The sequence below is a fragment of the Eucyclogobius newberryi genome, unplaced genomic scaffold (genome assembly GCF_026437365.1).
Source record: "Eucyclogobius newberryi isolate DKJ021-1_F unplaced genomic scaffold, fEucNew1.0.hap1 SCAF_8, whole genome shotgun sequence".
Taxonomy (NCBI): Eukaryota; Metazoa; Chordata; class Actinopteri; order Gobiiformes; family Gobiidae; genus Eucyclogobius; species Eucyclogobius newberryi.
In genome coordinates, this window is record NW_027316500.1 from 24,382,285 (window position 1) to 24,525,041 (window position 142,757).

A 142,757-nucleotide genomic window follows, 5' to 3' on the forward strand; every position below is an offset into this window, starting at 1 on the left:
TTTTCAGTAGGAAATGCTGTTGATTTCATGTGTGATAAATTATAAAACATCCGACTGTTGCAGTCTTCATTGTTTACACAGACCAGAGGACATGCCAAAGGTGCCTTCTGTTGACTGACATTTTGTGGTGAATGTCGTCGTTATAAATAGGTTTGTAGTGATCTGGTGGGAAATAGAGGCAGGTAATTGATTGCAATGTGTGACAGCCCAAATGCCAAAAAGAACTGGAGAAGGTGAAGAACTTATTACATTGGCAAGTTGGTGGGAAACAGATGTCAGAGAAAGAGAAAAAAAAAGTATTGGAACCAATGGGGACATTTTGATTATGGTAATGGATATTTCAAAGGGGCTGTTGAGAATCTGGTTCCCATTGCTGTAAAAGTGGCTGTTCTAAATTCTGATTGGCTTGTAAGAGACTAAACTTTTGACTGCTTGTATCAAAGCTCCAACATGTAACGTTTTAGCTAAACTTGAGGCTAAAATAAAAGCATGTTTTTTTCTTCTTTCATTTTGGATGTTTTTATGGCTCTGCTCATCTCATGGAAATGTTGTTCCTTTGGCAAAACACACAACGTTGCTTTAAAATATGTTTCATAAACAAATCTTCAACTTTATTTCAGATATAAACCAGACTTAGAACAGTACTATGAAAGTGGTATGGAGAGGTATTGTGTCGTCTTTTTTTTTTTCACTATTTGCCCCATTTGATGGATTGAGAATAATTAATCTTGTCATTTAAATAAGGTAAACATTTCAATTTCAGACAATAGGTAAGAGATGACTGTTACCTTGACATATTTTGATGGTAACTTCTGCCCAGCAGAGGATTTACTTCCTGCAGCAGCTGAGGAAAGCCAAGCTGCCAGCGGAGATGAAGGTGCAGTTCTACACGGCCATCATTGAGTCCATCCTCACCTCCTCCATCACCTCCTCCATCACCGTGTGGTACGCTGGAGCCACAGCCAGGGACAAACAGAGACTACAGCACATTGTGCGCTCTGCTGAGAAGGTGATCGGCTGCAGACTTCCATCTCTGCAGGACCTGTACGTCTCCAGGACTTTGGGACGAGCAGGTCGAATCACAGCCGACCTTTCTCACTGGACATGGACAAATGGAGCCACTCCCCTCAGGCAGGAGGCTACAGTCCATCCGGACCAGAACCTCCCGCCACAAAAACAGTTTCTTTCCATCTGCCGTTGGACTCATGAACACTTCTTAACACCCGTCACTTTAACAATATTTTGTTATAATTTGCGCTGTTCACTTTCTGCACTACATCTGTAAATGTAACAATTTTGCGTACATAGTAATCCTATTTTTATCCTGTAGCAGATTTCAATTGTTTTGCTTTAATGCATGCTTAATGCATGCCCTTTTTGATTTTATATAAGTTGTTTTATCATTGTTCATTGTTTTATGTTGCACCAAATCACCAAAGCAAGTTCATATGGTTGTATATCATGTTCATTGGCAATGGAAATAAACCTTTTCTGAGTCTGATTCCACATTTGATATTTAGTGACACCCAGTGGTGAGGACAGCAAAAAGATTTTATTGGCATTTTCTCATGTTAGACTCTATTGTCCCTGTTGGTTAATTTGTCCTCTGCATTTGACCCATCCTTCAATGCCCTTTCAAAAGTGGGGGCAGGGACCCATCTCCAGATTATGAGCTCGGCTTGGTCAAGACTACTGTAGCTGTAGGTTTTTAACTACGGTGCATTTTGAATTGATGTGGAAAACCGGAGCCCAAAGGAAACCCGCCCAGACACAAGGTGAAACATGCAAACTCCACACAGAAAGGTGCAAGCCACTCCGCCACCATGCTGCCCACACTGCTGCTGTACCATATACACATAGTGACAGGGTAAAATATTGTAGTTAGCTGGAATGGATACAGTAAGAGTGAAATTTCAATCCAATGCTGTATATATATTTTTAAATCTTCAGTATTTTATGAACCAAATTTAATGTACCATTATATTCTACATTATTTTGGCATTGGATGTGTGCTGTTTATTCATGGGTTCCAGAGTAATTAAAAAGCATATTTGCCTGCCTCAGCCATTTACAATTTACATCCTCAAGTCCTCAAAATTGCTCCTATAGACAGAAACCTATGAACATATACACATGTACTAAAAATACCTGACTTTAGGGTTAAAGGTTTGAGGCTTTAAAAGAAAGACTTGTCACTTGTTTAATCTGAGCTCCTCCTTATACCTTTAGAGCTACATCTATCAAACAGCTTCCACAAATGTTTTCTATCCCCCTTGTAGGCTGTAATTTTAATATTATTGCCTTTCAGCACAAATGTTATTAATGTCCTTATCTATCAATGTGGTAAATTACAGACCCCAAGGTTTGAATAAATATAATACTTAGAAAAGCAGTTATAAATCAGGCTGTTTGTGTGTGTATGTGACAACATTACATTAAAAAGGTGTTATTGCACTAGTAGCGATAATGTTCTTGTCTTCCTGCTTCATGGCTCCACTTTAAAATTACTTTTTTATTTTATTTTAGAAAGAAGGAAAACAACTTTTATTATATACTTTATTTTGTGAACAGTAATCAAGGATAAGATATTACAGATCTGTGCAACTTGGTGTATTCATCTAAATAGGCACATCCTTTAGTCTTTTCATATAGGATATAGTCGTCGCCTAATGGCAGAAGAAATCCATATCCTAGAAAAAGGCATTCTATAAAAAGCAGTTTGATATATATTTTAGAAGCCTTTAGTCATAATGAAATACTCACAGTTGTGGGTAGCTTAACATTGTCTTCTCGAAACGTCTGTGTCTCATTCACCATTGTTGCTGGAAAATAACCAACGATTCCCATCTGGTCCACATATCGCACACCATAAATCTGACAACATGAAATAGAGCACACGTTTTTATATAATTGGCACAATTTCCTACATTCACACTCATTAAATGTTTGAGCAAGGCAGAGAACAAAAGCACATACACTTCCAGACCAGAAGACTCCAGCGTCCTCCTCTGGCACAAGCTTAGAATACACATAGACCATTTGTTCCTTTTTAATGTTGATAAATCTGCAATCAGGAGCTATGAAGTCATCCAAAGCTGTGGCCATAGACAGGGCATCTAATGTTGCACAAAAGTAAGAATCCAAATTATTCTGTCCTAATAGATTCAAGATAGATCAAATTGCCATGCCCTTTACTTACAGGAACATTCTGGATCTCCACAAGTCTTGTAGTCTCCCAATTTATCCATCTGAACAGCCCCAGACTGATGAAGTAGTCCAAAAACAAGACAAAACACAAGGAAGTTTATCATTGTTGATGCTAATACAGTATTATAAAATGCAAGTTGCAGATGCAAGTTTGGACTGTGGAAAGAACACCAAAATTGTAAAAATCTCAAAGCAACGTCAAAGCCAAGGGAGTAATGGGTTGAGCCCCCTGAACCGTCCAATCACCGCTCGCTCTAACTCTCCCTCTAAATATTCATTTCCCACAAGGAATTTGGCCGACACACAAGAACACAGCACACATTATTCCAAGTTTGAATTTGTGAAACACAACACAATAAAGTGTTCTTGCTTAAACAAAGCAATTCATCAACCATTGTGATCTATTGATATATATTCTATAGGGTAAGGGCTTGTTTGTGTTTACCATGTAGTGTCCCTGGGAAGAATACATTGAAATGTGTTTAGTTACAGATTACTGAATACCTGCATTAAAAGGTCTTTTTTAATGTGTTCTGTTTCATGGTCTAGTCAGAGCGCTGTATAATAAGGCTGGGAATATTATTGTTAGATCTGTACTTTGTTGTTTTAGACTTTTCTGAGTTTCAGCATTCTTGACATGTTTTTATACTTCAAGGGTTGATAAATGTGATATCGCTAAAACTCAGAAAAGTCTATCGCATTTAGGTCATGTATCTATCAGATCATTATTTAAACTTTGTTTGGCACCATTTTAAAGAAAGCAATATTTAATGTATGCCCCATAATTGCACCAACAATACTAATAATACTACTACTAATAATAATAATTATTATTATTATTATATTAATAATAATAATAATACACTGCCTATCCAAAAAAGTCACCAATTGGATTAAACTAAATAAATCCAGTAAGTGGCGCCTCCTACTGGATAACTGCTGCATGGGTGATGATCTTTCAGTTGCAATACAGTATTAAAATTAATGTCATGGAATGTCATGGAAATGATGTCAGTGTGTTTGAGAAGGGTCAAATCATTGGCATCGAGCAGAGAAAACCTCTAAGCATAAACTAATCTACTCTCAGTGAGAGTGTTTGCGACGAGCTGGAGAAGGATTTGTGCAGTGGTCACTCTCTCAGCATCAATACAAGATTATTGGGTGTAAAATAATGCCACACTGGATGGAAATAAATCTTATAATATTGAAGAAGCTAAAGAAGTATTACAACCTTAATGGGCACACACCACTCAATATCAATTTGATAGAACTTCCACTCCTTTCACAAAAAAGACTGTTTCTCTCATTGGTTTGATAAATGTTTGTCTGAAACTTCATAATTATAAAACACAATAATAATTTCAGCTGTATAACTGTAAACTACGTATGTTCATGGCTCTATGATAATCATTATAATAGATGCTAATCTGGTAGATGAATGGTCCAACATGTAGCACCAGAAGAGCCTGACACCAGAGGTGTTATAATGCAGGGATTCCCAAACATTTCAAGCCGAAACCCCCAAGATAACCATACAACCAACTCAGGACGACCACATTCAAATTATATTAAAATGAAATTAATGCCTGTAATAATTTTAAGTTGTAAGTCTTTTAAAATGAGGTTTATTTGTATAAATTTCAGTTGTTTATTGTGTTATCCCACCCAATTTCACTGAAACATACAGTTATCTATTTAAAAAAATCTATGTAATACATTATGGAATCATCTTGCAACCCCCAGCTCATGCTTGGCGACAACCCGGGGGTCCCGACCCCCACTTTGGTAACCGCTGTTCTATTGGATTTGGGTCAGGGGAGCATCCTCCTGGAAATGCATTCATATTTTCATGATGGGCATTGTGGTGCACCAGGAGCACTATGAGTTCATTCTGATGCGTTTGGACCTTTAAGGAGGGCATTGTCCAGCCTACAGAGGTCTGTGCAACCATTCTTGGATCAACCTCTCCAGACCATCTTTAGCACCATACTGCTTACACTGAATGATGTCACAGCAACAATATTCTCCACGACCCTCACATGCCTGCCACATGTGCTCAGGGTGAACCTGCTCTCATCTGTGATGACTGTATGATAAACAACCCCGATGTAGGATATTTAACTACTTTTAGCATTGCCTGAAACCAAAAAATATCCTTATAACCGTTAACAGGAATTTCACTATAAGGCTCACGACTAGAGAAGTTTAAAGGCAAGCGTTGTACAATTAATGTTGTTTAAGATAAGCCTGGTGGTAGTTTGACCCTCAATTTAATCAACATTTATAAAGGCCGAGTATTACTTTACCACATGAACATTCTTGTACTGGGGCGTTTGCAATATATGCCATTGAACTTTTTCAGTAAAAGAATGACATAATTGATTGTCAAAATCTTCAATAGTCTTGCATCAGTTTTACATTTCCTTTGTTTTGTTTATATCTAACGTCGCTTCTTCTGGCTGACGCAAAACACTGTCAATCGCTGTGTTTGATTGAAAGAACATGGTAGCTGGGTGGGCGGAGTACAGAGAACACACAGAACACACGCAGACGAAAATCTATCCGCCCAGTTTGCGCGCGCGCGCGGTACAAAACAAACGCACCTGTTGACATTTACGACTGTGACGTACGTCCACCGTAAACTCAAAACAGCCTCTCGCTCGGACGGGACTGTTATTGTTCGGCTGGAAGTGCGGGGGGTCGTGGTGGGCGCTTTGTTTTTAGCTTTGGGGGGCGTAGGATACCGACATCAGGCTAACTCAACAACACAGCTGTCCCGCGCCATCTGAATTATTATTGTCATTTCATTCATTTTCGCGGTAAAAGTTGAAGTTAGGACGTTGAAGAAGTAGTTCGCTGCTGCGGATGGATGCGCGGGTATTCGACTTATTTGGCTCAGGAAATGAACCCAGCTCTCGACCTCAACTTGGTGCTGGTAATGGAAAATTTGGACTCGGGCTAGCCTCCAAAAAAGCTAATGCAAAAGCCAACAAGAAAGCAAGGGCGCGATTCTCCCGCAACAACTACAGACCGAGTAAAAACACACCGTATTTGCCCCCAGAGGTAAGCTGAAATACAAACTCACCTTGTTCACTAGCTACACAAATCCGCAAACGACGTACTAACATTATTCATTGTTAGTGTGCCCTATTCAAATCTATGCTAAATCGAGTTAAACCTCCTTTTATTTCCGGTTTCCAGTGCTTCTCTTCTGAAGCTGCGATAGTGCCTGATAGAAGTGACACGTAGCAAGTTAAAATGACTGTCAATAAAAACATGGACTTTTGTGCGCCAAAACTGTCCCCAAAGATGAGCAGAAAGTGGCTGCGCAAAGCTGTTGAGTGAGTGGTATAATTTTGAAATTCCACCTACAATACAATGCAGGCCAAGTTTTACGATTAAAATGTACCTCAAAACGTTTCTGTCCGTCAGCGCATGCGTAAAAGAATGGTTGTTATGGTGTTATAAATGGTCTGGGGCTAGTTTATCTGGGGCTGTTGTTTGGGGGCGTGTCTTTTGCCTAATTTTTTTAAAAATGGGCAAAAGTTCGTCTTTGATGTTTTTCTGTCGATCCTACATCTCTAACGTGCTGGCTCTGATTTCATAGCGTGGATTTAGACAATAGCGGTTTATATCACTTAATCAACTGTTTTACCTGCATGTTACTGCCAGTGATGCACGTACAATAAACTGTTTGTCTTGTGCCCGTTTAGTCTTTCCTTTGCATCAAGTACAATCCCAGGCAGTGTTTATCCTGTACAATTTACTTCACACATAATAACTATCAAGCTCATGTATCACTAAAATTGTAACACAAGTCACACTGTAGCTTTATACCAAAATGATCGCCATTTAGCCCATTGAAAGGGAGCGTTTGTGTTTAGTGAACACTGTTACTGTATTGCTTATTTTGTAATACATTTGCTTAAGTTATTTGAGTTGCAAATAGATTTACTACCACTATTCATTTCACATCACTTTATTTAGTTCACAGGAAAGTCCAGACATACATGTACATAAGACATGAAGACGCATCCGTGCTGCATGGGCTGTAGCTTCATGATAAAGCTGGAATCAGATATTTCTTACCGGCACAAACTCAAATCCATGCTAAATGCCTATTGACTCACCAACACAGTAAAAGTTTGTTCTTCTGAGCTTTTTGATTCGAAAGAGGTGACAATCAATCCACTTGTACCAAATTGACATTAACACATCCCAAGGAAAGGATGTCCATCCATCCATCCATTTTCTACCGCTTGTTCCCTTTCGGGGTCGCGGGTGACTGGAGCCTATCCCAGTGACTTCGGGCCTTAGGCGGAAAGGATGTACGACTATTAATACGGGCCGTGTGGAAAGGCACACAACCTGTATTAACAAACCTTGCTTTTATTGTCTTTCCTGGGGGTTGAAGAACAAGAATACCCTTTTAGGGAAGATGAAAAATGTACTTGGTCAGATGCATGTCCTGCAAATAAACGTGATCCTTTTGGCTGGATTGAGGAAAGATGAGGGACAACATAGACAGGATCAAGTGGAATTGCAAAGTAATTTCATTACTTACACCATTAAGGGGAAAAAGAACAACAGCACATACACACACAAGAGGAGGCTAAAACAGACAAAAAGTCAGACTAAAAGGTGGCCAACCAAATTAGTAAAACAAAACAACAGCAAATCTGACAATGAATTGCTTCTAAAATATTTTTGGACAACAAAACTAACTATTTGATTTGAGAATATGAAATATAAAACAACTTATTCGGTCTCATCAAATGTGAAAGACATGACATGATTCTGAAACCGTAACCAGGCATCAGAATGCTTTCAGTACTTCTTTTGTAAAGTCTATTCTGAAGACAAGTTTGAACATATCCCATGTGTGGTGCTGTTACATAATAGTTCGTTAGAGGACGTTCTCATACATGGATGATTCTGTACATTTACAAACTAAACTGATATTATATTATTATACTGAACCATTACAAAGTTAACAATGCTGATGTTATTGCTGTATGTGCACTTTAGTAGAGCAATGACCTGCTGCTGTGTCACTTCTATACAAACTGGTTTTGTTTCAGTTTTTGTTTGTTTGACCTTTTCACAGTCTCTTCATTCTCTTCCTCTCTTAGGCTGAAGAGGGAAACATAGAATACAAGGTAAGTAAAGTGAAATGTGATGGCTAAGGAAAAAAATAAAAAATTAAGAGAATTAATTTTGATAATTCCTTATCAAAACATTACTGACTGTAGTTGAAGCTGGTAAATCCAACTCAATACCGCTTTGAGCACCTGGCAACGCAAATGAAATGGCGTCTCCAGGAGGGGAAAGGCGAGGCTGTCTATCAGATTGGTGTTGAGGACAACGGCATGCTTGTGGGACTAACGGATGAAGATATGAAGGCGTCATTAAAGACTCTCCATCTGATGGCGCAAAAGTAATCTAATGAACACACAAATCAGATTTTAACATGGGTTTATTTTATTTATTCATTTGTTTTCCAGAGTTGGAGCTGACATCACTGTCCTCAGACAAAGTGAGGTCAATGAGGACTCCGATATCCCTCGTAGGATTGCCGAGGTTCTCATTCGTAAGGTGCCAGACGACCAACAGGTAAGAACCAACCAATGCAGCTTCTCTACTAATAATCACAATGGTTATACTTGGAGAAGTGCCATGTATTAAGCCCTTTGTGCCTGTTGTTTCCCACAGTTCTTGGACTTACGAGTAGCTGTGCTGGGCAATGTGGACTCTGGAAAGTCCACGTTACTGGGCGTCTTAACCCAGGGGGAGCTGGACAATGGACGTGGCCGAGCAAGGCTCAACCTCTTCAGACATCTCCATGAAATCCAGACTGGGCGGACATCAAGTATCAGCTTCGAGGTCCTTGGATTCAACAGCAAAGGAGAGGTAACAGAGCATTAAAACATATTTGGCTTAAAGAAAATAAAAATAATCTTTCTTGTGTTGATTACCCTTCATTTTTGTCTTTTTAGGTTGTAAATTACAGTGAGTCTCGAACAGCAGAGGAGATTTGTGAGAGCGCCTCTAAAATGATCACATTTATTGACTTGGCGGGTCACCACAAGTATCTGAAAACTACCATCTTTGGCCTCACCAGCTATTGTCCTGATTTTGCGATGTTGGTCGTCAGTGCGAATACAGGCATTGGTAAGAACTTGTCTTTATTTATGTATTCCAGCAGTACAGTTTGTTTGTTTGTTTGTGTGTGTACACTCTTACTTAATTGGATCAGCTGTAGCTTGGCACTTGTAATATTTGACCTTATGTAACAGACTGCCCTTGCTCTTGCCTGCCATTACTAGTCCCAGAATATCTTACATTCTGTTCATTCATGTCACAGTCCATCTGACTCACTAGACACCACGAGACACAGCGGCCCTGTAAACCTGACACTTGCCAAGAGCAGTAACCCAATGCTGTCCTTATTACCAGTGCTGACCGTGTGCAAAGAGCAAAACATGTCTTTGCCTCGGTGTCCCAAATATCGGACCTGTTTTACTGATTGCATCTCTACATCTATCACTTTATTCTATAAATATTAAGACAAAATTAGACGTGATGAAGTATAAGCTACTCGTGTCAGAGTAATACGCATGGAATAAGCTAATACTTTCCACTTTAATTGTTTTAAAAGCTACCTGCAATTTACAGGTGCCCTGTGTGACTGAGACACTTTTGATATTTTAGTTGGAATGCACTACTGTTGCACCACTGTTGCACTACTGTTGCACTACTGTTGCACCACTGTTGCACCACTGTTGCACCACTGTTGCACCACTGTTGCACCACTGTTGCACCGCTGACAAGTGGTGCTTTATAGGACTTGAGTCCTGCTGTTGTAACATAAACAACTTGGGAACCTTTTCCCAAAGAGTACCACTGCTGTTAATAGGTAGGTAGGTTTCAAACACACTCTCTTAAGTTGGGCCTCTGTGAAAGAAAGTCCAATAGTCCTCTCGAGAACAAGCACTGATCACTCTGTGTCGGAGAAAAACTGCAGAACAAACTTGAATTTCCACTGAGATTGAACAGCGTGTGCTCGGAGAGGAAAATAAAGTTTGCATGTCAATCCATGCAACCAACAATACTAATGCAATACCTATGGATCCCGAGTTACTGGCAGTGGTGGTTTACTTTTGCTTACTACATTTGACATAGACAAACAATGTGTGCGAGTCTTTTTGTGACCTTTTATTTACACCAGCACAGTATAATCCAAGAAGCTCTTACACTGGTTTCCCAGATTTGTAATAATTCCTATGCCTAAATTGCTTTCACTTTGCAGGTTTTTTCCATATGCTTGTATTTCACTTGTACAGTTTCTCATTTCAAGCTGCAGATACAGTCCTACCACCCTCTTGTGTAATGTGCATCACACCATGCCTGTCGAACTGAGCTAAAGATATTATGGACTGGATATTATTCCTTCTATCTTTTACAGTCAGAACCGACCGCTCATTTCAAGGTCCTCGCTCATACATTTGAAGCACACTATATAGCACACTATACAGCACACTATTTGCACAAGTATGGGCCAACTGGAAAATCAACATCACCACTCAAGTGTCAGTGTTGCAAGCCAGCTGCAGCTAGTACATCTGACACGTCACACTGCCTTATCTAATCTGGGAAACTTTCCACTGGTATACATGTCAGGATGGCCGAGCGGTCTAAGGCGCTGCGTTCAGGTCGCAGTCTCCTCTGGAGGCGTGGGTTCGAATCCCACTTCTGACAAATACTTTGTTTTGTAATCGTTTAGTGTAATAATATTGATTAATTGCAATTCCGAGCCACTTAAGATGAAGAAATTGGGCCGTTTAAAAAAAAGAAACTTGAATTCATGTGGGCTTGTGCCACGTAAGGGTGGGCAATAATGTCACACCCTAAGTTATTTTTTTTAATTTCCCGCATTTTTTATTTAATAAGCAATACCAACAATAATATGCCAAAAAAATTACATTTAGCTTTTTTTTCTATCACCCCAAACAAGGCCTTCAATACTGAATTTTCTCCAGAGATTGAAAACAATGTGCATGTTTTTTGTGGTGTTAAATCACGTGGGTGTACCCCAAGGGTCAGCAATTGGTCCGCTATTATTTATTTTATACTATTTCCTTGATGTTTTTTTTCTGTGGCATCAATCATACCCCTCGCCTGCATGCTGTATGTTCTCTTCTAAATTTGTATTTATAATTTTTATGAAGGGGGAAAGAAACAAAGAAAAAAAAGTGTGGATAACGTACACGTTACTGGAGAGACCAAACAGGGCCGGGGACGTATTTTATATTGTTTTGCAGTACAATAATATATAAGCTGCAGACGATCGAACAATTGAAGTGCACAGGTTTCATTAAAACATAGTTGACTCATCATTGTATTTTATAAATCTTATGTTTTTCAGTTCCCTGTGATATATATATATATTTTTCTCATAAGCAGCCAAATTTGTTTTGTCTTGTTTTAGAACTTAACATGCTCTGAAGCAGTTGATGAGTTCAGGGAATGGGATCTAGCTTGATTGAAAGTGAGCCTGCAAACCCCAACTCTTCTTTGTAGTAACAAACCAGGGTTAACACTGAAGTTACCTCGCTAACCCTCTAATCCAGCTTCATAGTACTGCCCTCTGGTACAAGGCTATTGCAAATGCCAGAATGTCCCAATTAATGTATTTTCTAATGACAATCTTATCATTAGTTTCCCTATTCTCTCCTACAGCGGGTACAACGCGGGAGCATCTTGGGTTGGCCATGGCCCTGAAAGTGCCCATCTTCATTGTCATCAGTAAGGTGGATTTATGCACTCGAGCTACAGTGGAGCGCACAGTACGGCAGCTAGAGCGCGTCTTGAAACAGCCTGGATGTAATAAGGTTCCAATGGTTGTAGCAGATAAAGACGACGCCGTTACCGCGGCACAGCAGTTTGCCCAGTCTCCCAAGTACGTCCAAACTGTTTTGAGACAAAGTTTGTTACGTACATCAAATGAAATTGCAACATATTTGTTTCCTTCTAGTATCACACCGATCTTCACATTATCCAGTGTGTCTGGAGAGAGCTTAGACCTGCTGAAGGTTTTCTTCAACATTATCCCTCCACTGAGCAACAGAAAAGACCAGGAGGAACTAATGCAACAGTTAACAGAGTTTCAGGTTGGTTTAAAAGAAGAGTAAATTAAGTCATTTCATATTCATTTAATGAGAAAAGAAAGTGATAAATCTATTAATGCAGGTGGATGAGATCTACTCTGTTCCTGAGGTGGGAACAGTTGTGGGAGGAACTCTGTACAGGTAATGCCCATTTATCTACAATATCTTGTGTACAATATCAGTTCAAATGTTGTATGTAATCATTATATTTCTGTTTACTAGTGGCATTTGTCGCGAAGGCGACGACCTTGTGGTAGGGCCTACAGACGCTGGACAATTTCACAAACTGACAGTCGGCAGCATCCAGAGGAATCGGTCAGCATGCAGGGTTTTAAAGGCTGGTCAGGCTGCTACACTCGCTCTTGGAGAATTCGACCGCTCACTATTAAGAAAGGTCAGGCCAAAGACAATATTATATTTTATCTCTGCTTACATTATTTAGAATTCCACATAAAACATTAACATCTGCTTTAACAGGGCATGGTGATGGTAAGTCCGGAGATGGATCCGACCATCTGCTGGACATTTGAGGCGGAGGTTGTGCTACTTTTCCACGCCAAGACCTTTCACAAAGGTTTCCAGGTTACTGTGCACATTAGCAATGTGAGACAAACTGCCATTGTGGAGGAATTGTATGGAAAGGTCAGTCCCGAGTTTATTTCCTCTTCATCTTTTTGATACTAAAACAATGTCTAATATTTGTCTGTATTTTGTCTTTCATATTTATACTCCAGGAAGCACTAAGGACAGGTGAAAAAGCAGAGGTCCGTTTTAGATTCATCAAACACCCAGAATACCTAAAAGTGGGAGCAAAAATGCTCTTCAGAGAGGGTGTTACCAAAGGCATTGGACATGTCACAAAGTTACAACCTGTCACCCAGTACAAACCATCCCAAAGAGAGGAGGATGGGGCCTAGAGGCTACTACAACACGAGCCTGTCGCGAGACCTCGTTTAACCTCACCTATGGACAGTAAAACTTTCAGATCAGTTCTTTTGTCACAACCCCTTTTTCTTTTAGTCTTTTAAAAACCTCTGTCTTCTATACTTCACTCTGGTGTTCTACGGTTTTTAATATGAGGCACTGATTGACAATACCACCATCACCTTTTCTACGGAGTAGAATGTAAACTCAAGTGGACCTTTTTGTGGCAAAGTTACACAAGTGCACTGTAAACATCGGATTGGAATATTAAGCACACATTGATGCAAATATTGCCACTTGCACTGAAGCTTGGATGTCTCTTTTTAACACAGAATTAACACTCACTGCTACTTAGGCCTAAATACCAAAAGGTGTTGTCACCTTCTAGATGTTTTTGTTACCAGCCGAGTGCCTCAGACACATGCCGTAGACATAAGTCTGTTTTAATACACATTTTAATTCTTTTCTAGAATGTGTTTAATATTGACCTCAGCTTTCAGACCACTTGTGTGTTCAGATTTATATTTGTATTTGCTATCGAGCCGCTCAATCAGCTGAGATCAATCTTATATTTATTGACTCCTTTAAAGTGCTTTTAGTTCCTCAGGTTTGTATAGATGACTGCCACTTTGATAGAGCCTTTCCAGTGGTGTTGTTGCTAGTAGACCGATAATGCAAGTTGGGTTGTATGTATTGTTGCCTTCATCTTTCAGTTTGTGTCACCTGAACTAGCCACCTATTGTTACTGATGTCACATCCTACACAGGGCTTTACACAGTGCCTACTTATTTAAATGATCTACCAATTTGTAAAAGAAGTGTACTACTTGAGTTGGTGCTACTTATGTTTTCTTTTAAAAATGTGTAAAAAAAAGTGTAAGTGCGCTATGGGCTGGTTGTGGCCTTTTTGTGCATGTTGATCTCCCATGGATACCGTATGATTGGGAGGACAAGCAAACTGTTTTGTTCCATGTGTTCCACTGATGAGGCATTTAGTTCTAAAGCATTACAACCAAAGGTTTTGTAGTTTTTGTGTCAGATGTCATCTGGGAGGTATTTTATAGTATATTTTAATTATCTTGTTTTTTACCAACAATAATCTTTTCATTTATTTAAACGTGTCTGCTGTTTTTGAAAAGAGAATGGAATACCATATAGTCATTTGGGTGAAATGCAATATTTATGTACAGATTGTACAGATCCAATTACGGTGTTAGAATAAATAAAATACATTTACATATATATTGTCATGTTGTATGAACAGCTGAATACAAACGATTCACACACATGAAAGCAGTATTTAGTATAATAAAATTAAAATGATAAAAACTACTTTGAAATGATATTGGTATGGTCAAAATTATTTATGTAATCTTTATTACTCAAGTTGTCCATACATAAAATAGAGTTCCAGACAAATTGCCTTAAATGCATAATAAATATATGCCAACATTGAAGTAAATAAAAAGACCAGAGTCCCTGAGCTTCCACCAGACCGAGGTCGTTTGGCTTGTGGTCCAGTTTGACTTGCTTTTTGTTTTCCCAGCTGCTGACCCTAATGTCTGGGATGTTTGAGTAACTGACACAGAGGAGGCTGAAGGAGATCTCATGGAGGCTGAAAACGAGCTCTGGAGCTCCATTGCAAAGTGAAAGTCCATGTGTTCAGGCATTTCCCAAACCAAAACTCTCTGTCCTCTTTGGCAACCTTAACTGGGACACTGGATTGAATGTCAAACTTACTCATGTCCATTTGGCTTTTAAAATCATCCTAAGACACTGGAACTGTGGAGGTACTTTTATGAACCGCGATGCGAGAGGCGGGGCCGCCATGCGAGAGGCGGGGCCGCGATGCGAGAGGCGGGGCCGCGATGCGAGAGGCGGGGCCGCGGGCGAAATCTAAATGAGCTTTTTGCATGTCCTGCCCTCTCTTATTTCCCATTTCTCACTTTCCTCTCTTGCCTATTAAAGCCTACGGGCCAAAAAATCTTTAAAATAAAAAGAAATATGTAGCTTTTGATTTCAGTAAATATGACATGCTAATGCTTCTAGTTTAACCAATTTCCTTTTTCTATTCTTTACTACAATAACATGGTTTGAAACTGTTGTGCATAATCATTTGGAACAGTGCATTTTACGTTTTAATTTTTTTGGGGAAAATATTGTTATCGTTGTTCAGTAACATTCGAAATGTACTCTAAATGTTGATGAATTGAAAACTATAATTACTGTCATTTATATTGATTATTAAAAATATAATTTGCATCATAATTTCGAACACAGTATAAACTGCAAGACAGAAGATATACTACTTTTGGGGTTCGCTCTAATGGAACTACAACTTCTTTCTCTTCTCCCTCTTCTGCCTGTGGTGACAGTTGAGGTTTATGTTTCTCAGCAGCTTTTTGAAACAAGGACTGAATACTTCCTGGTCTCTTGTCTTGAGCGCTGTGTCATTTCTCACTTCAGAGAACGCTTGAGTTGAGGGTTGAGTGAATGCGAAAAGGTCCTGTGTAATTAATATTCTTAATTTTATTCAACTTACCAGGTTTCTTGTTGGTTTCCAGCTATGTTAAGGCTCTTAATAATTGAAAAACTCACTTGAAGGTTTGCTTGCTTCGTAGCGGGTGAAAGCACAACATCGAGAAAAACCTTTTGTCCCCAAGCTGACATACTCCAACAGTTAGAGGTTTTGCCATCCTACCATTATGAATAAAAATGTATTGTTGTTGTTGTTGTTATTTTATGGCGGTTGGCATCCAAGTGTTGCATTACCGCCAAACTTTATTCTTTCGACTTCATTTTTCAGAGTCCAACCTGCTTCATTCCAGGGCTGACTCTTCTTCATCTTCCTCTCCTTCTTTGACGTCCGGTGCGTCTGCCGTACAGCTTTGTTGTTGTTGTTGTTTTATGGCGGTTGGCATCCGAGTGTTGCATTACCGCCAGACTTTAATCCTCAGACGTTTCGTAGTCCTCAGACTCTGTCGTAGTCCGTAAAAGTACTCCTCCCATTGCTTTGGCGTACAAAGCCCATGAGGTCATGATGTGTTTTTGTGACTAGAATAGTTGTTGTGTCAGAGACCAACCGGCTTTATTCCAGGGAGACTCTTCTTCACCTTCCTCGCCCTCTTTGACGTTCGGTTAGAAGTCCTTCTTCCATCACTTTGGCGTTTCTAGGCCCACGAAGTCCAAGCGCGTTAGAACATCCTCTTGCTCCTCATCCTCGGCTCAGTCTCCAACACCCCCCACCTCTATAAACGTTTACCCAGCCCTGTGCTACATAAGTAAGCAACCACAGCCTGACACAAACCCTGTGACTGGATCGCCAGAACGTTCCGCAGATTGAACTCCCGCCCATTATTCCGAAACCACAAGGCCAACCCGGTCCTTTCCCTATCATAAGCCTCACAGCAAATCAGCACATGCTCGACAGTCTCTGGCACCCGACAGTGACCACACAGACCGGTCGGATGTTTGCCTATCCTACTCAGTGACCAATTGAGTCCAGTATGGCCAATCCTCATGCGGGCGAAGGCCCTTTCCTCCCACGCGTTCCTGCCCATAGACCCGCAAGGACCCACACTACCCTGTATGTGATAGAGATGCCGTCCAGTAACACAGTGGCTCCAAAATTCCTGCCAAAGGCCGACCACATGACTCTTGATAACGGGCTTGATTTCAGACTTGCCCAACTCAACCGCTACATCAATTGATGGCCGCCGAAGGGAACGTTTAGCCAGTGCATCAGCCATTTCGTTACCATCCACCCCCACATGCGCAGGGACCCAAATGAAGGAAACCCTCACATCCTTCCTGGACAGGGAGAGCATCAGACAGAAGATGCCATTCAACACATCCTGTCTGCAATCCGATTTCCCAGATTTAATGCTTTGCAATGCAGAAAGGCTGGCAGAGGCCACCACAATGCCGCAGCACTGCAAAGCAGATTCCGCCCATTCCAACGCCAACCGTATCGCTATAAGTTCCGACGTGAAAACAGAAAGGCGATCTGTCAACCTCTTCTTGACCGCTAGCCCCAGGTCAGGCACAAAATAAGCGGCGCCAGTACGCCCACTCTCAGGATCCCTAGACCCGTCGGTATAAATAAACACATCACCTGAGTGCTTATCGATGATCGCTTGAACGGCAAACTGCGGTGCCCTCCCAGCGACTCCTCTAAGCTTGCCATGCAAGCTAACATCAACAGGAGCCGGGACAAACTTCCACGGAGCTATAGCAGACAAAGCCACCGACGGGCTCACACGCAGATCATCAACCCCCGCAAGCCGCGCCTTCGCATTTCCTACCTGGCTGAAAACCATACCGCCAGCCTCACTCTGCCCCCCATCAACCCTGAGAAAGTCCCTCACCGGGTGAGAGCTCGTATGACCTTGCACATTCACCCAGTAAGCTAACAGAAGTTCTAGCCTCCGGAGCCGTAACGGCAATTCCCCCAACTCAACCTGCAGCGCCGAGACAGGGGAGGTCCTAAAAGCCCTACAGCAGATGCGCAAGGCCTGGGCTTGCTCCACATCAAGCTTCTTTAAGTTAGTCTCAGCCGCAGACATGTAGGCTATACAGCCATAATCAATAGCCGCCCTCATGACGGCCCGATAAATACCCAGGAGCGACCTTCTGCTGGCCCCCCAGTCCTGGCCGGATAGACAACGAAGCAAGTTATTCACCCTTTTGCATTTACCACTGACCTCATCAATGTGCTGACGCCAACTAAGCCTCTCGTCAAAGGTGACCCCCAAGAACCTCACCTCCCTGACCTGTTCAAGCACCTGCCCATGCAGTCGAAGGGAGACGTCCCTATGCCCATTGAAGAAACAGATCACTTGAGACTTCCGTACGGACAGTTTAAACCCCCACTTCAGGGTCCACTGCTCCACCTGCTGTATTGCCCTTTGCAGTTTCGCCTCGTAAAACCGGAGATTCCTCCCTCTCACCCATAGAGCACCATCATCAGCATAAAGGCTCCCCCCAACAGACCCATCCACGTCGTCAAAGATGTCCTTAATCATGACATTGAACAAGATAGGGCTACACACACTCCCCTGCGGGATCCCATTCTCTACCTCATAGACCCCAGAGTAAGCAGCGCCCACTCTGGTTTGAATACGCCGGCCAGACAGAAAGCTCCGGACCCAGTTAAACAGTTTACCCTTCACACCACACTTCCGCAGCTTAATGAGGAGCCCATCCTTCCAAACCATATCGTACGCCTTCTCCACATCAAAGAGCACCGCAATAACCTTTTCTTTCTGAGCCCTGGCCAGCTGGATATCAGATTCCAAACACAACACGGAATCCATGGTGTTCCTGCCCCTACGGAAACCACTCTGGTGCGCAGGAAGCAAACCCCGACTCTCCAAGAAGTAATCCAACCGCTCGGTAACCATGCGCTCCATCGTTTTCCCGAGCTGCGACGTCAAGGCAATTGGCCTATAACTTGAAGGGTCAGACGCTGGCCTACCCGGCTTCAGAACCGGCACCACCGTAGACTGTTTCCACGCAGATGGAACACAACCTGAATCCCAAACACGGTTGAAAAGACCCAGGACTAGCCCAAGCGTGTCATCAGTCAAATGAGAGAGCATGTCATAGCACACCTCATCTCTACCCGGGGCTGTCTGTTTCGCCTTAGAAAGTGCTCTCCTTAGCTCAAACAAACTAAACGGAAGGTCAAGGTCATCTTGAGTCGAAGGCTGGTGCCCAATCAGCTCAGAATTCTGGGCCAAAGTACTCTCCCTGTAGTGCCTTTCCGCAGGTGAGAGATTGTCAGAGCTGTGCACCGACACAAAGGTGCTGGCCAACAGTTCAGCTTTGTCAACGTCGCTGACTGCTTCAACACCATTCAGTATTAGGACCGGGGTCCCATGACGGCGCTCAACCCCATGCATCCGCTTAATCATCCCCCAAACATCCCCGAGACGCGTTTCTCTCCCAATTTTGGAACAATACCGCCTCCAATAGGCACTCTTGGCCGTTCTCACAGTTTTCCGCACAACAGCGCGGGCCCTCTTGTAGTCAATGAGGGCACCCTCAGTGTGGGCAACCCTTAGCCGGCGAAACGCCGCATTTCTCGCCCTAACAGCATGACCACATGCTTCAGTCCACCACGGCACCCGCTTCCTATGTCCACTACCACCACTCTTAGGAATCGTGCCTACCGCTGACTGCGTGATGAGCGAGACAATTGCACTATTGAGATCATCCACCTGAGTCAATCCTCCTTCCTGCAGAACCCTAGAACCATCATCAGCTTTCCTCAGGAAAGCCCCCCAGTTCGCCCTTGCCAACTGCCACCTCTGGATCCTCGTCCCCCTGACCACACAGCTCCCAAAGCCAATCACGGTGCGGACTAGATAGTGATCGCTACCAAAAGAAAGATTACCAAGAACCTCCCAACTACAAACACCAGCTAACTCCTTGGACACAAGTGTAAGATCTATTGCACTTTCCGCACCGGTCCCCATATCATAGCGGGTCCCACCCCCATCATTCAGACAAACCAACTCCCTTTGATTGATAAAACCCTCTACCACCTGCCCATACCTATCGGTACCACTACCGCCCCACAAAGCGCTATGCGCATTAAAATCCCCACACCACACGGCCTTTCCCCGAACATCCTTACCGATACTATGCAAGGACTCTAACGTTAACTCACCACACGGATTATAAAGGTTAACCACAGTAACAGCTTCACCACCCAGCCAGACCCTCACCGCCAGGGCCTCCGGCGCTTTACTCACACTGACAACAACGTAATTTAGGTCATCTCGGACAAACACAGCCACACCTCCGCCTCTACCCTGCTCCCTATCATTCCTAACACACATACCCTTGTATCCCAAAACCCCACCTAGGTTGTAACCAAGTCTCCTGCACGCACATAACGTGAGGCTTGTTCAACAAGGTAGAGACAAAATGCTTAAATTCCTGGCCATTAGCACGAAGACTACGCGCATTCCATTGCAAGACAACCACCGCCATTATGAGCCCCCGGAACCTGACGGCGCATCGGGAGCCCCCCCCACTCCCACTGCCAGAATGGGGCAGGGCGCCCTCCCGCAGCGCATCCTCTATCTCCGTCCACTCGGGGCCCCCAGCTCCAAAGTACTTCCCTGCAGCCTTAGCGATGATCTTAGTCTTTTCGGATCTCTTCTTGGTTTGCCCAGTACAGTTAATCACTTCCACTATAAAGAGGAAGAAATCTTTCCTCTTCACAACCAGTACATCCTCCGCACCCACAGGGCCTCTGCCCGTGGAAGCCACACTCACAGGCATCCCAGTGAGGACCTCCCCCTGGCCGCGGGCAACGCTGCCCCCTCCCCTGTCGCCTAGGACACCAGCAGCACTGGCAGCCCCCACTGCATCCACCGTCACCTGACTACCAGACACCTTCTTGACCGCATCCGCATAGGATATGCCTTGAGAGGCCCTAACTTTTTGCACCTCAGCAGCCCTCTTGCTGAACACGCATCCCCCGTAGGCAGAGCTATGCTCTCCCCCACAGTTACAGCACTTGAGTTTTGCTCCGTCGTCACACTTCCCATACTCGTGGTCTCCTGCACATTTACCACACTTCTGCTTCCCTCTACAGACCGCTGCAATATGCCCAAAGCGCTGGCACTTGAAGCAACGCAGGGGCGGCAGAACATATGGGCGTACGCCATAGCGCATGTACCCAACGCACACCACACGAGGCAGGATCCCACCTTCAAATCTAATCATTATCGACAGGCTGTCACACCTTACCCCATCCCGGGTCATCTTCAACCGCCTAGCATCCACCACCTTAGCTCCAGTCAAATTCTCCTTTATGTCATCCACAGATGTCGTCGTAGGGACGCCTACTATAACTCCCCTAACCGTGCCTCTTACAGCATCAGACACAAGAATGTCCTTCCCACCCAGACACTTAGCTTCAATCGCCTTCCTTTGCTGAGCCACGTCCTTGCACACAACCAGCAGCGAGCCATCCCTAAGGACACTCGCATGCTTGACCACTCCCACAGCTACAGTCAGGCTCCTTGTCAACGCCATCGGATCCCACCCCTTAAAGGACGCATTATCCTGCGCGAGCTTTATGAACACCTTACACTCTGAACTCACATCCCCGACATCTGCAACCCCCCCGCCCTGCTCCTCACTGAGAGAGCCCTCCATAGACGAGCAAGAAGACGCCCTACGCTGCACAGGATCAGTGGCTCCAGGGGAGTCCTCCCCGCTGTTCATATCGTCACCGACCAGGTCACGCTTCCTCTTCTTCTTCCCCGTCATACGGACCGAGGCGTTCCTCTATGTTGCCGTAATATCCAAACTGTTGTCGTTGTTGTTTTTTATGGCAGTTGGCATCCAAGTGCACGTTGTTGTTTGCCGTAGTCCTCAGTTGTGTCAGAGACCAACCGGCTTTATTCCAGGGAGACTCTTCTTCATCTTCCTCTCCCTCTTTGACGTTCGGTGCTTTGGAAGTACAAAGCCCATGAGGTCATGGGACGTCTTTGTTGTTGTTGTTGTTGTTGTTTTATGGCGGTTGGCATCCGAGTGTTGCATTACCGCCAGACTTTATTCCTCAGACGTTTCGTAGTCCTCAGACTCTGTCGTAGTCCGTAAAAGTACTCCTCCCATTGCTTTGGTGTTACAAAGCCCATGAGGTCATGATATGTCTTTGTGACTAGAATAGTTGTTGTGTCAGAGACCAACCGGCCTCATTCCAGGGAGACTCCTCCTCATCTTCCTCTCCCCCTCCGACGCTCGGTGCTTTGGAAGTACAAAGCCCATGAGGTCATGGGACGTCTTTGTTGTTTTACAAAGCCCATGAGGTCATGGGACGTCTTTGTCGTTTTATCCTTTAGAAGTCCTTCTTCCATCACTTTGGTGTTTCTAGGCCCATGAAGTCAAAGCGCGTTAGAACATCCTCTTGCTCCTCATCCTCGGCTCAGTCTCCAACACCCCCCACCTCTATAAATGTTTACCCAGCCCTGTGCTACATAAGTAAGCAACCACAGCCTGACACAAACCCTGTGACTGAATCGCCAGAACGTTCCGCAGATTGAACTCCCGCCCATTATTCCGAAACCACAAGGCCAACCTGGCCCTTTCTCTATCATAAGCCTCACAGCAAATCAGCACATGCTCGACAGTCTCTGGCACCCGACAGTGACCACACAGACCGGTCGGGTGTTTGCCTATCCTACTCAGTGACCAATTGAGTCCAGTATGTTGTTGTTGTTGTTGTTGTTGTTTTATGGCGGTTGGCATCCGAGTGTTGCATTACCGCCAGACTTTATTCCTCAGACGTTTCGTAGTCCTCAGACTCTGTCGTAGTCCCTAAAAGTACTCCTCCCATTGCTTTGGCGTACAAAGCCCATGAGGTCATGATGTGTTTTTGTGACTAGAATGTTGTTGTTGTTGTTGTTGTTGTTTTATGGCGGTTGGCATCCGAGTGTTGCATTACCGCCAGACTTTATTCCTCAGACGTTTCGTAGTCCTCAGACTCTGTCGTAGTCCGTAAAAGTACTCCTCCCATCGCTTTGGCGTTGATAAGTAAGCAACCACAGCCTGACACAAACCCTGTGACTGGATCGCCAGAACGTTCCGCAGATTGAACTCCCGCCCATTATTCCGAAACCACAAGGCCAACCCGGCCCTTTCCCTATCATAAGCCTCACAGCAAATCAGCACATGCTCGACAGTCTCTGGCACCCGACAGTGACCACACAGACCGGCCGGATGTTTGCCTATCCTACTCAGTGACCAATTGAGTCCAGTATGGCCAATCCTCATGCGGGCGAAGGCCCTTTCCTCCCACGCGTTCCTGCCCATAGACCCGCAAGGACCCACACTACCCTGTATGTGATAGAGATGCCGTCCAGTAACACAGTGGTTCCAAAATTCCTGCCAAAGGCCGACCACATGACTCTTGATAACAGGCTTGATTTCAGATTTGCTTAACTCAACCGCCACATCAATTGATGGCCGCAGAAGGGAACGTTTAGCCAGTGCATCAGCCATTTCGTTACCATCCACCCCCACATGCGCAGGGACCCAAATGAAGGAAACCCTCACATCCTTCCTGGACAGGGAGAGCATCAGACAGAAGATGCCATTCAACACATCCTGTCTGCAATCAGATTTCCCAGATTTAATGCTTTGCAATGCAGAAAGGCTGTCAGAGGCCACCACAATGCCGCAACACTGCAAAGCAGATTCTGCCCATTCCAACGCCAACCGTATCGCTATAAGTTCCGACGTGAAAACAGAAAGGCGATCTGTCAACCTCTTCTTGACCGCTAGCCCCAGGTCAGGCACAAAATAAGCGGCGCCAGTACGCCCACTCTCAGGATCCCTAGACCCGTCGGTATAAATAAACACATCACCTGAGTGCTTATCGATGAGCGCTTGAACGGCAAACTGCGGTGCCCTCCCAGCGACTCCTCTAAGCTTGCCATGCAAGCTAACATCAACAGGAGCCGGGACAAACTTCCACGGAGCTATAGCAGACAAAGCCACCGACGGGCTCACACGCAGATCACCAACCCCCGCAAGCCGCGCCTTCGCATTTCCTACCTGGCTGAAAATCATACCGCCAGCCTCACTCTGCCCCCCATCAACCCTGAGAAAGCCCCTCACCGGGTGAGAGCTCGTATGACCTTGCACATTCACCCAGTAAGCCAACAGAAGTTCTAGCCTCCGGAGCCGTAACGGCAATTCCCCCAACTCAACCTGCAGCGCCGAGACAGGGGAGGTCCTAAAAGCCCTACAGCAGATGCGCAAGGCCTGGGCTTGCTCCACATCAAGCTTCTTTAAGTTAGTCTCAGCCGCAGACATGTAGGCTATACAGCCATAATCAACAGCCGCCCTCATGACGGCCCGATAAATACCCAGGAGCGACCTTCTGCTGGCCCCCCAGTCCTGGCCGGATAGACAACGAAGCAAGTTATTCACCCTTTTGCATTTACCACTGACCTCATCAATGTGCCGACGCCAACTAAGCCTCTCGTCAAAGGTGACCCCCAAGAACCTCACCTCCCTGACCTGTTCGAGCACCTGCCCATGCAGTCGAAGGGAGACGTCCCTATGTCCATTGAAGAAACAGATCACTTGAGACTTCCGTACGGACAGTTTAAACCCCCACTTCAGGGTCCACTGCTCCACCTGCTGTATTGCCCTTTGCAGTTTCGCCTCGTAAAACCGGAGATTCCTCCCTCTCACCCATAGAGCGCCATCGTCAGCATAAAGGCTCCTCCCAACAGACCCATCCACGTCGTCAAAGATGTCCTTAATCATAACATTGAACAAGATAGGGCTACACACACTCCCCTGCGGGATCCCATTCTCCACCCCATAGACCCCAGAGTAAGCAGCGCCCACTCTGGTTTGGATACGCCGGCCAGACAGAAAGCTCCGGACCCAGTTAAACAGTTTACCCTTCACACCACACTTCCGCAGCTTAATGAGGAGCCCATCCTTCCAAACCATATCGTACGCCTTCTCCACATCAAAGAGCACCGCAATAACCTTTTCTTTCTGAGCCCTGGCCAGCTGGATATCAGATTCCAAACACAACACGGAATCCATGGTGTTCCTGCCCCTACGGAAACCACTCTGGTGCGCGGGAAGCAAACCCTGACTCTCCAAGAAGTAATCCAACCGCTCGGTAACCATGCGCTCCATCGTTTTCCCGAGCTGCGACGTCAAGGCAATCGGCCTATAACTTGAAGGGTCAGACGCTGGCCTACCCGGCTTCAGAACCGGCACCACCGTAGACTGTTTCCACGCAGATGGAACACAACCTGAATCCCAAACACGGTTGAAAAGACCCAGGACTAGCCCAAGCGTGTCATCAGTCAAATGAGAGAGCATGTCATAGCACACCTCATCTTTACCCGGGGCTGTCTGTTTCGCCTTAGAAAGTGCTCTCCTTAGCTCAAACAAACTAAACGGAAGGTCAAGGTCATCTTGAGTCGAAGGCTGGTGCCCAATCAGCTCAGAATTCTGGGCCAAAGTACTCTCCCTGTAGTGCCTATCCGCAGGTGAGAGATTGTCAGAGCTGTGCACCGACACAAAGGTGCTGGCCAACAGTTCAGCTTTGTCAACGTCGCTGACTGCTTCAACACCATTCAGTATTAGGACCGGGGTCCCATGACGGCGCTCAACCCCATGCATCCGCTTAATCATCCCCCAAACATCCCCGAGACGCGTTTCTCTCCCAATTTTGGAACAATACCGCCTCCAATAGGCACTCTTGGCCGTTCTCACAGTTTTCCGCACAACAGCGCGGGCCCTCTTGTAGTCAATGAGGGCACCCTCAGTGTGGGCAACCCTTAGCCGGCGAAACGCCGCATTTCTCGCCCTAACAGCATGACCACATGCTTCAGTCCACCACGGCACCCGCTTCCTATGTCCACTACCACCACTCTTAGGAATCGTGCCTACCGCTGACTGCGTGATGAGCGAGACAATTGCACTATTGAGATCATCCACCTGAGTCAATCCTCCTTCCTGCAGAACCCTAGAACCATCATCAGCTTTCCTCAGGAAAGCCCCCCAGTTCGCCCTTGCCAACTGCCACCTCTGGATCCTCGTCCCCCTGACCACACAGCTCCCAAAGCCAATCACGGTGCGGACTAGATAGTGATCGCTACCAAAAGAAAGATTACCAAGAACCTCCCAACTACAAACACCAGCTAACTCCTTGGACACAAGTGTAAGATCTATTGCACTTTCCGCACCGGTCCCCATATCATAGCGGGTCCCACCCCCATCATTCAGACAAACCAACTCCCTTTGATTGATAAAACCCTCTACCACCTGCCCATACCTATCGGTACCACTACCGCCCCACAAAGCGCTATGCGCATTAAAATCCCCACACCACACGGCCTTTCCCCGAACCTCCTTACCGATACTATGTAAGGACTCTAGCGTTAACTCACCACACGGATTATAAAGGTTAACCACAGTAACAGCTTCACCACCCAGCCAGACCCTCACCGCCAGGGCCTCCGGCGCTTTACTCACACTGACAACAACGTAATTTAGGTCATCTCGGACAAACACAGCCACACCTCCGCCTCTACCCTGCTCCCTATCATTCCTAACACACACATACCCTTGTATCCCAAAACCCCACCTAGGTCGTAACCAAGTCTCCTGCACGCACATAACGTGAGGCTTGTTCAACAAGGTAGAGACAAAATGCTTAAATTCCTGGCCATTAGCACGAAGACTACGCGCATTCCATTGCAAGACAACCACCGCCATTATGAGCCCCCGGAACCTGACGGCGCATCGGGAGCCCCCCCACTCCCACTGCCAGAATGGGGCAGGGCGCCCTCCCGCAGCGCATCCTCTATCTCCGTCCACTCGGGGCCCCCAGCTCCAAAGTACTTCCCTGCAGCCTTAGCGATGATCTTAGTCTTTTCGGATCTCTTCTTGGTTTGCCCAGTACAGTTAATCACTTCCACTATAAAGAGGAAGAAATCTTTCCTCTTCACAACCAGTACATCCTCCGCACCCACAGGGCCTCTGCCCGTGGAAGCCACACTCACGGGCATCCCAGTGGGGACCTCCCCCTGGCTGCGGGCAACGCTGCCCCCTCCCCTGTCGCCTAGGACACCAGCAGCACTGGCAGCCCCCACTGCATCCACCGTCACCTGACTACCAGACACCTTCTTGACCGCATCCGCGTAGGATATGCCTTGAGAGGCTCTAACTTTTTGCACCTCCGCAGCCCTCTTGCTGAACACGCATCCCCCGTAGGCAGAGCTATGCTCTCCCCCACAGTTACAGCACTTGAGTTTTGCTCCGTCGTCACACTTCCCATACTCGTGGTCTCCTGCACATTTACCACACTTCTGCTTCCCTCTACAGACCGCTGCAATATGCCCAAAGCGCTGGCACTTGAAGCAACGCAGGGGCGGCAGAACATATGGGCGTACGCCATAGCGCATGTACCCAACGCACACCACACGAGGCAGGATCCCACCTTCAAATCTAATCATTATCGACAGGCTGTCACACCTTACCCCATCCCGGGTCATCTTCAACCGCCTAGCATCCACCACCTTAGCTCCAGTCAAATTCTCCTTTATGTCATCCACAGATGTCGTCGTAGGGACGCCTACTATAACTCCCCTGACCGTGCCTCTTACAGCATCAGACACAAGAATGTCCTTCCCACCCAGACACTTAGCTTCAATCGCCTTCCTTTGCTGAGCCACGTCCTTGCACACAACCAGCAGCGAGCCATCCCTAAGGACACTCGCATGCTTGACCACTCCCACAGCTACAGTCAGGCTCCTTGTCAACGCCATCGGATCCCACCCCTTAAAGGACGCATTATCCTGCGCGAGCTTTATGAACACCTTACACTCTGAACTCACATCCCCGACATCTGCAACCCCCCCGCCCTGCTCCTCACTGAGAGAGCCCTCCATAGACGAGCAAGAAGACGCCCTACGCTGCACAGGATCAGTGGCTCCAGGGGAGTCCTCCCCGCTGTTCATATCGTCACCGACCAGGTCACGCTTCCTCTTCTTCTTCCCCGTCATACGGACCGAGGCGTTCCTCTATGTTGCCGTAATATCCAAACTGTTGTCGTTGTAGTTTTTTATGGCAGTTGGCATCCAAGTGCACGAGGTATTGTTCGTTGTTGTGTTGTTGTTGTTGTTGTTGTTTTGATCACTCCCACAGAATAGTTGTTGTGTCAGAGACCAACCGGCTTTATTCCAGGGAGACTCTTCTTCACCTTCCTCGCCCTCTTTGACGTTCGGTTAGAAGTCCTTCTTCCATCACTTTGGCGTTTCTAGGCCCACGAAGTCCAAGCGCGTTAGAACATCCTCTTGCTCCTCATCCTCGGCTCAGTCTCCAACACCCCCCACCTCTATAAACGTTTACCCAGCCCTGTGCTACATAAGTAAGCAACCACAGCCTGACACAAACCCTGTGACTGGATGGCCAGAACGTTCCGCAGATTGAACTCCCGCCCATTATTCCGAAACCACAAGGCCAACCCGGCCCTTTCCCTATCATAAGCCTCACAGCAAATCAGCACATGCTCGACAGTCTCTGGCACCCGACAGTGACCACACAGACCGGTCGGATGTTTGCCTATCCTACTCAGTGACCAATTGAGTCCAGTATGGCCAATCCTCATGCGGGCGAAGGCCCTTTCCTCCCACGCGTTCCTGCCCATAGACCCGCAAGGACCCACACTACCCTGTATGTGATAGAGATGCCGTTGTAGTTGCTTACTTATGTAGCACAGGGCTGGGTAAACGTTTATAGAGGTGGGGGGTGTTGGAGACTGAGCCGAGGATGAGGAGCAAGAGGATGTTCTAACGTGTTTTGACTTCATGGGCCTAGAAACGCGAGTGTTGCATTACCGCCAGACTTTATTCCTTAGACTTTGTCGATGGAAGAGGGACTTCTAAAGGATAAAACGACAAAGACGTCCCATGACCTCATGGGCTTTGTAAAACAACAAAGACGTCCCATGACCTCATGGGCTTTGTACTTCCAAAGCAATGGAATAAGAATTTTTAAGGACTACGACAAAGTCTGAGGGGAGGAAGAACTTCTATAGGATACAATGACAAAGGCATCTCATGACCTCTTGAGCTTTGTCAAAACACTGGAGGTCAAAGCACTGGAAGAACAACTTTTAGGACTACGACAAAGTCTGGGGAATAAAGTCTGGCGGTAATGTCGACTGCCATAAAACAATAACAACAGCAACAACAGTCTAAGGAATAAAGTCTGGCGGTAATGCAACACTCGGATGCCAACCGCCATAAAACAACAACAACAACAACATTACCGCCAGACTGTATTCTTTAGACTTTATCCTGTTGTTGTTGTTGTTGTTGTTGTTGTTGTTGTTGTTTTATGGCGGTTGACATCCGAGTGTTGCATTACCGCCAGACTTTATTCCTTAGACTTTGTCGTAGTCCTAAAAGTTCTTCTTCCAGTGCCTTGACTTCCAGTGCTTTGTCCTCAGACTCTGTCGTAGTCCGTAAAAGTACTCCTTCCATTGCTTTGGTGTTACAAAGCCCATGAGGTCATGATTTGTCTTTGTGACTAGAATAGTTGTCGTTGTTTCAGAGAGAAACGTCTGAGGAATAAAGTCTGGCGGTAATGCAACACTCGGATGCCAACCGCCATAAAACAACAACAACAACAACAACAACCGGCTTTATTCCAGGGAGACTTCTTCATCTTCCTCTCCTTCTTTGACGTTCGGTGCTTCCACCGTACAGCTTTATTCTTTAGGCTTCATTCTATAGGCTTTAATATTTCCACTGATGTCGCCGCTTGGTAGCCGTGCGTCTACGAGACTGGACGAGGACAGAAGACCACCCCCACCCCCATCTCGTCACTCTGATCACTCTGACTCCCCAAAAGCAGACCCCCATCACTCCGACTCCCATTTAGCGCCTTTAGCCTGTTTTCTATATCTGCCCAATCAAGCTCCTTTGTTCCAAGGAATCTCCCTGCAGCTTTAGCAATGATCCTGATCCTTTCAGTTCTGCTTTGAGTCTGAGCAGCACAGTTTACAACATCCACCATAAAGAGTACAAAATCCTCTCTATCCACAACCAGGGTATTCTCATTAATTCTGGAACCTGCATACTTGGGACCTCCACTCTTGAAACCTTCACACTTCTTGGGAGCCACGCTGGCCTTTCTCATTTCGCCCTGGCTGGGAGCAGCGCTGGCTCCTCTCTCTGTATTTACTCTAAACTCATTACTTGAAACTTTCTTGACTGCATCTGCATAGGATATACCTTGAGAGACCTTTATTTTATGCACCTCAGCAGCTCTTTTGCTAAACCTGCATCCCCCGTAGGCAGAGCTATGTTCTTCCCCACAGTTACAGCACTTCAGTTTTGCTCCCACGTCACACTTCCCATACTCGTGATCTCCTGCACATTTACCACATCTTTGCCTCCCTCTACAGACCGCTGCAATATGCCCAAAGCGCTGGCACTTAAAGCAACGCAGGGGCGGTGGAACATATGGCCTAACGTCATGGCACATGAACCCAATGAACACCTTACTAGGCAGGCACCTCCCTTCAAGTGTTACCATTACCGACAAGCTGTCACATCTTACCCCAGACCGGGTCACCTTCAACCGCCTAGCGTCCACCACCTTAGCTCCAGTCAAATTCTCCTTAACTTCATCCACAGACGTCGCCGTAGGGACGCCTACGATAACTCCTCTGACCATGTTTCTTTCAGCATCAGACACAAGAATGTCCTTTCCACCCAGACGTTTAGTTCCAATCGCCTTCCGTTGCTGAGCCGCGTCCTTGCACACGACCAGCAGCGAGCCATCTCTAAGGACACTCGCACTCTTGATCACTCCCACAGCTACAGTTAGGCTCTTTGACAATGCCACTGAATTCCACTCCTTAAAGGATGCACTATCCTGTGCAGGCTTTATGATCACCTTACAGTCTCTGCTCTCACCCCGGATATCAATAGCTCCAGCCTCATCCTGCTGCTCATTCCCAGAACCCTCGGACGAGCTAAGGGACTTTTTACGTTTCCAGGCACGTGCAGCCAGAAATGGCTGCTCCTCCACGCCGTCCAGAACGTCTTCGACCACCGATCCACTCTCCTCCGCCATCTCCCGTCTCTCCCAGACCGGGTCCATATAGACTCCAGCTTCAGTTCTAAAGCCCACAAGTTCAAAGCCCACAAGTTCAAAGCCCACAAGTTCAAAACACATGAGTTCCAAGCCCACGAATTCCAAGCACTTAGAACATCCTCTTCCTCCTCATCCTCGGCACGTCCTTCAACACACCCCAACTCTATAAACATCTACCCAACCCTGTGCTATGTAAGTAAGCAGGAATAAAGTCTAACGGTAATGCAACACTCGGATGCCAACCACCATAAAACAACAACAACAACAACAACAACAACAACAACAACAACATATATAAGTAAGCAACTACAGCCTCACACAAACCCTGTGACTGGAATGTAAGAATGATCCACAGATTGAATTCCTGCCTATTATTCTGAAACCACAAGGCCAACCCGGTCCTTTCTCTTTCATAGGCTGCACAGCAAATCAGCACGTGCTCGACAGTCTCTGGCTCTTGACAGTGATTACACAGACCGATCGGATGTTTGCCTATCCTACTCAGTGACCAATTGAGTCCAGTATGGTCCATCCTCATGCGAGCAAAGACCCTTTCCTCTCCCGCGTTCCTGACCATGGATCTGCATGGACCGACACTACCCTGTATTTGATGGAGATGCCGTCCAGTATAACGACGACTCCAAAATTCCCGACAAAAGCCATAGACGTGACCCTTGTTTGCGGCCAACTCTCTTTAAAAAGTTTCTCCACAACAAAAAGAAGTGGTGGTAATGTAACACTTGGATTACATCACCGCCACCTACTGTAGCTGTACGTCTAGACTTTATTTTTTTGACTTTATTCTTCGGACTTTATTCTTTGTACTTTATTCTTTGGATTTTATTCTTTGGACTTTATTCTTCAGACTTTATTCTTTAGGCTTTATTATGTTGCTGTAGTCAATTTTAATGGCGGCTGGCAGCCAACTGCAAAGGTGCATTTTTATTATGCACTTTATTATCCCCGCCTCATCTTTAGACCACCCATAAAACACCAAAGTTGTCTGCCAACCGCCATTAAAAGTGACACAACAACAACAACAACAAGATAGGGAAAAAGAGTGGCGGAATGTTGGTCAGTGGCATCATCGTCAGTGACATCGTCCTCAAAGGCGTGACATCATCATCATCACGGCAACTGAACAGGATATCAACGATGCCTGATTTCTCTAATGGGCAGCTAAGGCACAGTGTCCTACACATGAAGAACATATTAGATTAGACTATTGAACCTGGTTTAGGGGCTAATGTGAATTGTGATCTAAAAGTTGAAGCTTGGCCATTGAAGTAGTTCGCTGCTGCGGATGGATGCGCGGGTATTCGACTTATTTGGCTCAGGAAATGAACCCAGCTCTCGACCTCAACTTGGTGCAGGTAATGGAAAATTTGGACTCGGGCTAGCCTCCAAAATAACTTATGCAAAAGCCAACAAGAAAGCAAGGGCGCGATTCTCCCGCAACAACTACAGACCGAGTAAAAACACACCGTATTTGCCCCCAGAGGTAAGCTGAAATACAAACTCACCTTGTTCACTAGCTACACAAATCCGCAAACGACGTACTAACATTATTCATTGTTAGCATGTCCTATTCAAATCTATGCCAAATCGAGTTAAACCTCCTTTTATTTCCGGTTCACAATGCTTTTCTTTTGAACCTGCGATAAAGAGTAGCAAGTGACTGTCAATAAAAACATGGACTTTTATGCACCAAAACTCCCCAAAGACCAGCTGTGCAAAGCTGTTGAGTGGTATAATTTTGAAAGTCCACTTACAACGCAGGCCGTGTTGTAACATTAAAATTACCTCGACACATTTCTGGCCGTCAGCGCATGTGTAAAAGAATGGTTGTTATGGTATTGACGGTCTGTTCTTTAGGCAAGGCAAGTTTATTTGTAGAGCACTATTCATTAACAAGGCAATTCAAAGTGCTTCATACAAGAGGGAAAATGCAAAACAACTGTTATTAGCTTAGATTTGACCATTGCCAGAGTTGAGGCCTGTCTCACATCTACAGGAAGATGTTAGCTGCATAAAACTGAAACTCAGATTCCCCATGTTTAGTCCTGACTCTGGGCACCAGTAGGAGGCCGGTCCCTGAGGTCCTCAGAGTCCGAGATGAAGAGACTTGTTCACAAGCAGAGCTGCTTTAAAGTCTCTTCTCTGAGCTACAGGGGCCAGTGCAGAGACCTGAGAACAGGACTAATGTGATGGTACTTCCTGGTTCTAGTCTGGACCCGAGCAGCAGCGTTCTGGATGTACTGCAACGTTTTTTAGATTTTGGTAAAAGGCTGCTGATGTTGTTGATTTGATGTGGCTATTAAAGTTCAAGTCTGAGTCCATTATTACCCCCAGATTTTTAACTTGGTTTGTAGGTTTTAGAGCCAGACTGGAGGTGACCGCTATCACTTTCTCTTTTTTTCTGTGGGGCAAAGACAATGATTTCAGTCTTGTCTGAGTTCAGCTGGAGAAAGTTGTTTTGCATCCACAAACTGATCTGTTGGATGCAGTGACAGAGTGAATCCACTGGTCCATATTCACCTGCCGACAGTGACACATGGATCTGTGTGTCATCTGCATAATTGGACACATTTTTGCTGCTTATCAACTGACCTAATGGCCGCATGTAGAAGTTGAATAGAAAGGGGTCCCAGGATTCACCGCGGCGTCAAATTCGCGCCCGACGCAGAAGTTGGATGCCTGTACATTTTGAGGCAGACGAGGACGCGTGTCCGAAAAATACACTCACCAGCAGACGTGCGTCCGAGGCGTCAGCGCACATGTGCAGAGGAGTTGTTCGGTGTTGCTTTTCTCGTGGTGTTATTGAGTTTAATGGCGGACCATGGCTTTGGTTTATTAACTTTGTAAAGTCCAAAAACAGAGGTGATGGGCTCCGGGGCTTGTCTGGGACCCTTCAGAGGTGAGCAGAATTTAATCAATATCATTATTTGCTCCAAGAGCTGCGTCTTAAGGATGCTTTTTTTTATCACTTCGGGGTTTGTTTTGGGTCTTCGTCCGGGTCGTGCGAGTCACGTCACCGCAGCGCTATCTCTGATTGGCAAGTTGAGCTTTGTCCAACTTTTCTGCGTCCGACGCGCAAACTCTCCTGACGCTCGGCGCTCAAAATGCAGAAATCGCGCCGCAAAAACGCAGGAATTGCGGCGCAGAAAACGCAGAACGCCCAAGACGCGCGTTTAGACTGAATGTAAACTGGACGCGTTTGACGCCGCGGTCTGAACGGGCCGGGCTGTCAGTGTTCAGGCAAATGTCATTTGTCACCTTGACAAGAGCAGTCTCAGTGCTGTGATGGACTGAAAAACATAAAATTAGTTGTTTATTAAGAGGAAATCTGTGAGCTGTTAGTAAACAACCATCTCGACGACTTTGGCCCAAAATGGCAGATTAGAGATGGGCCGGTACTACTCAGTACTGCAGCATCAAGAGTGCTCTTCTTTTGGGCAAGCTTTATGACCGCAGTTTTCTCGAGTGAGTGGTGCTAACAAACTGTTCAGCACAGACTTCAGAAATCTGGTGGGTAACACATGGAGGCAGTATGTAGATTAACTCAGACTGGTGATGATCTCATGGACAGTTTTGTCAGTTACAGGTGCAAAGTGAGTCAGCTCTAAGTGTCTAGATGGTTTTAGGGTTATTTTTTGCATTGTGGAAATTATAGCATTTTGAATGCCCTGAACTTTGTCATTAAAGAATAATGCAAACTCATTACACTTAGATGTAGAAATTAGTTCTAACGGCGAGAGAGTATATTAAAATAGAAAACAACTTATTGTGTCAAGTTTCAAATGTGAAAGACATGACATGATTCTGAAACCGTAACCAGGCATTAGAATGCTTTCAGTACTTCCTTTGTAAAGTCTATTCTGAAGACAAGTTTGAACATATCCCATGTGTGGTGCTGTTACATAATAGTTCGTTAGAAGACGTTCTCATACATGGATGATTCTGTACATTTATAAACTAAACTGATATTATATTATTATACTGAACCATTACAAAGTTAACAATGCTGATGTTATTGCTGTATGTGCACTTTAGTAGAGCAATGACCTGCTGCTGTGTCACTTCTATACAAACTGGTTTTGTTTCAGTTTTTGTTTGTTTGACCCTTTCACATTCTCTTCATTCCCTTCCTCTCTTAGGCTGAAGAGGGAAACATAGAATACAAGGTAAGAAACTGTGGTACCTTAGGAAAAAAACTAATTAACATTAATTTGAATAATTCCTTATCAAAACATTACTGACTATAGTTGACGCTGGTAAATCCAACTCAATACCGCTTTGAGCACCTGGCAACGCAAATGAAATGGCGTCTCCAGGAGGGGAAAGGCGAGGCTGTCTATCAGATTGGTGTTGAGGACAACGGCATGCTTGTGGGACTAACGGATGAAGATATGAAGGCGTCATTAAAGACTCTCCATCTGATGGCGCAAAAGTAATCTAATGAACACACAAATCAGATTTTAACATGGGTTTATTTTATTTATTCATTTGTTTTCCAGAGTTGGAGCTGACATCACTGTCCTCAGACAAAGTGAGGTCAATGAGGACTCCGATATCCCTCGTAGGATTGCCGAGGTTCTCATTCGTAAGGTGCCAGACGACCAACAGGTAAGAACCAACCAATGCAGCTTCTCTACTAATAATCACAATGGTTATACTTGGAGAAGTGCCATGTATTAAGCCCTTTGTGCCTGTTGTTTCCCACAGTTCTTGGACTTACGAGTAGCTGTGCTGGGCAATGTGGACTCTGGAAAGTCCACGTTACTGGGCGTCTTAACCCAGGGGGAGCTGGACAATGGACGTGGCCGAGCAAGGCTCAACCTCTTCAGACATCTCCATGAAATCCAGACTGGGCGGACATCAAGTATCAGCTTCGAGGTCCTTGGATTCAACAGCAAAGGAGAGGTAACAGAGCATTAAAACATATTTGGCTTAAAGAAAATAAAAATAATCTTTCTTGTGTTGATTACCCTTCATTTTTGTCTTTTTAGGTTGTAAATTACAGTGAGTCTCGAACAGCAGAGGAGATTTGTGAGAGCGCCTCTAAAATGATCACATTTATTGACTTGGCGGGTCACCACAAGTATCTGAAAACTACCATCTTTGGCCTCACCAGCTATTGTCCTGATTTTGCAATGTTGGTCGTCAGTGCGAATACAGGCATTGGTAAGAACTTGTCTTTATTTATTTATTCCAGCAGTACAGTTTGTTTGTTTTTGGTGTACACATTTGCATTTAAATGGATCAGCTGTAGATGTTTTATTTTTATTTCTTTATTCAGTTAGCATGATTTTTGCTTCAGTCAGATAGTCTTTGATTGATTCAGGTCAATACCTGCTATACATTTTCTGTTATATATATGCTATATTGCAGCATGTAACCTCAGTTTTAATAGTTTTAAAAACGACCGGCAATTTACAGGTGCCCCGTGTGACTGAGACTATTTAGTATTTTAGTTGAAAAGCACTATTGTTACACTACTGTTGCACCAATGTTGCACTACTGTTGCACTACTGTTGCACCGCTGTTGCACTGCTGTTGCACTACTATTGCACCACTGTTGCACTACTGTTGCACCACTGTTGCACTGCTGTTGCACTACTATTGCACCACTGTTGCACCGCTGTTGCACCGCTGTTGCACTGCTGTTGCACTACTATTGCACCACTGTTGCACTACTGTTGCACCACTGTTGCACCACTGTTGCACTACTGTTGCACCACTGTTGCACTGCTGTTGCACTACTGTTGCACTGCTATTGCACTACTGTTGCACCACTGTTGCACTACTGTTGCACCAATGTTGCACTACTGTTGCACCAATGTTGCACTACTGTTGCACCAATGTTGCACTACTGTTGCACCACTGCTGCACCAATGTTGCACTACTGTTGCACCACTGTTGCACTACTGTTGCACTACTGTTGCACTACTGTTGCACCACTGTTGCACTACTGTTGCACTGCTATTGCACTACTGTTGCACCGCTGTTGCACCGCTGTTGCACTACTGTTGCGCCACTGTTGCACCACTGTTGCACCACTGTTGCACCAATGTTGCACTACTGTTGCACCGCTGTTGCACTACTGTTGTACTACTGTTGCACTACTGTCGAGTGGTGCTTTATAGGACTTGAGTCTTGCTGTCAAAATTGGTAACATAAACAACTTGGCACCTTTCCAAAAGAGTACCATTGGTGTTAATAGCATAATAGGTTTAAAACACACTTTGCAGTTTTTTTTCCATATGCTTGTATTTTACTTTTACAGTTTCTCATTTCAAGCTGCAGATACAGTCCTACCACCCTCTTGTGTAATGTGCATCACACCATGCCTGTCGAACTGAGCTAAAGATATTATGGACTGGATATTATTCCTTCTATCTTTTACAGTCAGAACCGACCGCTCATTTCAAGGTCCTCGCTCATACATTTGAAGCACACTATATAGCACACTATACAGCACACTATTTGCACAAGTATGGGCCAACTGGAAAATCAACATCACCACTCAAGTGTCAGTGTTGCAAGCCAGCTGCAGCTAGTACATCTGACACGTCACACTGCCTTATCTAATCTGGAAAACTTTCCACAGGTATACATGTCAGGATGGCCGAGCGGTCTAAGGCGCTGCGTTCAGGTCGCAGTCTCCTCTGGAGGCGTGGGTTCGAATCCCACTTCTGACAAATACTTTGTTTTGTAATCGTTTAGTGTAATAATATTGATTAGTTGCAATTCCGAGCCACTTAAGATGAAGAAATTGGGCCGTTTTTTTAAAAAAAAACTTGAATTCATGTGGGCTTGTGCCACGTAAGGGTGGGCAATAATGTCACACCCTAAGTTATTTTTTTTAATTTCCCGTATTTTTGTATTTCAATAAGTAATACCAACAATAATACAATAATATGCAAAAAAAATTACATTTAGCTTTTTTTTCTTTCACCCCAAATAAGGCCTTCAATACTGAATTTTCTCCAGAGATTGAAAACAATGTGCATGTTTTTTGTGGTGTTAAATCACGTGGGTGTACCCCAAGGGTCAGCAATTGGTCCGCTATTATTTATTTTATACTATTTGCTTGATGATGTTTTTTCTGTGGCATCAATCATACCCCTCGCCTGCATGCTGTATGTTCTCTTCTAAATTTGTATTTATAATTTTTCCCTATTCTCTCCTACAGCGGGTACATCGCGGGAGCATCTTGGGTTGGCCATGGCCCTGAAAGTGCCCATCTTCATTGTCATCAGTAAGGTGGATTTATGCACTCGAGCTACAGTGGAGCGCACAGTACGGCAGCTAGAGCGCGTCTTGAAACAGCCTGGATGTAATAAGGTTCCAATGGTTGTAGCAGATAAAGACGACGCCGTTACCGCGGCACAGCAGTTTGCCCAGTCTCCCAAGTACGTCCAAACTGTTTTGAGACAAAGTTTGTTACGTACATCAAATGAAATTGCAACATATTTGTTTCCTTCTAGTATCACACCGATCTTCACGTTGTCCAGTGTGTCTGGAGAGAGCTTAGACCTGCTGAAGGTTTTCTTCAACATTATCCCTCCACTGAGCAACAGAAAAGACCAGGAGGAACTAATGCAACAGTTAACAGAGTTTCAGGTTGGTTTAAAAGAAGAGTAAATTAAGTCATTTCATATTCATTTAATGAGAAAAGAAAGTGATAAATCTATTAATGCAGGTGGATGAGATCTATTCTGTTCCTGAGGTGGGAACAGTTGTGGGAGGAACTCTGTACAGGTAATGCCCATTTATCTACAATATCTTGTGTACAATATCAGTTCAAATGTTGTATGTAATCATTATATTTCTGTTTACTAGTGGCATTTGTCGCGAAGGCGACGACCTTGTGGTAGGGCCTACAGACGCTGGACAATTTCACAAACTGACAGTCGGCAGCATCCAGAGGAATCGGTCAGCATGCAGGGTTTTAAAGGCTGGTCAGGCTGCTACACTCGCTCTTGGAGAATTCGACCGCTCACTATTAAGAAAGGTCAGGCCAAAGACAATATTATATTTTATCTCTGCTTACATTATTTAGAATTCCACATAAAACATTAACATCTGCTTTAACAGGGCATGGTGATGGTAAGTCCGGAGATGGATCCGACCATCTGCTGGACATTTGAGGCGGAGGTTGTGCTACTTTTCCACGCCAAGACCTTTCACAAAGGTTTCCAGGTTACTGTGCACATTAGCAATGTGAGACAAACTGCCATTGTGGAGGAATTGTATGGAAAGGTCAGTCCCGAGTTTATTTCCTCTTCATCTTTTTGATACTAAAACAATGTCTAATATTTGTCTGTATTTTGTCTTTCATATTTATACTCCAGGAAGCACTAAGGACAGGTGAAAAAGCAGAGGTCCGTTTTAGATTCATCAAACACCCAGAATACCTAAAAGTGGGAGCAAAAATGCTCTTCAGAGAGGGTGTTACCAAAGGCATTGGACATGTCACAAAGTTACAACCTGTCACCCAGTACAAACCATCCCAAAGAGAGGAGGATGGGGCCTAGAGGCTACTACAACACGAGCCTGTCGCGAGACCTCGTTTAACCTCACCTATGGACAGTAAAACTTTCAGATCAGTTCTTTTGTCACAACCCCTTTTTCTTTTAGTCTTTTAAAAACCTCTGTCTTCTATACTTCACTCTGGTGTTCTACGGTTTTTAATATGAGGCACTGATTGACAATACCACCATCACCTTTTCTACGGAGTAGAATGTAAACTCAAGTGGACCTTTTTGTGGCAAAGTTACACAAGTGCACTGTAAACATCGGATTGGAATATTAAGCACACATTGATGCAAATATTGCCACTTGCACTGAAGCTTGGATGTCTCTTTTTAACACAGAATTAACACTCACTGCTACTTAGGCCTAAATACCAAAAGGTGTTGTCACCTTCTAGATGTTTTTGTTACCAGCCGAGTGCCTCAGACACATGCCGTAGACATAAGTCTGTTTTAATACACATTTTAATTCTTTTCTAGAATGTGTTTAATATTGACCTCAGCTTTCAGACCACTTGTGTGTTCAGATTTATATTTGTATTTGCTATCGAGCAGCTCAATCAGCTGAGATCAATCTTATATTTATTGACTCCTTTAAAGTGCTTTTAGTTCCTCAGGTTTGTATAGATGACTGCCACTTTGATAGAGCCTTTCCAGTGGTGTTGTTGCTAGTAGACCGATAATGCAAGTTGGGTTGTATTATATTGTTGCCTTCATCTTTCAGTTTGTGTCACCTGAACTAGCCACCTATTGTTACTGATGTCACATCCTACACAGGGCTTTACACAGTGCCTACTTATTTAAATGATCTACCAATTTGTAAAAGAAGTGTACTACTTGAGTTGGTGCTACTTATGGTATCTTTTAAAAATGTGTATTCGTCAGATGTCAGTTTGTCGATTCATCCGAGAGGTATTTTATAGTATATTGTATTTGTCTTGTTTTAACCAACAATATTTTCATTTATAACTAAACTTGTCTGCTTTTTTGAAAGGAAATGGAATACCAGGTAATAATTTGGGTGATATGCAATATTTATGTACAGATCCAATTACGGTGTTAGAATAAAGAAATACTTTACATATATATTCCTTTGTTGCCATGTATGGCAAGTCAGGGGTGTTTTAAAATCTGGGTTTTTAATCGCTGTTAAAACCCAAATCAGGAAACCAACAATGCCACCTGGGCATAAATGGGCCTAGGACCATATAGAAAAGATTAAAAGGCGCACAGATTCGTTGTTGACACAAGGCATAGACATTTTTAATACCAGATGTGATTTATTTCTAAATAACTTTTCTCTGAACAACAAATACCATAATAAAAATATTAGTCTCAGTGAAATTACACGATCATTGTCCATAAAAACAATCACACTTGGAGGTTAAGAAAAAGGCAAGGTGGCGGAGCATTCTTGTCCCATCCCCATGACCCCTGCTGGGAAACTTCTGCTGTGCACCCTTGACGGGCAGCAGACGTGGCTAGTTCAGCCGGCTACACACACACGGGACCCCAGCTTCCAGAACAACCAGTCGCCAAAGCGCAAACCAGGAGTTCCCCATAGGCACTGAGGACAGGAGAACAGGGTGTCGACACGGCCCAATCTGAGGCGGAAGTGGGAGAAGCAGAGGAAGAGGATGTGGTAGAGGGGGCTTTTATAGAGCGGAGTGACACCTGCTGGCCAATTTGATTCAAGACCATCCACACTATCACACATTATTTTATCATTTTTATTACTCAAGTTACCCATACATAAGAGATTCAGACAAATTGCCTTAATGCATCATAAATGTATGCCAACATTAAAGTAAATAAAACAACAACATAAAAATCAACATGATACACGTTCAGCTCTTTTTGAAAAAAGAATCCAGAGTCCCTGAGCTTCCACCAGATCGAGGTCGTTTGGCTTGTGGTCCAGTTTGACTTTTGCTTTTTGTTTTCCCAGCTGCTGACCCTAATTTCTGGGATGTTTGAGTAACTGACACAGAGGAGGCTGAAGGAGATCTCGTGGAGGCTGAAAACGAGCTCTGGAGCTCCATTGCAAAGTGAAAGTCCATGTGTTCAGGCATTTCCCAAACCAAAACATCCTTTCCACACTTTTCACACTGACACAAGTCTTCTTTATCAACCTTACCTGGGACACTGGATTGAATGTCAGATTTATTTATAGAAGTGGCCATCAAATCAAAATGTTCATCTTTGTCCAATTGCCTTTTAAAATCATCATAAGACACTGAATTAGCGAAACAGTTGAAGTCAGCCCTCTCATCTGTAGATTTTAACACTGGAACTGTGGAAGTACTTTTAAAAACTGGATCAACAGACCGTAAAGGCTCTGACTCATCTACACTGCAAGACATTGGTTGTGCACTTCTTTCCATTTGTTTTTTCTGGAGGAATGACGATATACTACTTTTGGGGTTTGCTCTACTGGAACTGCAACTTTTCTCTCTCGTAAAAATGTCCTGAGAAACAGAGGTCGAGGCCATTTGACTGGCAGCTCCGACGTCTTTCTCTTCTCCCTCTTCTGCCCATGGTGACAGTTGAGGTTTATGTTTCGCGGCAGCTTTTTGAAACAAGGACTGAATACTTCCTGGTCTCCTGGGCGCTGTGTCATTTCTCACTTCAGAGGATGCTTGGGTTGAGGGTTGAGTGGAGGCAAAAAGATCCTGTGTAGCAGCGACGTCGCTAGAAAGGAAGCCAGCGATGCCCCCGGAAGATGGAGCGTCGTTGAATTTGCTCGCTGACAGGTGAAGCAAGGTGAGGGGTGGAGTCCTGCAGTACAACCGTCAAACTTTACATCGGAAAATAACATTCATATTCCTAATTGTATTCTACTTGCCAGGTTTCTTGTTGGTTTCCAGCTGTGTTGAGGCTCTTGATAATTGAAAAACTGTCACTTGAAAGTTTGCTTGCTTCGTAGCGGACCAAAGCACAACATCGAGAAAAGCTTGCCTTTTTGTCTCCAAGCTGACGTACTCCAACAGTGAGAAGTTTTGCCACCCTACCATTCTGAAATTTTTTTTTTATTGAAATGCATATTATTGTATCTTTCATACTAAAAAGAACTGAACAATCTTACCACATCCCTGTCCTTAGTCAGCCTTTCCTCCAGCTCAAGGGCCAGTTGATGAAGCCAATACTGCACCTACAAAAAGGATTTCTCCCATCATGACACTACATTTTACAAACAAACTGGACATAATTGGGACAAAATAAGTCTAGTTTCTACATTATTCTAATGCTAGTAGTACTGCACCTGCTCCTTTTGCGCCAATGACGTTTTTCCTGGAAAATTCTTACTGCAACCGATGGACTTGGGAAGCTGTCTGGGCTTCACTGGTTCAAATTCGATCCCACGGCACAGGTCATAAAGCCACTGGCTGTAAAACAATGGAAATGACTATTATGGAAGAACAAGAGGACGAAAGAGGTAGAAAAGTGCTTAAATGTGAATTGTCAAAGTTGCTTGATTTGATCTCATGAGGGGAAGGGATGATAAATCTACAAATATTCAACCTAATCACTGTGTATTAATAATTGGACATCAAAATGTATGATACCGTCTATAGCACAAAACCGTATAATGTGAATTTTGTGAATTTCAGAGATTGCACCAGATTTTGTCTATTGTGAACAGATACCATGGGTTTAAACCAAATGATTCCTTCCTGATTTTAACATTTTCTGAGGCTCTTTCCCCATTCAAAAGAGATTGATTGTAAGTGCGCTATTTCTAATCTTTCAAATCAGGAAGGAATCCCATGAATAGGCTCAGTAACTACAGGATCATTAACCATAAAGCAGGTCATCAACATACTGACTCTTTAACGGGATATTCTAAAAGAGCGCTACGTCTTCCATTTTCATTGTAACGGTCTTGTCCTTTCAATTGCACTGTTTTCATACTGGGATACTGTACTCTCGCCACAAATAGGGGTCACCCTCAAAGACTTTTTCGAGATTAGATAAAGGAAAAGATTTAAATGTCATGTCAATGTCAAGTGTAGCATCTTACGCCGTCTTTTCCCCAAAGCGTTGCCCCAGCTGAGCGTGCGAGAACTGCGTGAGCTCCCCCATATTCTCTATTCCCAACTTTTCAGCAATGGAAGTGCCGAGTTTGCCTCCAAGGTTACGACTGTGTAAACATTCATACAACATACATCATTTGTATACACATTTCACTGTATATTTAATCACTGTTCCTAAAATCACTGACATTTTACTGATGGACAGCGAGTTGAACAGCTCAGGCACCGAGTCCAGAGGCAGAATTGTTTGTCGATTTGGCTTGTTAAATCCGCACGCTAACTTGGCCAGCACCTACACGTGACGAACAATTATGGCACTTTATCTTGCGTGGATCAAATAAAAAATAATGAGGCAAGACCTTATTGTGAGATATCCCGGCTGAACAGCGGAACCCTGTGTTTTTCTCTACAGCGGCTCTCATTTCTTCGACGATCATCGCTCCTAGGGTAAGCTGCAGCTCGGGCGGGCAATGGTCCGGAGACAACGTGGCAGGTAAAGACGACAGCCACTGCTCGAAACCTCTGGACCGCTGGACCTCTGCGCGCAGCGATATAAAAGAAAATCAATGAAAGCTCCGTGAAAGCTAAACAACATCTGTGAGCTTGGATACCTTTATCCAACTCCTGAGCTGATTCTGGTTCATCAGGGGCATTTTGTGGGTAACCCTGGACATAGGTGGTCTTCAGGAGGTGGGGGTCGATCTGCTTGTCAGTCATGTCCTTTAATCGCTGATGGACCACAGAGGTGAGGTCCATGTAGGCCTCGTCAATACTGGCCCGCTCGATGACAGCAAACCGGGACATGACCTCGAACACCTCCACACTTGCCTCCCTGTAACTAAAAAAAAAAACATATTAGAGAAGACTATTAAAGCGGGTTTAGTGGCTGTTCGTGTTCTGACACTTACGGCGTTAAGTCTGCCTTGCCGTGAGACTCCCGCACCCGGGCAACCTCCAGATCTGGGCACAGTTGCTTTGCGTCGTCCACCCACATGTTCTTCGTGACACCATCGGCTCTGGCCTCGTAACTTACAGCTATGATTCTGAAAACAGAATTACAACTCCGATTTGAAGGCACATTTGAAGAAGGGAATAGATCATTTTAATAATTGGCTTTTTGTTATTCATTTGTAGAAAGTATTAATGCTACCAGCAACTATTATTTTACAAATAAAATGCTGTCCAAGTCTATATGTGACTTTAAATCATGTTCTTATATATTATTAACATAACAGATGCATTTACCTACAATGCTTTACCTACAATGTTTCTGTAAAATGTTTTTTTCTAATTATGGCTTAGTTTGTTGAAAGGATAGCTCCTGTAGTAAATATTTATCATAGTTTTACTCCCGTTAAGTTGTGAAGACATTTTGAAAAATAAGAGTACAGGAAGTACATTCATTACATTCTAAAATGGAATCCCTCTGAGATGTCCTCAATATGCGACGTACCATTGAAAACAGACACATTTACGCAACTGATACACTTTTCTGACAGTTTTAAAAATCATTCAACAACAACAAAGTGTTATATTGTATTATTGTTTGTCAAATTATAACTGTTATGTCATTTATAAGATAAGATAAGATATGGATTTTGACCCTTGTTTTCAGTATGGTTGCTGGTTAGTGGTTGTGGAATTAATTCTACCCATGTCAGAATTGCTGCCCATGTACAACCAAGAAGTAACAGTAACAAAAGGCAATAGGTTTGGTAAAACCTGGAATATAATTGTCTATAAAGACTTCAAACTTATCTATCTTTGTGAAGACAAGCAGGTGACAAGTCAGATCTGTGGCGAGGCAAACCAGCTCACACAGAACGCTTGAGGATTTTTAAACAATAAAAACACAAAATACATCAATTCACTGCCATATTGTGGAACATTTGAAGCAAAGCAATAATCTTCATGCAGACCAGCAGGTGGCGTCCTCTTCACACAAAAAAGTAGCTTAGTGCATCTTTAATCTCGCACAGGAGGAAGTGGATTTTCATATCAAAGGCAAAACAAAAGTCGGTATCAGATGTAGGACAGTTGCTTTGTTGATTGCATTAAATCGATGAGTTTGGTTGTGTTTGGTCTCACCCGCCTCCCTTCCACGTCTTGTACTGCGCCACCACACACGGTTTGTTGACCAGAGCAGGGTTCAGCCTCTGCTCCACCTGCACGTAAAAGCAGTCCATGTCCACCAGGGCCACCACGCGCTCTTTCCCGTGCTCCATGGCAACCGCAACAGCGTTCAAAGCAACCGATTACTAAAGAACCCCTATTGTTTTTCCGCGTCCTTTCATAATTCGCGCAGGAGTTGAAGTTACGTAAGATCGTCATCAAACTGAGACGGAGGTGACGTCATTTTGAAGTCCCATGATGTAAAATCTGTAGTTCTGTCAGCACAGCGCACACTGCACAGCTCTGCACTACACTACACTGTTCCCAGGATCAGTTATTAAATAGTATGGGTGGGGTCAGCAGCATCCAATAGGTTAAGTTTTGTTTTTCATTTGAGATGTATTACACTGTTTTTACAAGCAGGCTGCTTAGTATTGAACTATAACATCATCATTTTTTACATTTAGTTCATTGTAAACCACAAAGTATTGATATAAAACTGTTTTGTAATAGAAATGGGGCCACTGTTCAAAACTGCAGAACTGACAGATCTATGTTTCACTGTCGGCAGGTGACTATGGACCAGTGGATTCACTCTGTCACTGCATCCAACAGATCAGTTTGTGGATGCAAAACAACTTTCTCCTGCTGAACTCAGACAAGACTGAAATCATTGTCTTTGCCCCACAGAAAAAAAGAGAGTGTTAGCGGTCACCTCCAGTCTGGCTCTAAAACCTACAAACCAAGTTAAAAATCTGGGGGTAATAATGGACTCAGACTTGAACTTTAACAGCCACATCAAATCAATAACATCAGCAGCTTTTACCATCTAAATACTTTGCCAAAATCAAAAGTATACTGTCTAAACCAGATTTGGACGAGCTGTAAAACAGCTGCAGTACATCCAGAACGCTGCTGCTCGGGTCCTGACTAGAACCAGGAAGTATGATCACATTAGTCCTGTTCTCAGGTCTCTGCACTGGCTCCTGTGGCTCAGAGAAGAGACTTTAAAGCAGCTCTGCTTGTGTACAAGTCTCTCCATGGCCTAGCACCAAAGTACATCTCAGACATGTTAGTGACTCTGAGGGACCGGCCTCCTGCTGGTGCCCAGAGTCAGGATGTGAGACAGGCCTCTACTCTGACAAAGTTCAAATCTAAGCTAAAAACAGTTATGTTTAGCTGTGCATATGATTGATATTATTTTCTTTGCACTCTTCTCTTTTATCTGTTTTGTGATTTCTGTCATGTCTTTGTGATGTTAATGTATTTTTTTCCCTGTTGTGTGCAGCACAATATTTTACATCCTTAACTTTGAAATTTGTCTAAATTTTAGTGCCCCGCACTGTCCCAGAATTTCTCTTTTCCGTTACTACTTCACAGCTTGTTATCCTCCGACCCTTTGATCTCTTCACTTTACTGAGGGACAGAAGCGCTAAAAATGACACGCTGCAAACTCTTTTGTCGGGACTTTTCCATTGTTTCACTTTGCCAGGAGCCTTTATACCACCACATTTAGTCTTTTAAAGAAGAATGCCAATGACAAAGTGTTATCTTCTTTCACTCTTTCATCTTTTGACTCTGATCATGTGGTGGATTGTCCTCAAATAACTTTTGTTTTGTAGCTTGAGCACAGTAGAACGAGACCGTGAAGTCAGGAATATGGAAACGCGGTACGGCCGGCGCCGTACCGCGTTTCCACAAAGGAGGAACTCATGAAACTGCAGAGAACAGTCGTCTTACCCGGAGATCGTCACGTTATCCCGTCGCAATACTGACCTAACCTAATACTGATGTGCAATTCTGTCATATGTGCAATTACTGTTGGAATTCATGTGCAATCTATGTGCTATCGTGACACATATTCATGTGCAATTACTGTCGGGATCACATGCAATGGTATTTATGTATTTATTTGTCTATGGGAGTTTTTATTTATTTATAGGAGATCTTCAACTGAAAGTGTTTTTCAGACTTCCTATAAGTGATCTGTTCTTCTGTATCTACCTCTGTATCTACCTGCGTTGCACCAATGAAATTTCCCCATGTGGGACAATAAAGGATTATCTTATCTTATCTTATCTTATCTTATTCCCAGTGCCCCTGTTGTGTGTGTGTTTTCCTCATGTGAGTTCCTAAACCCAAAGCAGTGCCTTTCATACACGTCATGCCCGTACTTTAAGGTTTGATCTTTTGGAGAAAAAACTGCCTTTAAAGTTAAAATGCCTTATATATAGATCTGAATGAAGTAGAATAAATGAAATAATAAAACATCTGTAGGTACAGATTGAACCATGTTGTTAAGATTGTAAACTGACCAAAAAAATATATAGTTTTCCTGTTTCCTTAATCAACTGAAAATGTGGTTCAGATGGGGGCATTGTGGCCTGCACCCTTTTTAAAGATGGCAATTGGAAACTGTACATAATGTTTTACTGTCATGTAAAATATTGGACAGAAGCTTGCAGAATTTGGGCTTACTTTCTTTTCATTTAAGACAATATTTGGGTCTGTATAAAGGCCTAACTCGATAACTTGATTCACTTTTAACAAGGGCTTTCAATATAAACCCTTCCTTTTAGAGTTTTTCTACTTCTCAGTATTTAGACAGGCCGTGGCTCACGTTCATGCCTCATTTACTAAAGTTTTTTCTGCCTCATTAATCAGATTTTGATTAATGTAAATGGCAAATGTATCTCAAAGTCTGGGGACATGAATGGTTTGAAAGTTGGCATCAAAGCAAATCTGACAGATGTGTTTCAAGTCACCATGAAAGGACTTAAGCAAGAGCACAGTGGGTGGTATTTGTGGGAAGACTGTGGCTTTCAGATGTCAGTAAACCTCACTGTGTTGGAGGAAGTAACAACTACTTTACCCAGCCACAACAACTAAAAATATGAGTAAAAGACTAATGTTAGCTTCAATATTTTTGCATATCGACTGTAACAATTTATACCATTTTAACTTTGACTTAGATGTGACAAATTGGAGCACACCTGAACCATCTGTGACCATTTGCTCAAATACAACAACTGCAAGACAACCTGTAAACTCAAGCACAACAGTGAAAGAAGAGGTCGAGCCACAACAAAACCTAATGTTAGTAGAATGTTTAGTTATAATTATTAGAAAAATAAATATTCTGGGTGACACATGTAGGGTTCAAAAATAGGATTCAAAAATAAAAACATGTAAATGACTGAATCTGCTGCTTGTTAGGGTGAAATGTCATTATGAAGAGGCGGGGCTTTTCAGTTTGGCAGTTTTGAACAGGAAGTCAATGTTTCTACATGTTTCTATTACAAAGCTGTTTTAGCTCAATGTTGTTGTAACATTGTTGTTTACATTGAACTAAATGTGAATTGATGATCTTCTTATGATGTAGTTAAATATGAACACGTAATTATGTCTCCTTTTACACATTTTTTGTTAGTTTAATATAGTTGAAATAATTACATTTTGAAATGAAGAATATAAATAATTATAACACTACATTTAATCTTTGTCCAGTCCCACTACAGTGAGAGTGATTGCCAGTAGAACAACACTGGTTCTGTTCATTTTTGTCATTGATGGTGTTGTTGCTTGGAAAATGAGAGAGAGAGAGAGAGAGAGAATGAGAGAGAGAGAGAGAATGAGAGAGAGAGAGAGAGAGAGAGGGAGAGAGAGAATGAGAGAGAGAGAGAGAGAGAGGGAGAGGGAGGGAGAGAGAGAGAGAGGGAGAGAGAATGAGAGAGAGAGAGCGAGAGAATGAGAGAGAGAGGGAGAGAGAGAGAGAGTTATTTTTAAATTAAACCTTTTTTGTACATAGCTTAGAACATCCTATAGTTCTTTCAAAATATATAAAAAAATCCTGCCACCTTGATTGATTGAATACATTTCTTTTGGTTTGTATTGAGAGAAAATTCTTAATCATTTCATATTGTTTTGTTTTTGTGTTTTTTAAACTTTTTTTTAAACACAAACTATCTCCCGGGGGCCAAATGCAGGCCTCAAATACATTTTTGCTGCCCCTGCTGATCAGGCCCAAATGACCAGAAGTAGTACTTTATAACACAATACAACAAATACATGTATCATACCATCACAACCTCTGGAATATGTATACGAGGATCCACTTTCACAACATTTAGTGTAAGCGTATAACTGTTCATGCTGGACAGAAGTAGGAATTATACACTAGTAGGGGAAAGGGAAGCAGAAATCCCCTGCTCCTCTAAGTACAGTAAATATTAGTCACTGCTGCTGACAGACTCACAGACCCCACAAAAAACTCAATTTATGCAATCCAAGCCCATATGTCTAAATATGTCTTTTGTCATCTGTTAAGAAATAGTAAACAAAAAAAAAGAAGGAAGTGAGTGGTGAACCTGCAGTTAAAAACTCTCCGTGACTTCACTTTTGTCACGATGACTGTCTGTGTCACATTTGCTTTGATCTGGGCTGGACTCACCGGTAAGTAACAGGCAAATAAAACATTGTATTTTAGTGATATATATATATATATATATATATATATATATATATGTGAGATGACTATGTTCTTTCATTTCAGGCATCCACAGTTTAAAAACTGTTGATCATGTGGTGATGGAAGTTGGAGGAACCGTTCACATCCCATGTCAATATGAGGAAAAGTATTTAAACAATGTGAAATATCTGTGCTTGGGTCAGAGTTGGAGTTCTTGCAAATCTATTTTTGATAACACAAATTCAGCCAAGTATTCTATTGACGATGACAAAAGACAACGAATTGTTACCTTTACTATTAAGAGTCTCAAGTCGAAGGATTCTGATCATTACTGGTGCGCCATAGAAAGAACTGGGGCAGATGATGGACAACTATTCCAACTGTCAGTAAAAAAAAAAAGTAAGATACTTTTATAGCCACATTTGTATACTTTGGACTCATAAAATACCTACTTGATCTCTTACATAACAACTCTTATTTTATTTTCTTAGACAAATCAACGCTGACAGTGGATTCTCAGTTCGTTACGGGATACTTTGACGGCCAAATAACCATCAACTGCAAACACGAAGGTTCTGGTCTGATAAAGTGGTGCAGCATTGGTGGTCCCTGTATAAGTTCTTCTGGAAAAATAAATGGGGCACAGGTATCTACAGACCCAAGTGTTGATGGGGTGTTTGCTGTCACCATGTCTGGACTAACGGCTCAAAACATTGGCTGGTATTGGTGCGGCTTCGGAGACCTTCAGATGCCAGTGTTTTTAGAAGTAACCGAGAGACCAACCACCAGTAAGTAACAAGGCAGTCTTTATAGTGTACATATTTTAGCAATGCATAAGTTATACATTATTTCAATGCACAAATCACAGCCACGATTGCAACTACTACCGTGTCAACAGCTACAGCTCCGGTTTTTCCGATGAACAGGCCTGAAATCACCAGGTCAGTCATTGTCAATCATACTGATATTTAAGTATAAGACTTACTATAAGAGGGTGACTTTTCTCCATATGTGTTCTTTGTAGTGTCTCTAATTACATGAATGCAGCAGCCATCGCGCTGGGTTTGCTGATAATTATTGTGATAGTGTCACTGGTCGCCTGGTTCACGCTGAAAAGAAAAGGTATACATTAGATTGTTATTATGTTTGCAGTTGATTATTACAAAACTAGTGACAATGTATAATAACTACACTTTGAATAGCCTTGGTCTCTGAACAACGATTTATTCATAATGGACAAATAGTTTAAGAATGATTCAGGCTTAGTAACAGCTAAAATAACACCCTAACCTCATAATTTGGTAGTTACAGATGAATAATTCTTTATTAACCATCAGTTCATTATGAATTAAGTTGCTGTTCATGCTTCATTATTAAGGTGTAATTATTGTACAATGGAATGCCATTTTCTTTCTTATAGTGAAGAAGACTGAATTAGACTCCTCAGCATCCTCAGAGGTAAAATGTAGCCTTTTGTATTATTTACCCATAGAAAAGGTGAAAAGTCAATTGCAAATTTGGCTTTTATGCTATTTATTTATGTCTATTTTGCTAAAATGTGAGTTTGATTGGATGCATTGTAACATGTATTGCTGATTATTGTTTTGTTTTCTTGATGTATTTGTCTGTAGGGCTCAGATAGTCCTGTGTATGGTAATGTCACTCCTTGGCCAACATCACACCAGGTATGAAAATAACAGTTGAAATATATTCCTACATATAAGTACATGTCACAGGGTCTGTAATTTGTATCAGAATGCATGTGCGCCCAAAGAAATGGAAGTATTGTATAGCAGCGTGACTTTCATGAATAATAAAGCTTCAAAAAAGGTAATTTTTATGTCAACATAGTTTCCGGAAAATTAACATGTGAAGTAACAACTTAAAATTGTGCAACTTGTTCTTTTGTGTCATAGGGCGCAGATAAAGAAGAGGACGTTTTGTACAGCACATTGGCTCAACACTAAATCTTTTGTAACGTATGCTTCGTACCCTTATCCACAAACAGATGGAAACTGTTTTATGTGGCCCACCGAGCCATACAATATAAAGAGGAACACTGTTGTGACGTTTGTATGTGGTACATTATTGTTTGCAACTATTACTTTATTAATATTATGCATATATATATATATGATGCGAGCTTTGGACAATAAATTATAATTTTATAAATAGGGTATTTATGACTCCTTGTGTGTAAGTGTGTTAAATTTAAGTATATTATTAATATATGGCATGTTTCTGTTCACCTGCTGTTCTGGAACTGTGCATTAAAACACTGAAATGTTCCAATTGTTGGATAATAAAGGTGTATCCAGAAATGTAGGCTTAAGTATTTTCCCTGTTTTTATAGTATTCTGAAAAGAAAATTCCAATGAAGCACAGGCCGCGAGCACAGGGGTTAAGTTATGGTTCTGTCTTACAGTAGGCCTTCTCTTTCTCTTAGTAGGCCTTCTCTTTCTCTTAGCCTAGTGGCTCTGATGAGATTCCAACAAGGACCTGTCTCCTTGAACCGAACCCTCTCCATGCCTCTGCCCTGGAAGGCAGCAGACATTCTGGCAATGGCACATGGTGAGGTGCCATCCTGGAGAAGTGACACTGCCTGTGCAAGAGTAAACAGAAAATGATGAATGGAAAGTGGTCTTGGCTTGATGCTGAGCTGTAATTAAAGTTGCAACATGCAACTTGTGGAGGGTTTTCAAGCTTGTGTCCAGGGATATTGTGCTGTCTGCAATGTTCTACAGCAGGGATCTCATCTATCTTGTATTCTATTTCTATTTTTTGTTTTTAATTGCCCTGAAATGTCTTTTAAAAAATATTTCTGTGAACGGGCTCGCCTCTCTTCTCTACAGATCTGACCTGTAACTTGGCCAAGTGGTATTGCCTCCATGGCAATGGACAGTAAAATGCCATACTGAGGAGCATTCCAGGCAAAACAAACAACATTTCTGTGGAGACAAGCAGATGGCAGGCCATCCACCAGAAATGTTACATGGTGCCCCTTTAAAAATGTTCTTTTAATTTATTCATCTATTTACAATTGTATGCTTCAACATTTTCAATGCCATTTGCACAATATAGTAGGCTTAAGGTCTACTGGGATCTCCATCCTGTAGCGCAGCGGCTCTTCAAAAGTGTGCTTTGTCATGCTCCCTAGTTTGTAACTCGCACAAGTCAGGATCTCAAATCCCAACACAGTGCGCGTGCTTGCGCTTGCTCAGATGTTCTTTGGGAGAAGGTGGTGCATCCCCAAGTTCTGTCTTGGTCTTCTCCAAGTGTTCAAAAAAGACGATTAGTTCCTCTGCTGACTGCTGTTGTTGTTAATAACAGAACTGCTGCTACTTATCATTTGTAAGGTGCTGTATTCCTTGTTGGACCCGCTGAGGATTTCCCTCTCTGAAATGTCCTTCAATTTGATCATTTTGAGCCTCCTTTGCAGACCTAATGCCCTGCTTTAAATTGGACTTGGGCTATGCTGTATACTAATGTATAACTAAAGCTATTCTCAACAGGATCACATGACCTGTCACTGAATGTTGGATCGAATATTTCTTTGAACATTGAAATAGATTTAGCAGATTTTGTTCTTGATTGTTCGTTACAGTTTCATTCTGTGAGGATGGCTAATCTTTAAGATTGGTTTTATTGCTGCCCATGGGCTCGTCTACACACTGCAGTGAAGCACCACCAGAGGGAGCCCTGATCCTGAAGTCAGAAGGAATCAACGCGGGCATTTTCGCAACAGGTTGTTTTTTTTTTTGTAACATTCCAGTGGAGTCTAGTTTAATCCCCCCTCCAGTCATGTCCTGAAATCAAACATGTTTTTCCAAATGCATTTACACATTTAGAACATCAAAGTATATTTGAATGAACCTCTGAAGTGAACAATGTTTCCAGCTCCAGTCTGCTGCAGTCAGGACACAAATCCACTGAGACCAGTCGAGTGGGAGGTTGTTCTGTGATTGTGTCCTGTGGATGCTCTGGTCCACAGCAGAGGAAAAGTCTTGAAACTCGTCACAAGTGAGAAGGCCTTCAGTTTGTGGAATCTGCTGTTCCTCTGAAGTTCAATCACATACTGACTTTGTTTAGGAAGGAAACCTGAAGCAGCTCTCCTGATGAAGTTCTCCAGGGGGAGAACCTTCAACAGTGGAGAGTGGTAAAATGTAGTCACAGAGCTAGCAGTCTCTTTAGAATTGTATGGTCTGTGACTGTTTTGTGTGAAAAGTGAGTTGGAAGTTAAACATCTGTTTGAACGTTAAGTTAGGGGTTATATTAGTGGGAGAGAACACATTTATGAATGTTTATATCCTCTTTTGGGTTAATTATTATTTATAACTACCTTTGTTTAGTGTCATTTAGACCATGTTTCTCCATACTTTAGTCCTGAAAAGTCTAGGCTTAAATCTGGCTAAATCTGGGGCCAAATATAATTTTTGGTGATAGTTAGTGGTCCGCTTGTCCGTCTGAGGGAGATAAGATAAGATATGCCTTTATTGTCCACACATGGGGAAATTTCGGTGTTACAACGCAAGTAGATACAGAGGAAAAGAACAGATAACTTATTGGAATTTTTTTTTTTTTTTTTTTTTTTTAAAAACACTCTTAATAGAAGAACTCTCATGAACAAAAACTTACAAAACTCCTGTAGACAGAACCTCTCATTTCTTAATTGGGAATGGAGGGAAAAAATAAAGATACAATTAAATTAAAATAGCTAGCATAAGACAAAATAATACTAATAATAATGGTAAAGTAAACACTCTTATTTACATCAGTTATATGCACATGAATGACATTATTGCGTGTGAGTACTACAGTAATTGCACATGAATATGATGGTATTGCGCATGATTAGTCGGATCTCTCCTTAACTCCTCAAGGTTTCTACTTTTTATCCTCTGTGGTAGTTTTTCCTTGCCGAGAAGGAGGGTCTAAGGACAGGGGACCTTGGGACATTTGTCTAAGGACACGGGATGCTGGGAAGCTCCTAAGTCCCTATGAACATTGTTTAATCTGCTCTCACTGTCGCCCTTCGAGGCAACACTGTTGTGATTTCGGGCGTTTTGAAAATAAATTTAATTGAGTCGGTGGGAAAAGTTCTCACTGTCAAAGCTGCAGACTGAGCCTGGGGATCCACTCAGACAAGTGTACTATGTTACTTGCTTGTTATTATGCTGTTGGTAAATATATTACAGCCATACCCTTGTTACCATAGTTACGTTATTCATCCTGAAAGATATCCAGATATGTCATATGTATATATGTATGTGCTTTGTTGTATGTGTAAAATAAATCAACTCAGATGTGCAAATCTCAATACGGCAGTGTTTGTAGTTTTTGCCATTTATTCTGATTAGTACAGGAATGCATCATCACAGCAGAACCACAACCTTTAACACAACCATGGATCTATTATATTATCATTCAGCTCACCTCCAAACACTGTTTTATTATCCTAGAAGTATCAAATATAGCTTTGTTTTCATAAAGCATTGAAATACATGTGAACTCTTGACTGGGGAGAACACTGGAGTATGAGCCACTGTCATAATGGAATCTTTAACTTATACCAGCTCAAAATGACCCTTCAAGGCTTTTTACCGATTACAAATGAATTAAGATAAGATAATCCTTTAATGTCCGCACAAGGGGAAATTTCGTTGTTACAACGCAGTAGAAACAGGAGGAAAGGATTATAGTAAATTTCAAAAACACACTCTTAATTCCAATGGGTTTAAAGACAAATAAAACATTCAAGACACTTATATTATTACAGACACAAGGGCAATGCATAATTATGGGAACAATAGTAAAGATTTTATTTTAAATAAAATGTTTATCAATGAATGAATGAATGAATATTGCATACTTCATTTCTGTCATTAGACTTTCATCAGGTATAAAGAGGACAGCCTCTTTCACTCTTATACACCCCCATAGTGGTGGGTGGCATAGGGCTGGGGCAGAGAGCTGGAGAAAAGTCTCAGTAAACTAAGAGTGAAGGAGAGAATTACATATGCAGGAGGGGTTAAACGCGCCGAGAAGAAGGAAAGCAAATCAGAGTGAACAAACAGATGAATCTCTGGATAGAAAGTGAGCACAAAAATCACACCCAGAAAAATAAGTCGATCTGACCTCCGCCAAAAGAATTTGATCAAACAAAGCTATTTATACTCATTTAACCTAAAACAAAATATTCTTTACTACCTAGCGATCATATACGTATAGTTGTAGGAAAGCAATGACTGCTTTTCACACAGAGTTAGTGGGACAAAAAAAGCTACATACAATACATTTGAACATGTTTATTGATCTCTAAATATACTCTGTGCTCTGTGTTTCAGTGGTGGAATGATCTATTATTATTAAGATAAGATAAGATAAGATATTCCTTTATTGTCCCACATGGGGCAAAGCGCACATATTTTACAACTAAATCTTTATAACAATCAGTCTAAGTCTAATTTTGCCTTAAATTCACAGTTACACACAAAAAGAGATCAGAGGAGGCCTGTCAGAATTTGTGAGGGAAACAAGCAATCAGGTCAATAAAAGTAAGCCATAATTTAATTAGTTATTTAATTTTTGATGTAATGTTTTATTTTATTTCAAATCTGTCCATAGTGTTAGTCAAATAATGATGTAACTTTCCCATCCCATATAATATCTTAAGACCTGTAGTTTAAACCCTGAACCCCAGAGCTTGTCCTGGTGCATGCATAGTAGATAAGCTCCATTCTTATATATTTTGTGTGTTGTGTGCGTGTGCGCGCGCATGCGTTTTTAATTTTTAAAAATTTAATATGGAGATAGCATTTACATTGTGTGGCATTCGGGTGGTACTATAAATGTTTTAAACTAATTTACATTAAATAAAAAAAGAAAATAAAACCAACAACGCCACCGGGCTTACACCCGGAAACTAACTAAAAGGACACACAGATTAGTTCTTGATTATACAGAGGCAGATTCCAGTTTCACATGTAATTTATTTAACAGGCTATTAAATTAATAAATACTTTAACACAGGCTTAGGTAACACAGTTTGTATCAGTTCTTTATGCGTGGATGTATAGTCTATAAGAGTCCAGTGGATCTGGACAACACAGGGCACAGATCATATCAACAGAGGGCAGGGCAAGGCAACGGCTCCAGCGCACACCGCCGCTCCAGAGAGTTTAGGTTACATCTGAAAAGAGACCTGGTTAACGCTAACCTGAACACTAGGCTCCCGGGATATCACGCTCAGGACGTACCACGTTAGCTGCCCGGGACCACGCGTTGTGGGGCTATGACAGCGAGACCACAACAATCCCGAGTCAGCAGAGATCACATTGGAGCGTTAACAAAGCGGCGCCAGGTGACGGGCCACGGCACTAAACCACAGAAACCATTTTATGAGTAAAACTACACGATCGAATCGCATTAGCAAAAGGGACACCTACTACCTGGCGAGCGGAGGAACGTGGAGCAACACCCAGACCCAGGAAGTGCGTAGGTCAGAGGATGAATGACAAAACTGAACAACATTTTATTGGCCAACGGCCCTAATGATTAGCCAATAGGAAGTGGCATGGTCTGCCCGCAGGCCATACTGCCACATATTGGACGAACCAGATGCATTGTTTTAAGTGTTATAGCAGTATATGACATGCATGCAAATTTGTCCATAGGGCCAATTTAGAGTTGCCAATTTGACCTGTGTGTGTGTGTCTGTGTGTGTTTAAAGTACAGTCAAAGGTGTAATTTTAGTGAAGAATGTCCCGTATTCATGCATTTATTAAGAACCTATCTCTTTAAAGCTATGTGCTCAGGCGCGCCGTGGCCAGCCGGGGTCCTTCAGTGGGATGTGATAGGTTTAGACAGCGGCGTAGTGCAGTCTCCTTCAGCTCGCCCTCCAACCGGTGACGCCTACCTCTGCTCTGCAGTGTGAGGAATATCTGCAAAAAAGTCACTTTAGTGCACTCCTAATTACATTTTCAACTGGTAAGACTCTCCAGTGTAGACGGTACGTCTGTGGGGTATTTTATAGTGCAGGGGCCGGTCTGTGTGCCTTACCGGACCGGCGCCATGCATTTGAGCAGGTTAGCTTAGCTAGCTTAGCTCAGCATGTATCTGTCACATGTGCAAATATCCAATAACATGACTCATGAATGTCCACATAAGTCTAAAAGCAATAGATTATCTTTAATTTGCCTTCTCTTTCGTCTGCTTGTGACCCCGCGGTCCACATGGGTGCTTCATGTATTTCTTGTAGCAGTTAGCTAGTACAATTGGATTGGTCATTAACACAGATGAGTAATGAGGGCAGACATGTGCCGTGCCACGCCTGGCTTTGCCCGCATCTCATGTGGAGAAACGGATTAATAAAACCTGGCAAAGCTTATGGAGCCGCGGCAAAATGGCCTCTGACAGAAGACGTTTTTCCTGACCGTTGAGCTGACCTCCTGGGAACACTTCACTTGAGAATGTTTTAATAACTGAAGTGGTCCGGTTGCTTTGTGGTGGCTTTTGCAGCTCTTTGATTAAAGGTCCTTTCGTTTCCGAGTGTTTGACCGGTGTCTATTCTAATCTGCACTAGTTGCTCTGTTCAGTGTCTGACCTTTTTGCCATCGTTGTGTTTCAGACACAATGGCAGTGCCTCCTACATATGCTGACCTGGGCAAAGCAGCCAAGGACATCTTCAACAAAGGCTATGGTACACTGCTGACTGACCTCTATAGAAGGCATTACACTTGGACTTTATGTAATGGGGCTGTTGTCTTTCAGGCTTTGGCTTGGTGAAACTTGATGTCAAGACAAAGTCAGCAAGTGGAGTGGTAAAGTCCATATTGTTTTGTATCAAACTTGTACCATGACTATCTGTTCCTTGACATTTAGTTTTGTGGAAATTTATATCTGTGGCTATGACAGAGTGCGCAGCTTTATCTGTCCATGTTCTTTTTGGCGATAGATTCTAATTTGTTCATTTTATTTCAAGATTTTCCTTGTCACACCTTCTAAACTCTCTTGCAGGAATTCAAAACATCTGGTTCCTCCAACACTGATACCAGCAAAGTGGCTGGCACCCTGGAAACAAAATACAAGAGATCGGAATATGGTTTGACATTCACTGAGAAATGGAACACTGACAACACTTTAGGAACAGAGATCACGATTGAAGATCAGGTTAGAGCACCATTTCAATTAAATCTGGATTGCTATTATCTTAAAATGCTTCATTTTATCTGTTTGTGCTTTTTGTGACAGATCGCTAAGGGACTCAAGTTGACTTTTGACACCACTTTTGCGCCTAACACTGGGTAAGCGTTGAGTATTAAATCCTGACTATAGTATACGTATTTCTAGTTTTGGTCTAGAAACATGGCATCAGAATCTAGGCCTTCAGTCTTGTATTTCCAAATACAACTATGTAAAAATGCCTGAGAATCTCTATCCACAACGACTGTTCACTCCACGTTCACCCTAAAAGTCTGACTACACTTGCTGTCTGTGATGCATAAAACAAGATTATGAGGCAGGTTTAAAGGAAATGCCCCACCTCTTCATCAGCTGATCAATACAACCACACGAAGCACACATCCAGATAGAACTAGCCCCATTAATGACCAAAGACACCTGGAAACTCATCACTTTTTTTATTTCCCGTTTGACTGATCTTAGTTTACCTCTGCACTTGGGTCGCACTGTTGTTACACTTGGGGGGGGGGTCGCACTGTTGTTACACTTGGGGGGGGGGGGTCGCACTGTTGTTACACTTGGGGGGGGGGGTCGCACTGTTGTTACACTTGGGGGGGGGGTCGCACTGTTGTTACACTTGGGGGGGGGGGGGTCGCACTGTTCTTACACTTGGGGGGGTCGCACTGTGGTTACACTTGGGGGGGTCGCACTGTGGTTACACTTGGGGGGGTCGCACTGTGGTTACACTGGGGGGGGGCGGGTCGCACTGTTACCTTCAGCAGATGAGGGGTTTATTCCCTTATTGGACATGTCTGTATTGAGTGTAATTCAGAGTTCCTTCAGCCCATGCTCTGTCAGCTCTGTCATAAATCCTTTGGCCGGTTGATTTTAGATACACACACACACAAACTGCTCATTTGAAAATAAATACATTGAAAACAAACTAAATGGAAGCTTCAAACGCATCCATTCTCTTAATTTCTTGCTCTTAAACTTTTTTCTTCCATTTAAAAGAAATAAATAAAACAAATAAATCTTCTGTTAATAGCTCCATAAGCTGTCAAACTTTGAATGCTAAGATGGTCGTGCGTCCTCTAAAGACCCCTCCAGTTATTACAGAGTAGTACAGATGGTCCTCGCGAAGACATGAGCGGAACAAGCTACTGCACTGTCACCAAAGTGTGACCTCCAAAATGCCAAAACTGATTAGAACGTTTACTTATTTTTTCCAACATATTTTATTATTACCATAAACATGATAGTTGCTTTGCATTAATTATATCAATAACATTTATAATATACATTTTACATTTATAATATACATTTTACATTTAAATGCTGAAACGTTTCTGTGAAGGCCTTGAAGTCCCTGACTGTTCCCCTCAGCTGGTAACATGAGCTCTGTGGCACATGCTCCTGACAAGTGTGTAGTGGCCATGTGATGCTGTCCCAATATGGAACTAGTTTGTGGCCAGTCTCCTTGTAACGTCTTTGACTAATATTTGGATTTCATAGCAGTAGAATGGGTTAATTTACTCTCCCATTTCCATTCACAGCAAAAAGAGTGGCAAAGTGAAGACTGCATACAAGCGTGAGTATGTGAACCTGGGCTGTGATGTAGACTTTGACTTTGCCGGTCCCACCATTCACGGTGCAGCAGTCGTTGGCTACGAGGGCTGGTTAGCTGGTTACCAAATGACCTTCGATACCGCCAAGTCCAAAATGAGCCAGAACAACTTTGCCATTGGTTACAAGACTGGAGACTTCCAGCTGCACACCAATGTGTAAGTGTTTCTCACTAATGCAGCATCTTTTTGCATTAGATGATTTAAAGTGAAATGTGTAAGAACAAGGGTTTTTCTCCTTTGACATAGCAATGATGGAGCAGAGTTTGGTGGCTCTATCTACCAGAAAGTGAATGATACCCTGGAGACGGCAGTCAGCCTGTCATGGACCGCTGGGAGCAACAGCACACGCTTTGGCATTGCAGCTAAATACCAGTTGGACAAGGATGCCTCCATCAATGTAAGTAGATGGAGAGAATGTGTTTTGATTCCATGTTGAAGTACAAAAACTTGACTTAATTTGTTTTTATTCAGGCTAAAGTAAACAACAATAGCCTGATTGGTGTTGGCTACACTCAGTCTCTCAGAACTGGTACGTAACAATTAATTTCAAAATCAAACTCATGATCAGTAGCTTTTGCACTTTATGATAGCCTTAAAGGATCCACTGGAAATGCCAAAACTGGCTTAAACGATTATGGAGCTTGAATACAGTATGGTGGCATCAACGATCTCCTCCTTTGACAAAAATCCTTGACATTGAATTTTGCTTATTGAAGCCCTTATCTGACTGTGAGGAAAAGAAATGAAGCCCCAACACCGCCCTGGTTTTTCATTCACTTTTAATGGGGCCCATTTATGACCCAAATGGGGAGGACCTCAACACCATCAGAGTGCATCACGGACTGCATAAACTTCTGTTTTGAAAACACTTTGCCCTCCTGGACGGTGTGGTGGATTGACCGTGAACTGAAGGCTCTGCTGAAGAGAACTTTCAGGTCTGGGAACAAGGAGGAGCTGACGACTGTGCAGAAGTTAAGGAGGAAGATCAGGCAGATCAGTCATCAAGAAGTCCAGCTCCGTCCAGCTACAAGAGGAAGATGGAGGATCAGACGCCACCCCACTGCCCCTTCACCAGTGAACATCCCGGGAAGGGACATTGAGAGAGTGGACTCATACAAGTACCTGGGTGTTCATCTGAACCACAAACTGGACTGGACTCATAACACAGACGCACTGTACAGGAAGAGCCAGAGTCAGCTCTACCTCCTGAGGAGACTCGGGTCTTTTGGAGTGACAGGGCCACTCCTGAAGACCTTTTATGACTTTGTGGTGGCATCAGCTCCTGTAGGTGTGGCCTGCTGGAGCAGCAGCATTACAGAGAGGGAGAGGAAGAGGCTGGACAGAGTCATCAAGAAGTCCAGCTCCGTCCTGGGCTGTGCTCTGGACTCGGTGCAGGAGGTGGGGGACAGAAGGGTCCTGGCTAGATTCACATCTATGCTGGACATGAGTCTCACCCTCTACAGGACACTCTGTCCACTCTGGAGAGCAGCTTCAGTGAGAGACTGATCCACCCTTGTTGTGTGAAGGAGGGGTTTCGAAGGTCTTTCCTTCTGTCAGACTTTACAACGAACACTTAGCCCTGAACATGTCATTCATCTTCATATTCATGTGCAATACTGTCTTATTCATGTCCAATACTGTGATACAATGTCTATCATCCTGGTGGAATATTCTGTCCATATAACGGCTGTAAATAAGAGTGTTACTATTTATTTTTATTTAAATTTCTTTAAGATTTTTTTTCTAAAGAGGTCTGCTTTTTATTATTTACTTCTGTATCTACTGTTTTGCAACACTGTAATTTCCCCATTGTGGGACAAATAAAGGCTTATAACTTATGTAGTAGCGTTTACTGTGAAAAACATGACTGTAAATACTTGCCATTGGTGGTAATGTCCGTGTGTGTACAGGTGTGAAGCTCACTCTGTCAGCCCTGGTGGATGGCAAGAACATCAACGCTGGAGGACACAAACTGGGGTTGGGCCTGGAGCTGGAGGCCTAAACTCACATGCTGAAAAGGACTAAGGAATATCAGAATCTGGCCTTAAGTATTTCCAACTTCAACCAGCAAGAGATCCTGGAGAGAGAGGTTCAGGCTACAGCTCCTGTCATCACTACCATTTATATTTTGGTTGGTCTCTGAACCTTGCCATTTTTACTTAGATCAGTTTATGATTTATCTATGTCACCGTTTGTCCAGCACTGCCAAACTCAATACATAAGTTTTCTTGTCATCAGCGCGGCAACCTTTTTATTGGTGTTCCCAACCACTCTATTTTGTTAAACTGTATATTCATACAATGACATCTGATATTCCTCTGTCTTGTCCACAGTATTTTATCAAGTATGTTATTACTTTGCCCTTGTGTTTGTGTACACTAAAACTCTGTAGTGTTCTGTTTGAGTCAGCCACAGGGTCGCACTCTGCTCCATGCTCACTTTTCCTCACTAGTTGGTTTTGGGGTAGCTTTAAGATTACTCAGAGGGTAGGAAGAAACCTTGGCTGGCCAAGCAGAACTGTTCTTTCACACAGTGGGAATAAGTCATTGTACACAGCAATGCCAAATGTTTGTAAAGGGAGTCAAAGGCTGCTTCTAAGTTTCTGTGCTGGGCCCTGTCACACCCACAGCGGTTGTCTTGGAGGTCCTTCTGTAAAAGTTTCAATAAAGTCTTGAAACTAAACAAGTCTGAATGATACACGTGTGTGTCTGTATATATTATGACTGATTTTATGCGTAGTGGTTTAAACGATAATCTCATACTTCAATAATTTTATTTGATAACGTTTTACAACAGTCCTTGATACATGCACATGTCCTTTTTTATTTATTCACATTCAATATTGCATTTGATAAGCAGATGGCAAATGTGCAATCATTCAGGCATTGTATTGCTTTCCTCAGTCTCTTCTGCCCTGTATAGAACTCACCACCTTAAATTATTTTGCACAGTCGCTCAAGATGAGTATTGCATTAATACATGTCCAGTTTCTCCTCAATTCTGACCATAAACTGCTACAATTCTTGGTTTAACTCTAGCTTTGCTTCCAGTAGACTCCCTTTCAACTCTAAACGTACTTCATCTTACCTTACCTGATCTGAAGATGTTTTACTCACATCTGAGACATTTTCTTCCTCCTTCAAATCATCTTTTAGTTGTGCACTGACTTCTTTTAAATTATGTTCTTTTTCCACTAACTTTTCACCCAAATCATCCTGGCCGTTCGCCACAACTCCATTCGGCTCTTCTTTCCCTTGACCACCTTGTGATTCTATGTTATCCTGCTGACTGTCACGCTCCTGCTCAATACCTTCCTGTCCGCTGTCTTTACTATGGTGGCTTTCTTCTTTGCTCCCTCTTTTGCACTGTTGTCCCGGCATCACCAGTGTCTCCTCGGGGTCTTCAAATTCGGACAAGATGATCTCCCGTGTGGTCTCGGTGATGATCTCCTCCACAAACTTGTACTGAGGCTCAGGTCGGCGGTGCAGGCCTCCGGGTCGGTTGATGGAGGGCAGGGTGTAAACTGGAGACTGGTGGTAGATGTAGGGCAGAGAGACGGGGCAGTCTGTCACAGAGGAGAGGCGCGCTTCCTCCCCACACAGAAGTTTTCTAGACAAAACAACAAATGACAAAAAAATTATCATCTTTATTTTCAAGTGAGCAGGTGTAAAATGATTAAAGGACATATATAAAATCTACTTTCACATCCATGTTATTTTGGTTCTCCCTCATCATGAGCCTACTCAGAGGTGTATTTTGATTAGAAAATGTCACCTATCCCTATTTGCAGAGGTGGGACAAGGCTTGTTTGGTAAGTCAAGTAAGTCTTGGTGCCAAGGTCAAGCTGAATTTCCCTTCGGAATCAAAGTATTCTGAATCTGAATCTCATACTATTCGCAACTGTGCTCCTGTTAGCACTGCTAACTTAGCAGAGAGCTAAAAGCCACTGTGCCCAGTCTTCATATGGCATTTGTTTTTCCCTCGAGTGTGGACTGAATTAGGGAAGCAAACTTTTAGTAATGCCATGCTTGGAACACTCTTCAAACTGAAATGAAACTGTCTGAGCTGGTTCCTCTGAGGTTTGCTCTGTTTTTAAAATAAGCGAGAATCCTATGATCACTGTTCATGTCTCTAAATATAGTTTTGTTGTAGTTTTACAATGCTTTTATTGTATCTCTGTGTAAAATGTCTTTGTAACTGTTGAAACATGTGCTGCAGAAGAGACCTAGATCACAATGGGTTTGACCTGGTTAAATAAAGGTCCAGCTTATACGGATAGAATTAAAACACATGTAACTGAGACATTTTTCAACAACAAATAGATTAAATGTTGAAATGCCACTTGAGTTGATGCCACTTAGTTCTGCATTTTAAACAGGGCGTAAATTTAGGCATTTTTATTACCAGCCTGTTTTAGATCAATACTGAGCTTTCCACTGCACAAAACGTAAAATGATGATCAATGAATGTTATAGTTTCATCTCCAAAAAGTCTTCTATAATCTCACAGGTTGTGTTGCCATTTACTCTTATTCTGATTCTGCAGTTTGAACTTCCCATGTCTGAAAAATCTTTCAGCAGGTAAGTTCTGCCCAAGCCTAGCTCCACATGGAGCAGCTTGGTATTTGGGTGCTGCACTGCAGTTACACACGGTCCTGACATGCTGCCACAGCGACACTGAAAGATGGGTCAAATGCGGAGGACAAATTCCCCTTTGGAGGCAATAAAGTGTACCTTTAACTTACTTGGTGATCCTGGTGTATTGTTATAAAAGACTGATGCATAATACTATGCAATAAGTTTAATTTATTGATATAATGTAGTTTTATTAATCTGGAGAAATAGATAATCTGCAAAATATAGAAAAATCAAGATAACATTGTGTCACCACCTGACCAGCCTGGGCCTAAAGGGCATATTCTAGTGATCATATTATTCAAGCTAGATAATTAGATAATTAACTCTCGACTCACTAAATGTTTTATAACATATTCTAACCATGAAAATATCTTCAGATTACAAAGCAGCACTGTTTCAAATAATGCCTTGTTAATTGGGTGGTTGTATAACTTTGGCAAGATAAAATACTAAATATAAGCTATATTAAAACAGAAATGTACGGTGTATACTGCATTTGCATTCACCCAATTTACCTGTAGGACATTAGTTCCACGTCCAGAGCCATCCTCACATTCAGCAGGTCTTGGTATTCCCTCAGGTAACCAGACATGTCAAATTTACAATTTATGAGCTCATTTTCAAGTTGTTTGATGGTGTCCTGGGGCAGAGGAAATGGTATTAGAGTTTAATCCCGGGCCACCGTGTGCTCTCATGAACTACTAGTGTGTGACTTTACCTGGTAATGAAGGAGATCGCGCTTGTGACGATCCTCGGCTTCACACAGTTGCTTCTCCAGAGCTTCTCCTGTGCCTTTAGCGCTCTCCAGCTCAACATTCTTGGCCTGTAGTTGCCTCCTGTAATCGTTTATCTCATGCTGACTCGCCCGCAGGCATTCCCTCTTACTCTCGGCTGCCTCTGTCAACTTTGCAAACTGGGACGTGAAGGTTTCCTCTACCTGCTGTGCGTCACGACCCACGTGGCTCTCCAGTTGCGTCCTAAGGTCCTTCAGCGCCGCAGTGACACCGGGACTTCCAAATTCTCGCGCCCTGTAACTTATTTGTGTGCTCTGTATGTGCTCGACCATATCAGACACCTCCACCTCGTGACTCATTTTGAGACAGCGCAGTTCCTCCATCAAAACCTTCGCTTTCGTGTCCAGTTGGAGTTTGGCTCGATACGCGTCATCTATTCCCCCCTTTATCACCGTGATGCTGCGCTCCGCGTCCGACCTGCTCTTCGCTTCTTTCTCGTGGCGCGTTCTTAAATGAGAAAGCTCCTCCTCTAAATTGCAGTGCTCGATCTCAATTTGGTGCTTTTGCTGAGCGATGTCCCGCGCCAGCTGCCTCAGCCGCCTCAGCTCCGGCCCGTACTGCGCCTCCAAACGCGACACGGACTGCGCTCGTCCCCGAATCTCCCCGATCTCCCTCTCCAGCAGTTGGTTGTGTTGTTCCAGCCGGTGCACCTTGTCTATGAAACCCGCGAGGCGACCGTTCAGACCGCGGAGCAAGTCTTTTTCATTCATTCTCGCGGCGGCGGTGGTGGTGGATGCTGCAGCAGTAGTTCGCTCCAATCCCCTGCTCCCGCTCTGACGCTGCAGATGATCGCTTCTCCAATGCGGTATTGTGGTGTCCATGGTGCGCGTCGTGCGTAGTGGGAAACAGTGTGAAATCCCGTTGAAAGAAAAGAGTCGCGTGGGTTTTTTATAGACCCGGGTATTCGCTCGCGCAGCACGTATAGTCGCTGTCCGAGGTGCTGACAGGGGGAAACGCCAGGAAGCGGTCAAAAGCGGGCTGCGCGGGCATCAGTGACGTGCGCGCACAGGCAGGAGTTTGAATTGATAGCAATTTGATTATGAGGGCGGGAGATCCGGGGTCAGCTTGGCATTAGCTTAAAAATCTGAAGGTTTATGTAAATGTGAACTCAATGCGTCCTATTTGTGTTTATATCCGGTACAGGATACAGTAGGAGTTGTTTGGGGGGCCGTCATGAGTGTAGTCTGTGTTGTAGAACATAAAAGAGACAACAAACCAAATACTTGCCATTGTCTAGACAAAAAACAATGATCAGAGCATCAGAATATTGTTCAAGTTAAGACTTTATTCTTCCCATTCTTCAAACCCACAAGGGCAATTTGTCTGTGGGTGACTGAAGTGCAGCACAAGCAGAACCTACAGCTAGAAACAGCAGTATAACATTCAAATGACAGAAAATGCTTGTATACTGTATAAATGTGTTGATCTATGCTCTAGTTTTTGTTTCATGGGGATTGGCCCAGTAATTACAAAGATATTAACCTCATTGATGGGAACACAAATCTACAATCTGACATTACCGGGCCTATCCACACAAACAAAAACTGACAAAGAGTTCAACATCTTCTCAGTCAGCATGAACAAACAAAAGTTACATTATTTTGTCAGAGTGGCTTCAGAAAGTGGTGCCATTATTCAACCCGAAAGACGTGACCGGTTGTTTTCAGATGAAAGGAATAGAACACAAACGCAACATATCGAAACAAGAGCCATAATCTTGCGAGCACAGGGGTGACTTATAGTCTCATAGGTTGTTACTGTAAGTGCTTTTAGCGTTTGATGGCGATGGTGAGGCCGTCAGCCACAGTGAGCATGCTCAGATCGATCCTCTCGTCCTTATGCAGCTTCTTATTCAAAGCGTCTAGAGCCTTAGAGCTGACATCATCTTCAGCAGGATTCAGGACCCTCCCACTCCACAGCACCTGACAGGGAGCACGCAGACAAAAGTATTTCAATTTTATGCTTTTTTAACGTTTTGTTTTTTTGAGTTTCTGAGTTTTGCGCTTACATTGTCAATAGCGATAATCCCTTTGGTCCTGATCAGGTCAAGTGATTTCTCATAATACTTGTCGTAGTTGATCTTATCAGCATCAATAAAAACAAAGTCATAGGTCCCAGCTTCACCGGCCTGCAACAGCTCGTCTGAATGAAGAATATACTGTATGTTGAATAAAGATATTATATTCGAAGGAACAGCACACACATAATGATTACATTAAAACTGAATTCTCCTAAAACTGGAAACATATTTGGTCCAATATAATGATTTTCTGCACAAAATAATAGCAGAAATTATAATTTTTCTGATATAAATAAAAATATTACAAACGTTTCCAGGAAAGGTCAACATTGATTCATTTCTTTATTATGCCATATTATGTGAAAGTATTGATGGATTATCTTTAGGCAACCCTATGATTGTGTTCTCATTTTATTCACAATATGCACAAACCTTCACTCACCAAGGGTCTTACTTGCTGCCTGAAGTTTCACCTCTATCTTATGTTCAACACCAGCCTGGGGAAAAACACTTATTGGGCTTGAAAAGGAGGAAAAACTTGTTTTGTACTTGAGACAACTTAATTTTCTTGCCAAGCACTGCACTTCCGTGGTTTCCTGAGCAGACACCTTTTATTGTCCTGTCCACAGCAGTTAGAGAAGACTGACAGGACAGCAGAGACACTGTGCTATGGCCTGCACTAATGTGATCGGCACAGGGCTTGACATACACTTCTTTGAGCACTGTCCACTGTGATTACTGTTTTCCAAATTTACTAGCTAAAAATGGTTGTTTTAACTAGTGGTTTGTAAAAGTAGTTGTAGTGTTTTGGTGTAAACTGTATAATAGAATATACACGTTCAGCTATAAAGTTAAGTTAATTACCAGCTTGATAATGCTGGGGCAGCACTGGCTGTCATACATACTGTTGTTTTGGCCAGACACTTCCCCCACTGTGTGTACACTAGTGTATTATTGTGAAAGTGTTTGTGAGAGTTAGAACATGTATATCATGCATGTTGTCTTTATAATCAGGATATTTCTTTAATGTTTGTCAACTTTCTTTATTTACTGACTGTAGGGTTAGAACTACTTACCTTCAGATTGAATGGCCAATTACAAGTGAGCAATATCAGTATTATTACAATTATTACTATTGCTACCATTACAAACTGTTTGTTATCAAGTGTCTATTTCAGTGCCATCTAGTGGGGACTAAACAGACTAAAATTCCCAAGCCTAGACATCTGTTATAGTAACCCAGCAATTAGAGTTATATTTGTTTTAGTGTTTTTAATGAAACAAAATCTCACCTCTTTGAAAAATGGTTTAGCAATATCAACGTAGGTCTGCTCAATTTCAGCTGCCACCACTCGTCCGTTGTCTGGCATTGCCAGAGCCATGCTTAGTGCATTATATCCGGTGTACATTCCTGCAGAATAAAACACAAAGGTTAATTAATTTAGTCACAGTGTATATATTCTATGTGGAGCCGTAGTAGTATTCTAACCTATTTCGATTGCTTTTGTTCCATTGATCAGTCGTATAAGGTTTGCCATGAATTGAGCCTCTTCACTGGCAACCATCATAATGCTCCATGGATCTTCAAGAGTTTTCTGAAATAAATTATTAATATTAATAATATTAATTATAAATTATAGATGGATCAAACTGTGTTAGTTTGCCATTAGGGACATATTAAAAACTAAATACAAATTTTATATTATTAATTAAGATGAGAAAGAATAAAACTACCACATAGGACAGAGTTATAATGTTGATTATAACATTTTCCTTTATTGTGTTTATGTGTAGTAACAAATTCTAAGCTTTAAAAGTGAAGTGCAGAAAGAGGATAAGTGAACAGCTGGCATTACTCAATAATTATCTATGTTTTTTTTGCTGTTTGTAAACTAAATATTCAAGAATAAACTACATTTATCATCAAATAATATTTGTGATGAACAAATTAATATTGTGGTGTCTCATACGTCAACATGTTCTGACCTGGTTCATGGTTAATCCCGCTCTAAAACTGGCACAAAGTTCAAAATGTCCTCTACCAAAATGCATTAAAACGTCAATCGTTATTGACAGGCAATGCAGCTACAAGTTAGTGAGTTTGTGAAGCCAATCTCTGACAAAGAACGACTGAATGTTGTATCTTACCAGTCTGAGTTTGGTGAGTACTGGATGCTCTCTTAAGGAGTTGTTGACCACATACTGCACCACCGGGTCATCTTTGTTTCCACTGTGACTCTTTCCAATAAGAGCAGAGTGTCCCAAACCTATTGAACATACAAGAACCACTTGTAATGTAAATGCATCACATATATAGCACTGTCCACTCAAGTCTTTATACCTAAGAATAGAACCAGACCAATACAAAATAAAACATCCATGTCTGCAGCACTCTAATAGCTTATTTGCAAAGGCTAACTGCAGCTTGTACTGTAAATTACAAAGGGGGAGAAGGGACAATCTTTGTTTGTTCTAGTTAATCTTTGAACGAATGTCACAATAAGTAAGTTGGTTTTATATAAACAGTCAGAATATACCGGCCATACATGCTCTAGCTGACCTTTTACATATTTGTAATAGCTTACATAGCAACTTTTGACTGCTGTTTACCTTTGTCACAACTTGACTATATGTATATACGAGTTGCAGCTGAGAGATCATCACCTGCAGCAGATCTCCAGTGGGAGGACAGGACCTACTGTATTTGCTTAGTTTAATCCAAGTGTTTGTGTTGTTTTTTGCCAGACAGTGTATATACTGTATCCAATGTGATGTCGGTGTGAATGATATAAAGTATACTTACCTCAAAAATGTTTGAATATTTCAACTGGTCAAAGAGCCCTTAAGTCATATGCGCAAAGTACGAACCCAATTACAGCCTGCACCAAACCAGACTAAAAAGACTTCTGAGCTGCCGTGTCAAATGAATGAAAGAGCACATTAAAAACACTTAACAATATCTGAGGGTTTGGATGGTAAAACTTGCTTTTGGGGAGATATTATCAATCAAACTCGGTATAGTTTTGAATGGAGAAAAAACTCTCTTGTGCTATGTTCTGGTTCAGGTCTCTAATGCTGCCCTCTACTGGTAGCATTACGCAACACTACCAGGGTTGACTTCACTTCTTGATTAGAGCAATCTTAACACATATCACTGCACCAAAATAGCTCTAAAGATGTTCGTTAACCTCTTTAGCAGATCTGAAAAAAGGCTACCAACATGCTCACACAAAATGTTGAAAATAGCCTTTATTCTGTCTGTGGTGGGTCAAACTCTCCTCATGACAATATCCTACCAGTATAGAATATGTAATAGACAAGACAATGTTTCAGAATAAGCTCTGTACGTAGTATCACAATAGTTTCACAATTTGAGTATGAATTATGTTTTGTTTTGGGCTTTATTTAGGTCTAGACTTCACTCTGTTAATGTCATTTAGCCTGGCTGAAAACTCATCTGTCAGAGGTACCAGAGGTGATTACATTTCAGGGGATTGTTATGGTAAAAAAAAGAAGATTTAGATTAGTTTCTGGGAGCACAGATACAACCTAGACCCACCGAAACCATGAACTGGTCTCGCAAGAGGATAATATATAACTTATAAACTATACATGTTATTTAAAGGTAGCACTGGGCTGGCACTACGTGTACGTGTGTGTGTTTTACAGCGAATTCAAGCCTCTGTGGCCTATTCCCTGTTAATAAAGTAGAACGGGAACAAAACATGCCACCAACCGACACGAGGGCCTCAGACAAATGAGCCACGGCACGAAGCACATTTGTAAACAGACGGAACAAAGTCTGTCAGAGAGTGAAAACAGCCGCACGTGCCGTCTCCGCGCGCGCGCTGCTAGCCATCCCCGCACCGCCGCCGCTGCTTCCCCGGGCCTCTGCGCTGCTTATGTGACGCTAATTGTTTCTGCTTCTTGTGCCAAGTATCTCCTCTTCCTCGGCACATTCTACAGACAGGCCCTGGTCCCTCCGCTTCTGCTTTTTTGGTTTTTGACTCTGTTTAAGGGATAAGAAATGTGCCGCGCGCGCCGCCATTTGCGCCTGTTCCCCTCCTCGCGGCCGTGACTGTCAGCTACAGCGCTACAACTTCTACACCAACTCTCAGGTGAGGAAGCGTGGAACAAGAAAGAAACGTGACACGTACAACTGCTTATATGGAACTAAATTATTCAAGAGGCTCCTGCTTTTTTTGTGTTTTTGGCCCAGGAACATGAAGTACCCGACGGATTTCAACGCTAGCGATAAGTAAACTATTCCAGGTAAGCTAGCTTTGTAGTACCTGTGCTAACGCCGTTTGTTTTGATGTGCTCAGAGGTCAAAAAGGACCACAGTTCATCTTCTAATACAACTCAGGTACAACATAATAGTAAAAAACAAACTTAAAATGACAATAGCAATTAAACGAGAAAAAAAAAAAATCTAATTGAGATTCCAAGTAATTGGAATAGGCTATTCTAGTGACGTTCCAAATGTAGCCTTTCCATGGGTTTTAGGTTGATGAAAAATTAGGATTGTTGGCATAGCAATTAACAGTCAAAAAAAAAAAAAAAAAGTATATTTGGAATGGAAAATTATCTCAAAATGTTGCATATTCATAAGTTTTCGTCACATGACTTGTTGTCACCGCCATGTTGCAGACGTCACACATGCTGTTGTTGTTGTTGTTGTTGTTTTATGGCGTTTGGCATCCAATTGTTGCATTACCGCCAGACTTTATTCCTCAGACTTTTCGTAGTCCTCAGACTCTGTCGTAGTCCGTAAAAGTACTCCTTCCATTGCTTTGGTGTTACAAAGCCCATGAGGTCATGATATGTCTTTGCGTCACACATGCTGTTGCCTCTCGGGTGATAGATGGTCATGAAAAACAGAACGTAACACCAAAGCAATGGAAGGAGTACTTTTACGGACTACGACAGAGTCTGAGGACTACGACAAAGTCTGAGGAATAAAGTCTGGCGGTAATGTAACACTTGGATGCCAACCGCCATAAAACAACAACAACAACAACAACAACAGAACATAACAATAAGGAAAAGGGCTGATCCTTCAAGAAGACAGAAGTTATGGGTTTTGATCTTAACGTACACACTTAAAGGACAATTTGCATTATTTGTATTGTTATCAGCCTTTAAACATGCTCTTGAAAAACTTAAAGGCGCAATGGACGATTTTTCGGCGATTTGAGAACGCAGGCGGAAGTGCGCATGCGCACTCCCCCGTGCGGACTGATACAACACACACGTGCGTTTGTTTATCAGCGCAACGGATCACATCGCATCTCTCGTCTCCCATAGATTTCCGTGTCTTCTGAGTCAGCTCGAACTGTCTTTCTCTGTCCTAAGTTTGTCCCGTACACTGAGGGAACTCTAAGATAGATTAATGCGCTCAGACACGCGGAAACGTGGGGACGAACCGCACGCGGCTGCAGGTGAGCGGTAGGTGCGTTTTATGATTGATACGTGGCAGGACTAATCGGCAGTCCACGCCACGAGGAAATGAGACTCAGATTTGGGTCAAAAAAATTGTCCATTCGACTTTTTTTAATCATATTTCCTCGTGGCGTGGACAAATCATCTGTCCTGCCACGTATCAATCATAAAACGCACCTACCGCTCACCTGCAGCCGTGTGCTGTTCGTCCCCACGTTTCCGCGTGCCTAAGCGCATGGATCTATCATAATATAGTTCCCTCAGTGTACGGGGCAAAATGAAGACGAGAAAGACAGTTCGAGCTGACGCAGAAGTGGACAGAAATCTACGGGAGACGAGCGATGCGATGCGCTCCGTTGCGCTAATAAACAAACGCACGTGTGTGTTGTATCAGTCCTCACGGGGGAGTGCGCATGCGCACTTCCACCTGAGTTCTCAAATCGCCGAAAAATCGTCCATTGCGCCTTTAAGTTTAAAATCTCCTGTTTAATTGTCATCATCATCAACATTTAAATAAAAACGCCCTGGTACTACCTGAGAATTACACACAGTTTTAGATAAACATAGATCCATGATTTAAGCTCATTTCATTCTGGCCTCTCACTTCCGGGTCCCAGCACGCAGTTGTTCTGGTCGTATTTAGATGGGAGAAATTCACAGAAAGAGTCTGGAGATGATTTATGGAATTCTCAGAGCCACGTCACAGATTGAGAAAACGCCAGTTATTGAGGTGATTAGGATAAGACTTTCTAGCATTTTGTGTGTTTATAAAGCTCTCATTGAGATTTTACCTGAGTAGTTAACATATTTGCTGAATATGTAATAAGGCGATTAAGATCTTAGGACATTCTCATTTTAGTGTCTCAGCAAATCAATATGGAGCTAGAGAAAAAGGCTTTCAGGAACTTAGCTTCCTATTTATGGGACAGAAATTCAATTATTTTATAACTTTTAATGAACTCAAAGCACTTGTAAAAGACTATCCAAAGTGCTCTTGTTTCAATGTTTTTAGTTATTTTTTCCACATCTAGATATGTGTTTCTATGTGTTTTGTGTTCAACAGAGCGCTCATAAGATACGTTCTCAATTATCTCTCCCCTGTATAAATAAAAATAAATAAAGAGTGTTAATGAAGCTAAATGCAACTTCAGGTATGTTTTCGATGAGGGAATAATATTAGAACATGGTTAAAAGCTCAAAAACCCAATTTTGCATCATATGTGTCCTTTAAAAGCAGCAAAAATATGCCACAACAAACTTTAGCAGACATTTACTACATCGAAGCTTCCTCATCCACAAGCCGTCTGTGACTTGCCGGTGACTTGAGTGTTGCATGAGTCTGTCAGATCCTAAAATATTACACAGTTATAGTTGGAACTTAGGATAGTTAAAACTGTCTGCAAGTAGGCTAGCATTTATTAGTTAATAATAGTTATATTCCCAAATGAAGTCTTGGGGATGTTACAAAAGGGAACTTCTTCTTTTGGCAGCGCAACAAGCGGCTTATGTCCTCAAGATGGCAGTAGCAACGAGTGTGTGACTTCACTTCAGACCCATGAATAACAGGACGCTGGAACCATAATACATCCATGGCTGGAACCCACGACAAAAGTTAGCCTTTAAAGTAGCCATTTTCACCTTTATACTTGTTTATGTAATTTAACAAGCCTTACTTACCTGCTAATAGTATTACCTAGTCTTGTGCTAGTTATTTTTACTTTATTTGATTTGATTTTTATTTTATTCTATTATCATTATTTTATTATTATTATTATCTGATTTTTATCTTTATTTTGTATTTTTATTATCTATTTTATTTTATTTCCCCCCCTCCATTCCCTATTAAGATAGGAGAGGAGTTTTGTTAATAAGAGTTTTTTGTTTTGTTCATAAGAGTTCTATTAAGAGTGTGTTTTGAAACTTCCTATAATCAGTCCTTTCCTCCTGTTCTACTGCGTTGTAACAACGAAATTTCCCCTTGTGTGGATATTAAAGGATTATCTTATCTTATCTTAACCACAGAAGTGCAAACATATCAATGAATAGCTTATTTTGAAAGATTCTACTGTCAAGTTTGTTGGAAATCTACATAGTCTTTATTTCTTATGGACAACATACTCATAATTTAATTAGTATAATTATCAAGTTACTTTGCGTATCGTTGCCAAATGATATTATATCATTGATATTATCCACTCAATATCTTCTCTTTTGCTGACTAGGATTCCCACAGTGTTTCCCATAGATTCACTTATTGCCTGTACTCAATCTTCAAACTGCTCTCTTTTGAACAGTGTTTCTCTATTATCTCTCACACCAGTTCTTTGAGCTTGTTTTTAGACCACGGGACACTATGGTTTTATTATTACTGTGAAACACTGATTTCCAATAACACGCCATGCAAACCATGCAGTACCTCAATCTGACCAGACAGTGGCAGTGTTGTCAAAGTAATCAAAAGGGTAGCTTGGGCCTATTCCACACACACACACACACACACACACACACACACACACACACACACACACACACACACACACACACACACACACACACACACACACACACACACACACACAGTCTCTTGTTGAATTGACCTGTGACACAGCTCCATAACACGCGCGTGTAATGACACCCCGCTGTTAGCCGCATCATTTGTGTGTTTATCACAGGGTGCCTGCTTATGATGCGGCCTCAGCGCCACTCACTCAGCCGTCAGACGAGCGCGCAGGAATACCAAGTGACGCTAATCACAACGAAGAGACCGACGTCAAGGCGACTGACAGACATTTCTCAGCATCCAATTGACAACCTCTGATTCGTCCTCCGTTTGACAGCAGCATCTACCAGCCTGACAAGTCTGTTTAAGGCATCCCGGAAAGGTTTGCACGCCCGCTTGCACCTTTAGAAATGCACTGGTGCTGATTTCACTCTCTGCCACTGTATTAATTTTGATAGAGTGTTATTTTATTTAGGCCACTTCAGCTGTGGTAACAAGACGAGGATGTGACAATAGCAAAAACAACCCCCTATGACAAGGACTTTATAAAATTCTAATATAAAATAAGGCTTTAATAAGCTATTTCTTTCACTATTCAGTCCAAACTCTCACTATAGCTTCCACCTTCACAGAACAAAACAGATGAGGCTTTGGAAAAAAGGGATAGGTGAATGGCAGGTGTGGTTGTTTGACTTTCAAATCATCCCGGCATCTATTCTATTAACCCAGCGCGCAAATAAAAATGAATTCAATTTGTATGGAGTCACGCAATATGTTGACAGTCTTCAGAAAGATCAAAAGAGCTGCTCGGGGGCATGAGCCACATCGGTTGAAAAAAACATCTCAGCTGAATGAAAAGGGGTTGACACCTTGAGTAAACCACACAAAGACTAACGTCGTATGTGAAAACAATTACAGCAGGTGAAGCACTGGTTTTTAAGACGGCGGCTAGGTGAGGTTTATAATTCTGTGGCTGCTGAAAGTCATGCTGGCACGTCGAGAGTTGCCTCCACAACACCTCACTGTGGTTGTCAGTTGAGTGTCAGCAGAGGTGCTCTTCATAGCGCCACAGAACTCTAAGCCGATGCAACAACAATGCCACATCCTATGCTACTTTACATATAATAAGATAAGCTGTAACATGTGCTCCTACAGTTTTACAATCGCGTCAGAACCTGGGGATGCATTTAACTGTCGTATACTGAGGGAGGCAAAATATCTTATTGCGATTACATTTAGAATTTACATTTTATTTGTAAGAGTCTGTTCAAAGTTCACAATTTAAACACATCCAGGGGTTTTAACATTCGAGCGAAGACTGAAATATAAACTGCAAATTAATACATAACAATTCTTTCGCAGTATTTCAGAACATATTTGCAGAGGTCTAAACTATAGTATATTTTATGTCACTACCACATACTGTTTCATGTACAGACCTTTTAAAACATATTTCAACATCTGAGAATGAAACGCAATAAAACAATGATTTACAAAGGAGGACACATTAGTAATGTATATTCAATATTTAAGAAAAATACCCGCACATTAACTACCTGTAATATTAAAAAAGAATGGCTTAATCTTTGCCCCAGCTATGAAACGCTCTCTCCATAACTTAAACCCTCTTGCGACTGCTGTGTCCCGTTGTGATTGCACTCGGGGCTCTAATGATAATGTTATACCCCAGACCAATTTGCCATGGCAATCAGGCTCACTTAATTGAGTTGATTAAGCTCTCCATAGAAGACGACCCCTCCGGACTTTGGGAAAATAAAGCACGAAGGGGCCGAGGGGAGGCGAGGGGAGGCGAGGGGAGGCGAAGGGAGGCGAGGGGAGGCTTCTGCAGGCATTCCATCACGGTTCTGCGACACATGGGATACGACTGCGCTGGAGGTGTGAGCTGAGGCATATGTGTGCGTGCGTGCGACAGTCTGACACGGGGCGCTACGGGGAGAAGGAGCGGGCCTCCGGGGACGTGCGGAGGGTGGGACAGTGGCTGGAGAAACAGGAGGGGCTGGTCGGGGCTGGAGGTTCAATATCACAACAGCACGGGTAATAGAGGCAGACATGCAGCGCATCTGAAGTTAATCCAATCAGGGGGACGCTCCGTGGTCCCATCCGCTGGAGACGCACAAACATAAGGTCAAGAGCAGCTTGTATTAGCGCGATGATGTCAGAGAGAAGTGGTGGGGATAATTGACTTTCAACATGTTTAAAAGCATAAGGGAAGATGAAGGGAAGCAGCGGTTTAGCAGCAGGTCTGGCCAAGCACATGTGAAATGATGACTAAACGAATTATTGTTGTGTGAGCGGTTTGAAATTATACTGCAGTTTTCCTGTTTGGATGCTTCAGTTTAAAACAATGTTTGTGCCGCGACGAGATCATCTGGTTACGACGTTTTGCCGTTTGGCGCATTCCCATAGTTTAGGGAACGTTTTGTGCGGAACAGACAGAATGAGATGAGACAAGTCATACTTCTAAATGATGAGTAAATTATTCATCTTTTTAATTTTAAGAAGTTAGATTATAACATTTGGCACAAATTGCACAAGTATATATTCAAAATGAAATAGTCTTGTAAATTGTGTTGCAGTATGTACACATGCATGCACTACAACTGCTTACTTTCCTGTAGAACTAAAGCCCAAATGGAAAAGCGCCATGGTAAGAGCTTATTTATATTATAACAATAGGGTACAAGCATTGAAAGTGTGTTCAAAAAATGTAATGTTTAATTTTCCGTGCGGAGAGGACACTCTAATAAGGTACAAAGCATCGCGCAGTAATATCAAGGGAGTGGAAGCAAATGTGATTTTGAAAGCCAAATATACTGGTCCCTTTCATAGGTGACTTGGTTCCACCCATGATTGAATGTAACATTCTAAAAGGACTATTTACTCTTTCATTTCCTCCTGTGTATTACAGACAGTAACGTGTGGCTGGCTGTATGAAAACAGGGCCTGGCCTAATGTTGCATGAAGACCATGGTGAATTCATATTGATGGGAAAGCGGCCTCTGAAGCCCAACAGCCATGATTTTTTCATAAGCCACCGGGAACAAGAAGTCAGTCAGCTGACAGGTGCTAACGCCGCCAATTGTGCCGTGGATAAGAGATGGAACATAGAGAAGAGAGGAGGGAGAGAAAAGCAAAGGCAACAACTGGCTCTTCTTTTCTAAGCACTTGTGTGTGCTCAATGTGTACGTGCTGCGCTGTATGTGCTCCCTGCACCCTGCTCCTTCTATAGCTGGAGAGGATTTTACAGAGGAGACTGTGTAAACACCAGAATGCATGTCAAATATGATGAGTCTTGATAGCTGTAAAACATACCCAAGGACTGCTCCTCACTTATTATCTACAACCAGAGCCTGCAGCTATGTCTGCATCCTTCTGCCTTCCCTCTACGCATGTCGCGCCACAAGTCCCTCTCTGGAAAGCATTGATTATTTTGGCATGAGCCAGGGAGGAAGAGAGGCGTGATTTCTTTTGTGTTTCCTAAAAAAAAGAAAGGAAAAAAATCTGCAAAATAAATATTTTTGTGAGCACAGTGCTGCCACAAGAAAATATATAAGCACATTGGGGAAGGAATAAAGATGATGGATTTAGTACTTGACATGTGCTTGTGTATGCAGTTGTCTTTGCATGCTCTGCAATTCTTATACAATTGCCACTTTGTTTTTGTGTGTCTTTTTCCTGAATTGCACATCTAGAATTGTAATATCTATGTGTAATTGTGCATCTATCTATCCACATCTTTGTTGCCGACTGTGTGCGGCAAATGTGAATCAGGCAAAAGGAGTACATACTAGCCAGAGCGAGCGGAGCTGCCGGCACTGTGAGGCTCCAGGGAACCACTTTAGATTGCAGGCAGAGGGACTGATAAGGCGACCGGCCATTCATCAGACCAAATGAAGGCAGTAAAGTTGACTGGAGGAGCCCAGGCATCGCCCCAGGATGGCAGTCGGCCGCTCACCGGAGACCTGTGACTAACACATGCAAGCAGACGAGCACACATGCACACACACATGTGCAGAGGGACTGAGCGTGAGGAAGGACTGTGGATGAATGGACTGGGGCTGAGGTGTGGGACTCTGAAGGAGGGGTGTAATGGACCTCCAGGAGCAGAGTCCCATTTCCTCAAAGCTACTCCCAGAGCTTGGGTTTTCTGACTATGGGGTACATGTGGCCAACTCCACTCTGAAAACATCCATCAGACAGATATTACTGCAATCCAGAGGTGATACATTAGCTCTGGTGCCATGGGGACAGTGCTGCTTGTGATGGATACCTCTAGAGCGACTGGCTGTTGTTGCTGGGGCCTCTCAGTGAGAGAACTGCTGCTGTTCTGCTCACAGCAGCTAACACTTCCCTGTTCATCTCGCCTGTTGAATTTATTCCATAGTAATTCTCTTTTATTCTTAATCACACTACCCAGAGGAAGGAGGCATATTTTTACCAAAGAAAGTGCTGTGAAGTTGCACACTTATGAAAGCAATACATTACTTAAGCGCTTAGGCCAGCCAAAGAGGAGGGATGAAGCTACTTTAGAGTGTTGCTAGTCTTTCTATAAGACTGTATTAGAGTCTCACTGGTGCTTTGATAGAGCTCACGCCATCAATTTGCTCAAAGACTCTTATCTTTACTTACTTATAAATCCCACATCAGGGTTTCTATGAATCAGATTTATTTGCTACTCCTATGTTTATCATTGTGTTTTATGGTTTATATTATGTGTTAAATGTCATCAACAGGACGCCACAGCATGTGTTTCTCATCCTAGATGGGATGAGAATGGTTTATGGAGCGGTGAGTGCCAATAAACAGGCTGCATCCGCCTTTTCAATGTACATCTTTAATGTTTTATTCATGATGAACTCAGTAGTTTAGCACTGGTTCAAGGCCAAGTAAGCATTGACAGGACTACCCTGAGGATGCACTGTGGACAGAGGTGAGGTGTGATTGAGTTGTGTGTGTGTAAGCAGCAGTCCTGCGTCTGTATATTGTGAACCTACTAATCTGACAATGGGAACACAGATCTTTGCCTGGACACTGCTTTTGCTCCATTGCCATCTGGTCATCTGGTCAACCTTCTGAGCCAGAGCAGATGTGCTGTGTATGAAAGGTGAGCAATCGATGACTGAAAAACAGACTGAAAAAAAGATTTGCACTGGAAATTATCACTAAAACAAGATGTGTAGCATGGCCCTCTAGTGGCCAAACCAGCACACTGTACACTTTTATATTCGTTGATTGAAAGTATGATCAAATAATTCAAACAAACAAACAAACAAACAAACAACAGTTTTAGTTATTGAACTTCAATTTTGTTAATGTTTGTAACTACCCCAGAGATAGTTCTACCTTAATAAAAAACCTTGAAACTAATAGTAATACTGTATCATGTATCATTCACACTAACCCCCCAACTGTATTATAATTGACCACATTGAAGCCCAGGTCAGAAGGATGACATGAAATTTGTCAGAGCCAAATTTCTGAAAGTTCTTTATGCCAGGTGTAAATGAGTGAACGTGTGGATTCCTCGTGTTTCCAACCTAGCGCCTGTCTCTTCTGTGAGTGAGTCTTTGATAGCTGTTACACTGTGAGACAGACAGGCCTGTGCTGAGACGATGGCATCAAAAAGCCAGACGATTGACAGCTACTGACAGGCGTCTTCCTCCTAAACACACTTCAGGTCCCCCGCGTGCTGCAACCCTCTTTTTGCGCTACCCGCCTTTTTCCTTCTCCTCCTCTCTTTCCCTCTCTTCTCTCCCTGTTTCCCGTTGTCAGGGGGAATGGAGGAGACTCAAAGATAAAGAGAGGGAATGTCGTAAACTGGCACCTGTCATCTTGTTTTGTTTTGGTCAGGGTACAGAGAACATTCATAAAGTTTTAAAAGACATTTGGAAGGGTTTAGTACTTTCTCAGATACTTTTGAAATCTCTAGGTGAGGCTTAGTCCCCCTTTTCTATTCACAAGTCTCAGAAACAGCTTACTTCATGTATAATTTACAGAGTTACTCAGACCAGTCGATTCTTTGCCTTCAGATAATTCTCTGTGAAATATAAATGTGAGTAGAATCTCTTTAGCAGTGTGAAAATCATTGTCAAATTGATCATACAAAGTTGATTCTTAAGTCAATCCTCAATGAACAGCTGCAGGAAATATTGCACATATGATTAAATGCAACATAATTTACTTTCTTAGTTAATTTCATAATGAGACCACATAAAATGCAAACATTTTAGGGTCATAATTTGGTTGCTATGGATCACATTCTTACCTTTGTCTAAGAGAACACAGCATATATTTGCTGCCATTAGGTTATTTGTTTATTTTTTAATTATATAAAAATAATCGCTGTATTTGGGTAAGATTGCATTTTTATTGTATTGTGTGGCAGGAAAATAATCTGCAGTTCAATTATAAAACACATTGTCTTTATGAGACGCTCCTGAGAGGTCAGAAAGGTAAAGCTACATGGTTTCGTCACAGTCTGAATACGGGTTGGAATTTACTTTACTTTAAGTAGTGGAAAATAGATGAATTGCTCAGTGGGCCTCTTCATTTTGCATCCATTTTGTAGTTTGTTGGTTATTATGTAATGTCTCAAAACCATTTGCGTTGGTCTTCTTAACATTGTACAAAGAATGCATGTCAAGATCAGTGACTCAGTGTAATATTCTCGTTGAGCAAGTACATTTATTAGCATTGTATCTGATCTGACCATTTCTAAGATGGCTGACATGTACAAAACACACACGCACGCACGCACGCACACACACACACACACACACACACACACACACACACACACACACACACACACACACACACACACACACACACACACACACACACACACACACACAGATCCCTCTCTCAGCGCTGTAAACACTAAACAATGCGCTGGTAAACAGTCCCACACCTGGATTTCCACGCGTGTTGTTGCGTTTCATCAGCTTCACTTGGGACGTTGGCGCTTCTCTGTCGTGTTCAACCTGTGGAGTCATTATCTCCTGACACACTTATCTGCTCCCTAAATGATTTCTCTTCATCTCGCCTAAGTCACCTAATCAAAGTTGAAAGAAGAGAAGAGCCCATTTCTTTCAAACCGCATTGACTGTCATTACGGAAATGAATGGAGGCAGCTGAGAACTCAGCTGTTCTTTCACGTTGTGACAGTGTGTCTCCTAATGTGCTTTATGATCTTTAACGTTCTGACTGAGAGCCTTGGTCTAATCACATTGCACAAATTATACTTTACATTCTGTTTCTATATCTGCGCCTTGTCCTTTGCTCCATCTCTCTACAGAATGTGTTGCTCATTGAGATCATTAGTGTGTGTTGAAAGGAGCACAGGGGGCGAAATCTTAAGTTTCACTCAACTTGAAGGCACTGGACGTTTCATGTAATGACAGAACGCCGGCACCAGGGAGCCTAATAAGATGAGAATTGTCAGTTTTGTTATTTGAGGGGAAGGCTGACACTCGATTCTACTCGTGGAGCTGCATTGTTACTTGTTGGAGACGGAAAATACAACAACAAGCCACTGTAAAGAAATGAGAAGCTATTTCAAGAATTAGTGTTTTTGTTTTGCTGTATGTTAAAGCAAAGAGAGTAACGTTTCCCCAATAAGAGCGTGGTGTGACATGCAATTAGTCCTGGTGGCTGTCGCATTTCTGTTGAGCAGAGGTGTTGACGTTTCACAGCGCCGCTCATGGAGTTTGTCTTCATGCTGTCAGGGCTGCACAAGTTACTTTGAGATTCTTTTTCTCTTTTTTTCTCCCTTTTTTTAAACTTTTGTTGAGAAAAAAAAACAGCGCCAGTAGATTTATGCTTTTCCCAGTTATCCAAATGTGTCATGGTGGGGACAAGCTGACATCTCCATCTCAACATTAATCCACAATAGTCTGTGAAACGTGTTTACTTTATGAGAATGTAATCTCCCTTGGACATGCTACTGATTTTACGGATCACAGCTGTTGCAAAAAAATGTTTAACTCCCAAGGCTTATTTCGTCAATTACTAAATCATAATTTAATTTCCTTTGAGAACCTTTAACTGCAGGGCTTTAGCGATCATCTTTTTTTCCTTTTTCAGATGCTGACTTTTGCCACACAAATATGTTCAATGTCTCGATCCTTTTCTCCCAATTTGGCTAACAAAGTGCAGAAATGATTCACGGAGCATGGGGGCATAATACATAATTAGATTACAGCCTGACGAAGTAGAATCTATTAATTATGAAGACACACGCGCGCGCGCACACACACACACACACACACACACACACAGCCTTTTATACTCTTCGCGATCTCCCCTCTGACTTCATCGGCACATTGCTCAGTCATCTGTACTCAGCTGCTAGCTCGAGTTACAGAGTCGCGCTAACACATTGTTACAACAAATTATGCACAATCACGGACAGAGCGGCCTCTAAGTGATGGCCACAATATGCATTTGCCTTTAGAACTTAAAAGGGACTCTAATTTATTGAGTGTGTCACACGATGGGAGTGAGTAATTATTCCCAACACCCATAAGAATGCGACGGATAATGTATTCCAGGGCCCTAGGGGGAGCTGTCAGGACGAGGGCCACACTGTTTGCTGCTGACCGTGTTTGCGCTTTTCATCTATTAATCTCTCGATGGCGCTTGGTAACGCTGGAGGTTCTTGTAAATCCTGCGGCGCCCACGGCTACCCAGATGAACGGGAAAGCAAGCGGCATCCACCTGCGCGCTCACAAAAGAGAGATGAAGTACATATTTCTGCCGCAGGTTTTGAAGTCAAAGCCATCAAGCATTTGTGTTTATGACATGAAAGCACTATTGTTTTGTTGGCTTCCTGTCGGCCGTTGCAGTGAAGTGTTAAGGCGTGGCGAGTTGTTTCTTGTTTGAGCAGCTGTTAGCAATAAGTTATCAAGCAGCAGAATCCAGGCACTCTTTGATCGCGGTATTGTTTGGGGAGACGGTCAGTAACTGGGTCAAAGTAACAAATAGGTTTAGCTTTACTGGTAACCCACTTACTGTGACAAAGTTTTGGAGGACAGCGCACAATGCCTCCTAGGTTCATGATGATGTGGCTTTGTAAGCAATTCCCAGTCGTAGTAGAATAGTCACATTTATTTATTTATTTAGGCTGGTTGTGATTCTGCTGAAAATAGATATATTGGTAGATACATTATATAAGGAGAGACATACGACAAAGCCTGCTGTAGTTAGTTTCTCTGTGGTTCATGTGAGCTAATGTGTACAAATGTAATAAAACTCTAAATGTTAGTCCAATTAGGTTTTCACATTCTACAAAATAATAGAGTGTCTTTATTCATTTTCTTTTCCCCGCTCTATAATACCGTATATGTTTTGGCAGTTTTATTTTCTAATGCAGTAAAGGTGATACTCAAAACTGGCTTCATTAAAACTTCAGCGTCAGAAAGTGTTGCTGTTATTCCACTCCAATCATGTGATTGTTGTCTGTTGAAATGACTTAAAGACATGAGTTTAATATGACAAGTTTGTGGAGATTTGTAGATTCTTTGGAGACATTTCTTTGGGATGTTTATTTTAAAAACAGTACATTTCCCATAGAGTTTCCATAGGCCCTTACCTCCGACGTCATCAAATTCTAGACCCTGAACACAACATAATTAAACAAATCATTTAAAATAAGTACAATGGTATTTCTAGTATAATATATTTATAATGTAATTTGAGATATGAAATATGTAACAGGGATATAACCTGAACTCTTGGCCTTGCACTTGATTTGCACAATACTACAGTGCTTGTTCTTGTTCTTCATGAAATGGTATACAGTCAGTTTGTCATGAGCTGACACACTTTAGAACATAGTGTCTGGGGCATGTGTCTGGAAACACAGTAAAACCACTTTTACTGGGTTCAAGCAGAGTGTAACTTTTATTCGTATAAACTGGCCGGGAGGGTCGTTCCAAGACAAATCTTGGGCCTTGCTCTTTTAAACAGCACTGATAATAACCCTGCCTTTTGCATCCGTGAAAAATCTCCCATTATCAATTGATTCGCTCTCACCCTGTGTCTCGGTGACTTACGCCTCCCTCTAATTCCCATTACCGGGAACACTGTAGCCTTATCAAGGGGAACAATAAGCCACTTGTCAGCGCCGCAAGAAAATATGAGGAAGCATCTGCCTGGTCCAAAAGAACTCATGACTGCGTGCAGTGAAAAAGCACTCAGCCTTTCTGCTTGAGAGTGAACCCTACCCCCTCCACCAGTCCTCCCTGTGACCTCTACACATGCCTGGTGCTAGGGCGGAGAAGCATCCCAACATCTCACTTAATCTGATCATCTGGGGATAAGTCACAAATTGAATTTTTCTGCCTCCACAGGGGGGGTCAGGCCTTTTTTTTTCTTTACGATTTACCAGGTGGAGTTGAGTGGATTGGGACACCCACGCTTTCTTGTCTCCCATCCCCAAATAGAAGCCCCTGCTCCTGCATTGTAAAGCTGTCACAAAGATATGTCTCTCTAGATGATGGCATCCCACTTTTTTTTGTCCCAGCTGCTCCTGTGCCGTGCTGCTGTGCTGGCTGTTATCTCCTTCCTGCCTGCTATGTCTCCCTGCTCTTTAAGACAAAGGGTAATAAAGCTATAAATTGTGTGGTCTGCGGAAGGTATGGACATTCTGTCTGGAAGAAGCTGTAAGAAGTGCCATAAAGCACCCTCAAAGTCATAGCTAAAGATTTACAGTTATTTAACATCCTCCTCTTCCTCTAAATCACAGTGATAAGAGAATTAAGTGATGGCTATAGGTTCTTTGTCCTTAGTCTATTGATTTTCCTGGGACCTCAGAAGGATCCTGAACATTATAATTATTGAGCCCTGCAGTTGGATGCAGGTTTACAGAGTAGGAGCAGCGCCCCCAGTTCGATTCTAACACAGTTAAAACAAAAGACACCCGTTTTTCAATTTGGTAATGGGCTTCCAATTATGCTTCATTTACCTTGTTTGGCCTGAAAATGGTTTATCCCAGGCCCTGTGCTATAAACAGCTCCTTTGTGCGGTGACAAAACCCCACTAACGCCTCTATTTATCTTGAATTGTGGCCCCCACTTCTTCAGCAATTATTCAACTGTGTGAATGGAGGATTTTTACTTCCACAGTTTATCATTGAGGACGTGCACAGAATATTTTCTCTCCGATCTCTTCTCAGGCCAATGTCGTCACGATGCTGGCAGACCCACAACATTTTCACTTGTTTTTCCTTTTTACTCATCATTTGGTTCACTTTTGTGATGAGGTCAAAATCCATAAAGATGCATTTTTAACAACTAATATACAATATATATATATACAAATATTAAACTTAACAAATCTTCTAGGTACATAATTTTAAGGCATACTGATTTACTGTTTTAAGTGCATGTAAGCAAAGTGATAGAAAAAAAAAAAAAAAAAAATGAAATCTGATTAAAAGAGAAAATCAACAGCAGGGCTATTATATGTTCCATGGGGCCAGATTTTTTGGAGGGCCATTTTCTGGGGGGCGGACCACAAAACTGCACCACAATTTTATTATCTATACCCAATATGCACAAACAACTCGCAATGATACTATTCATGAAATCTATTGTTTCACTATTATTTCTCTGTCACTTAGAAACAGGTCTAAAGCAGGACTAAGCAAAGACCAACCCAGTGTCAATCTAAAAAAAAGACTTGATGTAGAGCAGATCATAGCAGCAGAGCTAGACCTAGACCTTGTCCTGAACAAAGACATAATTGTTGGTACCAGGTTTATACAACATCGTGAAGGGGACTAGACCACAGAATCGGAACCAGGACTATAAGCTCTTAAATTTAAATGGCATTACAACATCTGATTCAATTGATGTTTAAAGGTCCCATAACATGCAAAATCGACTTTTCAGAGCTTTTAACCTTCTTACATTGCTATTTGTGCTTCATATATGTACCCAGAGTGTTTTTTGATTGATTCCCGCAGTGTTTAGCTATATTATAGACTATCTCCTTTCCGCGAATCTCCAAACTGACGGGCGGTGGGGCAAGAGCGCGTCATAAGGGCAAGCACGCGTCATCATCCCCCCTCACCCCTTTATTTAGTCTCAATGTAGTGTTGATCTGAAGTTCTATCGTTTCTCACTCAATGGCGCGGAGCGGCGCAGCGCGGAGCTAACAGCTGTGGGGCAAACACTACGTCACGGGTGGGCGGGGCACACACGCGCTCTGAGACTACGTCACGGGTTGGGCGGGGGAGCCAGATCGCTCTTCGCAAGGGTGGGGGCGAATATCAAACCAAGCCGTCTGCATTTCCGGGTTGGTGAGGGGGTCCAAGGTCTGGGTGATATTTCTTAACTATTATGTTAAGGGTGTTGCACAACCCTTATTATTATCAATTATACACTTAGGATAGACTACGAAACGTGAAAAAAAGCATGTTATGGCACCTTTAAAGCAGAGTACAGTGGTACTGAATAACAGAGCTGACATAGTGCGCTGAGGACTCAACTTACCAACCAATAGTACGGCTCATGACCGGACCATATTGGTTGGCACTCATTGTGGCATCTCTGCGGGTGTTCACTGTAGGCCAGAGATGACACGTTTGTTTGTTTGTTTGTTTGTTTGTTTGTTTGTTAGTTAGTTAGTTAGTTTGTTTGTTTGTTAGTTAGTTTGTTTGTTAGTTAGTTGGCTGGAATAGCCCTCATCTACAGTATGCAAAAGAATCCTGGATTGTTAATAATAAGCAAAGCACCTTTATACATTCCAAACTGATATGAAAATCCCTTTTTAATGTATTTGTTTATTCATTTTGATCAAAAACGGCTTTAATGTTTATGTATTTAGGTCTCTAAAAAGATTTCTGATACCAAGCTTTCTGTCCTTCATTTAAGTACATCTACTGCAATAGACCTGCCAAAATGGTAGTACATTCTATTTCTATTGTAATACTACTGTAACTGTACTATATGAATGTCCTTTGGCCACTGAAATGATGCACTATTATGTGTTGATGAGTGACACCTGTATTGTTTTTTTCTGTAAGGAAAATAACTTCTCTCACTTCTGGCTCTTTGTGTTTCTTTACAGAAAGCTTTGTCAGCATCCGCAGGCAGTTTCACCTTCACAAGTCTCAAACCTAAGCTTTGAAGGTAAGAAGTCTTCTGACAGTTAAGACGCTCTCATCTCCTAAAAGCAGAGTGAACACTGTGTCACTCACTGATGAGAACTTGAAGACATCCACTTCTTAAGGGACTTTTCTAAAGCATGGGCTAGGGTCCTGGAGAAAATATAGGTTCACCTGCAGGTAGATATTAAGTATATTAAGTAGTTTAATTTACAGCCTTTCTTTTTACTGGTAAACATGGTGTGTCTTGATAAAGTCCCTCATTACACATTTCCCATACTTCTATAATACTGAACAGCTGTTAAGGTCAGGGAAAGTTTGTGTTATGACTGTGAATCCAGTATTGACTTTTGAAAACAGGGTGCTCACTGTAGTACCCAAAGCAGCTCACTTTGTTGGCGCAAACAGCCTGAGGAAGAGGTTTTGTGGCACTATAAAAACGTCACGCTGATTCAGTCTTTGAAACGGGACAGTCATCGCCCTCTTGACCACATAAACATGCTATAGGTCGCTCTGAGCGCCCATAGACGTGAGAAGAATCTCTGTGGAGGAGGCAAACACTGGAGATATAGACAAACACAGGCTATTTAATTCTCTCAAATATAAAAAACCACACACACGCACACACACAGTGCTCATGCCTCAGGCGCCACACAGGGCCACAGCCCCACTTACCACCGCCTGACAGTTGGCTTCTTAACAAAGACGCTGGGAATATAATTAAATCATTTACCTTTGATACCAAGCCAGCTTTGTAATTAATCAATTCACTCGGGGTGTTCAGGAATTACATTTACTGAGATGGCAAGAAGGCGGTTAGAAAAAAATGTCTTTCTGCTTCATACTTAAGGGACAAAACCCAACATTGTGGAAACCAACCCTCCCTCTCTGTGCGCTGTACTTTGCCTCAGAAGCCTCCTCTGGGACCAGGGAGAGTTAAGTGGACCTCTATAGTCGAAATAATGACCACGCGTTGATGTTTAAACCTCATCAACCGGAGCGCCCCGGAGCCAGGAGAGGATGTGGCGACCGGTCTGGCCCTGCTTACACATATCTCTCATTTGGCTTGACCTTTCGCGGGCAGGGCTGTGATGTGGGAAGGCGATCGCTGTCAACATCATCAGTGTCATATGTCACCAGAAATAGCCCAGCCAGCAGAGACCATAATGAACACACGAGCAGATACAGGATGTTAAAGCCGTCCTCAAAGCGCTTCTATCATTAAAGAATACACAGACATGAAAGATTGTGTAACTAACTTGTTTGTTCGATTTGATGTTGTTTGCCTAAGGTGCATTTATTCAAACCTAGAATTATTATCACGTTTTTGTTTGTTTAAGTCAAGATAGCGCTGTAGCATTTTGTATATTTCTTACAAGGCAGCCCCAAGCTAACTCCTCACTGTCATCCTTTGCCTCTCTGAAAACATCAAGCATTTGAATCAATGAGCCTTCATCAGCTATGTAATTTCCCCCCCTCTGTATCGCTTAGCTCTGACACTGCCAGTCAAGTAAAAAAATACATTTTTTTTTGTTTTCATATTTGTTTTTCCTTCCTCTAGTATGTAATTTACAGCCGGCACAAAGGCATCTGAAAACCACTTCTGTAAATGATTGTCGATAAATTGTAATGAATCATATACAGACCTGCAAGATGTTTGATTTATAATTTGGAGCTGTGGCAGGGTATATTGCTTTGAGAGCGGCTGGGAAGATTTGGTGAGCGCAATAGGCACATTTATCACTCCATAGTGAAGCCATTTTTAATTCCAGCCACTATTAAGTTTTGTACCGTAGTGAGAAGTTGGCCCTGACTGGTGATCAACCTGTACATGGCTATATGTTGTGGGAGATGAGTTTTAGTCTGCAGCAAATGGTACAGAAAATATGTACCGTTTTTTATGACAGAAGACAAAAGAAAGCATTCTCTGCTGTTTCTGTAGTTCTATTTGGTTTGTCCTATGACTGTGCCTTGCAAGAACCAGCGGCCAAATTGAGTTAACTACACCTTGTAAAATGTGGTTTTGCTTGTGTAAGTGCTGTGACTCAATTATGTTAATTCCTAGTACAAAACCGGGTCAACTGAAAGTCACTTTGGATACTTACTCTGCAAGTAGTGCCATTTCGATGCTGCTACAGCCATGTATGTTTACAATTCACCGGTATTGAATTAGTTAAAGTGGCCCTAAGACATTGGACTCAGTAAAGTCATACATAACATGTAAGTCATGTTGTCTAGGAATAGTTGGCCATGGAAAGTACACTTTTCCCACAATTAGTTATGTTACAACGTTATCACCAAAGTTCCTATGCTTGTGAATTCTGTTCATTGACAATGGCTATAAACCTTTTCTGATGCTAATTATTCCAAAATAGAATACATTCATTATTTGTATCAAACAAACAATACCCCTTAATGACAACTTTAAAGAAGGCTGTTAGAATTATTTGCAAATGTATTAAAAAAAAAAAAACTGAATAAACAAGCACTGTACTACATAAGTATTCACAGTGACTTGTCAAAATCAAGCTCATGTTTTTTCTTGATTGGACTTCACCTGTGGTAAATTAATTCAGTCTATATAAGATCCCACAATTAATAGTGTCAGAGTACAAGTCAATTATCTGTGAATTATCTGTAGACCCCGAGAGAGGATCGAAGGCGCAGATCTGGAAAAGGGTCAAGACATTTTTTTGCAGCATTGAAGGTTCCTCTGAACAGAGTGATCTATAAATGGAAAAAGTTTGGAACCACCAAGAGACTTCCTAGAGCTGAGCTCGGCCAAACTGAGCAATCAGGGGAGAAGAGCGTTAGTCAGGGAGGTGACCAAGAACCTTTAGGTCACTCTGACAGATCTTCAGCATGTCTCTATGGAGAGAGGAGAACTTTCCAGAACAACAACCTTCTCTACAGCACTCCACCAATAAGGCCTGTGTGGTAGAAGGGCCAGACAGAAGCCACTCGTCAGTAAAGTGAAGGTTCATCTTCCAATAAGACAACTCTAACCCTAAGCACACAGCTAGGATAACAAAGGAGTGGCTACAAGACAACTCTGAAAAATGCGGTGAACCAACGTTCACCATCCAACCTAACGGTGTGGACTGTAAATAACTAATACAAAAGTAGCACTAAAAGGATAAAGGCCTCAGTTATGAAGCATTTTCTTTGTACCAGCAGTCATATTCTCTTTTTTTTTCCAACCGTTATATACATAAAACACCTTGTTGGCTGTGTCCAAGAATCACTAACAGCGAGATGGTTATTTCATGCCTAAAGATGTTCAGTTCCCTTTGACCCTTAACAGATGTTGAATTTTTAACATGAAGGAATGACGGATTTATGTCTCAAACTGAGCTTTATCCTTCAGATGTAGCTTTTGCAAAAACATAAAAGACAACAAGCCTCAGATTTATTTAAGAGGTCTATGCTACAACAAAGCCCACTTGTACATAGCTAATGTGCTGCATGCAGTGGATAGGAGTTAAACGAAGGTCTTCTCTAGCCTGCAGCCATGAGTCATGTGGTTAGAGTCTTTACATCCCTCCAGATAGAGCATTTAGCTGAACCATATGCTGCTTTCATAATGGTTAGTGATATTTGTATGAACCCAGCCAACAATTAATAATAATTAATTAAGAGAATTGAGAAATGAGGCTGACGCTGACCTGCGGGTGTTTTTTAGTGGTCTCACCCTCGTGTCCGTACCACCCCCATGCAAACTTCAAATGTCCATCCTCTCACCCCCACCTTGGTCCCTGTGCTCACGGTCCAGTTCAAGTAATTAATCTCAGCGCGAAAAGACTTGTGATGACGCTGAGACAAGAGGCCCTGGGCCCTTGGCATTGAATGCTTCGATGGCGTTTGCATGAAGTTCATGGCCCCGGAGCCACAATAAATGTCAAGTGCAACAAACGTCCTGTAAATAAGATAGAGCACTGCCAAGCCCACAAACTGCTTATTGCCTGACCAAGCATATGATACTCTTATGTATGAGTACATGTATGTATACTTGAAACACCTATCTTTCATTTCATGGACACGGAAGAGGTCAGGAACTGTCCTCTGCATGACTTTTATATGACAAGGTGTAAATGAGAGAAAATGTTGAAGGTGAAACCTCTCAAAATGATTTGGGGTATGTCTACTTAAAGACATAGTATTTAGTGTTGGCATTTCACTTATATATATTAAAATATACATACCCAGACTCCACATACATAGTGTGGTTCATTAATTATGTGCTGAAATTGTGCTAAGCATCTTTGTTTTTAACAATAAACATAGACATGCTGTTCTTTGTAATATAAACCGTCTTGATTCTCCCCGAGGTTTCGACTCCTAAGGGTTTTATAGTGTTTCCTTGCCGAGAAGGAGAGTTTAAGGACAGGGGATATTGGGACATTTGCTAATTTTCTATGAACATTGTTCAATCTGTTTTTCACTGTCACCCTTCAAGGCAACTACAAAAATGAATGAATTGAATGGCCAAAATCCAGGAGACGCATAAGAGTTCTTTATCAAATGACATTCTTCTGTTCCATACAAACAATAATTGGTTTGTTTTATTGAGTTTTAGTGGCTTTCCATTGAGTTCTGTCTGGTACTAGACCTTTATAAAAGTCAGACAGACATTTCCAAACTATCAGATACCAAACTGATATAGAAGGTGAATTCCACTCCTCACTGAGACAAAGGGTCTTTATTTAATCAAGAAATAATTTGAGGATTTAAGCAAGAACACACATTAAAGTGATTTTAAAGTTTTATTTTATTTGATCAAACCTTCATCTTGGAATTTCCCTTTAGTTTAAAGCAAAGTAACAAAGAACAGGAGCAGTGTGCTATTAGAATTATCTGGGGAAGTACGGCCCCACATATATCACCTCCGCTGGTGTCATCCCCTCTTGATAAACTGCATTTCCTGTCAGTGGAGGACACTGAAGGTTATGGTGGAGATTAAAAAGAACAAAACAAGTGGTGCAGAATGGTGACACATTCTACCTGTGTCAGAGCTGTGAATAATTCTGACTCTGACGAGCACAAAGAACTCTCCAGTTGTGTCTAAATCCAGACGTAATGACAGATCGAACATACATGTGTCCATCTGCGTGACTCTGACTATATTAGTCAGACCCTGTTCTTATAAACCATAACAAAACATAAAATAGGCCATAATATGCAAACATTTGCACTACATGCACTCAGCTGATTATATAGTTGCATAAATTACTGTTCCTTGTCGTCATTTGATGACGACAAGGAAGGACAAGGATAAAGGCAGTTACTCCTTTCTCCTTCTATTGAATGAACTCACAAACACGCGCGGTACTGTTCAGAGTTGGTACGGCTCTGGGAGCATGGCCTGCTGTATATCCAGCTCTCAGCACTGACCATAAGCTGCATTTGCTCACTGCCTCCAGATGCACTGAGGCAATTTATGGCCCTCTGGCTGCAGGCTGATTAGAGCAGCGCTTGTAAAATGTATTTTGGCATGTATGCAGGGTTTTACTGGAGCTCCCCCCACCATACATCACTCGTACATCAGCGGCTGGAAAGAAAGAGGTGAAACAAGAACAGCAGAGGGTGGGCGGCGCGTCAGTGTCCAGGGACAGCATTGTGGAAGCCTCAAGCGGCCTTCACATTGGAAATGGTTTCACTCAAACTGTCAGCACCTCATTTATTTACTTTGGGACATCACAGAACGGAACACTGAGTAAAGCTATAATTACAGTATAAACTGCTTTCAATCTTTTCAAATGCTGCAATATTTACTGAGATCAAATTTCCCTCAAAAGCACCACAAAGTTATATTTTCAGGTAAACTTTATTATCCACAAAATGAATTGTGCCACATGGTGTTGCATTCAAACACAACAAATTTCAACATTTACCAAAACTTATGGCAATATGTCCAATTAATGTATTTCTTAGTTTGATTACAATTATTGCTTTAATCATTTCCAAAAAACCTGTGATCAGTTAGTTTCTTCCAAATGACCTTGATTTGAATTCCTTTATGACCCAATCGTGATAATGATTTTTTTCATCATTGAGCAGCCATAGCCAAAAGATTAGATAAAAAACTGTAAAAAGCAGCACAATTTTATGGCAAGTTGAACATAGTTAAATATCAAAATCAAATTTAATACAGTTTACCAATGAATGGCCATCCACTTTGGCCTTTATCCACACCTGTGTCCAGCTCCTATGGCAGTGCGCATGTGCTCTTCTACCTGTCACCTAACTTCCAGTATGATTTGTGACAGCGCTGTCTGACCAGAACAATTGTATTAACAAGCGCCGGAAGGCCCTGGCTGTCAGGCTGGCCGATACCATGTGAGATCTTTATTAAATTACAATTATGAGACGACAAATCCTCTCATTGTTCCACCTTATGGACTCTGGTTGGACACGTGCCACTGTCACATGAGCATAGGGTGAGTCATTTCTCAAGGATGAGGCTTTACCCTTCAGGCGCCTGGTCCTTCAGAGCAACTCACAGGATACATAACATGAACACATATGAACTGTCTGGTGTAATTATTGGTAGGAAATAGCAAATGATTCCACCTCTACCATTTTGCAGAGGAAAATATAGTGTTGTAGTGGCCTACTATTCTTCGACCTGTTTAGGAAATGGCCATAGAAGAACCAACCAGATTTTTATTTCACCATGCTAGGAACAGTTTTTATGGAAGGCATCTCAGGTGGTTTCTCTCTTTGTAATCCTGCTTACTGGAGTCACTATGGCAATTTATTTTTACAATCAGATGTTTGCTGATGTTTATAGACTCGGGTACTGTAACTACCTGCTGTGCTGAAGTTATTCCCCCTGCAGTATGTTCCCATTTTTACAAAGTAAACTTGGGTCATACAGAATATAAATTAGAACCCTTATCATATACATGTACATTCTGATGTTACCTATCTACTAAGTCACCCCTTAGTGGCAGACTACTGGCTGTGGCATGCATCAAATAGTAAGTATGTAATAATTTGTATGTATGAAATTTTTCTCTGTTCTGGAAATTTGCTTAATATCACGTCATTTGCATTTCACACTTGATTTAGTTTTTTAAAGGCCATAAGACAAAACTATCTTTACATTTAGTAAAGCTGTTTGTTTGAAAATAAAAAGTAGTATTACATGTAACTTAATAATTTACCTTTGTAGTTAAACACAAAACAACCATTAATTTAGCAACCTCAGATCTGATTTGTAGATTGCTGTGATGATCAATATGAATTTGATAACAGTGCATTTGACACACGCTATTGCTCAAAACAGTACATTTGATAAAACCTTAAATAGGGAACATGTACTGCATGTAACACTCCCTCTGATGCCGTTTCAAGCAGACATGTGAGTGTTTATTAGCAGTATTGTCAAGTGGGTCCACTAGGAAACAAATAAACAATTACTCTGACGGCGCATTAGTGATATTTATGACCCTGGTGTAAATATAAATTGAGGTGAATAGGAAATGAAGTCCTCTCCTGGGTGTCATTCAAGCGGCGACAGAAAGTAGTATTTCACAGATGTGGGAAACAATAGTCTGCATATGATAATGGGTTTGCTGGATAAAATATACCAGGCACTTGGTAAGTGTGTAGGCTGTAGGCAATCACATATGCAGCAACGCATCAATCGCTCCACAAGGATCAATAAAGTGCATAGGATTTAGGATTTATGATGACATCCTATCGATCAATTAGGAGCTGACTGTTGGAAGCACTCACAGATGCCAATGTGTATTATAACTAAATCAGGCAATGGACAGAATTACAATATAAGACAAGATAAACCATTGCATCTCCTTCTGATAATGACTGTCACATATTTGTTAGATGCTGACAAGACAAGACAAAGTGACTGTAATGTGCGAGTTGATGGACAAAGTTGGATCGGGTAAAAGTAGTTTGTTTGCATTTAACCATCTTACAACACATGGGCCTAAATGAGCTCTAATGAAAACTAATTAGAATTGTGCATACAGTGAAGGTTGAAGTTAATTTATAGCTCTATACTGGCAGCCATGCTAATACAAAAAAGGTAAAACAAAATTGACAAAGATGAAAAACCTCCATCTGTGACTTCTCAGGGAGAATGGAGTCATTTAGTAAATTTCTTTCCCTGCGCCTATCACTCACCCAGAGCTGCTTTCACCACACAGCTGATAATCATACATATTCCATGTGCCGGGACGCCATAAATCTCTGTCCCGGTTTCATTCGTGAGTCATTCATCAATCACACACGGGAGCGGGATGAAACACCGCCCGCTCTGAAATATATCATATTAGTACCTGGGATGTTTACCAAGATAATGGGAGACAACAGCACAGGGTGAAATATGGCACCGCTACATTCGCTAAATTAAAACCACTCCTTTTCCTACATTCAGACCTCCCTGTGTTGTCGACCGCCCTTCTTTCACCTTCATATCCTGCACTTTACTGTCGCACTATAGTTAGAACATTCTGAATATTTTTTTTAATAGAAAATAATTTAATCATGCAGGGAGTAAAGTGGCATCAGATTCTGCTTCGTAAGGAACATTGATTTATGGGTAAAGTTCTTAAAATATATATAACCTCGAAGGAAAGTTTTAACTTTGAGAAGTCAATCATTTTGATCAGTTTGGAAAAATAGCCCTTGAACACATTAGTCATCTGCCACAGAATGGACCTGTAACACCACACCTCAATAAATCACCCCCACTTCATTGTCTTCCATTTTCTATATTGTCCCAGTGACAGCTCTGATTTATTTGTAATTAAAATAACCTTCACCAGTTTGAAAGAATTTCAAGTCATTGTTACGTCATTGATACAGAAAGCTGTCGATCAAACTGACGGATGGCACTTATCTTACCTAGACAATCACGTCACATTTCACTTTTGTCATTGACTGATGATGTTCTCAAAGAGTTAAATCTGATATGGAATAGGCTGTCAGAGTGCCAACCAACCCAATAATAAAAACAGAAAAATAATACATGGAAAAAGGCAACATAATGATTCACAACATTTTGTTTATAGCTTGCAATTATGTTTCCTTAGAGTTTTGTTCTACTTGATGGTAGAGATTGGTTGGCCAATATGTGTACTTTTAGCATACTGGCCTAAAATCGGCAACGACGATATGTTGTGTATTTCTGGTCACACAGCTAAAGAACACACATAAAGCTTTATTTGAAGACGGCACTGCACAGGACATGTCTAAACTGCTCTTGTATCCTCTATTTAACCAGGAAAGTCCAACTGGCCCCAGAGGAGGCTATTGTACATGGGGAGAACATGCAAACTCCACACAGAAAGGCCGTGTGTCGATCCAAGGACCTTCTTGCTGTGAAGCAAGAGCGCTAACCACTGTGTTGCCCAAGTTTGTAGTGAAACAGAGGGTGTGTGGGTGAGTTTGTAGTAAATTTAAATTATATAATTGGGGAAAATGAATAAATATTGGCCCAATATAGCTTGACGTTCAGCAGATAAAAAATCCCCAAAACAAACATATTGGTTGATCACTAGATGAAGAAAAGATAATTAATTATGTACTGGGCATACATCCTTAGACGATACTATAATTGGTGATTATAAATAACCGCTGCAGTTTTCGGCAGCTCAAGGCCAACTATTTAAGTGTAAATTGAACAATCCCTAATAATCATAACACTTGAAATTATAAAAGCAATGTCAAACTCTACCCCAAATCATTTGGCACCATCTACAGTATTTGGAATAGAACATTATTCATGCAGAATGCGATGTGAATTGGCAGTCCAGCAAGGACAGTACTGTGCTGTGTAATACTGTGCACTCTCTGATTGTGCTTTTCCTCTCCAGTGTATCCCCTTTTAGATTAGAAATGTAATTTGGGGAGATGAATGTATTCTATTCCAGTTTGCTGTGATCAGAGGTACTGCTGTGCAGGAAACCGTATTGCCTCCAGATTATTGAATTTTTATGGCCAGGTAATTAATTGCAGATTCCATGTTTTGTTCTATTTCTTCCTTTCTGACATTTTAATTTCAACAAAAAGCTACGGTCTCTATGCAGCCCTTCTCTGGAGATCCTAATGGCCTATAAAACATGATGACTTATAGATATGGCAGGGACTTCACTTTGCCAATGATTGTTTGAAACCTTGCTGATCACACAGAATTTAGTCCCCCTCCTGCTTGCGCTCTCCGCAATCTCATCCCTTCTTTCCTGCTTAAAGCGTCTGAATTCATTTCTTGTCAATTAAACTGCAGCTACAGTGTCCCATCTGAAGAATGGGAATCTATCAATGTGTCATCGACTAGGAATTCATTATTGAATGTGGCCTAGTAACTTTTCAAAAGCAGTGCTCAGACCATTATTCCTTAAAGATGATCATTACTTGACCAGGCAGGCAGTGTCCTTGGCTTGCATTGCAAGCACTGCATTTAAGGGCAAGAGGGAATCAATCGTAGCAGAGGGTGACACACGCCATATCTCACAGCAGACAGTTTTGAATGCTTATATCAAATCAGAATCCTATGCTGGCACAGGAAACATTAGTTACCTTGGTGTCACTTGCACATGTAGGCCACGGCCAGCCATGCAGAGGAAAAAAGAGGCAAGGCGCTTTGTTATTTTTTGCACCTCTGCTAAAATGTCCAGAGATATTGATGAGCTACTAAAAAAAATCATTCTCTGTCTTGGCAATAAAATAAATATATACCTTGATTTGTGACTTTCTTCTTTATAGAAGATACAGTTTTATTTTCACAGTATGTATTTTAGTTTTCTAGAGCTTCTGGGCAAATGTGCTTATGCATTTTACATTTTTTACAATAAATTGGTAAAATAGTTGATGCTGAACTGCAAATTCAGCCAAATTATTCTAAGAGTATGGGTATGGCTCATTAGGTGAGGCAGTGAACAGACCATTTTAGCATTTACCAACACACTCTTTATTAGGGTGGGCTGATGCTCAAATGAGTAAATCCACCTCTGGGTATGAACACTAATCTTTTGCACTTCTTTAATACATGTTTTGGTGCAATTCATCCTGGAGTGTTTATTTATCATCCCCTGTGCTGTGTTGTGCCCCTCGTCATGAAGCTCTTTTCTGCTGTGTAAGCACAAGTCCGCACCACATATCATTTCTAACGCGTGCCCCCTCCTAACCTTCACGACTTCTCTCTGCACAGTCTCGGTGGCTCTGTAATGGCTGACGCTGTTACCATATTTCAGCCCTAATTGGGTGGAAGCTGCACAGCCAATTTGGGAGGGTAGTTTGGAAGAGAGTTCCTCTGCGACATTGTTAGGTGCTGGGATGTCTTGTGTGTTGCCAGGTGTGGATTGTAATTGCCATTGAATGAAAAGAGCACCTCAGAAGTGAAAGGCTGTTGTGCTTTCTTAGGGCGCTTTATCCACTACTGTGTTTTCCTCTCTTTCGGCTCAGTAAGTCAATACAGACAAGATGAGATTGGGTGACTTGTCTTGTTTACATCTCCTAGGTGGGTTTTGGGAAATCTGTTGCCCTGAAACAACACTGTTCTATGCAAGCAAGTTGGGCTCTCATCAAAATGACAAATGATTTAAGCGAGCAACAACCATATACAATCCCCTACCTTCATCTTATTTATTTGTACAGAAATGTGCTATCTCATGCATGAGGCATCGCTCACAGACAGAGGCGCTTCGTACTGCATGACCTTCGGTGCTGCTCCTCTGTGCCAGGATCTATGGCGGCCATTTTCCCTCCAGCCAGTCATGAAGAAGCAAGAGATGTAAATGTCAGCTTGTGTCTCCTTAACACTCAATAAAAGCCTGAGATTGGGCCCTCCGCTCCGCCAGTCGATTGGCCGTCTAATGAGGAGAGGCCTTACCATAACTCTCCAAGATTCACTACTGTTTGTGTTTCACTACAGGCCCTGGCACGGTAATAATTTCAAGTGGATAAATGTTTTCCCGATAACAAGCTGAAATAACCTGTCACGCTGAGGTTGATGTGGACAAGAAGAATCGCACAATTAGTGATCTGCTGGGATTTATCCTGGTAGTAAGAGACACTAGACAGTCCTTTACTATCTTTGGCAACTATCACCACTTCCCAGGTTGCTTTATTTCTTTGTATATCTTTGCAATTCTTGCGGCATCTTATAACAGCCTTCATATCAGCGTGTTCTAAATGTCTGCTCCTGCTGCTAGCATTTAGCTTGTTAATGTAATTGAAGCGGCTCTGGAAAGGTGTTATAAATGATGTTGTTGCAATGAGACAATGCACTCTAATCTTCGTTTATCTGGAGGCCTTGCTTGAAAAACTGTGGCAGCACCGCAGCTAATTTAGATTTGCAGGGAAAGATAATAAAAGAGAGATTTAAAATGCCGCACATTTGTTAATGTGGCTTGCACTAACGGCTGCATTGATTATGTTGCTATTTCACATGAGCTTATTACGTGGAGATTTTGATTTAGTTTGTATATTGGCACAGGCTAATAATTTTCAAATAAAATACTTTCTTAAGTGTCCAGCATAGACAGAGATTACATTGTGTCAGTCCATTACACCTCTCCATAGCGTACAATGTGAAAAGGAGCTTCTAAAGTTGATTAATACCAACCAATTTCATCATAAAGAGGTAAGACTACAGTAGCTATTGTAATTAACCTTTAAGTGTGATGGACTTTAGCTTATATTGCCCATTTCTATTACTGACCTACATATATCACCCCAGAATATGCAGCCATCCTTTAAATCCAGGGCCTCCCAGGAAAGCGGGCAAGCAATGACATCATAACCCCATGGGAGTGTGAATTATCTTGTTTTCACCAGATCTCTCATATGTATTTTCGCTGCTGCTCTTGCACAAATGTATCATTTAAACCATTAGCAGCAGCAAGCTCTTTCATTAGAATGAACTATATCATCTGCTCCCCAGAGGCAGCCCCGAGCCACCGGACTGTGAGAATACATTTCAGTGAGGGGGGATATTGAAGGCGGCAACATGCCTAGGTAAAGTATTACTTAATTTATACTGCTAATGTATAACATTGATTCTCTGTGGGGAAAATAAAGGACAACATATTTTCAGAGCCCACATCATTAAGGTTTAATAATTTAGGCCCAGTTAGTGTGATAATAAATATACTGAGGGAACTTAAGAGAGGCTTTTGGTGATGAATGCAATTAGAAAACGTTGCACTTACATCGAAGAATAATACGAATGGGGTGTAGAAATTAATTGGAGCTGGAGGAATGGTATGGCCTGCGGTGTTTCTTGGGAGGGATAAAAAAAACAGCCTATTTCTCCCAGAGCCCTATCCAGAATACTAACTATCCACTGCACCGCCAGGTTTCTTATCAATATCTACATAACGAACAAATGGCTCTCTTAAAAAATGACCTGCTTCCTATTCTGCTTTATCCTGAATTACACTCTAAAATTAACAGGCGGTGATAATGTGCCTTTGAAAATCCCCCGAAGCATTTCATTTTATTGCTGTTGGGAGGCATGGCTCTGTGCATTACTGGTCCTGGTGCTAGCACATTGTTAGCTGAGAAATTATGGGATAAAGATGTATTACATACCCAATCAATAAGAATCATCCAGTTCACATTCAGGTCTAGGATGGCCACATGCAAGCATTTTGAGTTGGAACATGGAAAATTAATGGTGTTTAAGTGACAGTGTGCAAACTACAACCTTAAAGATCATATTTTATGTTTTGTTATGACTTGTTTAGTAGACTTTAAAAAGCCGTGTTTGTGATGAAATATGTCTAAACAAAATGCCAGCAGCCAACAGCTGGAGCATTGAAAAGGGAAGCACTTTATATGTACAGTAGATCAATGGCTGCTCACATAATAGAATGCTTAACCACTTACCAACTCAAGATAAATGTTGACATAAAAGTCAGTTTAGCAATATTAAGATTTGAGAATTCTTCTTCCTTTCCATTAAATACAATATCCATATATGCAACAGAATTATACAAAATGAGGAATGAACGTTGATTTTTGCCATTTTTTTTGCCATTAGCAATGATATTTTTATTGTTCCAACACATTCTCTTTGCAAAGTGGAGTGTTCCTGATAGAACTGTCCAGTTTTCATCTGGAGACCACAAATTCTGCATGGATATGTTTGAAGAAAAAAACAAGCATTATTTATTTAGTTCCTACCTACTCTACCTGGTTTGATTTAAAATGTATAATATTTCTCCGTGCTGTCTTATTGTGAGACTTTCTAGGCAAGGACTTTCCCACAGAGAGAACACTTTCTACACTGCACTACAACATTATAAATGCGCTGCCCTTGGAAAATGAAAATCAAAGGTATGAAAAAGCTCCTATAGGGATCAGAGCCAAGTGCAGAGTCTGATATCAAGCCCAGTTTACTCTTTATGATGTCATTTTCTCTTTTATGGAGGAAGCAGGAGGTTTAAAGCTCACGGCAGATATGAGAACCAGGTTTGCAGTAATCTCCATTATACTGTAGTGTATAAATCTGCCAGGTTGATCTCTAGAACTGTTCTTCTATTGACACCCCTTTTTTGGTCTGAAAAGCTTTGCAGGCCAGTCCCACTAAACATTTATGGATGTCATTCCTGCTTGGGTCTCAGGGCCCCGCTCTCTAATAGCTTTTAGCGTCATGTAACACTTCTACGTGTGACTGAATGCACAAATGTGTCTGAGAGCCTGCTGAGCAAGTTTACGCTAGCCGTTAATCACTGTACGGGCCAGCTGGCTAGGGCCACAAGGGCAGGTGGGCTTGTCAGGTTGGCAGCCTTAACCATGCGGCCCTGAAACAAGAGCTGCGTTGGGATGACCGTGCCTCGGCTGTCTCTCAAGGCCCATGTCAACTGGTGTTTACCAAGTGCTATTTTGACTGATACCTTAGATAACAGACCAATGTGTTGAACTTGCCCAAGCGCGGTAATGGAATGCCTATAAACATCCACATAAACTCCCCAAAAGGAAGGATGTGGCGTTCGGACTTGGTCTCCAGTTTCGTAAGCCTGAAACTTGTATTTGGCGAAACCCGCACTCTTTAAGTGCCTGCCCGTAAAAGTTAAATGTAGCACTTGACTTTTAATAAACTTGACTGCCGATGAATATATCACCCAGTTAAGACCTCATGGAAGTGTGAATAACAATCTCCAAGGCAACGCGGGCAAAACACAACACAAGTCGTGCCTCTCCAAATTCCTGATCCCTCCATCGATGTGAGATTCCACCATCTTAAAGCTCTCCAACAGTCACATTAACTAGCTCGCTGATGGACACGGGGGGGGCATGAGATGTGTTTTGCATTTTCCACTGTAAGTTAACACGGAAGATGGACGCAGTCTTTGCCCTGCCCCTGCGAACATCCATCCTGTTGCCTTGAAATGGCTCTGACAGGGAAGCATCTGTTCCCCGGAGGAGCTGACAAGTGTCCTGTGAACTAGGCAGGAATGCTCGGACCCCGGATTAGCACCCCAAGCCCAGGATGAGCGCACTCATTTAGCAGTTAACAGCAAAACGGAAAGATGGGGCTGTTGTCTACATCAGAGTTTAGATAGAGAAGATTTACTAGAAGCCAACTGTTTCTTTGAAGTTCACAAGGAAAAACAGCCTCGCCAAATTTCCAACAGCCACCACATAAAAGTTGCTCACACGTCAGTAGCAGCTTCTAGAAAATATCTCACTCAATCAGTCTCGTTGTAAACTTCATCCAAGCTGTGTGGCTTTATTAACAATCAACATTTGTGTTTTACCCGAAGGCAGTCCAAAGAAAGGATAACTTCCATGCGCTGAATTGAAATCGTGGTATTATGGATAGACAGTAAATTAAAAAGAGTCTTGGTGTCAATGAGCAAGCCATATTTGTGGTTTCAAATACTGTAACTCCCCTGTTTGTGTTGTAGTGAAGCAGACATGCATAATTATTCAGAAACAATTGCCAACAACAATCTGTTTGTATTGAAGAGTCACTAAAAAGGGCCTTCAATCAACCTTACTCATTTTAGCTGTCAGGGAACTATAACTGCACTAACAATCTGGTGTAATCCCTCATTCGTCCAGGAGTGTTCCATTGTGAATCTTTTTCTACAACACTTAAAGGTTTTACAAAACCTTTTGACAAAGTTTAATAAATTATACATTTATGATTATACAACAATACTTATATCACATTGCACCCTTTTTATTTGAACCTACCCATTTTAAAGCCTGTTATCAATAAAAAATTCAACTGATTCATGACTCATCAAAGTCCTAATTGTGATCCATTTCTTAGCATTACAGATAGGACACAATGCACAGTATCACTCATGAAGTATGAACTTAGTGAGTGGTCCATTAGTCCTCAGTGATAGGACTAATATTAAGATGAGTGATTAAAGTCAGCGGTGAATTAGCAGCTCCAGTGTGACGGCAGCATGTTGGTTCACTTTCCAAACAGCTTGAAAACAAACCAGCTTGGCCTTTCTTGAGTTTCACACGGCCATCAACCTGTCAGGTCCAGGGACAGGCAGCTACCCTTTAATGTCTCCTCCTCATCCCTTGATAGGCCCAGTAAATTCTCTAAAGAGCAAAGACTCCTTTACTGCTGCACCGCTATCACAGCTCTCCCTCCTCCCCTCTCCTTAGATGTATATAGCTGGCCTTATAAAAAATTAAGAGGCCAATTAATTAAAAATCAAAGATGATATGACACTTTTACTTTTAGAACTTGGTGTACTTTTGGTTTCGGGATGAAGTAGCCTTAGGTGAATGTTTTCGCTCCAACCACAAGCTTTGGACTTCTTATTCTTCTCTCCCTTTCACTTCAATCCCATGATTTACTGCAGTGATAACTCAGTCTTGTCCTGATATCATCTCCCGAGCCTAGTTTTGCTGCTGAAGTTACATTGAAATTTGTGATCCGCTGTAACGAGAGTTGAGAGTGCCACCATGGAGTCCCAGTCATAAAGTTGGGGGCCATAGATTAGAGTGACGACCGCTGCACACGCACATTGCGCACATACACGCATCACTCACAGCTCTTTTTCCAGTCTTCTGTTTAGTGCTGCATTCCTGTGGGCAAGATTTATAAAACGCCACTGACAACATGTCCTCTATGGCCTTTAAGACCTACATAAGTGGCGCAGTGCTGAGGCCAGCTGGGTATTAATAGTTGGCATGGGGAAACATAAATTATTGCTCTCTTACCAAAAATGTCATTCAATCCTTACCTCGGCTTGTCAGGCTTGTCCTCTTGAACCGCTCTGTAAATCAAACCATGTGTTCCAGCCCAGGAAACATTCCAAATCGACACGCTCAGCAATTGCCAAATCAACTTATCAATCAAGCCGTGTGCCTATCAATGTGAGTGGAGGTTTTGCTAAAAGGGATTACGTCCTTTATATTAGGGTGGGCAACACTGACTGAAACATATCGTGAACTTTTTTTCACTATTCTCTTGATAACAATGAAATTATAATGTTGCGATCCATCATAAACATGCTCAAAGGTGCTTTTAAATATCTTGATTGAGAATAAGCATCGTTCAAATGCGATTGGTCAATGAAATAAGCCATTTTCTTCTTACAGACAATATACCCAATAATCTTTTGTCGTATTTGAACGTCTCCCACTTCTACACTACACTAGGGTGGACTTTTCAAAGCCAGGTTTTATTAAAGACACTTCTCGTGGTCTCGGGGCATTCATTAGCTGCCGCGTCCTGTTGCACGGCCTGTCACAAAAGCAGCGGTGTAAAAAAGACATAGCAGGGTCCTATTTAGAGCCATGGTGACCTAAGGGCAAGTTGAAGATGAGGGCAAAGTGTGAGAGAAAGGACTGTGCGAACACGAGATCACCATGCGACTGACACGGCCCAGCAGCAGTTCACACCTCTGAGGCCTCGCTGGACAGCTTTACTTACACCAAAGGACCACTGCAAGCTTAATTTATGGCGCTTCTGACATTATTTATGCAGAAAAAACAAGTATCATTTGGCTGACATTCGCTTACATCTTTTGAGCAGCAAAACAGATTTGCCTGAGTACGGTTTCTTCTTTTCAAGTTTTGGCTCATAGTTTAGAAGGACTCACCAAACTACAAACTATTCCCGGTTTAAGATGGAGACAGGTGAAACGTCAGTTATGTATGAGCAAAATGTTGTTGTGGTGGAGCAAAACTAAGGACGTTAATCCGTTTGAACATTTCTGGATTTTTAATGTTGTCATATTGCAATTGTAATCAATAAGGAAAATTGTCTCTGTTATAATCACACTCTAATCTAAAATCTACCTTTTCTCATGAAAACCTGGCACCTGTTTTAATGTCACAGAACCAATTTGCCTGAAAAACATCTGAAATTCCCTTTTGAAATCTTTAGAGATACTCTGATATGTCCCTTGTGAAATACAGGGTCATTTTCATCGCATTTACCCTAACGACACCCGGAGGATTTATTTACCTAAACATGATTTACTGATAAATTAGCTGTATATTAACTAAATGTGTCTCGGTCCCGTGCTCAGCTTGTTCCCGGCTGCTGTAGCGGACATAGCAGAGGCTCCGATTCCCCTGCTGGCCCTGTGAACATCTGCTGGGCCATTTAGCCAGCTAATAGATCAGGCTGCGGAGAGCGACCGGGGTGCAGGTGTTTGCGGTTTGAGCCAGAAGACATCAAAACGTACGCCAGGAAAAAAAGAAAAAACTCCATCAGAACACAGCCCCAATGACTCCCAAGTTCTAACAGATAATAAAAGAGGCGTAAAGTTTGCTTAAGGTACAGGTGGGGATATTTTGCAGCGTACTCCAGAGAGCCCATGCACCGGCCCGTTGCTAGGAGTAACGGTAATTGGATGCATATGGAAAGAGGTAAATGAAAGAATTTCCAAAATATCTCTGCGGAATACCTAATGGGGACAGGACAGAAAAGGAAATTAAAAATTATTGGAAGCAGATGGACTGTTCTTTGAGTTGTTGTTTTTTTCAGGGGGAAATTTATTAGCGCCGTGAAAGAAATGTGTCTGTTTATTTTGCACGCCAGCGCAAAATGAATAGCCTGCTGAGTTGTGCTTATGTTGGTTTATGAGCGCCGGGCCATTATTCATAATTTAGAATGCATTTGTTATCGATTGGTGATTTAGCGTGATTTATTGAGGCTTGTCAGGTTTCATTCAAAAGTCCACCCGTTCTGTTTTTCAGCAGCCGGGCTCGAGTTTATGAAAAATATAAACAAAGGAAAAGTTGGACGTTATGCGGATACAGTTTCATTTGTCAGCTGATTACATAACCGCCTTGGCTGGGCTCGGAACCGCACCTGAGTTGTAATTCATTTGTTCTTGTTATTTCCTCATTGCCTGCAACGCTGAAATGAAATGTAAAATTTAAAAGTCAGAAAACACTCTGTAATGAAAATGTTGAAGAAGAGACTTCCAACTTTGGACACTTTGGCTTGAGTCCTAAAACTGCTCTGTATTAACAGCTGATCAGGAACAGCAGCTGTGCATTAGAAGCCCGAGTGGATTTGTATGAGAGCTGTTATGTTTCTACCGCTAAACTCTTTAAAGCTTTCGAGTTACATGTCTGAGAACGAAGAGTAGCAGCGATGAAACATGTGGTACGTATTTGAGCTAGTTATGAATTGTCATCTTTTATAAAAGTGTCTGAATATTATTCAGCTGTTTGAGGCTTGGAAGCTGCTACTGTTTACAAATAGAGCACACTTTTATGATTGTATAACCTGAACAAAAAAGCTTCTGACTTATTTTGAAAATGTTCTTTTCTCAATTATATAGTTATTCAAACCGACTATAAGATAATAAGTAGTATTTATCATTAATACTTAGTATTTAGAGAAGAAGGTTATGTTGTCAGACAAAAACATAAGATTGATCACGAAAAATAAATAGCAGATTTGTGTTCTTCGGGTCTGCGCTTCTGTCCTGAGTATTGTGCTGCAACGATGAATCGACTAATCATGACTAGTCATACGCATATTTGTATAACTGTAATCATTATCTGGACTATACAAACTAAAACATGTACAAAAAGACATTTGGACTGTGACATAATCAAGAAATAATAGGTGCCACAGTGGGGCGCTAAAGGGAATGTCATCATGTTCGTGTGTGTGTGTGTGTGTGTGCCGTGCGTGCGTGCGTGCGTGCGTGAATTGCTGGTGCTGGTTGGACGGACCGATTGGCCGCCTCGCTTCTGTCAGTCTGCCCCAGGGCAGCTATGGCTACAATAGTAGCTTACCACTATGTTGATATTTAAAAAGTCTCAATATACAGTAAAAATAATCTCTTGACTTTTACGACCACCCAATTCAACTAATAATGTTCTCATATTAATGAAAGGACTTTTCTAATGACACTGAGTAAGTGTTACAATTGGATGAACACTCAAACACAATTTACAGGATTTGATCTTAATTTGATTTACATTTTACGTTTCTGTTGTGTTTGGTTCCAGAGACATGGACAGGAATTTAAAAGGTTTGACAACATGTCCCTCTATCCTTCTGAGCCTGACCAAAAATATTGATGATAGTTGTGCATTTTACTTCAATTACTCAAAAACACATATTGCACTGTACTGTAATTACTCCACTCTAAAATTTGAAACGCTAAGGTTATTTTCAGTTATATGTACTGTATGTTTAGCTTCCATTGTTGTTCCACTGTGAATACCTTGACCTAAAGCTTAAGGTAGGTAGATAGTAGTAGAGGATATATTCATAAAAGTGTACAGTAAGTACCTGTGTTCTTGAACTTGCTTGTCACGTATGAAGTAATTATTGCAAACATGTAGAGATCATTTTGAAGAAACCTTTACTTTGTGTCTAAACTGGCAGTGTACCACAATATATTGTGTATATAGGCACTTGTTGGGCATTAATGTTCATGAGTATACGAATAAAAACTCACAAAAATAAACACCAATGAAAAAGTCAAGGAAATCAGAGACTGTATAGCTCTCTGCTTCATACTCTCGCCCCCCAGAGCTGTGGGCCGCAGAGGAGGGGGTGTTGTGAGAATTGTGAGAACAAAAACAATTCTCACCTTGAGATAAACAAAGAGACATGGGCGAAACCCGCTCGCCTTCATGCTGCGCTTCCAGTCGGGACAAGGAGGAATTAAACTAACACGCCGAGTTCATCTATTGTCAGGATAAAGGCAACAGTGGAGCCAATGAGTTCTAACAAAGCGAACAGGAATGGGATTTGAAGCTTGCAATCAATAGAAAAAGTTAAAGTTGAGGTGAAAAACACAAATGCCCCTATGTACAATTAGCACTTATTTTCGGTAAAGTGCCCAATAATAGTTGTATTGCTAGTATCCACGTCCTCATATGCCCGTGCCGTTTTGAAGAACGACCAAAGCTAGCTGCTAACTTGTTATGTCTTAGATCTTTGCGACTCACGGAAGCAAACAAAAGAACCACTGACAGCTCCAAAGCCTTTTCTGTGTCATTCTGAGGTTAGCAACGCTCAGCTAACCGACCTAAGAACCAATCTCCTGATTAGTTTGAGGTAGAATTGTTTCAAAAAGAGCTCATTCGCTGCACTAAGAGGGAAATGAATAGCTCAAGATCATAGCTTGGGCTAAAGTAAATTAAGATCATGGCTGACACAATCGTTTGGTAATAAAGCTACTGGATCCGCTGTGTTTTATAGGTCTGTGGCGTTGGCAAAGAAAAGGGCAGAGACTGGTTAGTGCGCACATGTTCTCCATTAGAATAGAGATGATTTTAATTAGGATGACTGCGGGTAAAGTGCATGGAGTATAGGCTCACAATAGAACTATCAGATTCAATATTTTGTCATGTTATCATTATTTGACGTTGACAAAAAACATGTGTGAAATTTTGTGCAAAGCATCGTTATTGATGTGTTGTGTGTTTATGTTAATGTATGTTAACGTGCCTGGATTGATGATTCAAGATTGCAGTAAGGCAGTAGAAACATACTAAAATGTAAGCTCCAGTTTGTAACTTTTTACTGAAACAAAACCATATTTACTTTCCCATTTATGTTTTTATTATATAAAGTATAAGTATTTCAATAGTATAACATTTTAACTTTTAACTTTCTTTTTCCATGCATTATCAATCAGGTGGCGTACCACATCAAAAAGTAAATACATCTAATTACTAAATGTTAACAAATTCTGTGTGTTGCTAATATTTTAAAGCTCGGGTTTAGCTGGACTCAAGTATTTTACTAAATTGCAGGGTTATCTAGTTTTGCTCCTGCATTTTCAGTAAGCCAACATTGGATAGTATTAAGTGTATTATTCTCCTTTATACGCCTTTGAATTTCTAACTAATTATCATTTTCTCATTTTACGGAGATTTCTAGCACTTCTAGTGACCACCAACAACTTTAAATGAAAAGAAAAAAAGATGATAGTCTTTGTAGCAAATCCAATGACAAAATGTTTCCTGGCAACGTGGCTGAACAGGGCCAGGGTCCCATCACCAGTGTTGTAATCAGTTCCACTCTGTGCCACCTCCAATCCCTCTCATCCCCAGCAGACTGTTCCTTCCACATAATAAACAAGGCTCTGGCTGGAGTTGGCAGCGGGAGAGTGCCAGCATACTTAACCCCACCATTTTAGACATTAGCTCCCACCTCTGGAACTCTTGAGGGGGCCTCCTCTGGAAGCACTTTGGGCCCACTTATAGTTTGTCCTGCTATCCCCTCCACTCACTGTACACCCCCAGATCGCTTGGCACAACTCGCACATCTTATGATTATAACCGGCTTTTTGTTTTGGATTCGGCACGCCTCGATGACTCTCTAAGAAGTTCAATATGTGCCGGGCAGACCGAAAGATAGAGCAGGGACAAACTGCAGAATACAGAGACGAGCTTGATATATATATATATATATATATATATATATATATATATATATATATATATATATATATATATATATATATATATTTAAGCATCTGATGAAAAGATGAGAAGTTTACAGTAATCTACCAAACAATTTGACTATGAATTTACAATACTTACAAAGCATTTTAGGATCTGATCACTATTATCAGAGTCAGTGAGTCAATAGTTACTTGTTGTTTGAAGGTGCAATGCCTTTTTTCCCTGTGGTGTGACGTGCCTTTGTAACAAAAAATACCAACAAATAATAATAATAAAAATTCAAGCTAAACAAGGGTGTTCACAAGCATCACATACATTTGGGTGTAACTTAGATAAGATGTAAGTTAGATATTGTATGCTGTCTCCTGTCACACTGCAGCACGTTCACTAAAACATAGATTACCTAATATGTCTACTTTGATAATAATGCAACTGTCCCGCCCTAATGTTTAGTTTTTTTTAATTATAATTGTTTTTTCGTGTGTTTTTTTTTACAATTGTAAAGGAAATTAAGTTCAACTGATGCACTTTTAATGTTTTTCAGAGAAGTAGGATTTTACAAAAAATAAGAATATAATAATATTATATTCTTATTTTTATTTATATTTTATATAATGTTTATATATTATATATTTTGACCCATAGCTTAAACCCTGAGCCCCAGAGGACCCTGATGCAGTGACGTCAGGCGAGATCCAGTTTTTTTTTATGGATTTATGGATTGTTTTCTATGATTTTTCATTGAACAACATTGAGCATTGAACATTGAGCTTCTTAGATCTTTTTCAAATTTAAAGTAGAGTAATGTTAGTAAATATTGTATACCTTTATGCCAACGCCTTTATTAACTGTCTCAGAAGTTTTAAAATAAATAGACATTTTTAAGTGCCCTTTGATAATAATTAAAAAATATTCTAAAAAAGTAAATTTAAAAAAATGCAGCTTTATTCTAAAAAAATATATATAAAATAAAATGTTGTGCACTGCTAAGTTCAATTGTGGAGGAAGAAAAACATTATTTCGGAAATAATTTAAAGTCATAATGCAAACTTGTACTTCACATTACGTACCCAATATCATCCACCCCAGTACCAAGAGTATTGAGTCCAGTGTCGGAATCTGTCAGTGGGCTTTTTGCATGTCGATGACTCAGGGTTTAGTCTGTAAGCAGCTCTTGATTTATGGACAGCCCGTGAACTTTTCCCAGCCTGGAAGTCGGCAGGAGAGGGAGATCACAGCCCTACAACCGCAAACGCCTTTCCTTTTTCACCAGAGCAAAGGACACAGAGGAGGAATGAGAGCGAGAGAGGCGATTTTCCCCTATCATGGCAGACTGCTTTGCACGGCAATTAGCTGTGTCCTCATTTAGTTTGCCCCGTCCCAAAGGGTAATGAAAGTCGTACATCATCTTCAGGGCCTGCTAATTATCCAGCTCGGTTGCAGCAGGTAAGCTTTGTAACTGTGAGAAGGCCCTGTCGCCCAGATATTTATTGCTCTTCCAATAAGCGGGTAAAAAATACTCTCTTGAAAGGTTGCCTGTACAGTGCAGCTCACATCCTTGACATACCTTTTGCGTGAATGTGCTAGTCAAAGGGGAAATGTCTTCATTCCACATAAATCATCTCTTCTCTAGTGCAGCAACAAAATGTCCGGCCAGAGCTTTGCACAAGTGCTGGGAACGGGAGACTATAAACATTTCGGAGGTGAGGCTGTCTGTGTTGATTTACATGCTGATGGTTAATGGAGGAAACATAAGTGAAATACTGTACTTCATCCTGGTGTTGCCGAGGGACTTAGCAACGCTTGGGTTAGAGCCTATTGAGAGACAAGAATGTTGGGACGCATGTCAGTGCTGAAGTGCATAAAACATTGTTTAACATTTAATTGCAGCTGATGGTAGAGATAAAGTGGACTTCAGTAATAACTAAACGAAACATTTACTTTTGTTGAAAATAAGCGAAGTACAGTAAAACTCTAGACTATAATAGAAACATCTATGCAATCTCAAGGTATAATAGTTTTACCAATGTTAGCTTATTAGAAAAAGTGTAAAAAAAGAACAGTGCTAAGGCAAAGCAGAAGCATAGTGTATTTAATTAGTAATGCTAATGCTAAAAATGCTAAAAAATGCTAATGGTAAAATGCTAGCTGCAATTACATTTTATAACTTAGGTGAAAAAGCACACACACACAAACACATGGCGTGAGTCTTCCATCCTCCTTAAGTGACCCCATAAATCCTGCTGTGTCCTGACACAGTCGCCCTGTCACAAGACGTTTGGGTCCACATCTCATGTCACATACTGTACATATGTGAGCTGGTCCACTGATTCCTGTCTGCCTCCTGCTGTCATCCTGGACCCGCCATGCCCCCAGCCTGCCAGCTAGTGCAGTCTGGGTATTGGAGTCTAGAGAGCAAGGGGTGAGAGCTGGAGGCAGAGAGGAGACTAATTGTCAAGGTTATGCCTCAGAAGATGATTGATGCCAGGCTGGGCTTTCCTGTCAGCCTGTCAGGAGGCAGGAATGTTTAATGTTCTCATTATTGGTTACGCTGTTGTGTATATTTCTCTGTCAGCGCCGCCGAGCCATCTGAACTGCCAAAGCACTTCAAAGGCCTGCAGGTCATTTATCTTCCCCTGACGCTCCCAATGCTCCGCCTCAGCTGAGTGCCAGTGATTTGTTATGACTTGAGAGCTGGCTGACAGACAGGTCCTCTGTAAGGAGGGGAAAAAAGGAATCCTTTTTGTCACACTGTGAAAACATCAATGTTCCCGTAATGGGCTACAACTGTCAGAGGAGGCCAGCACCTGACAGTTGTGTGGCCTCACTAATTTGCAGTCCCGGTGACTTGCTCTCTCTTTGCTTTAGATTTGGTTGTGGTGTCACATACAAACAGGCTACCATCTGTTGTTGACCGCCGTAGGGAGGGGGGTGGCGAAAGGAGGGCTATGCTAATTGAAGATGCCGCGTCATCCTATATTAATCATCAAGCAAGCTAACGTATCCTGTCTTTTGAAGTTAGTGTAGCATGAAACAACACTTTTCATATGCTGGCAAGGAGGAAGTTCTTGCTCAGGAGTATTGTCCGCTGCAAGGTTGTAGCGAAGGGAGAGAATGGTGGTAGAGGGAGGCGGGAGGAGGAGGAGTTCCTACAGTGTGGATGGGGGAGAGAGGTTAGGAGTGGGGAGGGAGGTACAGAGGGTGAGGGAAGAGAGGAAAATCAGATCTTTGTTTCCTTTCCCTGGCCATGACATGATTAATCGTTTTCTTCTGATCTAATTTTGGAACATGAAAAACAGCACATTTGTCTTGAAGAAAAATGATGTGCTGTGCCGTGCAGATGGAAATTTCAAGCCCTGAAAAAGATTAAAGTGAAATTCCACTCCTTAGACCTAATCATGAGTTGTAGATTATACTGTCGTCTTAACCAGATGGTGGGTTTGATTCCCCAGACCCTTCCTCATATTAATGAATGTTAGACTGTTATATTTGACTTTGGTAAGTGAAATGTCTATCAGGCCTAATGGACTGCTAGCCAAAGTAACACACATGGCACCTCGTTCTGCTCTTCCTACATTTTTCATGTGTGTGACTGGTTGCTTTATGTGAACATTGTGCTTTTCTGTTCATTCCCCACAGCAGTGTGGACCGCCCAGCCTGCTAAATATTTTTACTCTCCGAGTGGAAAGCAAGAACAAACTTGTGTCCACAGCTAATTTCCTCCCATAGGTTATGGCCATAACTCTGGACTTATAAGTGTCACCTGGGGCGTGCAGGGACAGGAACTCGATAATAATGTGATTAAGCTCCCAGTCAATATGACTGCATACACGGCACTATGTTAACCAACCTAATTATGAGGCGGGTGATAAAAGGCCAGGAGTGGGTGGCCAGGCATTTCATCTCACCACATACAGTGCCCCATGGCACTGTCCTTACCTTACTTCACACACAGGCAGCCCATGGTTTATTTCAGCCCATCTCTCACTCGCTCAGACAAATTAGGTTTCACAATTAGTTTGAGCAACATGCTCGCTGCAGAGCTGCTGCTATTCCCAGAGCCCCAATACACGTCCCCTCTAACATTCTCTTTCATTGTGTTTTTTAATCATTTTACACAACCAGCAGTGGGAGTAAAGAGTGGACATCTTGGAATTATGGGTATTTGGAGAAGGAATATGCTTTATGATGCAAAAAAAAGAAACATTGTTATTGTGAGGTTAGGTTTAAACTTTTTTTCTCTGTATACTACTTATTACGGAGAAAGAAAATGTCCTTATTTTGCGTATCATCATATATAAAATAGTTTTAAACCCTATAAATCCTGTATAATAGTAGACATACAAGTACTGCATGATGGAAAATTGAATTTTATTGTTTTGCCACTAGGGGTCGCCAAAATCCCCAAACCCTCACATCTTAAAAACTTTTCTGAGACAACTCCTCATTGGTTAGGTTACAAAGCACAAATTTTCTTTGTCTAACAACAATAGAACAACTTACATCAGCTTTATTATTGTAACCATCCATTATACTTTCCTCCCTCTGGAAAATCCCCACCACTTGAAACGCAGACAAGACTTTGGAACAAGAATGGATTCTTGGCTGGAGAACTTGAAGACTTTTCTATTGGTTTAAAGCAAATGCTGCTCTGCATGTTGTCTCATAAGGTAAATCCAGTAATACTGTCTGCCCTGGCTTCAGCTCTCCTGTCCTTCAAACAGACAGTCGGGACTATAAAAGTTGTAGTTGATGAATAGTCTTGGCAAGCCTTGAATCTAGTTGTTCGCTAATACACAAAATGCAAATCTTTAGACGAAAATCTACGAAGAGGGAATCAGTCAGAGGAGTAAAAGGGAGGGGGCGACCTAGCACAGAACTTTATTCATGAATATGCCAGGCACCGACTCAAAACAACAGCCCCCTGAAACTTGGACAGCACTGCAGACCGCGAACATGAACAGAGGGAGACAGAGAGAGCACAATGCCAATATGTCACACGCTAAACAGTTTTAAATTAGAGCCTGTATACGCCTGTTGGAGACTACATTCATCATACTCAACAGTCTGTTTCTTGCAACCCTGGCAGTAAGAGCTTCCACATGCCAGTGTCAGCGCTGGGGAGAAACAGAATCGGGTTATCAGCAGAAGTTTACTTGTCTTTAATCAGCCTGTAGCTAATTACCAGGCTTCCACACAGCGCGGCCATAAGTCATTAATCATACAGGGCGTCTGGGAGCTCTCAGCTTTGTCCTGGACCACTGCAGTCGACAGTAGCACCCTTTGCCATGATGGAGCGCTCTCCCTCGGTTCCTCTACAGTCTCCCTCATAGCTGCCTCTAGCGGCACTGGCGTCGACTATTATGCAGCAAATTACAGGCCTTGTTGGAGATACCCACACTGAGGGCATCTGTTGTGTTTGCTGCTCCCTTCCCATGTGTTTTGAATAAAGTGTTTACCACATTATTCCAAAATTTCCATTAAATTTCCTATAGACATTAACCACTGGCTAATGACAAACACAATCATATTCAATTTGAATCAATTCAGTCCCACTATAGGGTAATTAATGATTACCTTATAGCTGAATAACTCCTATAAAGCTCTAAATATTGAATTACCGGTATGTTGAATAGTTTGTGGGGGAAAATGGGATTGCACTATTGTGTTCTGTACAAAGGCAACAAATCTGTCAACACTGGACAATGATGTCAGAGTTTTACTAGCAGCCACTAGTTAGCTTGACTGACTGCATCTGAAGTTGCTATGGTGAACAGTGGGCCGATGAAAGTGGAGGTGAGGAATAAAATGGTCATTTGGCCAGACCAGATGATACATCATTCTGTCCGTGCTGCGACGCCCACGCTGGCTGATGACTAAATGGCCGTGGCTGTTTTCAAATTATAACACACAGAGGTTGTAAGGTCTCCACAAGGATCCATCTATGCTCCTGTGACAGCAACATTTTTAATCTGCTATCCATACTAATAAAGGTTCATCTGGGTTACAGTGCAGATGGATTATTCCGCTACATGTTTCTGGTGGACAAATTTCAGCTACCTATGAAAAATAACTGGTCGGCATAAATGAGTGAGAACAATAGGGCGAAAGATATGGACAAAGAACCAGACCAGGCTGTCTTGTTCCATCATTCAAACGCCTCAGACAGCTCCATTCACTGTCCTCCATCACTCAATGACAGCAGAGATTTCCTCAACCCAACTTCTGTTTCTGTGATTCTGAAATTCCATGGACAAATGTACACTTCCAAGCATCAATCTTAGAAAAAGAAAAAAACCTTGAAGGCAGCTGGCATCTGCAAAGTAGGGCTTTCAGCTGCTTTTCATGCTACTGCATGGCAAAAGACTATGGTTGGCTGGAGCTCTCCATCCACCAGGTTGAACAAAACATCTCTTTGTGTGCTTTGGAGGTCAACCTGTTTCCCATCACGAGTGACATATGCGTGCAACACAGAAAACGCCAGTTAAGAGAAATTCTTTGTGTGCAATGTAAAGATTCTTGTCAGCTACAAGGCACTTTTTGCAATTGCATGTTGAATAGTGGCCAACTTATTTTGCTGCCTGCAAGGTTGAGGTGAAATGTTTAAATATTCTATATTTTTGACTATATGAATTGAATTAGGTGTGGTAGACTTGATATTATTTCTATTATATTGCCACCAGTGATTCAGTGTGTGTCTCTCCTATTGGTCATCTTCCAACATGCACATGAGTGACAGGTAAATGTAAGCTATCAAGAGTAAAGTGCAACATTTTAGATGGGGACATAATATTTTTGCGACATGTAAAGATCAGCTACAGAGGCACTTTTTGCTATTGCCGCACTATGTTGAACAACGACTTCAGCTAGGTGAGGCTGAGGAGACAGACAATGTGTCATGTAAAAATAAAAGACTGGCACCCAATGAAGGATTGTTTAAAGTCACAACTGCCAGCGCTTTATGCCCATCATTTATTTTCTTACCAATAGATCAAATTCACTTCATGGCAGAGTCATAAAAATGTATGAGAATGTAAATGGCTGAGTGACCCATTCATCTTGTTTAAAGTGGCAAATGTAACATGCTTCTCATCCGGGGTGATAAACTCATACTTCACTCTTTTATGAAAGATTCATTGTTGATGGCGAAACATCCTGAATTTCATTACAGCAGCAGGTAGAGTGCCTCTGCCAAGGTACTCTCGCTGCAATCCACTGAGAAGTAAATCACCCCCAATGTCTGTAGTGTGGACGTACTGGTACGTTGCCTTCTTTACTGCACAGAACATATGACCTCAACATTTTGCGCCTGCGACTATAAAGCCAAGGATTTTTTATCCACAAGTTAGAGATGGAAAACTCTGTCAAAACGAATAACCTTGTCAGATGTCTGGATTCTGTTGTTTGTAAAATAACACCAATTTCTTTTCAATAGTTCCTACCACTTGACTTTTTTGGGCTGAAAAGTTTGATTTGAAAAACTATCGCCGAAAAAAAGCACTATTATACTTTTAAATTCTGACATTTTTGCTGGACAGTATGAGTTTTGCTTCGTGCAAACTACACTTTCAGGAATATCCACACATTAGCGGACGAGGCAGTACACTGAGGTGGTTTATGTTCCTTGTCAGTTGGAGGGTATGATGAAGTAATGATTAATATGGGGGATGTTTGGAAATGTAAATCTGTACTGCAGCACAAATAAACCAGGGGGGCTTCTGGGGATGATTAAATGGACATTTCACAGTTGACTGAGCATGCAAAAAGCCATCCATTTCCCCCTAACTCGGTAAACAGCGCAGTCTAACCCCCTTTTCTTGCAAAGTATATGATGGTCGTTCTGGTTTTATATGCACACACAGGCCATTGAAGACGAATGAGTGGCTCAATTTATATAACCACTGGGATCTCCTGATTAGGTAATTTATATGGAGGACAGGTTTATAACTGCTAACTCACCGCCATGTCCCGCAACAATTATTTCTGAAATCCGGCTGTAAAAGCAGACAGTAAATTTAGCATTTTTCTTGGGCTGTCATCAGGGCCCATAATGTGAGATCTGATTTTCAATAAATCTTTTTTTTTATTTTTTTATTTTTATGAAATGGAAGGCAATTACATCAGAGAAGAGTTTCCAAATTGATCCAAGTGGGAGAAAGTGGTGCGTCTACAGAGGCCCGGGTCAGTCCTGAGAGATGCTGGCTATCAGGCTTTGTCCTAGATAATGGAGCATCATCTGGTGGAAGTGCTTCATACGGGTGATGACAAAAAGCCTCTGTAACTCTAACAATCCATCAAACGACTGTTGACAAACTGACATACTTTTAAACAGAGTGTCTACCAAAATCACAGCTAAATTACTATCAGATGTCACGTAATATTCTGCTAATTATAAACATACATTACATCGTACATAGCCCAAAGTGTACGGGTGACTGCCAAACGTAATGACTAAAGTTGATATAACCATCAAGAAGTTTATTTTGTTCCGTAATGACATATGATAAATGAAAATACTGCATACACATTGTTTCCTCCTGGTATTCATTACATAATGCTCATTACCGTAATTAAAGTATCTCTAATCTCATCTAATACAGGCAAAGCTATGTTGTAATAATACATTTAACTCTGGTAAGTGAAATGTTGTATTTTAGAATTTATTACTGAGAATGGAACTGAGCATAAAAATATAAGTCATCAAAAATATTGTTGTAATACTTTGATGATAGAGTGAAAAGTAGGTAAGTAGGAGTTAGAAAGAAACAAGTAAGTAGGAGTTTAAAAAAAGGCTTTCAAACTTGCAATTGAGCATTCATCCCAAATTGGTTTGGACGCGTCTCTCAGCATATGTTGGTTTGTTCTGGACAGCATCTGGTGAGAAGTGGATGTGTGCTATTAACAAGTCCTCTGGTCGGGGTCCCACCCCAGCATGGCTGCTTGTAAATGGCACTCTCTTATGGAGACAAATCACCCACTGGTTAGGGTTTCAATGAAAGGGGATACAGTACCAGTACATAAATATAGCCGTAGGAAGCACCACTAACCATGTGATACTCAAACCATGGACTTTTTATGGCCAAAAGCCAGCTTTCACTCCAAAAACAGGGCACTTCCAGAAGTCTCACACAGGGTAAAAATCATTAGGGGCTCACAAAGCCTGCATTTTAAAGCTTGGGTGTGCAGAAAGTTTGCAGCGGCCTTCAGGCTCATTTCCATCGCAGTCAAATTAAGTAAAAAAGTGAACTTGAGGAAGAAAATGAGGCACGGGCTTTTGGACAAGACTATTAAAACACGTCAAACGCTTAAAAATGCCTGTATTTTATATTTCCACACACTTACTAACATTCAGTTGACAAACCATACATGACTGAATAAATAGATGTTTGGGGACAACTGTGGCTAATTACACACGCTTTGCCGTTTGTCTCCCTGGTTCAGACTCAGAGTAGTGTGCGTGCTAATGGCTCCACAGGATCATCCCTCTGAAACAGTGACAGACATGCAGCTCTTACCATGAGACTCTTATCACACAGCTCATGGATCAAATTAGCCATTACTGCTTTGAAGTTCACAAGGTTTCAAAAAGGGAAAGCATTTTGCATCTCCCATGGTTGACTTCCACATCAGCTTCATATTTGTTCAGAGCTGTCACGCCGATTCTCGTTCTTTTCACCGTAACAAGGAGATATTGTTCTATCGGTTCAGTGTGAAAGCGTGCAAGCACTCAACCTGTCGGATTCCTGCTGTGCTGGGTTGAGCAGAGACTGGAAAATACCGACCTGCCTCCCTGTAGTTTTGGACCGTAGCACTGCTCACTGCATTAGGAAGCCACCGGGCCTCTTTTTTACCACCGTGCCTTCTTATCACAGATATGAGGTACAATGCTCAGCAAACATTTATTTCAAATCAAATCAAATCAATTTATTTTTGTAAGGCCCAAAATCACAACAACAGTTGCCTCTGAGGGCCACTCTGATGATGGGGCGGTTGAAAATGTATATCAAAGTTATATCACACAGTTACATTTTGCTGTTTCCTCATCCTCTCGTCTTATTGATCAGCTTCTATAATGCTCAGAGTGAGTGGAGTAAATTGTGACCTAACCTTTAAACCCTACCATTAGTTAAAAGTGTGTGTGGGGCAAAGTAACACAGTAACATATCCAAGACTATTGCACATAGTCTATTTTCTCCTGGAATGCAGACTGATTTTCTCTTTATATGCTACAAAGGAGTGATCTCAGTGTGTCTGGAGATCATTGATCCTCTAACATTAAGAACTCAAAGTAGATAAAACGTACAGAATTGCCGTTCCACAGGTTGGTGGTATGATCCCAGCTCCCGAGAGTGAATATTGTCATTGTGTCCTTGGGCAAGACACTTAACCCGCCAGGCTCCCATTGTCTCCATACAACTGAATGAGTGAGAGGTTTCTTGTTGTAAAGCGCTTTGAATGCTATTTCACAAGCACTATAAAGGCTAAACATGATCTTTTATCTGGCAACACTGTTTTCTGACACTATTGTTTACGTTTCAAAACAAGAGAATACAATGGTTTTGTTAACATACAGTGTTAAGACTACTCTTGTGTTGTACAATCAAAACTAAAGTTTTCTTATGAGTGGTGTGTCCGTAAACTTGAACTGTGAATTTAATTTGTTGTTTGGACGTGCGTAGAATCAATTCAAAAGCACAGAGCAAACATAATTTCCTGCCATCTAAACACTGGAATCTAAACTCCAAATTCACAGAACAAATGTTCTCCTTCTATGAAATATTGTACTGTAGTACTGCAAAGCAGCTGTCACTTATCAACTGACACTTCATGTGAGAGCAGGTGCACCACAGTATGAACAATCATTATTAATAATAGTTTGCGTGTCCGGTTTCTTATTCAAAAGCAGATGCACACAATATTCAATGAAATGGCTTGTATATAATAGATTTTGGTTGGTAATGTCCATAATAATAAAGTATAAATGACATATAATTATGATATCCTGCGGTTTTGTCATTTAACATAATATAAAGATAAAGAACAGACATTAGCAAACATTGGCCACAAACAGAGCCATTCAGATCCGATAATGGCACTCCCATGTGAACAAACCATCCATCAACATTCAGAGAAACTCTATTTTTACACAATGCATCAGATGAAGCCTATTAGCTATGGTCCAGACACTGGGCCTTTATACACCACGCACACTACAGCGAGCAGTTTATTATTAATCAGGCTATCCAGACACGCGGCCGTACTCCTGCAGAACATTTTAAAGACAAGCAGGTGTATACAACAAGCATTAAAGCACACGCAGCCATATCCTTGTGACTGATTTCTCTGGAGAACGCTGTAAATCAGAGTAAGTGTCATAGAGTGAACGTGGAGGCCTGAAAAACGCGCACAGACTGACTATTCATTCTGGCTGTGGAGCATGGCATTTAAACCCTGTGTTGTCTTCCATCTCTCTGCAGTCCTGTCAGTTTCAGTCACAACTCATTTATGCCACTTGATTATGAATGATCCATTTGGGGAATTTTCAAAATGCACAGCAACTGTTTACACCAGCTCCTGTGGTTTTGAGTTTCCACATTGTTATTTCAATGAGGCAAACAGAACAACTCTCCAATGCGTTTGAAATGGAAAAAATATGATCAGCCTCACATAAACAGGATGCCAACTTAAAGCAATTTATGACCCTTATTTGGGGAAGGGTTAGTAAATTTCTCTGCTGCTGAATACTTTTTTGTGTGTTGCCATTATCACGCCTTTCTGAGCTGCTCAAATATTCCATTTGTAATTTTTTTTGAGGCAAGAGTTATTCCTGAACGTCAGTGCTTGAAATCTAGCTTGTCGACAGGCTTCACGGTGACTGACACACTCATCAAAATGAGAATCCTTCTTGCCTGGGGGAACTGTGATACCTGTCAAATGGTGGATATCTTTTAATGTTCCTGTCTCAAATGCATGTCAGAGCAAATGCCAAGTCATAACATCAGTTATTACCTGGATGTTCCACGCCTGATTCCTCTTATTTACCTATGGTTTCAAAAGATCCCTTCACTTGTCTTCCCCTGTTTCTTTGTGCCGAGAATCATCCCCGTGACACTTTTTCCATCTTTTTCAGTCGATTTCATCTGTTTATTTTTTGATTGACTTGGGGAGCGTGCGGCGTGTGTGCTTTAGCGGGTCATGTGTGCTGCTTCACTTTTTAATATTTAAAGCTCGTATTCAGCCAACTTATGTCACCATTACAGAGTTGCACATAAGAGACATCTGTGTGTTCTCCTGCGTGCTGCTGACAGTTGACTTATACATTGTGTCTATAGGGGGAGCACTTCAGCCGGTGACTGTCACAACAAAAGCGCTTTCACCTCGGGTCACACAGGAGTGAAACCCACTCTGAAAAGCACATGTCACATAAAGATCTTGGATGTAATCTCATCTGTGCTCTGGTGAAGGATGCATGTTTGCTCACTCCCACTCAGGGACTCAAATTATAAGGCCTCCTAACTCTTCTATTACCGTGGCATACTATACAAGTTACGTGTCATGGTACGATCTCTTTGATCTTTAGTGAAAAACATTCATCATGATTCACCAGACGGTTGGATTCTGTTACCATCAATGTACACATTTTCACAAGGCAAGACAACTTACAATGGTTTCAAACTCCGAACTAAACACAGGATTCTATATCAGTCAATTAGCATGCAGCACTTTTGTAATGGAATTCATAATCCATAATATTAATATCAAATTATAGTATTTCTCCTTCTTTAAAAAAAACAATAAGACCATCCAATCTTACTTTTTCTCCAAGTGTAAAATATAAGTTGTTTTCTGTACAAAGTCCATTCTTTTTGCTGTGTACATGTATTTTTCTTGACCCCAAAACTCACCTTAAATGCTGTGTGTTTTCAGGTTTGAACCATGGAGGCGACCCTTCCTGCTGTCAGGGACTGTCTGTGTGAGACTTGTACATCTGTGGGTCGCCTCAGGGAAAGACAACTACAGCAGATCTTCAACTGTCAGAACGTGTGGTCAGCTGACAAGTGGACACAATGTTAAGGTAAGCCAGGACTAAAAGTGTACTCAACCACCATGGAATTTCAAAATCTAAGCTAGTGCTCCTGCTTTGCCCAGAATAAAACACTCTAATTGATGTAGACACAATGTGCTGCAGTCTCATTTTCACCTTAAGAGCTATATTTGAGCTGGGACAAGACAGATTTAATTTTTTTACATTTAAAAATCAGGTAGAGCACGTTTGATATGCTGTCTTTTTGGGGGATTTTAGTTTTTTGACTGAAGCTTGTTTCTATTTATGACGGTAATTCAAGTAATTAATGTGTTTTGTGGAAATTCTGCAAAAACAAGACAACTCCAGTAAATATATGTGACAGTTTACTTTTTATTCAGTCATAACAAGAATATACTTTTGTTTGATTAAATATTAATTTTAGATTTTTTACATTTTAAACAAAGTCAGAACAAAACAAAACAAAACAATGAAGGGTTAGATTTCTGGGTGTTTTAGATGATCTATGTGTGTTTGAACTTAATACTAAACACACAAATAAAGCTTAAGGTGTCCTCTCCTTACACATTCTCACTGTAGGATTATATTAAAAAAAAAAAAAAAACATTAAATAATCACGTCAATTAAAAAAACAGTCCCACAGAAAATAGTAAATCTAAAATTATTATCAAAATGGAACCAGCTTTGCAACAACAACTGAAAAGAATCCACCTGAACTCACTGAAAATAATATTGTACTTTCAGCATATAGCCCTTTTCCTGATATTATTTCCACTCCATCCCCTTTGCACTATAATAACTAACAAACCAAACAGCCAAAAGGGAAAACAAATAGATTGCAGGTAATTTGAGGTTCAATTTCACATTTAACACTAAAATGCATTAAAGCAATAAAGGTGATGTGAGAGGAGCCATATTTCCTGGGGCTGTGTTTCCGTACGTCTGCCCCAATTTGTCTCCCTGGACTGGGCCATTAGTCTTCAGCGCTCCCTCCTTAACACGGGCACTCCGACCCAAATGCCTTCGATCAATGCGTGATACATCGCAGCATCATCGCTTAAAGAATGTGGATGAGGAGAGAAATGTCCCCCCACTTGGCTTTTTATATCCTGGGAGAAGTCTCTATTGAAAGTCTTATGGTAAAGTGATTTTTGTTAGGCTTTGCAGATGTAGTGCGCTGGGATTGTTGTGGTCCACTGACATCAATGAATTGCCGGTGTAATGTGGAAGCTGGTAATAGTTGAATAGTTTATATCAACGTGATAAATATAGCGCTCATAAATCACCAAAGTGTTATATATTGCAGGTTTTTCTTCACGCTTGGCTTCGACCAGGAAACTCTGGAGAATATCAGAGTGGAGTGTGCAGTTCTGTGCCGCCAATGGAAACTTTAGGGTCTTAAGAGGTAGAAGTCTGATAATGATGAGTAGAGGTAAGTGTGCCGTCATATAAATATACTGTGGATTCATATCATCGTGTGCTACTGAAAGGAACAATTTACAAAAACATTGGGAGAGATGGAGCATGATGGGTTTGTATCAAAAGTTTGTAGATAGAAATTAAACAAATTAAACTGTATGATACGTGTAGTTACACAATCCAAAATACTTGATTTATTCTCTACCTTGTGTCAAATTAATTATGTTCATTATATATCGAATTGACATGGAAAAACACTCAACAAATACATGTTTTCCATTTGAATGTGTCTGATAATAGTTTCTTTCTTACATATTTTGCTTTGGAGATCACTTTATTCTATATTACTCACGTATTTAATCCTCTACATAAGGCGACAACGACTTGAGAAAAAGATACACAAGCTATAGCTGCGTTACCCCGGCACAGACGCAAGCAAATATCAATTACGTGTCTACTTGTTGTCCCATGTCTTCAGTTGAATAATAATAGATATTGAGTGTACAGTATGTTTCCAAGCACTACAATAGATATACCATCAGTTAATAACCTACACAAATGTGCTACATTATAATGAGTAAGATGAGAAGTGATTATTAAAGTCATATAAGGCTTCAAACGGCACTGCAAGCAAATCACACAGGCCCAATTTATTGATCATAATAGTATGTCAAAAGAGTGTCAAATTAGCGAGCAGCGTATAATCATAAGTCATCCATGAGAGGGCTCCGTTTCATATAGGCGCTAATTAGATAAGTTACATGTAGTTAATGTGTGATGAAAACAAGGCAGTGGCATTGAAATACCTGGGCTCAGTATCAACACCAAAACAAGCTTAGAAATGTTCCGAAGTTTTGTGTCTAATTTCCAGCTAGTGCACTCTTTCAGAACTATCTCCTGACACTTAAGTTCACAGACAACTTTGAAAATCAGAGAATATGCATGTGCTTGCTACACTCACTGGTTTGACTCACGCGTAGGTGGACTGCATAATCACACTTTTAAGAGCTAGTTTCTCTACTCAAGAAGAAGTCTGTTGGAGTTGTACCTTTGCTCTGAGGGCAGCATGCCTCGTGGCTACACAGCTCCGTGGTGTGCAGGTGCTCTATTAGGCTGTTCACTCAGATGAACTATGGCATTCCAACACAAAGTACATTGTTATCGCTGCGAATAAGGACTGCACTGTTGCAGAATGGGATGCAAGAATATGGGTTTCATACCTTTGAGGAATAGAAACGTATGAAGAGATGTATTGAATATTTAAAAGAGAATTGTCAAAAAAACTTGCAGTGGTAATTTTCCAGTCAAGGGGTATTATATATTATTATATTATTATATATAAGTGCAGAATTGTTTGTTTAAACAATTCTGCACTTATATATAATATTTATAAAATGTACTTGCACATTGTACATTGTGGTACTGAATAGGTCAGTAGTAATCTTCTATTTTCAATTAGGTTCACAAACTGTATAGTCACTAACTATCAAAGTTGTCTGCTATTCTTAAAACACACAATATAGCATACTGTTGCACAAGATTGCTACCACAACGTCATAGCTATGTGATCATCTTTCAAACAGGATTTGTGTACAAATTTTGTGTCATTTGAAATATACACTGAAAATCATGTGTGATTTTTTTTAAACATGAAACGGGGCCGTGTCATTTACATTTTAAAATCCCCCTTCATCAGCTGAACAGTGTAAATGATGTAACTACATATTGTTGTAACAAGCGTCTTGAATTAAATCTTCTGTCAGTATTAGTACAGTAATGTACTTTTCAATGGAGACTGCCTTCTTAACATTAGGGCATCATGGGAATCATCGGGTCCCTCACGGTATGATGCGAAACACGGCTCACAATACGATAATATCACGATTATGCGATACATGCGATAATCGATATATTGCTATATATCACATTTTTTTAAGAACCCAATACATTTTAACAAGATTTTTCTTTGTTAAACCACGACCTGCACAAACTTAAAATGAAATACACACATTTTAATCACTACCATTTTTGTTAAGAAACAACATTTTAGTGCGGTCACAAAGTATTTTATATCACACGATATATTAATATTTCTATATTTTGGCACACCCCCACTAAACATTCAGCTTCAGTAGTAGACTTGGGACTCATTGACTGCACAAACACCACATCAAAATGAGACTAAAGTGGGACTAACCCCAGAATTAAACCTGGACTAGACCAGGATTAAACCACGAATAGTAGTGTGAAAGTAGCTTTTAAAGAGACCCACCGTTGCATTTTATATCTACAAGTGTGCATTAAAATAATTATAAAATAATACTTACCATCCAACTTCCTTTGCCACTGCAGTCTCATGTGTTTACTGTAGTAAACCTACTCTGCGTCATCATAATTGTTGGCCCACACCCATATGAAAAACATGTCATGCACTTGTACGATCATGTACAAGGCCCAGTGACACATCATCTGGCTTTATTCAGAGCAGGAACCAAAGAGGGCAGCTATAAGGTAAACGAAATGTTTAAACATTTACAAGCAAGCTTTATCAGAACTAGTATAAGACCATTTGATGACAGAGAGAAACAAATACTAATTTATGCTGAACATTAGTATTTTGTCTAAAATAATAATAACAACAATTCATCTTATTATTATATTCTGAAATATTCAATATTAAAATATTTTTAAAAAAAAGCTGTAACCCACTCATTTTAAATCCAATCAAACATTCTGGGATGAATCAAGGTCAGTTTGTACTCCAAACACACAATCAAAAATATTACTAAATTAAAAGATTTAATAGGACTTTTTTTAATATGGATTCCAACTTTTTTTTAAACTTTATTACTAAGTCCCTAAAACTCTTTTTTGGCTAAATTAGCTTCAGCTTGGAGAAAGGAATTGTCGAAACAACAAAAGAGGAGATTTAAATCATATTCTCCTCTGGGCTGAGCTTGTTCCCACTTACAGAGTGGCAACAATTACAGTCTCAGCTTCACAAAGAGTCCGGCCAAGTGTTTTTACTCCAACATTTCAGTGATATTAAAACAAATGTATTCATAGTAAACTAAGCCGACATAGAATACTTCACAGAGACAAAACTGAGACTTCCTCCAGGCTAATTTAGGCATAATTATGTACAATTATGTAAGTATAATCATGAATAAAAAGCAGCCTTTTAATAACAACAATATATTTAGTTTGATGCAGCATGTTAGCCAGTATTGCGATATCACTACTTTGCATTGTATTTTATCATTGTAGTATCAAAATCAGGATTGAGTATCGAACCTATTTGTATAAAAATGGGCCACCTGTCAGGAGCAGTGGGCAGCCAGTGTCCAGCGCTTAAGCTAGCTTCATGGTCTGAAGTAGCCACAGTAGATGAAGGATTTGCCTATTTTACATGCAACAAAGAGGAAAGCCAACCAAAAATGGACAGAACATAAGAGAACATAACAGAGAAAGGCCCCATTTGAACCAGAAAATGAACCCAGGACCTTCTTACTATCAAGTAAGTCTGCTGAGCCACACAGAGAAAACATAAACTGTATATTGTATTCATGCTGCTTTATACCATTAGGCTAACCTTGTGTTTGTACTTTGCAGATTTCCAATGAAGACACAGTTCTACCAAGCCGAGCCTGCTAGTGACATTTCGGGCACTTTTTTGCATTTATCAGTGACAGACAGCAACCTCGTCAGCCCGCACTCCACTCCAACACACTCCATTAAGGTGCGTGGAATAAGGGTGCATTTCCATAATATATTCTTTGTCAGAATCCCAAAATGGCCAAATTACCCGCGCGCTAAAACACCCCGGCGCACCGTACGTCGCCAAAGCAGACAGAAATGACCTCAATTAGGTTGTCTAACCGCGAGCGAGCGCCGTACAGGCTGGAGGTTTGAGTGGCGCGGATAGATCAACACGCCACTTCTCCCACATCACCTGGATGAGCACTCTCCATTTGTAAATCAGTGAGAAGGGTATAACCGCGTGAACGAGGGAAGACTCCGAAGGATTCCTGTCCGGATTGGCGTAGACTTTTGAGAAGCTAATGACTCTGATTGGAGCTCAGTTGGGAGTATATTCTAAAACCAGTCTCTCTGAAATGTGGTTTCACGGTTAAGCTGCTGAGCAATATGGATTTTTGTTACTAAATAATGTTCTAAACTGGAGTGATGCTTTAATTTCTACAAATGCATGGAACTCAGCCTGGTTTAGCTAGCCTGCACTTCTGGAAACAAAATATCTAGAGTTTAAAGGCTCACTGGTCTAACTTATCAGCTATGTGGTAACCCATGATCAAAATAATGCAATTACATTTAATAAAATAAGGAAAGTTGAAAATATGGACATGTGTTTATACCTTTTCGTTTGAACGTTCAGTCAAAGTATGTTGTTAAGGATTACTGAATTGTCTTCTAAGTTAAAAAACTCCTAATACTGTATGACATTGTTTATTTTATATTTGAATTTGCTGTCTGCCGTGTGAGACCCCTAATGTCCAAATATGTCACTGCATCCTTTCTAAATTCAAAAATGTTTGCATACCTTTTTTCAACAGTCTTCTTGATAGTAAGATACAGTATGTGCTGCTTTACAATCACACATGTGGCTCAAGACACATCTTGCATTATTTTAATGCTACTATTACATTTCCTCTACAAAAGCAATGCAATATAAACGTGTACATTTTAAATATGAAATGTCTATGGCCAATGGGGTGTACAGTACATGTTGTGAAATTGGCAAGAGATGCAGCACAATAGTGGAAATTATTGCGATGAGCGTTATGAATGTTAAGTAGGGCAATATTGCTATTATTGCCATGTTAGATTATAATTTTTGACACAATAATTTCAGTGACATTGAAACAAACATGTTCATGCTTTAATGTATTTGTCAATCTCCGTTAAAATAAAAACTAAACCAAGAATCAAGGCTTATCATGAATAAAAAAATGTTTTTTTCTTTAAACATAAATAAATGATATACATAACTTATATTATTTTATTTTTAAAGATTAAAATGTATATATATATATATATATATATATATATATATATATATATATATATATAAATAAGCCATAATTAGGATTGTTTTTTCTAATATTTTGCACCCACATCTGAAGTTAGTAATAGATGACCATATTGAATGTTGTTTTCTAATCCGAGTGGTAACAAGGAAATTTAGCACACATTTCCCCCGAGTGGCTGCTTTGTCTCATGCTGTTCATTTTATGACTTCATTACTGCAATCACAAAGCAGCGGACACCTCTACAGCCTATATAACCATAAATAACTCAGATGACGGCAGTTAGCTGTTAGGGCTGTTTAAAAATATATATAGTTTACTACTGTTGTACAGTTACTACTGCTGAAGCACAGCCATAGTACTTCAAAGTTTTGTCAATACAAATACTGTTACTTTGACAGAGAATGACAGAGCAGCTACGGAAATAAAAAAGGAATTGTAAAAATATAATTCACACCCCGGAAACATCATATCCTTTATTATTGATAGGACTCTTGTTGTTAGGCTTATTGTTGTTGTTGTTGTTGTTTTATGGCGGTTGGCATCCGAGTGTTGCATTACCGCCAGACTTTATTCCTCAGACGTTTCGTAGTCCTCAGACTGTCGTAGTCCGTAAAAGTATGTTAGGCTTATTGTATTGTAATTATCACCATGATGACCACACATACAGTGCATCAAAGTTAATAATCGCTTTGGAGTCACAAGGACTTCATAGCAACCCTTATTGACACAGCTGTTGCGGAACTATAGACTTGCCTGTGAAGATGATGCTATGTCTCTTTATTGTGCCACACACCCTCTAATGACAGCTCCGGTGGTGGTAGTTGTGCAGGGCTGAGGATGGTCCGAGGATGGGCTGAGGGTGACTCACGTCCTGGGCTCAACCTCCCACAGATGTCTTGCTGCAAGGGGATCCGCAAATCCAAAATGGTCAGCGCACCTTTGGGCAACGCTTGTGTACATTCTCACTGTTCTTTAGTTTTATGACTTTGTAGTAAACTATGTTTTGCCATTTTGGATTTGTTGTTTCGGAGAAATTGGTGGAGATCTCATACACAGCATCCAGTACACAACAATCCAGAGATGTGCCAAACAAAGCTTCTCATTTATGACTATAACTGAACCTTTTTCTACAACTTCTCATTTATGTTGGAAAGGTTGAATTTGTATAAACTTTGTTCTATCATTGTGGCATTTAATCTAAAAGCCAATCTTTTTCTAAAACTACACAACAACAAAAAAGAAGATAAATATGGCCTACATTAATTTTGGATTCTTTTTTGGCCCTATTCAATAAAATGCATGAACAAAACTCTTAATACTGAATGGATATTGAAAGTTAATACTGAATGAGTAGTTTAAGTATATACTATCATTTTGTATGTGTGTGTATTCTAAATAACCCAATACTTCTTTTGACAGTTTAAGCTCTTTTAATGAGGCCTGTGCAATTCAATTTTGGCCTTTTAATCCCAACTAATGTGAGTGTTGGAAACCCTTTTTGGACTGCTAAAATCTTCAGTCTCCACGCCTCTTCGCCTTGATGGACAAAGTGAATGTGTACTTTCTGTGCAGTGTGTCACATCCCCACAGTGGGAGGGGGAGAGATGGGAGAGAAGGAGGGAGAGCCGGGCTGCCTAATTCATGCGCACATGTGCCTGCCTGTTCCTCCGCTGACAGGGCCAGGGGGAGGGGCACATGATAAATTGCCTTCCACCGGGGACCTCCGCGCACAGCCACCATGATGTGGGTAAAAATGGAAATTGCTCCCTTTCACCGTCATTACATCAGTTTAGGACGCGTGTGGGCCCTCTACGCACCACGAGAGGAGTTTGTTTCATTTGACTAACTGCTGGGCCGTGGACAAAGCACGGTGTACCTGAGGAGATGTTTCTGATAAGAACAGTGGAACGCAGCTGGGTCAACTGCGACAAGAAGAAGCCATTGCTGTGCGTCAAAAGTCCACTTCAACATTATTTTGGATAATTGAATAATTAAATAAGCGTCTGTTGACGCCAATCATATTTGAGAATCATCAAGTTAAATTAGACTTATTTGTATTGTGCGATAAAGGACCCAAACCTATTTGTTGCAGACCACAGAGTTGCTATTTAATTATTGAAATAAAATTAAAAATAAGTGATTTTATTAACAGTGAAATCGCCTTTGATCAACTTCTGTAGGCAATTCTGTGTGTTATAGTGTGTTATAGTTTGTTTGCGCCTGCCCCGGCGCAAACACTCCGCACACACTCTTAACATATTCAAAAGAATTACATTTACAGGCCCGAATTGTATTATTATAAATATACTCAAAGTTGATTGACTAAAATAGTTTTAATGCTTCTTTAAATATCTACGTGCAAGTCGTGTAGAGAGTGAATTGTTAAGTGTGAATATTTAAAAATGCAATAAAATATTAATAACACTAGAAATTATGTATTGTATTCAAGGCCAGACTGTTTGATACATTATTTTTTATTTATTTTTATCAATCAACAATTGTCCTCATAATTTACCCATTAATAAAACATAATATTCTCTATTTGTATCTGGGCTTTTTCACTCTCTGGAATTTACAAAACACAGATTATTAGCTGAAAACGCATTTGTCCAAATTTGCGCTAAATAACCGCAGTTGACATAAGGTCATATTAAAGTAATTAATACTAGCTGCGGGTTCAAGAGCGCATTACACTCACAAACCATGGATGGTTTCAAACAAGAATTCATCACGAAACACCTGAGCTCTATTTAAAATGCAAACAGCGTTTCATTCTTTGGCACATTTTAGATGAGAAAAAGGAAACCCAAGCCTTTGATGGAGCTGAAATTAGTTTTACACAAACTAAAAGGCCAGTTCTTATGGTGCTGAATAATTTAAAATATATATAGTCAAGGTGAATAATGTACGTGAGAAAATGAGTCACACTGAAATATGGAACAGAATCGTTTGTTATTTTTCCAGAATACATACAAAAAAATACCAATTCTCTTTTCAAGGTTTACATCTGAAAAATAACTGCAATTTAAAATGTGGACAATTTGTGTTTTAAGAAACAAACATGCATGTAAATTATTTTCTTTTCCATGAGACATTAAATAAGAACAAATACAATCATAGCAATTTCAAATGAACATCGAAATGATGACCCTATTTGAATTAGTATCTACCGTGTGTGTTTGACTTTTCCTAGAGTTCAGCTCAACATAATGCACTTTGAATTGCTTGATCCGTTTGCAGCTATTCTCGCTCACTTTAAACCGACATATAAATAAATACACCAAGTCCACGGATCCTGCCCCGTTTAACGCAGTTCATAGAAACGTCTTTATATTTGCATCTTATATAAACTTTAGAGTCACTGATATCCCAGCGCAGACGCTGTGGTCAATCTCTGGTGGCCGTACAGTGCGTAAGGGGAATAGTAGGGACCAGAGGCTGCGGGCACGGGCACGGGGCCACCGGGGTTGGGCAGGGGACTTTTGGAGTAGGGATGATAGCGGCTGCTCAGTCCTAACGCGTGGTGTGGACTCCTCAGAGCAAGAGTCCCGGGGCTCCCAGGGGGCCCAGAGGGAGGCATGTGCATGTGACAGGCCATGGCCGCTGCTGCAGCGCTGGCCAAAGACGAGGAGCCGGGATAACCTGACATAAGCTTGTCAGCCCCGGTGAAAGCAGTGTGAGTCCGTAGGTGGCCCAGCAGCTCCTCGGAGCTGGAGAAGCGCTTGTCACACGGTCCGTTAGCTGAAACCCAGTTACACACGTGCGGGAGGGGGTCATTGGGCAGCATGAAGCCGTATGGGTACAGGGGGTGCCCGCTAAAAGAGGGCGCGGAGGAGTGGACGCCGTGGATGGTGTGCGTGGGGTACATGAGGGGATAGCTGGACTTAAGAGCGTTCGCTGCTGCTGCGGCGTCGTGCGTGCACGATGCCCCAGCTGCGCCCGCCAAGTGACTGGCACAGTGATAGCTAAGGCAGTAAGGGTCTCTGCACAGGCTGGCCGACATGATGGAGGGTGGGGAGGCCCCGGCCAGCGGGCTGGAGCCGGCCTTGCTGCAGCCCAGGGAGCTTGCGAGCTGTGCGTTCATTAGACTACCACCGTGAGGCAGAAAGTGCTGAGGATAGCCCGCATAGGCCCCGGCCAAACTCCCCGGATATGTCATGCCAGCAGGGGGCAAGGGGAAAACTGTTTGTCCTGGTTTGTATGGAGAAACGGGGGCTACAAGTCCTGACCCGAGTACAGACGCAGAGGACACAGAAGTTACAGAAGGGGACTCCGAGGAGGAAGTGTTTTTAGAGCCTGGCGTCGTCTCCTGGTGCTGGTTCACCTCCACGTTTATTCCACCACAACTTACACTTATCCGACTGTGGCTCGTGGTGCCTGAGCTGTCCGTGGAGCCATTTTTATGCGAATCACCCTCTTTCTTGTCGTCCCGCTCCCCGCACTTGCCCTCTGCCGGCATGGGAGAAGCTGAAGTGCTGGAGTTGGGGCTGCCTGTCCGCGGCGTAAACGGCTGGCAGGTGGCGCTCGGCACTCGGAAACCAGACTTCTCTCCCGAGACGCCAGAAGACGAGTCCTTCTTGTCTGAAGGCTTGGAGTATGGTTTGAAACTAGATTTGTCATCCACACCGATGTCGCTGAGTTTCAAAGGGCCAGATTTAGATTCCTTCTCACTAGATCCATTTTGCGACGAGGATAATTTAGAAGAAGGCGGTGGGTCCGGTTTGCCGATCTGAGAGCACGTCTGTGCCAGAAGTGCCAGCGGACTTTTCTTGGCATCTAACTGTAAATGAAATAAAACAAAACTGTCAGAAAATAAGATCTACGGGCACACTACACTTTCAACGTATTTCTAAATACACTTTCGACATTACCTTTACGCACGACAAAACCATAACATTCAAATAATGCCCAAACTTGCCAACTACTTTTACGCCTATACTATCAATTATAGATATTTAAAACACAGGAGTTTAATTCCCCTTAAAACGGGTATGAAATAACTACTATATCACTGCGCGTAAATAGTCAATAGGCAAAGTATAATAAACACAGTAGTGGCTCGTACCTCGATGGGACTGACGGGGGTGGAAGGCAAAGGCTGCAGATACTCCGGGTGCAAAATGTGTCCCGAGCGTGCGGTAAGCATTTTCAAAATCTTGATGGGAAGTCTGTTCGCTTGCCGTAGTGGGTCAGAAGGAGGTGCGGAGTGGAGAAAGGGCTTGGTGCTCGCCGAGCCACTATCCCGTGAACTGCTCCTTTCCCAGACTACACAAATATCGCTGTTTTTCAGAATAGACGCCGGTGGCGATGTGCTCATGTCCCACTAGTCAGGAAATTAAACGTCGACCCTATTGTCAGATTCATCAAGAAAGCCAAAACGCTTCTCAAGCTTCTCTCTCGGGCACGAAACGGGTTGAAAAGGCTGGAAAACAAGTAAATCCTAGTGGTGAAGGAGAGAGACGCTGCTACTGAGAGAGCGCGAGAGGCTATCGCAGATCCGAGGTTGCGTCTGCACCATGAGCGCTGTTCCGCGTGTGCGTCTGTCTGTAGCTCCTCGCTCTGTACTCCCGAAGACCGAACTGCTCGAAATGTTCACTTCAAAAGCAGCTGAATTAGTCCGAGATTAAAGCCTTTGCCGCCTTCCAATCAAATGGGACCCTGAGGTGATTGGAGGGTCAAGGGGATGTGACGTTCTCCTCTTTGTAAGCGCCTCTATTTTGACAGCTCGGGGGAGGAGATATGCGAATATACTCTGGTTGCTGGGAACGCTCGCACTTTTTAAAGTTGAGGTCGGGCTGAAGCTTATAGAGCTTCACTTCACTTTGTCCTTAGCATTGTCTGAACAGCAAAGATATATTAAAGGCTATTTACTTCATCTGTTTCCAGCAGTTACATTTTTGGGAATTCTTCCAGCGACGCGTGCCCAGTGAGAATTACACTATGCCATTGTGTTTCCACACGTCTGCATACTATATTATAACTAAATGTATAGGTATGCGTATATATATATGTAAGATATACGTATGTATAGCATACATCAAATCAAAACGGTCGGTGGTAATCTCACTGTTAAAAGCGCACTCTGACGCGCCTTTACGCACGACCAAGATGTGGTACTTTTCTGCATCGGCAAACATAAGACCAACCGCTTCAGCTTGAATTCCCTAAACAGACAAGCGTTGACAGGAATAGACCAATGTAGTGATGGAGGGATGTGAATGTCACATGTTTTCAGTATAATATACACCGCCCTTCTATTTCTGTCTCCACCCCTCCATCAAGTGTCAATTCTGCTCCACCGCAATCAATCAGTTATTTGTCAGACACTGTCAATCCGTGGCTTGATTTATGTCAGCCACTGTGGCTGATTACATGCCAGTGTGACTGTGGGAAGAGAACAAATGGGAAAAAAGGGGTTCAGCCGGAGACACAAGTTTTAAGGGGAAAAAAATCTTCCAGTTCAGATTTAATTTCGAGTCGGATCGACAAAAGATCTTGCGATGACTACGAAACAATATGGCTTTTCTCTGAGAGTTTTTACAGCAACCAATGGTCTACATTTGATCTCTTCATAGAGCACCGGGAGGTGACTGGACACATGATGAAATTTTAATAACTTGCAGACAGTGGCGCTCACATGTTAAGTGCTAAAAGGTGCTCAAATACTTGCTCCGGTCGCTTATTATCCCGTTAGGAAAGAGCCCCGGGTGAAGCGGAGACTTAAAAGAAACCCTTAACTAAGGAAATATGTCTTTATTAAACAAACTATAAACAATATATTAAACATACATATTCTGTTATTGACTACAATTAAATTCACTGGAACCAAAACCTAAGAGGGTGCGTAACGAGTCACTCCAAACAGAACATTTATCCTAAACGCGTCTGTCCAAACGTGTCATGTGCCTCGGGCACACTGTCATCTAGAACCAGAACAACAAAGACCCGCACAAAAAGAACCCCAGACATTTTATATCCATGCCAGTTCGATTTTATTTACATACAATGAAAATGATTTATTTCCTTTAGGAGCTAGCAAAGCGCACTGAGCAAAAGAAAAGAAGAGGAATGGGGTGTCAGGCCGCGGAGAAAAGAAGTTGAAAATGCCTTGAACTATTCACCGCTGAGATGGCTAATCAGTATTGAGGCTCCGGGGCAATCGGGCAGCTTTTCAATGTGGTTTTCCTTTCATCTCAATCGGGATGGAGGCGCTCAATTAAAAGCCCATCAGTTTGTAAGTAAATCAACGCCTATCACAGTTGTCACATCAAACAAAACGATTATTATTGCAACCCGCCTCTGTCATTAATCTCTTTCTGTGGTAATCTTTTTGACAGGTCAAGTTGGAGAGCAAGAAATCCTGGAGTGGACAGCTGCCACGCAAACATTTTATTAAATAAAAAATAAATAAATATATGCACACATATATATATAAACTATGTGCGTAAACTAGCACTCCATGAACGCATAATCAGGCCTTTATTTAACAAGTGTATGTATGCTATTTATTTGAGTTTTTTTACTCTTAATATCTGGCTCAATTTAGTTAGCATTTTTAAATATTAACAACCAACATTTATTTTCTGAAGCCCTACTGTTTCATTTTTTATATTGCCAATATTTCTCAAAAATCTGCGCGTAGAGGCTCCAACTGCTCGCACCGTTTTGTCTGGCAGTAAAAAAGGGAACAATATGCAAAGAGTGTGATTGATAACAGGCTTGCTTTTTTGTGCAAGGCCTGTCAGTCCGTGACACAATATGTGAGTTATTAGGGCAAAGAAGGGCAACGATAAATTTTCAGTGTCAGGCGAAAACCCTCTTTATTGTCCATATGACGAATGGGCTCCTGCAGCAGACACCAAAATACTCGGCATTCCCCTTAAATGGGAACACAATTTTGCAACATAATTCAAGATATTCAAATAGAAAGTTTTAATATCACCCTATGTTTTATAACTCTGACATTTTTATGAATCACCCCTTGCATGCAAATAACTATTTACATCTCGTGAAGTACTCAGGAGAGAATTATATTGTTATGTGTGAGATCCAAACCTCCTGATTAAACTGATTTAGTATCTCCATTAAAAATAAATAAAGAAAAAGACAAGGCTAGTTGATAATACATTTATTTTTGATTAAATATTTGGGTTGTTTTGTAACAATTTTAGGAATTGCAGAAAGTTCTAATTACTTTAAACTTTACTTAAACATGAGTAATTCCGACATATTTTTTCCATTAGTCAAGTAAAAATAAGAGAAAGCTAATATTAAGTCAATACAAGTTTTAAAAATGATAATAAACGCATGCACGAGACAGTTTGAAAGTCCAAGCAGGAAGGACAGGTTTACAGCAAAGTCCGTGTACCAACAGTACCTTCACAGCATTGCAAAACAAATTAACAAATATAAATACAAATAAAAATCCGGCGCGAAACATGTCATTGAAAGCGTAAAAAGAGAGATGCATAGTTGCTAAAAAGTTTGGTCCCTAGAGTCAATCTAATTCAGTACATTTCATGAAATGCATGTGCAGAACCGCAAGGAGCCCAGCAGACTGAAGCCATGCGCGCGTCTCCTCCCTGCTCGTCTCTCTCTCTCCTCTGTCCAGGGGCGAGTGAGCTGTTCAGCGAGTGGGAGGAGCTAGTGACGTCATCCAACCAGGAAGCGCTCAGGATGGTCTCTGGAATATGCACAACTTCAATAGAGCTTTGCGAAACTGATGTTGAAGATGATATGGAAGTGTTTGACTGAAATTGCAATTGAAAAAAAACACACACTTCAATACAGCCTTACAGGTGGGTAGAGGGGCCAAAACAAAGAGTAAAGGTGCTTCCAAATAATATTACTCAAGTAGAAGTAAAGCAGAAATTACTCAAGTAAAAGACAAGTATTTGGAGAAACTATACAACTGCTATGTAGTAAGTTCGGATTTATAATTTGAAGGCCAAAGCCTTCAAATTATAAGAATAGACCATTAAATTGACAGAAACTAAATCCTGTCTGAAGGAGCCGTGTAAGAAACAAAAATGTTCAAATCATATCATATCGTCAACATAAATTGATGAATTGCTAATTAATCATTTGATTTATATATTGCCTTTCATGAAGTAAAGTAAAGTACTTCAAATAGCATTATTCATTCACTCCACACTCGGTGGCGGTACTATGTAGCTAAAGCTGCCCTGGGGCATTCTGACGTGAAGTGAGGCTGCCAATCTGTGCCATCAGCCCCTCCGACCACCAAAATTTACGCACACACACCAGAATCATACGAGGAAATGTGGGTGAAGTGTCTTGCTTAAGGACACAACAATAGTTTCCACTGTTCACTTGCTTACGCACAGTGGAAAGGGTAATCAACACTTTAACTCTAACTAGGAGTATAAGTAGTATACAAAGGCTACTCTGTATCATTTAGTGAGAACGTTACTCACTGTGGCCCGGTGGTTAAACTTGATGAGCAGCCGGACACAGCGTCGTGAGTTTGAATACATGTTCAGACAATTTGCTGCATGTCCTCCTCATGTCTATTTAAGTATTCGCGCCGAAAAGAGAAAAAAGTTAGGTACATGTAACAGAGTAAATTAGCGCCAGTGTCTGCTTTCTAAAACTAACACTTCTAACAGTTTCTAAAAGTAGTCATTGACTCATTCTCATTAGCACAACATATTGTAACGCAATTATATAGCCTGGCATCTGGGGTTTAATTACATATTTGGGAAAAAGTTAATAAAACATGAATAATTGATAGTTATTCCCAAGGTAACAGATTGTAGTGTCTGTATTTTGACTATGCATAATAGCAATGATGAAAGAGGAACAGATCTTTGGAACTTATTGCAAAGAGGCTACACATTTCAAATAATTTGAAAAAAGATGACTGTATTTTTATTTTCTTTTGTCACTGACCCTGTTATGAAAGGTTGGGTCAATTCAATTTGTAAAAGTTTTTTTTTGCAACTCAAGTACAGTCAGCTCCAAAACCTACGTAGCCTATTGCAAAGTGGTCTAACTTATGTTTAGTGTAATAAGCACGTAATGCGAGCAAGCGCGTGCGTTGTTGCCCATGGAAACACTTAGGCGCAGCTGGCACTAATGAAATAACCACTGAGACGCGCGTGAACAAGCCTAAACTTTATAAGGTCAAATAGCCCAGCAGTTTCAGGAGCCGCGGCACGGCCATATAGCCTCATTCCTAACCCTAACCTTAACCCTAACCCCAAGACCTAACCCTAACCCGGCGCGGTCAAATAGCCCGGCAGTTTCGGGAGCCGCGGCACGGCCATATAGCCTCATGCCTAACCCTGACCCTAACCCTGACCCCAAGACCTAACCCTAACCCGGCGCGGTCAAATAGCCCGGCAGTTTCAGGAGCCGCGGCACAAAATAACATGGCAGTTTCGCGGCTCTGTAGACACTCCGCAAAACCCTTGTGAGTGTGTGAGGCAGAAAACAGCAAGAAGTATGAAGTAAGAAGTAGTAAGAAGTACAGTAAGAAGTATATTGTGAGTATTTAAAGTTGTACTTTGTTCAAAACTGACTTTATTTTAGGTGTGGCGTTGTGGAATATGCGACGTCAATACGGACAAATCAGGCGAGAAACAAGAGTACAGTAAGTAAGTTCTTTAAACTTAGATTTGTCAAACTCTCTCAATATACCACTTAATACACTCATGCTCATTCTCACCGTCTCCCCACAGAGCCAAAGGGGAAATCTGACAAGGTCCCTCTGTGTCAGGAGACAGTCCGCATCACCTTATCAATAACAAGCGCTTGAGCCATGTGTTTCCGCATATCAGAGGGATCAGCTGACACAATCGGCACGCGGAAACCGTAAGGGCAGTTCGGTATTTGCTATAACACGCTCGATCTGTGAAAGTAGCCGGGAAAGAGCGAGCACAATACACACACACACACACGTATCGTATGCGGGACGTGTGGGTGAAGTG

At 41.7% G+C, this 142,757-nt stretch overlaps 10 protein-coding genes, 4 long non-coding RNA genes and 2 other non-coding genes across 17 annotated transcripts in view; 10 read left to right on the plus strand and 6 right to left on the minus strand.

Moving 5' to 3' along the window:
* Positions 1-2,550: 2,550 nt before the first annotated feature.
* Positions 2,551-3,490, minus strand: LOC140351171 (otoraplin-like). Its single transcript, XM_072436899.1, has 4 exons — positions 3,200-3,490; positions 2,977-3,116; positions 2,764-2,874; positions 2,551-2,690 (listed from the first exon to the last, which is right to left on the minus strand). Exons 1-4 carry the CDS (start codon positions 3,309-3,311, stop codon positions 2,667-2,669), a joined length of 387 nt encoding a protein of 128 aa, XP_072293000.1. The 5' UTR covers positions 3,312-3,490; the 3' UTR covers positions 2,551-2,666.
* A 2,378-nt stretch (positions 3,491-5,868) lies between these two features.
* LOC140350924 (GTP-binding protein 2-like) lies at positions 5,869-13,421 on the plus strand. Its single transcript, XM_072436512.1, has 12 exons — positions 5,869-6,270; positions 8,340-8,366; positions 8,460-8,644; positions 8,712-8,820; positions 8,920-9,117; positions 9,204-9,378; positions 11,947-12,166; positions 12,242-12,377; positions 12,457-12,515; positions 12,597-12,768; positions 12,852-13,016; positions 13,109-13,421. Exons 1-12 carry the CDS (start codon positions 6,073-6,075, stop codon positions 13,289-13,291), a joined length of 1,827 nt encoding a protein of 608 aa, XP_072292613.1. The 5' UTR covers positions 5,869-6,072; the 3' UTR covers positions 13,292-13,421.
* Positions 10,883-10,965, plus strand: trnal-cag (transfer RNA leucine (anticodon CAG)). Its single transcript has one exon. It is a non-coding gene; the product is annotated as a tRNA-Leu (tRNA).
* An 18,811-nt stretch (positions 13,422-32,232) lies between the features above and the next one.
* On the plus strand, positions 32,233-40,361 carry LOC140351165 (GTP-binding protein 2-like). The gene is made up of 12 exons (XM_072436892.1): positions 32,233-32,465; positions 35,122-35,148; positions 35,230-35,414; positions 35,482-35,590; positions 35,690-35,887; positions 35,974-36,148; positions 38,160-38,379; positions 38,455-38,590; positions 38,670-38,728; positions 38,810-38,981; positions 39,065-39,229; positions 39,322-40,361. Exons 1-12 carry the CDS (start codon positions 32,268-32,270, stop codon positions 39,502-39,504), a joined length of 1,827 nt encoding a protein of 608 aa, XP_072292993.1. The 5' UTR covers positions 32,233-32,267; the 3' UTR covers positions 39,505-40,361.
* On the plus strand, positions 37,583-37,665 carry trnal-cag (transfer RNA leucine (anticodon CAG)). Its single transcript has one exon. It is a non-coding gene; the product is annotated as a tRNA-Leu (tRNA).
* An 893-nt stretch (positions 40,362-41,254) lies between the features above and the next one.
* Positions 41,255-45,873, minus strand: polh (polymerase (DNA directed), eta). Its single transcript, XM_072437055.1, has 10 exons — positions 45,624-45,873; positions 44,444-44,578; positions 44,147-44,373; positions 43,895-44,073; positions 43,724-43,827; positions 43,523-43,642; positions 42,764-42,887; positions 42,587-42,652; positions 42,347-42,516; positions 41,255-42,279 (listed from the first exon to the last, which is right to left on the minus strand). Exons 1-10 carry the CDS (start codon positions 45,758-45,760, stop codon positions 41,349-41,351), a joined length of 2,193 nt encoding a protein of 730 aa, XP_072293156.1. The 5' UTR covers positions 45,761-45,873; the 3' UTR covers positions 41,255-41,348.
* Positions 45,874-50,035: 4,162 nt separating this feature from the next.
* Positions 50,036-52,285, plus strand: LOC140351175 (polymeric immunoglobulin receptor-like). The gene is made up of 9 exons (XM_072436905.1): positions 50,036-50,099; positions 50,200-50,514; positions 50,607-50,903; positions 50,984-51,056; positions 51,140-51,237; positions 51,536-51,573; positions 51,747-51,800; positions 51,871-51,945; positions 52,032-52,285. Exons 1-9 carry the CDS (start codon positions 50,054-50,056, stop codon positions 52,080-52,082), a joined length of 1,047 nt encoding a protein of 348 aa, XP_072293006.1. The 5' UTR covers positions 50,036-50,053; the 3' UTR covers positions 52,083-52,285.
* Positions 52,286-55,475: 3,190 nt separating this feature from the next.
* LOC140351346 (uncharacterized) lies at positions 55,476-57,628 on the minus strand. Its single transcript, XR_011925356.1, has 3 exons — positions 57,564-57,628; positions 57,372-57,491; positions 55,476-57,304 (listed from the first exon to the last, which is right to left on the minus strand). It is a non-coding gene; the product is annotated as an uncharacterized lncRNA (long non-coding RNA).
* A 313-nt stretch (positions 57,629-57,941) lies between these two features.
* vdac2 (voltage-dependent anion channel 2) lies at positions 57,942-63,608 on the plus strand. Of its 2 annotated transcripts, none has more exons than XM_072436371.1 (9): positions 57,942-58,101; positions 58,742-58,813; positions 58,885-58,934; positions 59,131-59,283; positions 59,365-59,417; positions 60,852-61,079; positions 61,170-61,320; positions 61,395-61,452; positions 62,834-63,608. In XM_072436371.1, the coding sequence occupies exons 2-9, from the start codon at positions 58,747-58,749 to the stop codon at positions 62,923-62,925; spliced, it is 852 nt and encodes a 283-aa protein (XP_072292472.1). In that variant the 5' UTR covers positions 57,942-58,101; positions 58,742-58,746; the 3' UTR covers positions 62,926-63,608. The 2 variants fall into 2 exon arrangements, with proteins under 2 accessions (XP_072292472.1, XP_072292473.1); XM_072436372.1 differs by having other exon boundaries at positions 57,976-58,123.
* Positions 63,609-63,860: 252 nt separating this feature from the next.
* On the minus strand, positions 63,861-67,227 carry LOC140351493 (neurofilament medium polypeptide-like). Its single transcript, XM_072437343.1, has 3 exons — positions 66,279-67,227; positions 66,076-66,200; positions 63,861-64,532 (listed from the first exon to the last, which is right to left on the minus strand). The coding sequence occupies exons 1-3, from the start codon at positions 67,173-67,175 to the stop codon at positions 64,007-64,009; spliced, it is 1,548 nt and encodes a 515-aa protein (XP_072293444.1). The 5' UTR covers positions 67,176-67,227; the 3' UTR covers positions 63,861-64,006.
* A 587-nt stretch (positions 67,228-67,814) lies between these two features.
* comtd1 (catechol-O-methyltransferase domain containing 1) lies at positions 67,815-70,826 on the minus strand. Its single transcript, XM_072436891.1, has 7 exons — positions 70,716-70,826; positions 70,523-70,641; positions 69,864-69,969; positions 69,667-69,785; positions 68,817-68,871; positions 68,363-68,496; positions 67,815-68,276 (listed from the first exon to the last, which is right to left on the minus strand). The coding sequence occupies exons 1-7, from the start codon at positions 70,753-70,755 to the stop codon at positions 68,124-68,126; spliced, it is 726 nt and encodes a 241-aa protein (XP_072292992.1). The 5' UTR covers positions 70,756-70,826; the 3' UTR covers positions 67,815-68,123.
* A 5,631-nt stretch (positions 70,827-76,457) lies between these two features.
* LOC140351243 (uncharacterized) lies at positions 76,458-79,932 on the plus strand. The gene is made up of 2 exons (XR_011925344.1): positions 76,458-76,698; positions 79,246-79,932. It is a non-coding gene; the product is annotated as an uncharacterized lncRNA (long non-coding RNA).
* A 22,429-nt stretch (positions 79,933-102,361) lies between these two features.
* On the plus strand, positions 102,362-126,766 carry LOC140350904 (uncharacterized). The gene is made up of 3 exons (XR_011925333.1): positions 102,362-102,435; positions 125,221-125,368; positions 126,645-126,766. It is a non-coding gene; the product is annotated as an uncharacterized lncRNA (long non-coding RNA).
* A 3,606-nt stretch (positions 126,767-130,372) lies between these two features.
* LOC140351657 (uncharacterized) lies at positions 130,373-139,209 on the plus strand. Its single transcript, XR_011925382.1, has 3 exons — positions 130,373-130,496; positions 138,835-139,039; positions 139,143-139,209. It is a non-coding gene; the product is annotated as an uncharacterized lncRNA (long non-coding RNA).
* znf503 (zinc finger protein 503) lies at positions 134,739-137,483 on the minus strand. Its single transcript, XM_072436546.1, has 2 exons — positions 136,871-137,483; positions 134,739-136,585 (listed from the first exon to the last, which is right to left on the minus strand). Exons 1-2 carry the CDS (start codon positions 137,120-137,122, stop codon positions 135,164-135,166), a joined length of 1,674 nt encoding a protein of 557 aa, XP_072292647.1. The 5' UTR covers positions 137,123-137,483; the 3' UTR covers positions 134,739-135,163.
* A 3,537-nt stretch (positions 139,210-142,746) lies between the features above and the next one.
* lrmda (leucine rich melanocyte differentiation associated) overlaps positions 142,747-142,757 on the plus strand; it is a 248,587-nt gene continuing 248,576 nt past the window's right edge. Inside the window, exon 1 of the mRNA XM_072437196.1 lies at positions 142,747-142,757. This exon is cut by the window's right edge and continues 96 nt beyond it. The gene's annotated coding sequence lies outside the window, so the exon portion shown is untranslated.

Coding starts and splice junctions, on each gene's coding strand:
- LOC140351171 (XM_072436899.1), bottom strand. CDS start 3,311: ATGATAAACTTCCTTGTGTTTTGTCTTGTTTTTGGACTACTTCATCAG. Junction 2,875..2,976: donor GAGTCTTCTGGTCTGGAAGT/GTATGTGCTTTT, acceptor TCATGTTGTCAG/ATTTATGGTGTGCGATATGT. Junction 2,691..2,763: donor ATGTTAAGCTACCCACAACT/GTGAGTATTTCA, acceptor GCCTTTTTCTAG/GATATGGATTTCTTCTGCCA.
- LOC140350924 (XM_072436512.1), top strand. CDS start 6,073: ATGGATGCGCGGGTATTCGACTTATTTGGCTCAGGAAATGAACCCAGC. Junction 8,367..8,459: donor AGGGAAACATAGAATACAAG/GTAAGTAAAGTG, acceptor TACTGACTGTAG/TTGAAGCTGGTAAATCCAAC. Junction 8,821..8,919: donor AGGTGCCAGACGACCAACAG/GTAAGAACCAAC, acceptor TGTTTCCCACAG/TTCTTGGACTTACGAGTAGC.
- LOC140351165 (XM_072436892.1), top strand. CDS start 32,268: ATGGATGCGCGGGTATTCGACTTATTTGGCTCAGGAAATGAACCCAGC. Junction 35,149..35,229: donor AGGGAAACATAGAATACAAG/GTAAGAAACTGT, acceptor TACTGACTATAG/TTGACGCTGGTAAATCCAAC. Junction 38,729..38,809: donor GTGGGAGGAACTCTGTACAG/GTAATGCCCATT, acceptor TCTGTTTACTAG/TGGCATTTGTCGCGAAGGCG.
- polh (XM_072437055.1), bottom strand. CDS start 45,760: ATGGAGCACGGGAAAGAGCGCGTGGTGGCCCTGGTGGACATGGACTGC. Junction 44,374..44,443: donor GGCAAGGCAGACTTAACGCC/GTAAGTGTCAGA, acceptor TTTTTTTTTTAG/TTACAGGGAGGCAAGTGTGG. Junction 42,888..43,522: donor CGCTTTGGGGAAAAGACGGC/GTAAGATGCTAC, acceptor ATTGTTTTACAG/CCAGTGGCTTTATGACCTGT.
- LOC140351175 (XM_072436905.1), top strand. CDS start 50,054: ATGACTGTCTGTGTCACATTTGCTTTGATCTGGGCTGGACTCACCG. Junction 50,100..50,199: donor GATCTGGGCTGGACTCACCG/GTAAGTAACAGG, acceptor CTTTCATTTCAG/GCATCCACAGTTTAAAAACT. Junction 50,904..50,983: donor AACCGAGAGACCAACCACCA/GTAAGTAACAAG, acceptor CACAAATCACAG/CCACGATTGCAACTACTACC.
- vdac2 (XM_072436371.1), top strand. CDS start 58,747: ATGGCAGTGCCTCCTACATATGCTGACCTGGGCAAAGCAGCCAAGGAC. Junction 59,284..59,364: donor AGATCACGATTGAAGATCAG/GTTAGAGCACCA, acceptor TTTTTGTGACAG/ATCGCTAAGGGACTCAAGTT. Junction 61,080..61,169: donor TTCCAGCTGCACACCAATGT/GTAAGTGTTTCT, acceptor CCTTTGACATAG/CAATGATGGAGCAGAGTTTG.
- LOC140351493 (XM_072437343.1), bottom strand. CDS start 67,175: ATGGACACCACAATACCGCATTGGAGAAGCGATCATCTGCAGCGTCAG. Junction 66,201..66,278: donor GCGATCTCCTTCATTACCAG/GTAAAGTCACAC, acceptor CCTCTGCCCCAG/GACACCATCAAACAACTTGA. Junction 64,533..66,075: donor GTGGAACTAATGTCCTACAG/GTAAATTGGGTG, acceptor TGTTTTGTCTAG/AAAACTTCTGTGTGGGGAGG.
- comtd1 (XM_072436891.1), bottom strand. CDS start 70,755: ATGGATGTTTTATTTTGTATTGGTCTGGTTCTATTCTTAG. Junction 69,970..70,522: donor TACTCACCAAACTCAGACTG/GTAAGATACAAC, acceptor AATTTATTTCAG/AAAACTCTTGAAGATCCATG. Junction 68,497..68,816: donor GGCAGCAAGTAAGACCCTTG/GTGAGTGAAGGT, acceptor TTCTTCATTCAG/ACGAGCTGTTGCAGGCCGGT.
- znf503 (XM_072436546.1), bottom strand. CDS start 137,122: ATGAGCACATCGCCACCGGCGTCTATTCTGAAAAACAGCGATATTTGT. Junction 136,586..136,870: donor CCCCCGTCAGTCCCATCGAG/GTACGAGCCACT, acceptor TTTCATTTACAG/TTAGATGCCAAGAAAAGTCC.